This window comes from Corvus moneduloides, chromosome 14 (genome assembly GCF_009650955.1).
Source record: "Corvus moneduloides isolate bCorMon1 chromosome 14, bCorMon1.pri, whole genome shotgun sequence".
Taxonomy (NCBI): domain Eukaryota; kingdom Metazoa; phylum Chordata; class Aves; order Passeriformes; family Corvidae; genus Corvus; species Corvus moneduloides.
The window spans coordinates 20,026,765-20,152,026 of record NC_045489.1 but is presented as its reverse complement, the minus strand read 5'-3'; the positions used below and the strand labels follow the sequence as shown (position 1 = coordinate 20,152,026).

The 125,262-nt window shown below is 58.0% G+C and overlaps 11 protein-coding genes across 20 annotated transcripts; 9 read left to right on the top strand and 2 right to left on the bottom strand.

The window, feature by feature from the left end:
- The first annotated feature begins 8,777 nt into the window (after positions 1–8,777).
- BCORL1 (BCL6 corepressor like 1) lies at positions 8,778–33,711 on the top strand. 3 transcript variants are annotated; one of them, XM_032124112.1, is made up of 14 exons: positions 8,778–8,844; positions 16,166–16,304; positions 18,779–18,869; positions 19,117–21,684; positions 21,979–22,153; positions 22,628–22,708; positions 22,864–23,313; positions 24,800–25,029; positions 25,138–25,344; positions 25,423–25,589; positions 25,722–25,867; positions 26,727–26,804; positions 31,048–31,201; positions 32,262–33,711. In XM_032124112.1, the coding sequence occupies exons 2-14, from the start codon at positions 16,219–16,221 to the stop codon at positions 32,536–32,538; spliced, it is 4,710 nt and encodes a 1,569-aa protein (XP_031980003.1). In that variant the 5' UTR covers positions 8,778–8,844; positions 16,166–16,218; the 3' UTR covers positions 32,539–33,711. The 3 variants fall into 3 exon arrangements, with proteins under 3 accessions (XP_031980003.1, XP_031980002.1, XP_031980004.1); XM_032124111.1 differs by lacking the exon at positions 8,778–8,844 and having other exon boundaries at positions 13,522–16,309; XM_032124113.1 differs by lacking the exon at positions 8,778–8,844 and having other exon boundaries at positions 16,148–16,304.
- Positions 33,712–34,518: 807 nt separating this feature from the next.
- LOC116450960 lies at positions 34,519–36,387 on the bottom strand. Its single transcript, XM_032123986.1, has 2 exons — positions 35,218–36,387; positions 34,519–35,076 (listed from the first exon to the last, which is right to left on the bottom strand). Exons 1-2 carry the CDS (start codon positions 35,665–35,667, stop codon positions 34,555–34,557), a joined length of 972 nt encoding a protein of 323 aa, XP_031979877.1. The 5' UTR covers positions 35,668–36,387; the 3' UTR covers positions 34,519–34,554.
- Positions 36,388–36,548: 161 nt separating this feature from the next.
- AIFM1 (apoptosis inducing factor mitochondria associated 1) lies at positions 36,549–51,258 on the bottom strand. 2 transcript variants are annotated; one of them, XM_032123983.1, is made up of 16 exons: positions 51,155–51,258; positions 49,884–50,026; positions 47,170–47,263; positions 46,014–46,126; positions 45,796–45,926; positions 45,137–45,227; positions 44,341–44,425; positions 43,827–43,903; positions 42,857–42,965; positions 42,105–42,212; positions 41,191–41,279; positions 40,970–41,110; positions 40,297–40,439; positions 38,102–38,226; positions 37,394–37,590; positions 36,549–36,762 (listed from the first exon to the last, which is right to left on the bottom strand). In XM_032123983.1, the coding sequence occupies exons 1-16, from the start codon at positions 51,219–51,221 to the stop codon at positions 36,691–36,693; spliced, it is 1,785 nt and encodes a 594-aa protein (XP_031979874.1). In that variant the 5' UTR covers positions 51,222–51,258; the 3' UTR covers positions 36,549–36,690. The 2 variants fall into 2 exon arrangements, with proteins under 2 accessions (XP_031979874.1, XP_031979876.1); XM_032123985.1 differs by lacking the exon at positions 49,884–50,026 and adding an exon at positions 48,962–49,089.
- Positions 51,259–51,351: 93 nt separating this feature from the next.
- Positions 51,352–55,595, top strand: MARS2 (methionyl-tRNA synthetase 2, mitochondrial). The gene is made up of 3 exons (XM_032123989.1): positions 51,352–51,565; positions 51,702–52,036; positions 54,348–55,595. Exons 1-3 carry the CDS (start codon positions 51,352–51,354, stop codon positions 55,548–55,550), a joined length of 1,752 nt encoding a protein of 583 aa, XP_031979880.1. The 3' UTR covers positions 55,551–55,595.
- Positions 55,596–57,578: 1,983 nt separating this feature from the next.
- RAB33A (RAB33A, member RAS oncogene family) lies at positions 57,579–61,201 on the top strand. Its single transcript, XM_032123991.1, has 2 exons — positions 57,579–58,131; positions 60,700–61,201. Exons 1-2 carry the CDS (start codon positions 57,907–57,909, stop codon positions 61,156–61,158), a joined length of 684 nt encoding a protein of 227 aa, XP_031979882.1. The 5' UTR covers positions 57,579–57,906; the 3' UTR covers positions 61,159–61,201.
- Positions 61,202–61,498: 297 nt separating this feature from the next.
- On the top strand, positions 61,499–63,837 carry RBMX2 (RNA binding motif protein X-linked 2). The gene is made up of 6 exons (XM_032123990.1): positions 61,499–61,595; positions 61,678–61,793; positions 61,874–61,925; positions 61,991–62,120; positions 62,221–62,401; positions 62,952–63,837. Exons 1-6 carry the CDS (start codon positions 61,591–61,593, stop codon positions 63,356–63,358), a joined length of 891 nt encoding a protein of 296 aa, XP_031979881.1. The 5' UTR covers positions 61,499–61,590; the 3' UTR covers positions 63,359–63,837.
- Positions 63,838–64,122: 285 nt separating this feature from the next.
- Positions 64,123–71,531, top strand: SLC25A14 (solute carrier family 25 member 14). Of its 2 annotated transcripts, none has more exons than XM_032124183.1 (9): positions 64,123–64,253; positions 64,344–64,491; positions 65,254–65,348; positions 67,404–67,489; positions 68,335–68,430; positions 68,767–68,891; positions 69,953–70,088; positions 70,439–70,519; positions 71,088–71,531. In XM_032124183.1, exons 1-9 carry the CDS (start codon positions 64,190–64,192, stop codon positions 71,127–71,129), a joined length of 873 nt encoding a protein of 290 aa, XP_031980074.1. In that variant the 5' UTR covers positions 64,123–64,189; the 3' UTR covers positions 71,130–71,531. The 2 variants fall into 2 exon arrangements, with proteins under 2 accessions (XP_031980074.1, XP_031980075.1); XM_032124184.1 differs by having other exon boundaries at positions 64,164–64,253; positions 64,344–64,417.
- A 2,592-nt stretch (positions 71,532–74,123) lies between these two features.
- On the top strand, positions 74,124–75,104 carry GPR119 (G protein-coupled receptor 119). The gene has a single exon (XM_032124379.1). It carries the CDS (start codon positions 74,124–74,126, stop codon positions 75,102–75,104), a length of 981 nt encoding a protein of 326 aa, XP_031980270.1.
- Positions 75,105–77,592: 2,488 nt separating this feature from the next.
- ENOX2 (ecto-NOX disulfide-thiol exchanger 2) lies at positions 77,593–102,655 on the top strand. Of its 5 annotated transcripts, none has more exons than XM_032124359.1 (15): positions 77,593–77,608; positions 85,063–85,196; positions 85,813–85,944; positions 87,969–88,124; positions 88,836–89,042; positions 89,512–89,745; positions 90,561–90,773; positions 92,262–92,368; positions 94,452–94,566; positions 95,574–95,755; positions 96,303–96,410; positions 97,226–97,282; positions 98,251–98,359; positions 98,603–98,688; positions 100,220–102,655. In XM_032124359.1, the coding sequence occupies exons 3-15, from the start codon at positions 85,848–85,850 to the stop codon at positions 100,349–100,351; spliced, it is 1,803 nt and encodes a 600-aa protein (XP_031980250.1). In that variant the 5' UTR covers positions 77,593–77,608; positions 85,063–85,196; positions 85,813–85,847; the 3' UTR covers positions 100,352–102,655. The 5 variants fall into 5 exon arrangements, with proteins under 5 accessions (XP_031980250.1, XP_031980249.1, XP_031980251.1 ...); XM_032124358.1 differs by lacking the exon at positions 77,593–77,608 and adding an exon at positions 77,616–77,633; XM_032124360.1 differs by lacking the exons at positions 77,593–77,608; positions 97,226–97,282 and adding an exon at positions 77,616–77,633.
- Positions 102,656–103,379: 724 nt separating this feature from the next.
- ARHGAP36 (Rho GTPase activating protein 36) lies at positions 103,380–113,871 on the top strand. The gene is made up of 11 exons (XM_032124361.1): positions 103,380–104,148; positions 106,350–106,519; positions 108,149–108,211; positions 109,190–109,446; positions 109,983–110,178; positions 110,716–110,771; positions 110,928–111,078; positions 111,546–111,694; positions 112,036–112,206; positions 112,417–112,514; positions 113,317–113,871. The coding sequence occupies exons 2-11, from the start codon at positions 106,405–106,407 to the stop codon at positions 113,444–113,446; spliced, it is 1,386 nt and encodes a 461-aa protein (XP_031980252.1). The 5' UTR covers positions 103,380–104,148; positions 106,350–106,404; the 3' UTR covers positions 113,447–113,871.
- A 2,443-nt stretch (positions 113,872–116,314) lies between these two features.
- LOC116451188 (regulator of cell cycle RGCC-like) lies at positions 116,315–119,678 on the top strand. Of its 2 annotated transcripts, none has more exons than XM_032124363.1 (5): positions 116,315–116,443; positions 116,939–117,170; positions 117,817–117,897; positions 118,187–118,249; positions 119,142–119,678. In XM_032124363.1, exons 2-5 carry the CDS (start codon positions 117,017–117,019, stop codon positions 119,147–119,149), a joined length of 306 nt encoding a protein of 101 aa, XP_031980254.1. In that variant the 5' UTR covers positions 116,315–116,443; positions 116,939–117,016; the 3' UTR covers positions 119,150–119,678. The 2 variants fall into 2 exon arrangements, with proteins under 2 accessions (XP_031980254.1, XP_031980253.1); XM_032124362.1 differs by having other exon boundaries at positions 116,356–116,443; positions 117,015–117,170.
- Positions 119,679–125,262: the final 5,584 nt, after the last annotated feature.

The window sequence follows — 125,262 nt, the reverse complement described above, 5'->3', positions numbered from 1 at the left end:
GCGGGGGCTGCCGCGGCGCTGGGGCCGTCGGTGCCGTGGCTTTGCCGGGGACCCAGCCCGGGTGTCTCTGGTCCCTGCTGCACCCGGGGCGGGGGGGGTCAGAGAGCGCTGGCTCGTGATGGGGCCACGGTTGTGTTGCTTGGGGAAAAAAAAAAAAAAAAGGAAAGGAAGCGGAGAGCATTTCCGTGCCGTGACGCCGAGAGCCCCTCGCGAGGCCGGTGGCCCCAGCAGAGCCTGCGTCCCTCTGCCATGGGAAACCTTCGCCCCCGGCGATGTCGTGAAGTGCAGGGGGGGTTCGTGTTCGTGTCGTGAAGTGCAGGGGGGGTTCGTGTTTGTTTTAGTAAAAGGTGAAGCGCCCTGAGCAGGGGGAGGCAGCGTCCCCTGCCTGCAGCCGCCCCAGCCCCCGGGGACAGAGGCCAGCAGATCCCTGCGGCACCGCTGTCCCTGTGCCTCTTGCAGGGGCCCTCCCGCGCCTGCCCCGGCCAACGGCTCTGCCTTCCTCCTCCCCAGCCCGGATAGTGTTTGGCTGGACACGATGGGCTGTCCCAGTACCCAGCCCACCTCCTCAGCTCCAGCCTCGGCATGCTCAGGGTACCCGGGCTGGAAAGGGTCAGGGGCAGCCAGGACCAGGCAGGCAGAGCAGAGCTGGTTCGGGCTCAGCAGGACCTGCAGAGCGCTGTCCTGCTGTTTGCCTCTCTGCAAGGAGGGGAAACCCCCCACGTGCCTTCAGTCCCCGAATTTGGCCCACCCCACGGCAAAGATGCTGCTGCCGTGCACGGTGCCGCCTGTGTCCCTGAGGAGGGGAGCACAGCCCCGCGAGGTCTGGCCCTGCCCCAGCCTGAACTGGGACCTCACCAGCTCCGACGGGATGCTCCCCGCAGGGCCGGGAAGATGGTGGCACCAGGGTAGTCCTGAGGTGCGGATCCTGCAGAGCACCGAGGACGGCAGGTGCAACACCAGCTCAGGCCTCGGTGGAGCCAGCGGGTCTGCAGCTGTCACAGGCTGGATCACCTGGAGCAGCGACAGGACCTGCCGAGGTGCAGATTCCTGTATGGATCCCTGCCTCACACAGAGCTGGTGGGTCTGGCAACCGGAGTGTGGGTGATGCTCAGCGTGGGAGGGAACAGCTGTAGCCACACAGCTGGATCTGCCTCATCCTGTGAGGAAAAGCAGCACTGGACTGGACTGGCTTGAACAGTATCCAGAGATGCTTCAAAAATAAACGGGGACAGCATTAGCATGAGCTGCTGGGTTGAGTGGGAGGGACCCTGGTGCGGGGGGACCGCTGGTGCTGACATCCCGGCCCCTCCAGGCTCCCGCTGCAGCACAGGCTCCTCTGGAGCCCCCACATCGAAGCAACGCTTGTCCCTCTGATTTCTCTGCAAAAATGGATTTACTGGGCCCAGGAGTTTGGGGTTTTTCAATTAATAACCCATTTCAGGTCTGCTGCAGGAAAAGGGGATGCCAGGGATGCATCACCCCCACAGGAAGTGGGGAAGAGCCCTTTGCAAGGGGACAGAAACGGGCCGGGGAACCCTGGCACTGCTGCGGGTTGGGGTGGCTCCCTGCGGGGACTTCCCCGGCCTGATCGTCGCTCTCCCCGTGACAGCAGGGCCGGCCGCAGGCTGGCAGACATTGTGCGAGTCGGGGAGAACCTGGACAAAGCCCTGTTGTCGCTGGCCACCGCGTCGGCCACGGGAGCCCCGGGGCCGCGGGGCGAACACGCAGCCCTCCCTCGGCCGCCCCAGCGCCGCGTCCCCCGAGAGCCGCGAGCGGCTGCGGTTGCTCTTACTGGCCTACTTTACGGGCTACGTCAAAGCCGGGCTTACGGAGCCGGGAGCCGCGGCGAGAGCGGCCGAGCTGCTCCCGGTGCCAGCGGGGAGCGGGGACTAATCCCGGCCCGGGGCCGCCCCGCCTGGCTGGCACACGGGCGGTGGGCAGCGGAGCAGGGCCGGCGGCGGTGCCGTGGGGCTGGGGACGAGCACGGCCACCACGAGGTCCCCCGGGGCAGGGACCCACCCGAGAGCGAGGGCCGCTCCAGCGCCGGGGAGCTGCCGGTGCAGCCGGGCTCCTGCACCCGGCGCCCCGGGAGGCCAGCGGGAGCGGGTTGGAGTAAAAGGCAGATTTAAAATCAACAAACAAAAGGCTTTTGGTCCCTGTTTTTGGGGGGGTTGGGGTTTTTTTGTTTCTTTTTTCTTATCTTTTTTTAATGCAGTCTATAAATAACCTGTAAAATATTTCGTCTGGGCTGTTTCTGCAGCTGAAATCTTGTCCCTCCGGCTTCCCAAGCTCAGGATGTGAGTGCGAGCACTGGGGCCATCATGGAGCACCCCTGGATTCCTGGGGTCCTCCTGTACCTTTGCTCATTGGGATCGGGGAATTTCCGTGTCCCTGAGCACCTCCAGCCCCCATGGGCTGGAAACGGTCCTGTCCAGAATGGGCCTGAACTCCACTCTCCTGGGTGGGAGAGGGGCTGAACCCCCCCCGACCGGACAGAGGCGAGAGGCTCAGCCTGACAGTGCGGGACAAACAGGGTAGGGGTGGTAAGTCTGGGGTTGGAACGTCAGGCTCAGAAATGCTCTCCCCAACCTGTCCCGTGCCGGGGACAGGGCTGGTCCCTGCTCTCCGGGTCTCTCAGTCTCCATCGCCCCGCACCAGGGGCGCGCTGACACCCGTCCCTCCCGCCGCGGTACCCGGTGCCCGGCGCATCCCGGCCGCATCCGGGCGCCGCAGCGGTTTCCGTGGAGATGGCATCTCCCAAGCCCGCACCGCCCGAGCCGGGGGTTTCCATGGAGATGCCGTATCCAGCACGGCACAACCTGAGCCGGAGATTCTGCCGAGATGCTGTAGTCGGGACCCTCGCCCCGCAGCGGGGCCATTCCCGGGGACGTGGGTGGCCGGGGCCCGCCGTGGCTCGGGGCTGCCTGTGGTGTCGCCCACCGCTCCTCACACCAGTTCGGTGACAGCGCTGGGACACCGATAGCTGCAGCTCTGAACATCCTGGGGGAGCTATCACCAGTCTTGTCACCCTCCAGAGCGGGAACCCACTCACTCGGGCTGTGTTGTCACATTCAGGGTCTCCAAGAGATGGCGGGTCCCTGCCTGTACCCAGCTGCCTCGAGAGGAAAGGGGGAAATCCCCGTGTCCCCCGATGACTTTGTCCCAGGCGCCACCCTGCAGCTCCCACAGTGACACATCAGGGTGGGATGTCAGTGACACCAGGTGGGGAGCACGCACCGTGCTGCACTCCTGCACCGGGGGGCCAGGGGCCCCAGCCCCGAACCAGCAGCATCCCAGAGCTGGGGGACACCTGATCGGTCCCAGCAGCACCAGCGCGCCAAAAACCTCCCAGGGGAGGACGTGAGGGTCCCCAAAGGGCAGGATTGAGGCCAAGCTGAAGGGTGAGCAGAGGCAGATGTCCTCCTGGCAGGCAGCTGTGTGTATGTGTGCCCTGGCCAGCGTTACAATCGCAGCTTCGTTTGAGCACAGCTACCGCAGAGGTGGCACCTTCCATTCTGCACACAGCAGAGCTCTGGCAAACCCCAAGCTCCCGCTGCAGAGACAGGAGGGAGAAGCACGGGAACACCGCTGGGACACATGCTGGGACACATGCTGGGACACACTCCTGCCCACTCGGTGCCTGTGGGAGATATGGGGCCAGTTCAGCCCCCGTGTCCCTCCTTGCCTCAGCCCCCTCCACGCTCCTGCTCCACCTCTGCTCCCGACTGGACCTTCCTTGGCCACCCATGTCCTGCCCAAGCCAAGGCCATCTGGACCCTCCACGGGGGCTTCTCAGCTGGCAGAGCAGCAGCAGCCGGCAGCCTGGGGGTGATGCCTGAGGCTGGGCATTGCTGGCCATTCCAGCCTCCAGCTCCTGGGGGCCTCAAGCCCCCACACAGCCTGGCCACTGCCAGGACTGCCAGCAGCACTTCCAGCATCCCCAGGCACAGGCTGTCAGATGCAGCACTGCGGTCAGAGTCCAGCTCTTTGTCTGCTATTATAATTAGGAGCCCCCGGTGGCTACCGAGGCCGGACCTGGGGAGCTCAGGGCTGGGGAACTGACACTAAAGGAGCTGGAATCTGGCATGGCAGCCTGGGAGCAGGGGCAGGCCCTGTTCTGCCCACAGCCAGCTACTCTCCGGAGCCTCCTGCTGCATGGAAAAGGGCTGGAGCATAGCCAGCGGTCACCCTTCTCACCCCTGCCAGCCCTGCATGGCTCCTCACCTGCTTTCTGGGGGGCCTCCCCTGGCATCCCAACCTCTGCTCACCCACTGCATCCTCCTCCCCTCCATCACTTTGCCCTTGCCCTCGCCAGCTCCTCCCTTGGCTCCCAGGCACAACATGGTTCCTCCCAGCCTTATCCTGGTGATGCCACATTCCCACCCATCAGTGGTGCCCTCCCAGCCCGGGGCTTCTCCTAGGATGCGGAGGGGGAGGGCAGCAAGAGGCAGTGTGTGCTTGCTGACTCCTGTCTATGCTGCTCACCATGGGCAATACACACTTCTCCAGCCAGCACGGAGGTCTGGAGTGGATAAAGAGGAAGAGGCCAATCCCAAGCTCCCTTGAATGGTCCAAGAGGAAGCCACCCAAAACCTCAATCCATGAAATTCCCTTCCTGAGGCAGGAGCAGCCTTGTTTTGGCCCCAGCAGCTGGGTTCAAAATGTCAGCCTCTGAGCTCACAACGGATCCAGTTTCTCACGCAGGAGGTGGGACTCTGTCCCATGTCCCTCGTGAGCGCCGGATCCCTTGGGGAGCAGGGGGAAGAGGGGCCGCACAGCAGGACAGCAGGCAGCAGCCTGGCCTGTCATGTGCCCAGCAGGACTCGTGGCCTCCCTGGCCCCGAGTGCCAGCAGGGAGGACAAGGCAGCCACTCTGACATTGCCGCCTTCTATCTGCACTGCCAGCCGTGCTGCCAGGGTCTGTCGCTGGAGCGGGGACAGCCCATGGCATGCGGGAGGACAAGGCTGCAGTTAGAGGTGACACCTCTCAGCAGTGCCACTGCACCAGCCAAAACCAGGTGAGCTCTGCCCACCCCAGAGGGAGCAGCCCCGGGGATCCTTCTTCAGAAAAGTCCCAAGAAACCCAGTGAGAAACCTCCAGACCCCGCAGCAATGGACACCCTGCTCCTCCCAGTGGGACACCCGTCCCCTGGCTCCTCAGCCACAGCCCCACCTTCCCAGTGGAAGCGGAGGTGTCCAGGGCAGAAGCAGCCCTGCACATGGAGGTGACACGGAGCACATGAGGCATCACCTCATCCATCCCTCTTCTTCTGGTGCCAGGAACTACAAGCCACCTTTGCTGCCACCAGCTGCCACCACCCTGCCAGAGGAGAAGGCTCTGTGATCCCAGCTTGTCCAGAGCCTGCCAGCCTGGCTGCTTGACCACAGCAGGCCCCAGTGTGATTCCCAGAAGGGCCAGGGTCTCCCCATGGCAGCCTGGCAGGAGCAGAGTGTGCCATGCCCAGCTGGGTGCCTGAGCCAACACGTTCTGGTTTCTGGCTCAGGGAGGGGGTGACGATGTGGATTCTGCCCAAAAAACAGCTGGAAGGGGAGAAATAAATAAAAAAGAGACACAAAATGGAGCAGTAATGACAAAAGCAGCAGCAACAGTACTGCAGGCGAGGTCAGAGCTGAGCGCTCAGGCCCTGGTGGCCCAGGGGACCAGAGCAGGCAGGGGACACACGGGTCAGAGGCTGCCCTGAGCACTCGGAGGGCTCATGGGTGCCCTTGGACCTGCGGAGCTTGGCAGGAGCCCTGCTGCCCGGGAAGGTGGTGTGGAGGAAATGCAGAACTGAGGCTGCCCACAGCTCGGGGGTCCTGGGGACGTGCCCCAGGATGTAGGGGAGGTGAAGGAGCCCCCAGCTCCCCCTGTGGCATAAGGCCCGGCTTGATTCCCTTGAGGAATTACCAATGGGGGCTCCTCGTTGTATTTTTGCTGCAACAGATCATTCCCATTGGCATTTCTTCAAGTTAGTCCATGACTGGTACCTGATCAGCTCCACTCCATGATGGAGAATGCCCCTTATTCCCCAGACTTTCCCACTTCCCTGGAACATGAGAGCCGCAGAATTTTTCACCACCACCTTTTAAAGTTGTTTGGTGCAAATTATCTCATCCTGAAGATTTTAAAGGTTCTAATTAAACGGGGCAGAGCAGTGGTGTGTCGGAGGATGCGATGGTGGGATGCAGAGCTCTCCCAGCCAGCACCATGCAACCCTCAGTGCGATTCCTGCAGGGATGGGGTGAGGCAGCTGCAGGATGAGGCTGTTACTCAAACTGTCTGTTTTTAATTGCACCAGGATGCAAATAAGGCAGGTCTTTATGAACCTGGGGTCATGTGCCTGTCTCAGGCTGTGCCAGCCTGGCTTTCTGACCATCACCCGTCCTGAAATGCCTCTTGGAGCACCTCTTTTGCCCACAGTCTGGCTGGAGGCAACAGTGGGAAAAGGTTCAATATGATGTGGAGAAGTGGAGTAATTCCCCTCTGCAGGAAGAGCTTCCTCCCTCACGGCCTTCCTCCGTGGAGCCCTGGCTCTCTGCCTTCCCACGGTTCTGGCAGCCCCATGTTTCACCCTGCCACCCCTCACGGTGCTGTCTACAATTCCCGAATCTCATGCCCCACAAGCTCAGCACTCTTCTGCCCACAGACCCCTGCCCCAAACCGCTCCCCAAGCCCCCACACCCCCAAAAGGGGGGACAGGCCGTCTCCTGCCCCAGGCTGCTGTGGCCTTTTCTGCAAAAAATAGAGCTCGATCGCTGTGTAAGATGTTTTTTCCTCTCCTTAGGCACTGAAAAGGTTCGGGGCTGAGGCTGCAGAGGACTCTCCCGGCAGGTGACACCAGGGTGTGGCTGCCACCCCAGATGTGCCATCTGGGGGTGGCCACACCCTGGAGCCCGTGCCCACCTCCCGGAGGCCCTGGCCACGGCAAGCCCTGAACTAAGAAGAGACTTTGCCATCCGATGGACCAAACCGGGGGAGGAAACGGGTCCTGCAGGGGTGAGGGCAGCACGGACCCCGCGGAGATCATCAACGGAGCCCACGGGGGTCCGAGCAGCACCCCACGGGCGCGGGACGGTGATACCCGCCAGCCCCCCCGGCGCCCACGCAGGATCGCGGGCCGCGGTCACCACAGCACCGCCCCGTTCCGAGCCCACCCCGCAGCCCTGCGGGGCCCGGCCCCGGGAAGCCCCCGGCCCCTGCCCGCCCCGGGGGCCGCTCCACGCCGGAGCGCGGTGCCAGCGCACGGGGACGGGGGAGACGGTGGCGGCCCCGCGCCCCCCGCCCCGGGACCAGCCCGTCCTGCCCGTCCCCGAGCAGCCCCCGCGCCGCGGGCCGGGGGGGCCGGGTCCCGCCCTCCCCTCCGGGTCGTGCAGGAGCGGGGACCCCCGCGGCCCCCCCCAGCTGCCGGTACGCGGGGGCCGGGCGGAGGGGGGCGGCGGGGCCGGGCGGAGGGGCCGCGGGAGAGGAGCGGGCACGGGGCGGTGCTGCGCGGGGCCCGGCACAGCCCGGGGCGGCGTGGCCGGGCAGGGCCGGGCCGGGCAGCCGGTGCCCGCACGGCGGGGCCGCGCCAGGGCTCTGCGAGGCCGCCGGTCTCCGAGGCCCGTGCGGGTGCCGGGGGCGGCGCGGCCCCGGGCCGGGCGAGGCTGTCAGCGCCGGGGCGGTGCGGGACGGTGCGGAGCGGGCCTGGCCGGGCACCACGGGGGGTGCGGCGGCCTCCGGGCCTGCGGGCCCCGGTGCCGCGGGCGGGGGCCGGTGACAAACTTGCGGCCGCCGCACCGTGCCGTGCCGTGCCGCTCGGTGTCCCGCATGGCGCGGGGGAGGCGCCTCGACCCCCGCCCGGGGCCGCCCCCGCCCCGCAGCGCTGCGCGTCCCGCGGGGCATCGAGCCGGGGGGGTGGGGGGGGGGGCGGGCCCGGGGGGGTCACCCAGCGGCATCGTCGCCGGGATGGGGGCCACACGCCCACCTGGGCTGGGCAGGCGGGTCCGCGTTCTCTCAACCGGCCCGGCCCCGCTGCGCCCGGGGACACCCACCCCCTCCGCGGCCGCGCCCGGCGGTGGGCACCGGGCGGGGGGTACCGGGCGGAGGGCAACGGGGCGGGGGGCAGCGGGGCATCGGGCACCGGGGCTGAGGACTCTAGGGCTGGGGACATCGGGACTGCGGGCACCGGGGCTGCGTGCGCCGCGCTCGCCGTGCGCTGCCCGTCCGGCTCTGCCCGCTGTCGGGCGCCCAGCGCTGCCCGGGCGTGGAGCGAGCGCCCGCCCCCGCTGCCGCCTCCTCCTCCATCCTTCTCCTCCCCCCGGTGCGGAGCGAGCGTCGCTCCCCGGTGCGGGAGCCGGTGCCCCGGCGCGGGGTCGGGCGGGCGTGTGTGTGTGTGCGGGGCGTGTGTGTGTTGGGCTCCCCCCGTGCCGAGCCGCTCCGCTCCGTGCCGTGCCGAACCCCGGGCGCGGCGGCCTCCCGCCCCCCGCCCCTCCCGGGGCCGCGCCGGGCGCGGAGCCCCCTCCCTCCCTCCCCGCGCTCCCTCCCTCGTTCCCTCCCCGCGCCCGCCCGTTCCCTCTCCGGACCGGCCCCCCCGCGCGGGCCGGGGCGCGCGGCACGCCGGGACCCGCAGTCCGCGGGGCGGCTCGGCGGCTCCCGGCCCCGGCGGACGGACTACGGCTCCCGGCAGCCCGCGCGGCCGCGGCTCGCTCTCGCCCTCACACTCCGGCTGCCGCTGCCAGTGTCTCCTCCGCCGCCGCCGCTGCCGCCGAACCGCCGCTCGCAGCGCCCGGGGTCCGACCCGCCGCCTGGGGCAGGGGCCCGCCCCGGCCCGCCGCCCCCCGCCGGCCGCCCGCCTCGGGAAGCAGGTGCGTACCCACCGCCCCGCGCCGCCCCGCGCTGGACCCCGGCCCCCGCTGCCCGGGCACCCCGGGCCCGCGCCGCCCCGCACCCACGGCACACGGGGGCAGGCGGGGGGGAGCGGGTGGCCCGACCCCCCCCTCCCGGCCGTCCGGACGGGATCTCCATGGAAACGGTCCCGGGACACCCCTGGGGGCGGCGGTGGGGCGGCGCGAGGGGGGTGTGCGGGCTGGGGGGGACGGCGACGTCCTGCGGCGGGACAGCGGCGGGGGCGCGGCGGGCACTGACAGCGCCGGGCGGGGAGCAGCGGGCGGCGGCGGCGGCGGCTCCGCTCCCCGCCCCGCGACGGCGCGGCGGTGCCGCTGCCCTGCCCGGCACGGCTGCTCCAGCTCCGGCACCGGCGGCACCTGCCGCTGCCGGGGCGGTGCGGGGGGTCCCGGGGCGGGGCAGGGCGGCGGCGAAGCGCGGCGCTCCCGGGGCGGTGGTGGGACGGTGGCGCCGGGCGCTCGTGGAGTTTGGCGGCGTGGCCCGAGCCCGCCCCGGCCGCCGCCGTGCCCGGGGCCGGTTCGGCTGCGGGCGCTGACCGGCCGGGTGCCGGGCGGTGGCGGAAGAGCCCTCCCCGGGGGCAGCGCGGCCGCCGCCACCTCCATGTCCGGGGCTGCCCCGGTGCGGCAGCGCGGGGGCCCGGCCGCGGCCGCCGGGGCTTGCGGGACGCTCCACCGGGGAGCGGCCCCGGGGGCAACTGTTGAGCCGGGGGCTGCGGGAGCCGGCGCGGGGCAGCACCGCGGGGCCTGGCCCCCGGCAAGGCTGCGGGGTGCGGGGCGAAGCCCCCGGAGCGGCCGCGAGGCCGCCGTGTCCCGGGCAGGGGGGGCTGCCCGCCCCGCGGGGCCCCGGCGGCGGCGCGGGGCCGTGGGCCGTGCCGTGGCCTCGCGGGGCTCGGGAGCGAGACGTGCCGCGCCTCGGGCGGGGGGCTCGCCGGGGAACCCCCGCGGACCCGGCCCCGGGGCGGGCTGCGGCCGGGGCCGGGGCGGTGCCGCTCCGTGCCGACGCCCCCCGGCGCCCGGGGCGGGGCGGCGGGGGCGGCCGGTCCCCCGCCCGTGCTCACGGTGATGGCCGGGCAGCGGCAGGACCGGGTGAGGGAGGCGGCGCTTCCTGCCGCCCTCACCGGAGAGGAAACTAACCCTCCCGCGACAGCGTGTCGGTACCGGGAGGGGTCCTGGCTCCTCGGCGAGCGACATCGGTGCCCTCATCCCAGCCTGGGTGAGGCCGGTTCAGAGCAGCACCGGGAAAAGGTCTACCAGGCTAAAATAGAGACGAAGTGAGTTTCTCCTCTCACAGAGCATCCGCTCTCCGGCATCCTCATCCCCTGGAGTCTGGGGATGAGTGCCAGGGCAGGGCTGGTGCATCCCGTGCCCTTCGCAGCTCCTCTGCGTCTTTTTGGCCCTGTCTGCAGCAGCCTTCCCTTCCCTTTCTTCTCTTCCCTTCCTTCCCTTCCATTTCTGCTGTGCTGTTTCCATTGCCCTGGCCACCCTTTGGGTTTAGGCGGTCCCACTGCCAGCACTGGCTGGAGGCTGCGTGGCACCAGTCGAGGACACCGGCTGCATCGTTGTCACCTGGGTCTGAAAGCGCATTCCAGGTGTCAGAGCCCAGGCTCCTGCGGGGTTTGGCCTTCAGAGCTGCCCTTGGGACCTCTGGGCTCTGGAGCACCAGCCTGGCTTCTTGGCGTGGGAGGCTGCGCTCTGCTTTTGGGGTTTTGGATGATGTGCACCTTGTCAGAGACATTTTTGAATGTTATCATCCCTTAATGGCTCTTTTTCAGTCCTTAAAAATTTGTGGGCTTTGGTGGGGACAGCCTGGTTGTTGCAGACAAGCCAGGGTTTAGTGACACCAGTTGTCCAGCAGCTGGGACCAATTATCACAGCGCTGCCCAGTGTGCAGCAAACTTTTTATTTTTTTCTGAAATAGGGATGGATTTTCTCTTTTTTATTTCCAATTCATCGTGCTGAGGATCTATAATTACGTGTGGTGTTACTGTGTCTTTAAATCAGCTTAAGCAAATGCGTGTAGGCAAAGCCTGGCTCAGCTCCGCAGCGGCCGGGGCGGCTGTGCAGGCAGCGGGGACCAAACCTGGCTCGGGGCCGCCCTCGCCGGGCACCGCTCTGCCCAGACAGCCCCAGAGGTGGCCTGGCCCGTCCTTGCTGGATTTTGTGCCACTCTCATCATTCCTGGTCCATTCTTCTACAGTTTCTGACCTCTGCATGAGTGGTAACATAAGATAGACTGTTCTCTTTTTTCTTCGGTTTTCTTGTTTAAATTTTTCCCTCGTTGCATATCGTGCCCACTGCAAGTCCTGTGATAGGGCCGCCATAGGTTTTTTGATTTAATATCTGATTTCAGTTTTAATTTTTTGCCAGCAGTTTACTCCACAAGGTTTTCCAAAACCATGCTTGGAGCCGAGGTGCTGGGGGCAGGTCTTGGGATTGGTGCTTGCTCCGGCCCTCTGCACCTCCAATGGACACCAGACCATCACATATCGAAACAAATAGAATTCCTTGCCTGCGTTACTAATGGCAACGAAGAATTGCCAAAGTGAACAAACTATGGCAAGGGAAGGAGACCTGCCTGTCACTGCAGACCATTCCCTTCTGGCCCACCTGAGCCCCGGGAAGAGCTGCAGGGCACATCCCCCCTCATTCCGCTGCTCCCGCTCCTGTCAAAATGGCCAGCTGTGCTCTGAGCGCTGAATCCCACTCGAGTTTCCAGCAGCTGACCTCATTTTATATTTTGTAGCCATCCAGGGGATAGAACCCCCTTCCTTCCAGGTTTTGCTGCTCTGGGAATGAATGTTTCAAAGGTGTCTCCCGCGGGTGTGTTTCCAGGGTCAAAGTGCATTGCTCCCGGCCTTCCGCAGTGGCCCCTGGCCGCAGGAGCCACACGGTGCTGTGGGAGGGCAACCATGGCATCCTCCCCATCTCCTGCTGCCAAGGGATGTGGGAGCCTTTCTCCTGTTCCATACCCTGAGGCTGGGAAGTCCTTTTCCTTCTTCTGTGCCGCTGGCCCACTCAATGCAGCATGGATGGAGGCAGCGTTTACTGTGTCTATAAAGGCTCTGGAGCAGCTGAGCTGCACCAAGTGACCTGCACTGGGATCCCTGGAGTCAGCTCATGCCGTCGCTGCCACTCATGCAGGGGGAAAGGCAAAGCTGATGCTCTTCCTGGGTGAACTTGGGCCATCAGCTGAGCTCCTGTTGCCAGCAGTGGCGCACGTGCTGCTGGTTGAGTCTTTGCTCGGTGCTCTCCCAACTGTGTTGGGGATGTTGTGCCTGCCCTGAGCCCAGGCAGAGGGAATCCTTGTGTTGGGGTGTTGAGAAGACTGGCTGCTGGTGTTTCAGTACCTGTCACCCCACACCTGCCTCGGCAGGGTGCAGCAGGACAGTGTCCATCTCTTGGTGTGTGGCTCATGTGCTGGGGCTGGCATGGAGGAGAGGAAGGGTAAGCACCTTGAGATCCAAGTGGTTTTAGTACTTGGAAGTGCGCAGAGCAGGAAAATACATGGAAAGCCTCTTGTGGGGGATCAAGGCAGCATGGTCCTACAGAGGGATGTGTTTGCACCGTGGAGAAGTGATTGGCACAGGCTGTCTGTGGGAGGAGCAGGGAAAAGCCCCCTTCCTGCACTGGTAGGCCTGGCTCTGCTGCAGGTGCTGTAAGGTGGATGCTGTTGGAGGTCACGGCTCTGGTTAATCTGATCAAAGTGAGTTAGACCAGGTGGCAATGTAGTTGTGACATGTGTGAGGGCAAACACCAACAGCACCAAATTCCCCAGTGAGAAGCAAACCCTTGGCTATCCGTGACTGGCAGGTTGGTGCCAGCCCGAGAAGTTGCTTTATGTGTTTGCCAATGCAAGCACTTGAGGAGCTGAGAGTTGTCAGCTCCGGGATCTGATCAGGCCAAGGGATCGCTGTCACTGGGACAGGAGGGTGGCTTGCAGAGGGTGGCTTCAGAATCCACTTTGCAACCCCTTTGGTGCGTTAACGCTGGGGTGGGAAGTCTGAGCGTGAGGGGCAGCGTTGCTGTGGGAAACAATTAGGCAGCCTCATTTCAGGCAACTCAAGCTGGGATCCCCAAGAGCCAGGGAACAGACAGGGTTTAACCAGGTCAGCGTGGAGATGGCATGGGCTTAATTCTTGTCAGCAGTGGGAGCCGGTAGGTGAAGGCTGCAGGAGCCTGTCCTGGAACCCTTGCTCAGCCTGCCCTGAAATGATGGTTGTCTTGGTGCTGTTGGGTTTTCATTGCAAGGAGGACTCGTCTAGAGATAATGGTTAAAAAATGTCCATTCCTGAAGAATTTCATCTCAGGAAACTTGTTTCCATCACTGTACACCAGTATTTCAGTAGAGTAATTTCTTGACTTAATCCAAGGGAGCTTCCATGGGTAGCCAAGTCATCGCTAACCTGAGTAAAAGCACGCTTTCACTGCAAGGAAAACATCTGCTTTGCTTTTCCTGGAGCCTGGAAGAGGCGGGCTTGCAGAGTAGCATCGTTTCCTTTTGCGAAATGATGAGATGTATTGCCTTAATGAACAAAATCCCCTTTTCTTTTAATTCACCATATTAGCTTCATTGCAAACCTCTCCGAGGGCTTGTTGTTGGAGGTGAGCGTGTTCAGCACCTTCCTTGCTCACAGTTCTTAGGGCACGTTTTGTTTCGGGAGGTGAAGGTGCTTTAATACCGTGTGAGCTTCCCCGCACAGAACGCCTCGATGTTCTTGCTTCATTCTAAACTCGTTTTCTTTGGCGTTAATTAGAATTGGCTGAGCACCTATTTAGCTAAATCAAAATAAGACTGTGGTTTCGTATACACTTCCTTTGGCAGACGCTGTGGATTAAGTAGAGCCTGTGCCAGGCTCTGCCCTCTCTCCCTCTTGGTGAAGCTGATCTAGGAGCTGGTATGGGTTAAAACCAGTCCAGCCAGGAAAAAAAAAAAGAAAAAAAAAGTGTTTTAAACAGAGATCAACTCCCTGGTCAAGCTTACTGCGATACTGCAGGGCTTCAGTGACATGACTGAAGGGATGAGGGGAGAGAAGGGCTTCAACAGTTTCTCAACAGCTTCTTCTGCTCGAAGACAGGCATGTGAAGCCATGCCCTAGTTGTGTTCTCCAAGGGTTTCCTACGAGTTTAATTACATCCCTTTAATGTCGCTTCCAGCTGCACCAGTGTAGATGGGAGATCTGCTCGGTTTCCTTGTGCCGACTCGGCTGACAGCGTTCTGACCCAGGGAGGCTGCAGTTGCTCTCCCTGGTTCAGTGTTGCATCCGGAGGCTGCTCATCCCTGCATTTCCCAATAAACTTCCTGGTCTGCCTTTTTAAGGATGCTGTTGCTCCACTGGTTTGTGCTTGAACCCACGTCTGGTGCTTGGCCCCTTCTTTATTCCTTCTCTGAGTTCATATCTGGATTCTTTTTCTTTTCTGTTCTTCGTTCCCTGTGAAATGCCTGTCTTTGGCTTGTGTCCCACCTCGTCTGTAGAGGATAGAGGCCAAGAATCCACGAAACAGTGTTGATCTCTGTCGCTGTGTCCTCCCAGCTCTCTTCTTGTGGCCATCGTTCCAGCTCTTTTGACCAGCTCTTACTCGAGCACTCCAAATGTGCTATTTCTCCCAGCTCCTCGCAGCACCCCGTTATCACTTCTCCCTTGGCAGACCTGTTCTAGGGTCACGCCTGATCTCTGCTTGTCCCCAACTCCACGTTGTGCAGCCACACGCATCCCGTTCCCCCGTTGCACAGAACGTCCCTTTTGATTCCTCCTGGAACATCTGTCCTGCTGCCGTGCTTGGGGGGCAGAACCTTCCTCCTCCCCTTCTTTCAGTTTAGCCTAAGATGGTGAAATCCCCGCAGATTGTTTGTTCCCCTATTTCCTTTATGTTGCATTTCTCTCCAAGCATCGAAAGACTCCTCCCCTTCCTGCTCCAAGCCACCTCGTTCTCTTTGGGTATGACCCTGCTCTCTGCCTCGGCGTCTGCCCGTCTCCCCATCGCTACCGAGGATTTCTCCTGTCTCACAGTGTGTGTTTTTAGCAGGTTTCCCCTCTTCCCCTGACCTCTGATTTCCGTGCAGTGTTTGCTCACTTGTGCCCTCGTACGTGCAGATGGGTCCGTCTCTTTCTCTTTGGCACACCAGCTGCCTTGCCCCCGTTTCTCCCGTGTGCCTGGCCCCTTTTTCCTCTCCCGAGGATCCCCCCCCGGCACGTTCAGGCTGCAGCGAGGACACCCGGCAGCAGCTGCGTTCGGAGGAGCCTCTCAGTCCTGTGCCTTGTCCCTTGAGCTGTTGGCCGGCAGGTCCCTGTGTGGCTCCTTTCCTGGCACAAGCTGCTGCTTGTCCCGTGCAGAGCCGGTGTCGCCAGGAGTTTGTCAGGGAAAAGACAACTGACAGAGATTTGGGATCACGTGCTGCTTCCAGCTAATTCCCACTCCCACCGCTGCACCGAGAGCGTTGCCGTGGCTCTGTGCCTGCTTTACCTCCAGGGTTTAGTATTTCCCTGAACCTCCTTGACAGCATCTCTCTCCCTTTTGCAGTCAGTCCTGCTTGGTTTGGCTGAGTCCACTTGTTAGCACAGGAGATCCTCTCTTCCTCCTCTGCCTTTTCCCTGGAGCAGCAGAGCTTCTCAATGCTCCAACACCCAGTGCTGCACGATTGGCTGCAGCGCTCTCCCCTGAAAGCTCCACCCAGCTGACAGTGCCTCATGGATGCTCCCGAATCTCTGGATTCCCTCATGTTTTCCACCCATAACTCCAAAGAAAACCAGCACCTTCCTCACAGAAGGAGGGGATAAACCCTTGGCAGCACCTCTGGCAAACCCCTGATCCCTCCAGGGGCCCTCAGTTGAGGAGAGACCCTCCTTGTTCGAGGCTTTGCCTCTAGGACCTGCCGTGGGCTGCTTTAGGAGAGTCCTGTGCAGCCTTGAAGTTTCCGTGCTGTAAAAGACCATCACCTTGTACAGCTCTGCTTGTTGTCTTCTGGTGCTGGAGGTTCCTCTGGAGGGAGAAGAAAAGTAGGGGGAATGTTTCAAAGGATGTGTGAGTGTGTGAAGACGCTTGTGTGAAACTCTCAGGGTAGCCAGTGGCTTTTTAATTTTAATAAAACATTGTTTAATGAGAGGATGAGTGGACAGTGGATTCTGTCCAAAGGCACTGCTAATTCCTCCTTTTCCAGACCTGTGGCATCCCTGGACGTTGTTCCCCATCTGCCTGGCAGCAAAGCTGGGGATGAGTTTTCCAGAAGCACGGTTGAATCGATCATCCTGGGGAGAGGTCCCAAGCCTCTGTTTCCCTTTTGCAGGCAGAGTGGCCCCTCGAGCCCCAGCAGGTCCTGGAGGGTGAGGAGCAGCTGTCATGATCTCTACGGCACCTCTGTACAGCGGGGTGCACAACTGGACCAGCACAGAGCGGATTCGCATGTGTGGCCTCAACGAGGAGAGGTGAGGTGCGTGGGCGGCGGGCAGGGGGAAGGAGGGACGAGAAAGCCACTTAGGGATCTGGAGAGGTTGTGGGAAAGGGAGCTAGTGCTGACTCAGCCCCTTTTTACTGGGGTCAAAAATGGCCTGAAGTGCAAATGAGCCACAGGGAGGAGTTGGATGTATTGGATATGTTGGCATTCCGGGAGGGTCCCCACATCCCATGCTCCAGCAAGGAGTGAGCTGGAGGTCTCGCAGAGGATCTGTTGCCCATGTGTGGTTATGTTGCCTCCACGGCTTTGATGGTGATGAGGCCAAGTTGTCTGCATGTGCTGTTGGCTTTACCAGACCTGTGCTCTCAATGGCCAAGAAAGGGAAAGAGTTTGAACTAAAAGCTTTTAGTGACCCAGGAGGGTTTGTGCCAACCAAATGATCAGATGGGAGAGTTGTGAGATGCCACCAAACAGGAGATTAGGGAGGATTAGTGGCTGGGAGGTAGGATCGATCAAGCCAAGCTCTGTGGCTTTGCATCGCCTGTTCATTCCTGTGGCTCAGGGGTCTTATTCTCAGAACTGACTCGTGTGTGGCTTCCTCAAGGCCACCGTGTCTCTTCCATGCATTTGCCAAAGCCAGGGGAGTTTTATGTGCACAGAGGCAGCGTGTGGCTGTCATTGCTGGCCGCGAGTGCCGAGGGTTTTGGCGGACGTCCCCCGAGGCTGGTGCAGCAGCGGTGGGCAGGGACGAGCCCCAGGTCTGGCTCGGGCCGAGCTGATCTGCCGCCCGCAGCACCGCCGGGCGCCCTGTGTCCCGCAGATAAGGGCTGCCATGGCGTTACCCGCCGAGCCTCTCGGCGCTGCTCCGAGCTTACAATAAACGTCAAATTTTGGGATATCTGGGCAGGGCGGGGGGCTGCGTCAGGCGCTCTCGCGCCCACGATCCCCATCTCATTCCTTGGGCCCCGTCTCTGCGGGCGGCATCGCGCACCGCCCCGGGAGGAGCCCCGGGAGGAGCCCCGGGAGGAGCCCCGGCAGGGCCGGGCGGAGACCACGCACTGCCCTCGGGGCTGCTCCGGGGCAGCCGAGGGGAGCTGGGCAGGGGATCCCGCCGGCCCTGCGGGTAGCGGCGGGCAAGCCGCGGGCCGGGAAGCGCCGGGAATCTCCGGGAAGCGCCGGGAATCGCCGGGAATCTCCGGGAAGCGCCGGGAGCGCCGTGCCCGGGCGGGCCCCGCGGGCGGGCGGCTGCGCTCGGGCGCCCCCTCGCGCTCGGCCCCGGCCCCGCTCTGCGCCGGCCCCGGGACCCCGCGACCCCCGCGATCCCCGGGACCCCCGCCCGCTCCGGCCTCTCGGGCCGCTCGCCCCCCGCCGCCGGCTGCGCTGAGACGGCTCGGCCCCGGCCGCCATCCCCGCCCCGCGTCCTGTGACGGGTGGGCCGGGGAGCCCTGAGAACGCGGGAGCCCCTGGAGGGACCGACCGGGCTGTCGCTGACCCGAAGGTCGGTGGGGATGGCACGGAAACAGCGCCAAGCAGAGGCCCGGCACTGGGGTACAGAGCAGCGTCCTGGGGCTAAGGCAGCCCAGAGCGGGGTTCCAGTGACGGGGGAACAGAGCAGTGTCCAGGTGCAGAGGATACGGAGCAGGTTCCTGGCACTGGGGGAACAGAGCAGGGTCCTGCTGCAAGGGGTACAGAGAAGGTTCCTGGCACTGGGGGTATGAAACAGAGTCCCAGGGCTGAGGCAGCCCAGAGTAGGCTGCTGGTGCTAGGGGTATGTAACAGGGCCCCAGCACTGGGAGTACAAAGATGAATAGTGTGCTCACAGCTTGTGTCTGTGACTGCTGTGCAAGCCCAGGGTGTAGGGAGCAAATCCGGCTGAAATGACGTCATCAACAGAATCCAAACTTGATCTGTTTTGTCCTGGCACCAGCAGCTTGTCCCAAGCAAAACACCAGGGAAGTGCTGTCTGGTGAATACCACCAGGGAAGGAGTGTCCTAAGGAGGTCACAGTCCTTGTCCTGAATCCCGGCTTTCCACTGAGAAATCACATTCCAGAGACAAAGGGTCCAGACATGCTGGCCAGCAAGACACGGCACATCGAGATGGCCGTGGACACCCACTGCTCCTGTCCAGGCCTCCTGAGCCCAGAGTGCTTTGGCACCAGAGGGAGATCCCCACTGGCAGCTAGGCTGGGCTGGGGGTCCCAGGGCAGGGAGGAAGCAGGAGGAATGGGAATGAGGAGGTACCTGTGGAAGAAGAGACAAGCAGGATGAGACTCAGGGGAGGATGGAAAGGTGTGGTGGGACAGAATGGGAAACAGAGGGGACAGGAGCAGGTGTGTGGCACCAGGCTGTGATACTGGGGAAGGCTGGGCTGGCCCATGATGAGGGTGGAAGGTGTACAGGAAGGTGTACAGCTGCTCCACTGTCCCACACAGGGATGGGGGGGGGGGGGATGCTGAGAGGGTATTTTGGGGTTTCGTAATACTGTGTCTTCTTCCTCACCTAGGAGAGCCCCAATTTCTGATGAGGAGTCTAAAACAAGCAGCTCCCAGCACTTGGGGTCTCAAGAGTTTTGTGTCAGCAGCAGCCTTTCCGAGGTGGGTTCTTTGCCTGCACAGCTGGGTCCAAGAAGGCCATTCCCTGATGGAATAGGCCAAGCAGGAGCATTTTCCCTAATGGATTCCATGGCTTGTTGAGAGGGATGCAGTGAAGCAAAGCGGTGCTCTCCTTTGGGCAGAGCTGTTTGCTGCTTCTGGCTCTGTGTCCTGGGTGGGCAGATCCTTCCTGCTTCCCTGGGTGCCACCTGCACAGCTCCCAGCAACACCTTCTCCCTTCTTGTTGCAGGTGGAGCTCACAGCAGTCAGCGGTGGTGGCAGCAGTGCCCAGGGGCTGGATGCTGATGGCAAGGTGGAGGAAAAGCTTGGACCCAAACTGGAGGAGCAGCCACCTGATCCCAACCCAAACCTGGAGTGTGTGGGAAAGACTGTGACAGATGACGCCCTGGGCCCTCTGGCAGGTCAGGGGGATGGCAGAGGGCAGGAGCCAGCAACCCCCAGAGCTGTGGAGCAGGAGAGCAGTGGTGCTGACGCTGCCTGGACACCGGCAGATCCTCCCAGCGACAAGCAGGCTGATGCTGCCCCAGCCTGCTCTGTGGCTCCAGAGAGTGAGACTGCTGGGAATGAGAAAGCCCCCCTGAGCACTGCAGCACAAGGGCCAGGCGTGCTCGCAGAAGGGACGTTGTCTGTGGTTGTCTCCAGCTGCAACACCTCTGCCTCCACTCCCGCCACCTTCACATTGAACAGGGTTTGCTTTCCCCCCTCTCAGGCCCCTGCTATGCAAAAGCTGCCCCTGTCCTTCCAGGCTGGGGCTGTGCTGAGCCCGAGCCAGTCACTGGTGTACATCCCCCCGCCCAGCTGCGGGCAGCCGCTCAGCGTGGCCACGCTCCCGGCCACCCTGGGGGTCTCCTCCACACTCACCCTCCCCGTCCTGCCTTCCTACCTGCACGAGCGTTGCCTGCCGGGCATTATTGCTTCCCCAGAGCTGCGTTCCTACCCCTACACCTTCTCCGTCACCAGGCCCTTGGCTTCGGATGCCAAAGTGGTGTCTGTGGAGGTGAATCAGCTCAGCTGCCCCCCACCCTCGGGCGGAAGCAGTGCCCAGGCTGCGGCTGAGAGCACTCCCCTGTCCAGCACCGGCCTGGCCCTGCCCTCCAGCCAGGCTCCGCCGGCAGCATCGGGCGGGAGCGCTGCTCCCTCCTCTGGCACCGCCGTGCAGGCCAGAGCCCCGGCAGCTCCCGAGCCACATGCACCGGGGGCTGCCACTTCCCTGTCTCCTCTGAAGTCCCCTCCCCAGCTGGAGCGTGAGATGGTCTCATCCCCGGAGTGCAGTGAGATGCCTCTTGATCTCTCCTCGAAGTCCAACCGCCAGAAACTGCCTCCGCCCAGCCAGCGCAAGACCCCGCCCATGCCCATCCTCACGCCCGTGCACACCAGTGGCAAAGCGCTGCTCACCACCGTCCTCTCCAAGTCCCAGCGTGCGGCACAGGCCACGGGCAGCAGCGTCACCTCGTGCCTCGGCACCACCCCGCCCTTGGTCATCTTTCCCGAGTTCCTGCGCAACGGTGAGCAGGGCTCCTGGGTGAAGAACACCACGCTCATCAGCACCATTCCCGGCACTTACGTCGGCGTCGCCAACCCGGTGCCAGCCTCGCTGCTGCTCAGCAAGGACGCCGGCGTGAGCCTCAGCAGGGACCCGCGCCACCTGCCCAAGCAGGAGCCCATCTCCATCATCGACCAGGGCGAGCCCCGCAGTGTCGGCATTCCCTGTGGGAAGAAAGCCAACCAGGTCAGCACGGAAGGACAGCAGGATCCTGCCAGGAGACTGCTTCACGGCAGAGTTGCTCCAGGAGCTCCTTTGTGTCAGTCCAAGGACATCGCCACCTGGAATCCCGTCCAGGGAAGTGTGTACCCGCGATGCCCCGTCAATGGAAAACCTTCCAACCCTCAGCTTCTGCCCCTGGGCTGGTCTCCTTATCATCAAACCCCGCTGCTTTCCATCGGCATCTCCACGGCAGGACAGCTGCCCCCGAACCAGAGCAGCCCCTGCAAGCCAGCCGGGGTGGGGGAGCTCCCGGCCTTCCCGAGCGTGCAGCCCGCCGAGCCCAGCGCGGCCGCTCAGAGCCTGCCGGAGGGGCTGCCCCGGCTCCCGCCTCAGGAACAGGATGCTGCGGCCAAGAGCAAGAGCTGCCGGGCCTTGCCCAAGCCCTACGAGGAGCCAGCTAACCCAGCCCCACTGGAGACAGGTCCAGCTCTCCAGACCAGCGCTTTGGATGGGAAGGGGGGGAAAGGGAAGCTGGACAACACTCCGAAGAGTCAGGAGTGCACTCAGCCGGAGGCTGACTCCAGTCAGGTGGGCAATGCACAGACTGAGGCTCCCCAGGGGAGCTGTAGCCTCAAGCAGTCGGATGCAAAACCCAAAAACCAAGTGTTGGCGGCATATTTGTCACATGACCTGCCACCAGCTGGGCAGCAGGGCCTGCGGATGGTGCCAGAGGTGCCCACGGATGGCCAGCGCAAGGAGCCGGGCTGTGAGGGCTCCCAGGAGCCGCCAGCCACGGAGCCCCTCCCGTGTGTGCAGCAGGTGGATCTGTGCAGGGTCAAGAAGGAGCGAGTGGAGTGTGATGTGTCCTTTCCGTCGGTGACCTGCCTGCGGGCCGGAGCGGCTCCTCAGGGCTTCGCTGATGCCAAGCTCAAAGGAACGGGGCAAATCAAGCAGGAGGGTGGCACACGCTGCAAGGGCAAGCGGCAGCATGACGAGGACACCAGGCAGAGCCACAAGAGACTGAAGTGCCAAGGCCAGGACAGTGAGGAGTCCCCAAGCAAGTCGGGAAGCAGGAGCGTGCATGGCCGGAAGGTGTGTGGGATGGGTTGGGACATCTCACGGCAAAGGTGGGGCTGGGGGAGAGGAGAGAGCTCTCATGGGGGGACAGCTGAAGGCACAGGGCCTCCTACCTGTGCTCCTGGGCATTGCCTGGCTATGGGGGAATGTACCTGTGCTGCAGGTTGTCCAGGGAAAAAGTGTATCTGGAGTGTCAAAAAAGCTGGAGGGGCACCAGCATAAGCAGTGGGGATGGAGTTTTGTCCTTTCTGTGCTGCTCCAGCTCAGCCATTGGAAGCTCCAGCTTCAGCCTGTGTCTTTCCTTCACAGTGGCAAAAACACCATGACAATCCACATGAGCTTGGCAAGCAGGAAGGCCGGGAAGGCCGTGGCAGCCTGGGTGCCATCACAGATCACAACAGCCTCAGGGTAAAGCGCAAGCGTAGGAGGCCAGCGAAGACGGAGTGCCCATCTCCGGCTCACCGCGGACACAGCCACGAGGAAGGTACTCTGGGGAATGGCAGTGGGTTCCTGCAGGGTCAGGCTGCCCTAGGGGCCAAACTGCTGCTCCCCTGAAGCCAAATGGCCTCTGGAGCTGGGTTGGGATCCAAACTAGAGCTGCAGCATGATCAGACTCCCAGAATAGAGGAGGTTGGGAGGGATCTTAAAGCTCATCTTGCTCCACCCTGCCGCCATGGGCAGGGGCACCTTCCACTAGACCAGGTTGCTCCTGGTCGAGCCTGGCCTTGGATGTTTCCAGGGATGGTGCATCCCCCACCTCTCTGGAGAACCTGTGCCAGTGTTTTATCACCCTCATTGTCAAAAACTTCTTCCCTATATCCAATCTAAACCAACCTCTGCTTGTTCAAAGCCATCCCCCTTACACCATCGGAGTAGCCCCTGCTATGGTGACACTGCACTGCCCTTCCCACATCACACGTCTGTGGTCTGTTTTCTCAAGGCTTGGTTTTCCCCACAGGTTACTTGGAGAAGAAGCCCAAGAACAACTTCAGGGATTTCATTCCGGTGGTGCTGAGCAGCCGGACGCGCAGTCAGTCGGGTGAGTTGGTGCCCAGGCTCCCAGTGACAGTCCTGCTTGGACTGGGAGCATTCCCTTTTCACCTGGCCTTGTCCCTGCATTTTGTCCTGCTTTGAGGCTTTGTCTTGTGGATCCTCTTGGCTTTTTTGTCAGCTAGAAATCCCACTTTTTTGCAGGAAGCATTGCTGGCTCTTCTGCTGGTGTGACGGGAGAGTGTGATGTGAGTGGTCAGGAGATTTTACCATTGCCGGAGGAGGATCAGGAAGAAGAGGAGGAGGAGGAGGAAGAGGAGGAGGAGGAGGAGACATCCTTGAAACATCGCAAGCTGCGTAAATCCCACAGGACATCCCGCTGCCACAGCCGCAGGGACAGGGACAGGGACAGGTCTGTGTCTGAGAGGAGCAGCTGTCACACGAGGAGGACCCGGGAGCTGCCCTGGAGAGCGGAATCACCCAGGCAGCTGTGGGAGCCCAACGAGGAGGAGGAGGAGGAGGAGGAGGATGGCCACATCAAAAGGAAGAAAAGGAGACGGCAGAAAAGTCGGAAATACCAGACAGGGGAATACCTGACTGAGCGGGAGGAGGAGCAAGTGGGATATCCCCACCGGAGGCGGAAATCCAAAGCAGGTACAACCTGGGAAGGGCGTTCTGGTACTAAACTGGGGACCAGCATGGGAATTTTTTGTTTTGTTACGTGTGGAATTTTGGGGATTTGGTTCTCAGGATTTTTTTTGTAATGATGAAACTCCCTCACTTTTAATGACTTGGTGGCTGCAGCACAGGCTGCTTCAATTGATCAGCTCTTCTTTCAAAAACATTTACAGTACATTCCAGAGCAGTAAACAGCAATTTATGTGGCTAATTAGACACTGATCTTACCCTCGCATTAAGACAGAGGGCGTGGGAAAACGACAGTGGGACGAGGTAGCACAGTGGAATATTTGTGGACAAGCAGGGCCCCTGGGAGCCGTGCTCAGCACTCTGGGCTAACGCAGGGGGACGTGGAGCCATCCCGATCCAACTCGGCTGCTCGTGGCTTTGTCTTGCTGGTGAGGGCCACTTACAGACTTGCACCAGGGAGCACAAGGGTGAGAGAATTAGAAAGGGTGGAGTGATGGGGGAACCTGCTCTGCGGTTTGTAGGTGTGAGGAGGAACACGCTGTGCCCACCTGTGCCCACCTCTGTTCTGCCACTGCTCCTGTGCCTTCCCCTGCCACTGCCACACCCTTTGTGAAACCTAAATCCATGATGAGCACGTCCCTGAGGGCAGCAGTCCCTGCGGTCCCCTCTCCCTGTGCAGGGACAGTCGAGGCCATGGGATCCGTCCGGCAGTGCACAGGGCTCAGTGTGTGTGGCAGTGTGCTGGCACGGGGCTCAGTGTGTGTGGCAGTGTGCTGGCACTTGGCTGTGGCTCATAGCTCTATCCAGGGTCACACAGCTGACTTTGGGGGCAAAGCTGTCATGGGCAGCACTTGTGCCAGCCCTCTGCGTGTTTGGGCTGTGCCCTTGGAGGGCATGAAGTGGACACGGCCCTGTTGCCTTCTGCCACATCGGAGCTCAGACTGGCACTCCTCAAGAGAGGCGGAGGCGCTGCTGAGATGCTGTGGGGAGCAGAGGTGGCTGCTGCCCTCCCAGCAGTCGGTATCTACTCCAGCATGGTGTTACACTATCCTGCGGTGTCTGGGAGCCTCTATCAGACCAGGAACAAAGTTTCAAGTCGGCTTCCTGGTGTCTTGGCAACTCAAGGGCACTCTCAAGATGCCTCCTGTTCAGAACAGGAGCCTGGAAGGAGCTTTGAGTGCAGCAGCATTCGGGAGGGTTTGCCCCTGCCCTGGGGCTGGATTTAGAATCATGGAATCCCAGAAAAGTTTGGGTTGGAAGAGACCTTAAAGCTCATCCAGTTCCACCACCTGCTGTTCCACCGCTATCCCAGGCTGTTCCACGCCCCGTCCAACCTGGCCTTGGACACTTCCAGGGATCCCACGGCAGCCACAGCTTCTCTGATTCCTGTGCAGCTGTCAGAGATGGGCAGTTTGTCTTGCCTGGTGGCAGAGGTCTGGGTGACCTTCGGTGTGGTACCTGAAGAAGCTCCTCATTCACATTTCTCCTTTAGATTGTAGGCACCGGAAGCAGAAGGAGTCTGGGAAGGGCAAAGGCACAGAGCTCCAGCTGAGGAGCAGACTATCCCCATCCCCCCGGAAATCTCAAGGACGCACGGACTTTCGGAATGGCTTCTTCCTGGAGCACTCCGACAGCTCTCCTGTCCAAGAAGAGCTGGAGAAGCCATCAGGAAAACGCAAATGTAAAACCAAACACCTGGCAGGGATCTGTGACGAGGGGAAGGTAAGGCTTGAATGGATGAGGGGAACACATGAGGGGAGAAGAGGGAGAAGGGGACTCCTGTGAGTCGTGGCCACATGTGCCAAGGAGTTGTATTCCTTTCTTTCCCAGGGGAAAGGCTGCTGCAACCAGCCCAAAACGTGCTCTCTGAAGAAGCCCCAGGACTTGTGGACACTTTGTAAGTCCCATCGGGCCAGCCCGGGGAGTTCCCCTGAGTCGCCCCCGGCCCAGAACGTTCCTCCCGGAGCTCGGCGGCTGATTGTGAACAAGAACGCGGGGGAGACGCTCCTGCAGCGAGCAGCTCGCCTGGGCTACAAGGTGAGTCCTGTGTCCTCCTGCGTGTGCCCCTGATGCCCCACCTGGGCTGCTTGTCACAGCCGTGCTCTTGTTGTGCAGGACGTGGTGCTGTACTGCCTGCAGAAGAAGAGCAGTGACGTGAACCACCACGACAACGCGGGGTACACGGCCCTGCATGAGGCCTGCGCGCGCGGCTGGATCGACATCCTGCACATCCTGCTCCAGCACGGCGCCAACGTCAACTGCAGTGCCCAGGACGGCACCAGGTGAGCCAGGGGCAGGGTGGGGCAGGGAGCGGGGTGGCTTCTCCAGGTTGGTCATCACTAAATTGATCTTAACCCAAACCAGAGCATTTCCTTAGCAAACTCCCGGCCCCCCTTCTGCTTCTGCCTTTGCAGGCCTGTCCATGATGCAGTAGCGAATGACAACCTGGAAACCATGTGGCTTCTCCTTTCCTATGGTGCTGATCCCACTCTGGCCACGTATTCTGGGCAGACAGCAGTGAAGTTGGCCACCAGCGATGTGATGAAGCGCTTCCTCTGTGGTAGGTGCCAGGCCTGGGGTCACAGTGCTCCCGTCCTTCCCCTCTGGCAGCATACAGGGCCAAGTCTGGGTGTCAAAGGGCTTGAGCAGAACCAGACTCAATCTTTAGCTCTGTCCTGTCACACAAGCATGTTTTTACCACCCAAACTTTAATTGTAGAATTGTATCTGTTTCCTGTATAAGATACAAGTCACTTTTCAGTTTTCAGCGTGAAAGGAGACGGCTGTGCTGTGGTCATACAACTAAAGACAGTGCTCTGCTTGGAGATGCTGTTCCACAGTCCCTGGTTCTACTGCCTCACCTAAGTGAACAGATTTTTGTTGCCAAATAATGCTGCGAAAAGAGCCCTGCCCAAATGCTGCTGCTGCTGGCAGAAGGGGCCATTTTGGATCCCTGTGGCCGCATTCGGTGCCATTTGTGTACACACAAGATGAGTGTTATGGCTTCTCCACAACAGCAAGGAAGGGACAGCCAGAGGTGGTTCCCAGACAGAGACAAGACAGAAAATCTCCAGTGTTGAAAAAACTCTGTTTGCCTACAGCCTGTGTGAGCTCCTCCAGGCTCAACTACTCACACAGGTTTTGGGGGTGGTGATTTGGAGTTCAGGACTGCTCTAAGAATCTTTCTTTCCAAGCCACTTCACACTGTTGTTTCCCCTAGTCAGCTCCCATTTCCTGGTCGGGGGCCTGGGGTGATGCCCACTCCTGAGTGGGAACACCCTTCCTGCAGCCGTGGTTCAGCTTCTGCTGTAATGCCCAAGTGGGAAAAGCAGCAGGGTGAAGCAGCTCCCCCTGGATCTGTGGGTATGCACACTGGGATGATGCTTTGAGCCGTTAACCCTCTCGATTTCCCCTCTCTAGATTACCTGTCAGACCTGCAGGGCCGCAGTGACGGAGACCCTCGGACAGCCTGGGATTTCTACAGCAGCTCCGTGCTCGGTGAGTGCCGTGCGGGCCGGGTCAGCGGCAGCAGGGCAGGAGGTGGTGCTGTGTAAAACACATCATTCCCTCGGGTTTGGCCACATCCCTCCCCACTCACGCTTTGGTTAGAGACCTTGCCATGCTGATACATGCTGGGAGTTGCTCCTGGAAGGGACTTCTTTGGGAAGCTGAATATGTGCATCCCTTGAAGTGCAGGACTGGGCACCAGGTGCTGCTGGTGACTCCTGAGGGTCTTTGGTTGTCAATCCCGAGCATGTCATTCTTGTAGCAGTTCTTGTTGCTCCCCTGCTAACCAGTCACCAAGGAAGGTAAAGGACATACTCATTCCTCCAAGGTGTACACTCTTGAACTCCCAGGTTCCCAGAGCTGCCCATCCCTCTCCTCTGCTTTGGAGGGGAGATGTTCATCCAGGGGAGGTCCTGTTCTTACACCACCAGGCATTTCCCAGTGAAGGGCTGACTTTTGCCTTTACTGTCACTTCCTCAAAACTGTGGTTACAGTGGAAGAAGTTCTGGATCTGGCATGGGCCTGTGGCACACTGGAGTCCCTCCAGCCTCTTCCAAGTTCAGCGCTCCCGAGCCCTCCGTAAGGACTTGGAGTATTTATGCCGGCAGGCTGAGAGGCTGCTTGTTGGTTGTAGTTGCTCACCTCCATAACTTCTAACATCCTTCTAGAAACAAAAAAGATCTGATACATTGAGGAGGGTGCTCTTGGTAGAGGACTTGTCCTTGGAGGACCCTGATGTCTTTCCATTCCAGAACAGGAGAAATTCTGCACTCCTGAGAGCGCTGTTTGTAGGCTGCTGCACCTCAGCCCTGCCAAGGGAACAGTTCAAACCTCAACCTCCTTCCTCAGAATTTCTCACTCTCAAAGCTGTCACAAGCCTTTACAAAGAAAAATAGCTGTTCTTTGTGGTATTTTTAAAGATACTACCCCTTTTGATTTATCACTGATTCCCACTTGGATTTCTCTGATAAACAAGGAAGGAAGATGGTGTGTGAATTTGTGGGTAGACGAGTTTGGCTCTCTTTGGTCACTGCTGAGTTCCTGGTTGCCCAGAGAGCTTTTTGCTTGAGTTCTGGTATCTCCCTGTGTCCCATTTGTCAGTGTCCCTTCCCTCTGGAAGCTCCTGGCTTGGGATGTAGGCTGCTGTCTTCCCACATTTCAGTCCTCCACCCCTACAGGCAAAACCAAAAGGATTGTTTTTTCAGTAAGCAAACCATCACTGACTCTTAGGTGTTCCTTGGGGGTGGAGGGGGACTGGAATGCCACAGTGATGGCAGTTCACTGCTCAAAGGGCCTTACTTGGAGCCTTGGCTAACACGTGGAAAATCTCCATAGGGATGGCTAAGCATTGCACTTCTTTTCCTGCCCCTGGACCTTAGTTGAGCTTTTCAGAGTATTTCTTCATTTGAGGGTGGTGAAACACCACCACCTCTGTGAAACACATCCAGCCTCTTCCCGTTGAAACACATCTTTCCAGGTGAAACATATCCAGCCTCTTCCCCTTCTACTTCACACTGAGTTCTGGCCACTGGGGATGTGTCTCTGCTGGGTCTCTGTCACTCACATGATACCTTCTGCCAGGTTTTTCTTCTCTCCTGGGCAACCTGAAGCTTTTAACAAGTCAGACAATCCCACACTGATCTTCCTCTACCCTCCCCTGGAAGCATCATTTCATCCTTGCTGTCGTGGAAAGTTCCTTCCAGTGTTGGTTGGGCTGATGTTCACACTTCAGGTGCTTTAACAGAGGTTCTTCCAGACATGGAATGATGATCCCTGGAGAAACGTAAGCTGCACAAAAGGTTCTGGAGCCCTGTGGCTTTGATGTTGCTTGTGGGATATTTCCAGCTGTGGCTGAGGCGGATCCCAAGTTGAAGCTGCTGTCTGAGGGCTGGGCACGCCATCCCTCCTGCTGCCCCATCCACGGAGCATTCCCAGTGCTACCTTTGGGAGGCAGGAGCTAACCCAGCTGAGAAGGGATCCCTTACCCTGCCAGGTCTGTTTCCAGCAGGCACAGGAAGGGACCCTCCTCCCCATCCTCCTGGGATCAGTTTACAGCAGCAGCAGCTGCCGTGCCAGCCCAGTGCCTGCGCTGTGCCGGACACTGCCAGAGCCACAGAAAAAGCAGGATGCCCAAGCCCAGGACATGGGGCTGGTTTCTTTACAGCCTGTTTACTCTGTGTCCTGAAATGTCCCTTTCTGGCTTGGGTACCTCGGCACTCGCCTCGGGTCACCTGGAACAGGTACAGCCCAGGGCAGGAAAGTACCTGGTTCTGCTCTGGAATAACTGAGCTGCTCTCAATCATCACAGGCAGCAAACAACTCTCCTCCTCCGGTGGATCAGTCCTTTGAAATCTCCCTTTCCATCAGCTCCACCAGCTGAAGCACTGTACTTCCCTCAGGATACAGGAGAAATCCCAGGCCCTGCTTGAGCTGTTCCTATTCTTTGAGGCAGGAATGCTGTCCACATTTTCCCTGAGGTCTGCAACTCTCTGGGGGCAGAAGGATAATGAAGGAAGCCAGGGTGTGGGATCTCTGTGGTGTGGAAAAGTCATCAGTGTCCTGCACTTGGTGCTGCTGGAGCTCCATACAAAGTCCCAGTCCGGGGTTTGTCTCCACCTGGGACAGGCATTGTTGTGCCTGATTGTCTCCCTCAGTGGTACAGAATGTTCCTGTCCTTGTCCCAGCCTTTGCACGGGCAGACAGACAGGACTGAGCTTTCAGGACAGACACTGGGCCCTATTTTTGCCACGTTAAATGCATTTAATTATTTTTTTTCTGAGTTGCTCAGGAAATCTGAGGTTTTTCAGTGATGGCATCTGAGCTTTGCCAGCAGCAACAATGGATCAATAACCATGTCACTTATTTTTGTCCTATTCTACAGCAAGTTTTGACAATTACAGCACTCTGTTTCTTAGAGAATTTTTTCCCTTGGCAGCACTAGGAAATAACTATTTTTCCCTGAGACCCTGCCTGCGCCAGTGTCTCCTGTCACCTGCTGTTGTTCCTCTGTTGGAATCCCACTCGTGCTGGGTGAGCAGCTGGGCGTGTGAAGCTTCCTCGTGCAGCACACCCGAAGATTTTCTTTTTTTCAGTCTTTTCTCTCATGTGTGGGGTTGAACTTTTGCATGATTGGTTTATTTGCTCAGGGGCACACTGGGCCTGGCTGCTCTCTGTAGAATCTGAACTCTCTTACCTGGAAGTTTTTGGAATTCTCCTGTATTATCTCAGAGGGATAAAACCACTCTGCAATAATTCACACCTCTTCATAATAAAATCCAGGCAGCAAGCTTCTCTTCAACAGGAGCTGTTCAGATGGGTAAATAGGAAGATTATCTGGTATTAAATGCTTTTGGATCCAGCCTGCTGTTCTCCATCCCCTCTGGACACAGATCCTGCTGGATCTCAGGTGCCTCCTGGAACAGCCAGGCAAATTCTCTAAGTCATAGAATCATGGAATGGTTTGAGTTGGAAGGGACCTTAAAGACCATCTTATTCCACTCTTCTACCATGGCAGGGACACCTTCCACTATCCCAGGTTGCTCCAAGCCCTGTCCAACCTGGCCTTAAATACTTGCAGGGATGGGGCAGCCACAGGGAAGAACTTCTTCCATATATCCAGCTTAAATCTCCCCTCATGCTTGTAGCTTGCTTGGATTAGTCTCTGGTGGCACAGCCTTGCTGTCCTCACTGGGATGGGTGCTGGCTCCCCTGGGTCACCTGCTGGAGGTTCTGAGGGTGGGATCTGGGTGGAGAAGCTCTTGAGGAGCAGAGTGCTTGCTGTGCCTTCCTTGGTAGGGCCTGTGCAGGCAAAGCCTCTCTACATCCACCTCCCACCTCGCTGTTCCAGGCTCTTCCAGGCTGAGGAGGTCTGTGCTGACATGAGAGAGGGCCCAAGGTCATTTTGGAGAGAGTCTGGGGTCTGCCAGTGGGGTGGCTCATGGTGCAGGCTGTGCCCCATCCCAGCTGTGGGACCAGAGCACACCTGAGCTTCCTGCCATGACTCAGAGTGTTCTCCCCACCTCATCTGGTCAGTGAGCAATCCCTCTGTGCAGAGCAGCAGTGCTTGCTCCATGTTCCTCTGGGACGAGGGGCTGGAGGGGAGCAGGAGGGGTGCGGTTCTCACCTGGCTGCAGGAATGTTGTGGGAACGTGCCCGTGGGGTCGTGGCAGTGGCCAGGGAGTGCCAGCACTGGCTGGTGTGTGACTGAGCAGTGCCAAATTCTGTCCTGTTGCAGAGGGCAAGGACACCATCGGCTGCGACCTGCTGCTCAACCCTCCAGGGAGTTCAGACCAGGAGGAAGAGGAGCAAGAAGCAGATAACTTCATGTTTGAGTTCTCAGACAAGCCGCTGCTTCCCAGCTACAACCTCCAAGTGTCGGTCTCCCGGGGGTGAGTACCTTTCCCTGGAGCAGAGCAGGACCACGGGTGGCTGCGGCCCTGGCACGGGTGGCAGCACGTCGGTCGTTCTGGTGGGGTTAAGAGCTGCTCGTGGATCTCAGGTGGTTTTTTTTCATAGAATCATCACAAAATCCCAGAATGGTTTGGGTTGGGAAGGGCCTTACAGCTCATCCAGTTCCACCCCCTGCCATGGGCAGGGACACCTTCCACTGTCCCAGGCTGCTCCAAGCCCCATCCAGCCTGGCCTTGGACACTGCCAGGGATCCAGGGGCAGCCCCAGCTGCTCTGGGCAGCAGAGGGGAAGTTGTGGCTGTGGCACAGGGGAAGGTGGGGAAGCAGCACCTGTCTTGGCACAGCCTGGAGTGTTCTTAGGGAGCAGGAAAGGCTCATCAGGGCTCCCCCCACCCTCCATGGCCAGGCACATTCTGCTGCTCTGCATGTCCCTGTGCTGTGCCTGTCAGGGAGCTCCCCTCTCTCATCCCTGTGATCCTGCTCCTAGCCCCATTTTCCTTCAGCAGCAACTCACACTGATGGCTCTGAGAATTGTTTCCCTTCCACTATGGCTAAATCAGTCCCAGCACTGGAACAACCCTGCACCCCCTGTGACATGGTGGCTGTTGTTGGGGCAGAAGGGTGACTTGGAAGAGGCAGCAACCAAAGTACCGCCCCTCTGTTAGCAAATTTCTGTGCCTGCCAGTGTTTGTCCATGCAGAAGGACACATGCAGCATGCCCTCCAGCAATAAACCACACTAGAAGCTCCATTTCCTGACATGTGGCTTATTTCTGGCAGGGAAGCTGCCAGGACCTTGTTGAAGGCAGGACTTTCACACCACTGTCCCTGCCTAGCTGTGAGTGTTTTAAAAAGCTGTGACCTGCGAGGCTGTGATCAAACCCCAGTCCGTGGGCTCCTGAGGGGAAGCAGCACATGGAGAACAGTGCCAGGGGCAGAGGGGAGGGCCAGCATGCCAGGAGGCGGGAGACAGGGGCGTGGGCACGGTGCCTGCAGCCTCCTCCACCCTATAACCCGCTGTGCTCTTGCCATCCTCGCAGGCCCTGCAACTGGTTCCTGTTCTCTGATGTGCTCAAGCGGCTGAAGCTGTCCTCCCGCATATTCCAGGCCCGCTTCCCGCACTTCGAGGTGGCCACGCTGCCCCGGGCAGAGTTCCAGCGCCAGGTGTCCCTCAGCCAGGTGCTGGCACAGGAGGAGGTGCCGGCAAGCCCTGAGCTGGTGCCGGGCACGGCAGAGACTGTGGAGCTGGTGCACTACGAGCCCGAGCTGCTGCAGCTGCTGGGCTCGGCTGTGGAGTACCAGGCCTGGAGCAGCTGACGGGGACAGGCCACTCCCGGCATCACGAGGCAATAATAAGGACCAAGGGGAAGCAGCTCTCTAAGCGCCAGCAGCAGGGACCCGAGTCTTTGAGCAGCCGCTCCTCCTCTCCTCAGGGTCTCCGCCAGCTGGGGAGGGAGGACCCTCGACTCCAAGGACTTCCCGAGGTCCCTTGGCCACGAGCAGTGGCAGTCTCTGCCGCCGCCTCATCCAGCTCCGGTGGGTGATGGAACCCCGTCCACGGGGCTCAATGGGGCAGCGAGGGGTGGGAGCCGCCGCCCCTTCCCTCCGGACCCTACAGAACTGCGCCTCTCTGTTTGCCCTCCCCCTCCCAATGTCTTCCATAGTATTTATTTAATTAGTATTTAATTTGTAATGTTTTCTTTGTTTTTGCTGAGTCTGTATCACTGTGATGGTGAGCTCCGGGCTATGGGATGAGGCCGTCCCCCGCCCCTCTCCAGCATGCCCCGAGGCCAGCCAGGCCCAGGGGTTCCCGTCCCTCCCTGGCAACAAGCCAGGGGACAGCCCCTTCCCTTGTCTTTGGAGCTGGCTCCTGCTGCCAGCGCTCAGCCCCAGCCGGGAGCCAGCCCCACTGCTCCATCCTCTCCCGGGCTCCTTCCTCCATCTCATTCGTGCTGCTGCTCCCTGTCCCCGGCGGCTGCCGCCCGGGCAGGCGCAGCCCGCGGCCCCCAGCGCGTCCCCCGCTTCGGCAGCTTGTGCCCCGCCCCAGGCTCTGTCCCCACGGCAGAAGCCCCCTCCTCGCCCCGCCGGTGTCCCGGGAGCAGCTCTCTGTGCGGGAGTGGGAGCGGGTGCGGGCGGGCTGCTCCGCCTCGGGGCCGGTACAGTTTTATTGTACAGGTGCTAACAGGACTGAGGTCGGGACAATCGGGGGATTTCTGGCTCTTCCCGCTCCGCAGCGGGAGCCTTGGGTGGGTTTTTCTGTTGGTTCGTTTTTCTTTGTGTTGTGTTTCTCCCCAGCCAGGGCAGGCGTTTCCCCCCTTGGAGCCCCGCTGCCAGCCTTCCCCCGGGGGCCTGGCAGCACCTTCTTTAAGCCGAGGGTTTTTTGCCTTTGGGTGTGTATTCTGGTTGCTCTTTCTGATTTCTGTTTTATTATATGCAGCAACAGGCTGTGGTGTCAAAAACACTGATGTACAGAAAAAACCTGCATCAGGCTCCCTGGCTCCTGCCTTTTTTTCCGTGTCCAGGCACATTTCCGTGCATGTCAGCCTGAGCCTGTGGCTCAGGGAAGGGAGAGGGGAAGCTGTGTGGCCTGTGGAACCTGCAGGGCCCATGTCTCTGCACAGCTGGAAAAACAGGGAGACTCCACTGCTCCTCCCAGCTTCCTGCCTGACCCTGGTGCTGGGAACTCTGCAGCCAGGCCCAGCCATCCCCAAACACAGATGTCGGGGTAGCCCTGTCTGGTCCCAGCACCCCCAGCCCATCCATGGGGCAGCTGGTCCCTGGCTGGCTTTACTCACCCCTGTGGGAGCAGAGGGAGCTCAGGGCAGTGCTGTGGTTTTGTAATTTGTTTCCTTAGAAAGGGCAGCAGGAACGCCCTGATGGCAGGACTAGGAGGAAAACTTTGCCCATGCACCACCAAGAGGAACTCCCCAAAGTGGTACAGGAGCAGCCAAAGCAGGTCTTAAAAAGAGGGGAGAGGGACTCAAGCAGGTGCTCCAACCCCCACACTGGGGAGGTTCCTCTTGAGCCTAAGGAGATGCAGGGAGGAGCAGCCTTAGGGAAAACTCACCGAATTTATGATCTGAAATGGTCACTTGGAGGCAGGGGGGTGGGAGGGAGCTGACGGTTCAGCTGAGGGCTGGCCACCAGCACCAGCCCAGGGATCTGAACGAGAGGAGCTGGAGCACCTGGAGCCTGGGAGAGGCTGAGGGCACAGGCTCGGCTTGGCTGGAGAAGCACAGGGGCTCTCCTGCTCTGCACAGGCCTTACCTGCAGCTGTCTTTCTCCTGAGGGACCAGGCACAGATGGGCACGATTAGAGAAATGAAATATTTTATTAGAACTGACTCATCTCGATGAGCCATGGCCAACAGTAGGGTGGCAGTGCCATCCATCCCCACTTCTCTGGTGTGCCACGCTCAGGACGCTGTGGGCGCTTGGAGCAGTGGCTGTCCCTGGGATCCCACAGGGCGCTGGCAGCGTGAGGCGCAGTCCCGGGCTGTCCAGCTGGGCAGGAGCACCAGGAGGCCCTGCGGAACAGGGAGAGCTGCTGCTGGCGCGCCAGGGCATCAATACCTGTCGAGGGGGCAGACCTGTGGGCTTTGGTCTGTGTCCCCCGGTCAGTGGTTTGAGGAGAAGCTGAATTCTCCTCTTGTGTTGGAGTCTCTGTCTCTTGGTCAGCCATGAGGGGAGCAGCTGAATTTTTCTCCTCTTCTGTCACGGTATCTGTCTGTGTCCCCTGCTCAGCATATTGAGCAGCTGAATCTGCCTCTTGTGCCCAGGTCTCAGTCTGGGTTTCCTGCTCGACACAGTGAGAGGCCTCTCTCTGTGGGCCAGGAGATGGTTTCCTCGTGGAGGCCTGGAAGGAGAGTGGGAGATTTGCAGAGGTCACCCGGCTTCCCCCATCAGCAGCTGCTGGGACAGGGGTGCAGAAGATGCCGGGCCTGCAGTGCTGCGGCACAGGGGAAGCTTTGTCCGGCCATCCGGGCTTGGCCCTCACCAGTTCCAGCCCCACCCGGCTGCTGCAGGCCCAGCAGCTTCTCACGGGCCGGTGCTGGCCACGGGCTGCGACTCTGCTGGCCAGGATGGCCGGCTGCGAGGAGCCACCGGGACGGGCCCTGCGGCCCTGGGAGCCTTGGCCCCGCGGCCCCTCGTCCGCTCTCCCGGTGCCCCTGGAGCTGCGGGGCGATGTCAGCCGGGGCAGGGACTGGGGCAGGGACTGGCCCTGGGTGCTGCAGGGCGCACTCATGCGGGGCATGGACCGGCTCTGGGTGCCCCGAGGCTGCCGCTGCTGCAGCTGTGGGCGGGAGGAGGAAGAGGTGTGGGGGGCAGGCAGCTGCCCGGGCAGGGTGCTGGTGCGCCTGGTGCCATCCTCCCGTTGGCCTCTCCCTCCATCTCTCAGCTGGTGCCTCTCCTCAGGGCTCTGGGGGTTTGGGTTCTGCTCCTCCATGGCTCCTTTTCCACAGGTGTCCTGGGAAGCTGCTGCTTCCTGAGCAAGATGTTCTGCTTGAGTGGGTACCCCAGGGCGGCTCCTTAAATACCCCAGGGGCAGGATGTGGCCCTGCAGTGTCACAATGGCCCCTTGGGGTCATGAGGCCCTGCAGTGTCACAATGGCCCAAGGGCACCATGAAGCCCCACATCACCCATAGCAGTTGTCAGGTTGTGTTGGGTTTGCATGGCCAGGTTTTGGGAGCGAGGGGGCTACAGGGGTGGCCTTTGTGAGAAGTTGCCAGAACCTTTCCCCACCTCCGGCAGAGCCAACACCACCAGCTCCAGGACACACCCACTGCTGGCCAAGGCTGAGCCCAGCAGAGATGGTGGTGACACCTCGGGGATGAAAGATTAAACTGCAGCCCACAGGAAGGACTCAGGCTGGGGAAGTTCATGGAGAAATAGCTCCTGTGGGAGGGACCCCAGGCTGGAGCAGGGGAAGGACTACGACCCCTCTCCTGGAGCAGGGACAGAAACAAGGTAAGATGAACTGACCATGGCCCTCATTCCCTGTCTCCCTGTGACGATGGGAGGGAGGATGGAGAGCCCAGGAAAGAAAGGGGGGGGGGGCAGGGGGGGGAAGTGTTTTTAAGATTTCTACTTCTCATCATCCTGCTCTGATTTTGATTGGTAATTGATTTCCCCAAGTCGAGTCTGTTTCGAAAGGCTGGAGAAGGGGCAGAGAGCCTGCAGGCCTGCTCGCTCCCCAGCGGGAATTCCTGCAAGGAAAGAGGGAGTTCTGCAGGCTCCCCCAAGGCTGACACAAGGGAAAACCAACTCCAGTGGGCAGCACGTTCCCCTCTCCTCACCAGCCAGGCAGCGGTGCAGGAGGGAGCAGGTGACTAGAACAATCTGACTTTATTGGTGCAAACACTGGGCTCGGGTGAGTGGAATATTCCCACGTGCTCCCAGGAAGCTCCGAAGGTGAAGGGGTGCACACAGCCAGCAGCCCACTCGCGCCTGCTGTTCCTGCTGCCAAGCTCAGTCTTCGTGGATGTTGAAGAGCTTTGCTACTTCATTGAGGTCCTCGTGCTCCTCCCCGTCTTTGATGATCTGGAGGAAGGAGAACACATTAAATCCGCACATCCCATAAAGAGCCAGGGCTGCAGGACTGTCACAGCCAATGCCAGGAACTCCTTGGATGCTCTCTGAAGCACCAGACTGAGACAGCCACAACACGACAGCACTTTCTACACCCAAATTCACATGGGAGTCTTAAATGTACCATCACCTGCCTACAGGAACAGCAGGAAAACCAACCTCCCGTCCCTGTGGGATTTGTTTCTGGGTTTCCCTTTACAGCCAGGGAGAGCAAGTGTTTTAAAAAGTGATTCAGCTCTGCAAAGGTGAGCCTGGCACTAACTTGGAGCCAGGATACCTGGCTTGAACCTGCAACTTTTAGACAAGATGAAGAGACCACGGATTTAGGGTAAGGGCTGCTAAGGGAGGGAGGGAGGGAAGGATGGGAGGGAGGAAAGGAGGAAGGCAGGAAGACAGGCAGGGAAGGCGGAAAGGAAGGCAGGAAGGAAGGCCATACCAAAAAGCACAGGGACAGCTCCCCTAATTCACACAAGCAGTGCTCCCATTGGACATCTGCCTTTATTTATCGTCACTTTGAATTGGCAGATTGATTTTTCCACAAGAAAAGTCCCGCTCTAGCAAACCCCCCTCGCCCTGCACTGACCTTCCGAGCAATGGGCATCCTGTTGAAGATGTTCCACAATACGATTCCCACCACGACTTTATCCCTGAGGTAGAAAATGACACCTTTGCCGTAATCTTCTCCTTGCTGTGGGACTTGAGGCGTTGGTGAAGAGCTTTGAGAGATCTGAACTTCTGAGGCTTCTGCTTCCGTTTCGCTCTCAGATCGAATTCCAGTCCCTAAGGCAAAGACAGGAGGAGTCACACACCCAGTGCAGGACGTGATGATGGGAGCAGACTCAAGAGCAGGAGCCTGAGATGTTTCCCTTTGAGTTGTGTTCCCCAAAAGCTAAGTTTCATTAACAAAAGGATGAAACAATCCCAACATGGAGCACAACACTGACAGTTCCCAACTTCCACCCTCAAATGCAAAGGACAGCAGTGTCTGCTTCCTGCAGGCAGCGGATACAAAATAAACATGCTTGGATCCCTGTCTCTGTTATCCCAAACTGACCATTTTATTGCCACAGAGGAGTTCAAACTTCCCTGGGAAAGTTTACATGTCAGTAGAGGCGTTCCCTGACATGTTCTTGGAGGAATGTTGTGTTTTAATCACATTTTAATATCAAAGCCAGCCTTTAAAGCTTGGTCTAGAAACGAGACAGCAGATTGCTGTGTCCTCATGCTTTCAGAGGTCAGGGTGACTCTGTGGTCCCCACACCAGCACGTGCAGGAGCTCCCCAGTCCATACCTGACTGTTCTGTTGCACTTTTTGGGGTGTCCTTGGCCGTCGCCTTGGCGAACACTCCCACTGTGGGCAGACTGCTGTCCACAAGGCCAATGGCTTCGTACCCCACGTTGGGGCCCAGATCACTCCTAGGAATGAAGTGGGAATAAAATAAATTGGTAGCATTATTGAGACAAATCCAAGGCAATTCCATCCATCCATCCATCCATCCATCCATCCATCCATCCATCCATCCTCCACTCCTTACTCCAGCGTGGCATGGGCGATGCTGGACACAGGCTGACCCACACACTGACTGATACATGGAGTGTCCTTGGTGCACACAGGTGCAACAAGGAGTCAAGACATGACAAACCCATGGCCCTGAGCTTCAGAAAAACCAGCTCACTGACCAAAACTCTGAAATCCTTCAGGACCACTCCCTGGGAGGCAGCTGGAGGCTTCCCAGCTTCTGGCAGTGCTGTTATCCACACCAGGCTTGGCAGCATGGACAATCACTCAGTGAGTATTTCAGAGAGCATTTAAAAAAGACTAAAGAGAAGAACACCTTGCCCTAACACCTCCTTGAACTGGGCACCTGGATCTGAACTGGGGTGCTGATAGGAGACAAAGCAGCTGTGGTTTGGCACCAATAAGTACCAGGTGTCTGAAGTGTTTCCCAGGATGCTGAGGAAACAGATGCATCACAAACCACTTTGGATCTATGTACAACACGACCTTCCCTGCCAGAATCCTCCAGCACAGACTGGGGTCACTGCAAGGAACACCAGTAACATGCCAGCTGTGATCAGGAGGGATCATGGAATAATTTGGGCTGGAAGGGACCTCAAAACCTATCTCATTCCACTCTTCTACCATGGGCAGGGACACCTTCCACTATCCCAGATTGCTCCAAGCCCCAATGTCCAGCCTGGCCTTGGACACTTCCAGGGATCCAGGGGCAGCCCCAGCTGCTCTGGGCACCCTGTGCCAGGGCCTGCCCACCCTCCCAGGGAAGGATTTCTTCCATATATTGAACCTAAATGTCCCCTCTGTCAGTTTGGAGCCACTCCCCCTTGTCCTGTCACTCCAGTCCCTCTCTCCTTGCAGCCCCTTCAGACACTGGAAGATGCTGCGAGGTCTCCACACAACCTTCTCTCCAAGAGGATCGGGATCCTGAGCATGCTGACAAAATGTATGAGGAATTCTTGTCATTTCCCAGCTTTTCAGCACGGGGGAAGGAAGTGTCACTCTGTGAGGGCTGGCACAGTGTGACACCTGCCAACAAACACGGGGCTGCAACTCACAGCCCTCCTTCACCTGCATCTGGTCATGGCTGAGAGCATCCCGAGGGAAAGCACCCCTGGGAAATGGCTGTCTCTGTGTCCTTAGCTGCACCTGATGACCTCTGAAGTTTTTCCCAACCTCAAGGATTCTGTGGCTCGGTTTCTTGTTTAAAAGTGAAGTGAGAAATGCTCTGGGCCCCAAGTCCAGGCAGAACAGACCAAGAGCTCAGGTAAATGACAGCAGGTCATAAATAACTATTTCTGAGGAGATTTCCCTGAGAAAACTGGAACTCTTTTACCCATATTTGAAATCCTGTTAACAAACAGGATTTGGGATTTTTAACTGGGCTGAGCTAACAGCCTTTTGGATTTTTTGTGGGGCTTTTTTTTGTTGTTGTTGTTTTGTTGTTCTGTTTTCATTCATTTTGTTTTAAAAAGAACTTCAGGAAAATATAGCAAAATTGCCCATTTTCCTGATACCTCTCTCTGGAAAACAACTTCTCAGGTACACCTGGATGCAGCAATGCTTTGCTACTAAAGCATCAGCTCAGCAAAGTGCAACACTCAGACCCACACACTGGGCTGGGGAACTTCAGATAACCCTAACAGAAAATCTGCTGCTAGATTCAACCTGTAAATCAGTCTGCTCTGAGGAAAGGGCTGTTCTGTATTGCTCCTTGCTCTGCGGAATGGGACTCGTTCAGGGAGAAACTGGGATCTGCAGGAAGGAAAAACACTTGAGGGAGGTGAGGGCAGAGCAGCAAACGCTCAAACACCTCCCCCGCCCTGAGCTTTAGGAACATGAAGCTGTACAAGGTGTTTGCTGAGGTGGTTTCACTCCTCTTGGGAAACAGACACTTCCCGAGGTGTATCTTGTCCAAGCTCCTGCAACGTGGCCACGCGAGGAACCCCCAAAGAGGAAAGGACCGTTACCAGAACATGGACTGGTGCCAGTAGGGCTTTGCAGCTCCTGTCATGTTTTCTCCAGCCAGTCTCCCGCTCACCACGGCGTGGTCGTGGTGCTCCACGCGCCTCCGGCCCAGTTTGATGTCATAAAAGCAGGCAGCATCCCCTGCCTTGGAGAGAACCATCCCGTGAGCCCCGAGACAGGGACAGCTTCCATTAGTGCCCAAACAAAAAAAAAAACATCGGGAAGAGACCAAGTGGAACAAGGAACTGAGTTTTTCTGGCAAACCCCCGAACACCACCACTACCTCATCCCACTCCCTGGACTACACAACTCCCAGTTTCTCAGCATTTTGCACCGATCCTTGGAAAAATAAGCCAGCATGAGCTACGTTTTCCAGAGGAATCAAAGTCTCAACGCCCACCAAGGGACTCTTATGCAAGCGAGTGATCCAGGCTATCTTTAGGTTACCCCAACTCCTCTTACACAGCATAAATATTCCAAACTCGCCGTGGTTACCACGGCAACAAGGCGGCTGCAGTGCCTGACCAGGCTCTGGGCCTGCGCTACACCGCTCTCCTTACTCTCCTCACTCGCTCCTGCTCACGCTGGTCACCTCCTCCGTGCCACTCGAGTGTCCCGCTGCAGCAGCAGCAGCAGCAGCAGCAGCAGCAGCAGCAGAGCTGTGCCCACACTCACCACCCAGATGTTGGAGCGCGCCTGCAGCTCCGCGTTCACCCGGAACCCCCCGAAGTTGGAGTCCACCTCCAGCCCCGCTGACTTGGCCAGTTCCACATTAGGCTCCAGCCCCACCGCAGCCACAATGTGATCTGTCTCCACCTGTTTGGGGATGCAGAATTAGGATGTTAATTCCCTGCATGCCCCTGCAAATGTTGCCCTCTCCCTGCTTTTCCATTTACCTTCCGGCCGTCCTTCAGTTTAATCAGCAGCCGGTTGCCGGACACAGAGACGGATTTGACCACAGCATTGGGCAGGACATTGACCCCCTCTGGAAAGGAGCACAGGACACCTCACTGCCTCACTGCCTGCCCAGGGCTGGGCAGATCCCACCTGCAGCAGGTGGCTGGTGCAGACAGATCCAGGTGAGGAACCAAGACAGAGCCCACCCGAGCTTTGCTGCATGTGCTAGTGCAGCTCTGGGGGAAGCACGAGGAGAAACCCAGATACAAAGTCTGAAAGCTGCTTAAATGACAATCCAAAGTACATCTCATGTGATGACAAGGCCACATCCGAAAGAATTCCCTAAAACAGGTGTTCAGGAGCTAAGGACGCTCAATTACCTATTGCTGTGCCACAGCCAGACTCAGAGGTCCAACAAAGCAGCTTCCAAAAAAAGAAATTAACTCAGACCTGTGGGTATCAGGTGCTGCAATCCACACCCAATGACATTCCTCCTCCCTCTCCCCCCTCCACTTCCCAATGCACAGGATTATTTTGCACTTAATGCAGCAGATGGAAAAAGGTGTCTTAGACCTTACTGACATTATCAGCCAAACACTGCAGCACCTGGCCTGACACACCTGGTGTGTGCACGGGCACAGAGATCTTTCCAGGGAAACAGCCACAGGGAAGGAAAGCCTCACTGCCATCAGCAAGCCTGCTTGCTCAGCCTTCCCAGAGGAACTGCCAAGAAGCCAGGGGTTCATGGCAGCCCTGTGCTGCCCAAGCTGCCTGAACTACAACTTCCCCTGTGCTGCACCTGGGCCACTTTGCAGGGCCCAGCCTTCCCAAGGCTGCAGAGACAGAAGGGAACTGGATGTCCCCAGGAGCAGCTGCCCAGCAGCAGCAGCCCAAACCCACTCGGCAGCTTCACCTCTTCGGACTTTCTCTGTGGTCCAGTTGCTCAGGTATTCGGGCAGGACTTTGCCCATGTTGCCGTTCTCTGGAAACAGCTGGATCACCTCCAGGCCTCGGGTTCGTGCTGGAAGGGAAGCACAGAGCAGCAGGATAAAGAGCAGCAGCAGATGTCAGGACACACAGGCTTTACTTTACACAAGGAGCTTGACAGAAGTTTCCAAATCTGGGAGTTCTGACTCCCAAGGGGTCACAAAGTGACTGACCACTGCTTCTCATACACCTGCAAACTCTAGGTAACAGACTTTTAGGGTAAATGCTTGGTATTTTGGCAAAAAACTTTTTAAAATTACCATAAAGGCACTACTCACACACTGACAGTCAGAATCCAGCTGCTCACCACCTTTTTGAAATCACAGGATTAAGGAATGCTTTTGGTTGGAAGGGACCTTAACGATCATCCAGTTCCAACCTCAAAATCATAGTTTGAGGGTGGCTTTGAGCACAGAGAACAAATGTGACTTTTCAGAGGGTGGAATGACTTTGCAGCTCACACTGGCCTGCAGAGCTCCCACCTCTGTGGTCAGGGGCTGCTGGGCAGCTAATGAGGGAGAAACTGGGAGAGCCTCAGCCAACAAAACACCCGTGTGTTGTTTCCTTCAGGCAAAGACAGAGGCTGTGCAAAAACTGAGCAGCTGGGGAGTGAAAAGAAGTTTCTGATGTGAGGCTGCTGCCACTCAGTGCCTGTCACAGCTGGGGACACACACTCACCTCTCCTTCCCAGAGCACAGGCCAGCTCGCTGCCGAGGAATCCACCACCAATAATTGTGATGGACTTGACTTCCCTGGAAATCTTCTCCAGCCTTCGGAAGTCCTCGATCTGAAAGAACATTTACCCCCATTTCCAATCCTCTCTAAACAGGAATGGCAGCAGAAAGCATTTGTCTCCAGTCTGTCCCTTTGAAATAAGAGTGACTCTCCCCAGCCTGGAAAAGGACATGTGTTGCTCCTTCCTCCTGTTTGCCTGTTGCATAGAAAAACCCCCCTGGATTCCTTAAGTCTGTGCAAGCTCTTCCCTGTCCAGGAAATCTCAAATGCCTGCATTTCCCCCTACATTTCAAGGGCAGCTACAATAAAACTTCTAAACTCAAATGTCCCACAGCACACCCAGTACAAGGATGCCACAGCTCACAGCATCCATCCCTCCCTTCCCCACTGAGCAGACCACAGCTCAGGGCAAGTCCAGCACAGAACACAAGACTCCCATATGCCTTCTTATTCCCAATCCATTCCCTGAACATGACTAAAGGGAAGGCTGCATGCTTCTTCTTCCAAATCCCACATCTTCAAGAAAAGTAGAGTTTGCCAAAAAAAAAAAAAACCAAACAACTCTGCAGCAAATTCCAGAAGATTTTGGCCACATTCAATGGCTTTTATTCACTTTGGAAGGTGCAGCAAAGTCACACAGGAGGGAAACTTTAAAAAATACCTAAACCCCATAATCCACACACTATTACAGCTCTCGGGCCGAGGCAAGCAGGTGAGTGGTTGAGTAGACTCTACCCTGGTTTCCTGCCTGGGAGAAGGAATAAGCAGCCAATGGATTCCTGGGCACCGTCTGAGGGGGGCACTGCCAAGGCAGGACTGTCCCGACCCAAAGCAGAGGAGTTTAAAAACGGAAAGCAGTGGCAAGTGGCTCTGACTCACTGAGCCTCAGCCGGCTGGCAGCACCTGAGGTTACCTTTCGGAACAGGGTCAGCCTTTTCTGCACGTCCTTTCCTGCTCGTTCAATGGCAGGCAGGTTTCTTGGGGATCCCCCTGGACACAGGGAGGAGAGAAGAGAGACCAATGACACCACGGCCATGGCACTGGATATCCAGACAGTGCAAAGCTGTCTCGGATCTCAACCGTGCTTCCCAAACTGCTCCGGTATGGGAATATCCCAGTATCCCTGCTGCTGTCTGAATGTCCCAGAAAAGCTGATGATGCAAGGCAGGTGAGAAACCCAGCGTGGCTGGCTGCACAACTGTCCTTCACAGGACTGCTCCCCAGCATGTTTGACACTGCAGAAACTTCTTCTCAAACAGAACCAAAGAATCACAGAATGGTTTGGGACCTTAAAGCTGGACCCCCCCCAGCTCTCCCAGCTTGGCTCCAGAGGGGAGGTGCTCCAGAGAATTTATCTCTAGCTAAATGTCACTGAAATAAAAAGCCTGGCACAAGACCAGGAACAAGAGACAAAACCCAACACTTACCAGTGGCAATGAGACATTTGTCGTAGGATATCTGGGTGCCATCACTGAGCTTCACCGTGTTCCCTCTGACATCCATGTGCACAACCTGCAAGATGAACCCAGCTGAGCTCGAGCTCTTCACTTCATGGACTGCTGATCAGAGATGCAATCTTGGAATTAACATTCTCCCACCTTTAGGTTTAGGGTGGGGGCAGGAGTGGGGAAGTGAGAGGACTGGAAGTGGGAATTGAGGCAACTTCTTTGGGAGTCACCATAGCTCAGGCTGATCTTCCCATGGTCTGAGTGTGAAATGGGCTCAGACAGAGCACAGCTCAGCAGGAAGAGGAATCACTGACATTTATCATAGCAACATACAAAAAACTGAGGATATAAATATGTTAGAAGGTTCACCATAAATTTCTCCACCTTCCTGCTGCTTTGGCACAGTGCTCCTGCTCACCTCATCACCCACTACCTCGATCTCTGTGCTCTCCTCACCTCACCCTCCAGCCCACACAGCCCAGTTCCCACTTGTCACACCCCATCTCTAAGGTCTACATATTTTTGTCCCATGCCCAGACTCCAAACTTATCCACCTCTCTTCCTTATCATCTTCCCTCAGCTCACTTCTATTCCTCTTGCCTTCTCCCAACTTCACTTCAGAGTAGCATAGTCTCTGCTCCATCACACTTTTCCCAAACTTATACAAATTCCCTTCCCAGCCAACTCCCCCTCCAACTCCAGTGGTTCAGTACCACCTTGGAATGCAGGCTCTGCTTAGAAGAGCTGTAGGAACAAGAGCCAGTGCTGTACCCACCTTCTTGCCAGGCAGAACTGCCACCCCACCATTTTCCACAGAAGGCAGGTCCTCGACAGGCACATAGAAAGACGGCGGCTGGAAATAGATACTGAGAGAAGCTCCATTACCAAACAGGTTCCACTAGCTCTGGGGCACCAGAAATCCAGCTGTTCAGCAGCTCCAATGAGACAAAGACAACTCTGTGCATCCATAACAAGCTCCACAATTATTTATCTATTTTTAAGAATTAGGGTCTTCACACTGTTGAAGTTCGAGGGTTTGGATCACAGAATCACAGAATTGGTCAGGTTGGAAAAGATCATCAAATCCAACCACCAAGAAAGGCTTAATCACAGAAGTCAAAAAAATCAAGTGTGATCCCATGTCCCTGGACCTCTGCTCTAACCTGTGGAGCTTCACCTTTATTAACTTATTTCAGAGGACTCCTGCCCATAGAGGGATGTGTCTAAGGGGAATCACAGCAAAGTTCAAGAGGTATCGAGTCCTGAGCGAACCCCGGTGGGAAGCAGAATTCTTCAACCCCTGCCAGCACCGACACAGCCTTCCCTGCTCCTCAGTGCTCCACTGGCTGGTGGTTCTCTCCCAAGAACAGTTTGGTCATTGTCACCTCGTCACTAAACACTCTCCTGCGCCCTGTCACCTGCAGTGCCACGTACCTCCTCTCCTTGCCATTCCACTGCTTGAACCGCAACGTTTCTGTCACGTTGGGATCATCGGAAAACCACAGTTCTTTGGAAAGAGGTGGACGCATGTAGGGCAGGTTAGGGTCTTCAGACACAATCAGCACCTTTAATTGGCCAGGAAACACATCAGCTGGAGCGACAGCAGGCAAATGGGAGCACACACAGGGGCTCTGGAGCAGGACAGCTCTTACCCGGGCTCCGGGGTCGCGGGCCCGGATGGATCTGGCAGCAGCGAAAGCAGCGGTTCCTCCACCAATGAGCAGGAAAGGGACGTGGGACGGGACCTTGGGATGAGTGCTCGGAGCTGCAGGTGACAGATGGGACAGCTTACTGCAAATACAGGCAAATGGCCCAGCCCCAGGGCACAGAGTGTGTCACCAGGGGCCTTCCACATCCAGACTTCCTTTGGAAATTGTCCTCCTTCTGCCCCAGCATCCTTCCCAAGAACCCCGCTGCTGCTTCTCCCAAAGCTGCTCCCTGCAGGAATCAGTCAGATTTCAGCAAACTGGTTTTTCTCAGCAAGCCCAAAACTCTGCACTGGCCAACCAGTGTACACTTTGTAAGAAAGGGAAGTTCCCCAAAAGGCCAAGGCACGTTTTTCTGTAATTTTGTTCAAGGAGACAACTTTTGAGTTCCTGCAGAAGGCACCTCCTCCCACAAGCAGGTCCTGTTGCTGAGCAACATGCGGTTAATCCGTAGGCAGGGACTAACCAGGCAGTTCAGTATTAGCACCAGAACTCACCTGCTGCGCCCCCAGGAGCAGCACCTGCACCTGAAATCCGCTTAATTCAGCGAAGTACAGGCTGCAGTTTGGGAGCTGCAGTTCAGGGCTGACTCCAGGATGAACAGGCTCTCCAGCAGCCAGGGAAAGAGGCCCTCAGGAATCAGTGTACTTGCTAGACTGTGCAAAGGCAAAAGCCAGAAGCAGGGCTCACTCCTTTCTCTTTTTATCACAGAAGGAGTAAATGACAGAAATCAGCCCCGGGAGACATCCTACTTCATCCTCTGTAAAACAGCCTGTTCTGGGTCATGGAGCCAGCGCTGTCTTCTGTGCTGGGAAGTCACAGAATAACAGAATCCCAGAACGGGCTGGGCTGGAAGAGACCTTAAAGCTTATCCAGTTCCACCGCCCTACCATGGGCAGGGACACTTTCCACTAGGCCAGGCTGCTCCAAGTCCTGTCCAACCTGGCCTTGAATGGGAATTCTGAAACAACGGCACACACTGAGAGGTACAATCCTCTGCAGGCACGTCTGTGATTCCAGAGAGCCTCTGTTCCCTTTGTTTTGGAGGCCTCAAGCTCACAAAGAACAGAGCCAACCCCAGAACTGGTGGGCTGGTACCCACCGGAGGCAGAGGGCTCATCGTCTTGGGACCGCGTGGTTACCGTCGAGACCCGCCTGGTGAATCGCTCTTTGTTATCCTTCAGTATTTTGTACACCTGCAGACAGACAGCAGACATTTACCTTGTCCACCTTACAGCACCAAGGCACCACCCTGCTGCTGGCCCTGGCAGGCTTTTGTCCACCCCACGTGCTGGAAAAGCCAGTGACAACATGTGGGGCAAAATACACCTCCCTGGACAAGGCTCCCATCAGGAATGGGCTCAGAAAATGACCTGCTCCACCTGGTGTGATGAGCCTTGGATGTCTGGCTGCTTCCCAGAAGCAATGAACCTTCCTGCAGGTGTCTGGCTGCACACCCCTTCCAAGGAGAACCAGCTCCAATGAAGGAAATGCAGCCAAACTAGCCCCAAGACCACATGCAAGCTGGGCCATGACACAACACAAGGCTGCAGAAATGGAGACAAATCCAAAGAAAAAGCATCTCCCAGCTTCCAAAGCCCAGAGCAGCTGGGCAGAGCCAACAACCTGACTGGCTTGCTCTAGGCCAGGTGGTACAGGCACGGTGGTGGCAGTGGGGACACCCTGACATTAGCAGGGCCTTGAGCCACGGGAGCGGGGCTGCTCCAGGTACTGGCCCTTGGACATGGAATCTCTTCCAGCTGAATGCTGATCTGCTCATCTGACTGTGAAACTCGGGATACAGCATAAGCAGAGCCTGCATGTACAATTTACTGGGACAGACATCTCTTATGTCACTTTAGCTTCCAAGAAAAGCTGGCAATGGACAGGAGCTGAAGACACTGGGAGTGCTGGGAGCAGGTCAGTGTCCCGTATTTTTCCCCAAGGGTAAAAAATTAGAGGGAAGCAAACCTTTCTTTAAGGCAATACCCAGCCTTGCTAATAGTCTCTGTCATGTGCATGACATCAAATTTCATTTGCCAATCCTCACAAGTTGGTGTTTTATAGCAAATAGGCTCAAACGAGAATGGAGGAATTTAATGCCAGGCACAAAAAAGAGCACAGGACAAAAGCCTGTCCAGGGAACTGGAGAAATGTCAGAAATATTAGAAACCAGGAACTTGTCAGTGTAGAGAAGAATTAAGATAAAAGTATTTTTAAAGCCTTTTGCTTCGAGACAGAAAAGCCAAGGTTAACAAACCACCTCTGCCTTTACAGGCAGAACCAGGAAGGTTTTAAGCGAGTCCAAAGGGCAGCATACAGCAAATTAAATCTGATCCTTCAGGAAAAAACACTATTATGCACAGGCAAAACATGAGATCAGGCCTTGAGGATAAATATTTCCAATGGGACAATGTCAAGTTATTTCTAGTCAGAAACAGAACTATACTTTGCCAGGACATGGGGTGATGTTTCAGTGCTCTTCCCTGAGGAAATCACCAAGTTGAACAAGTTTTCTTCCCTTCCCTTTAGCACACTTATATTCAGGTATTATTTCCTTTTCTGCATGCCAACATTACTGATATTGGGAGAGGTGCATTAATTAATAATTTGTGCCCTTACACAGACAGAAGCCAAAGATGGCCAGTTTGGGTTCAGATTTACTTAATGTGGAAAGGTTAATTCTAAGGCAGGTTTCCCCACTAAGAACTGCACCACTTGAGAGTATCCAATTTGTAACCTTAAATTATTTGGCAATGTCCCTTGAAAATGAAATACCTGAGGCCAGGGAGCACGAAGAGGGCTGGAAGTGAAGGGTAACAGGGTGGGAGGTACAGACAGGTGCCCCCCCTCCACCCTCCCACCCCACAAACACCTTTAGGGAAGCGTCTTACATAAGCTCCTGTCCCAGTGACTGTTCCTCCCACTATTAAGTATAACAAGAGGTTGCTGCCAGCTTTGCCAGGAACACCTGAAGACGTCAGGGATCTAGAAGGGCATCTTAGCTGATGGCATTGCAAAACTGCAGGGGAAGACAGGCAATGGAAGAGAAGAGGGAAAGAGCTGAATATTAGGAAGGATTCTTGATTAAACAGGTCTTGGGAAAAGCAGAGTGTGCTTTGTAATTTCAGCTACCTTGTCTGCCAGAGAAAAGGACAGCAGGGCACAGGAAATAATTATATTTAAAGGTAATGGGAAAATATTTTTCTTCCATGCACTGTTTTGAATTTTTTTTCCCCTTCCCCAGGAGCTTCCTTAGGAGAAAATTGGGATTTTGAACTTTTAATGAACATGATCCTCCAAGAGAAAGAGCTTGGAAACAAAGATTTGTGTGATTTAAGCCTGGGGTCTATCCACTCCCAGGCAATGCTGATACTCTTCAGCTCTCTGGGAATGTCATTTACTCTTTAAGTCAGGCTGAAAATCTTTATCCTTTTCGAGTAGGACATAAATGCTCCCCAGCTGGGGGTTGATTTGGTATACTTACACCAGTTAAACAAATGTTCTGAACTGAGATTTGGCAAGGAATTGTTTGTCCCATACAAGGCAACAGACAGAGCTGTGGTTGGTCATAACAAAAAAACCCAAGAGTGCCTTTAAGGTAAAAAAACTTAAAAGGTAACTGAAATTACAGTTAAAACCCAAGTAATCATAAGAAGTTAATTTCCATTTAGCTCCCCTTGAAGTTTTCTGAAGGAGGAAACAAGAGATAAAGCTACAGAGATCAAAAGCTGAGTAAAGAGAGCTGGAATACAGCAAATGCTCGACAGGAGAGATGGATTGCGGCTTCTTCCCAGGAACCACCTTTCTACTTACATAGGCACCTGCTCCTAAGGTGGACAAGCCCACAATAAGGACAAAAACCGAATTACTGCCCTTTTGCCCAGGCATGCCTGTGCTAGCCACTTGTCTGCTCAGCTGCAGGTCTGGGGGCACATTCCAGCGCTGCAACAACGTGCCTAAGGAACACAATTTGTTGGAGAAAACAACACAAAAACACTGTCAATACAAAGGTAAGTCTGGAAATTTAGAGACTAAGTCAGTTCTGAACCCAAACAAATTCCTTGTTTGGAAAACCCAGCACCACATCTGAGCGACTTATCCTGAGCCACAACAATGTGCTCCGGGCAGCTGTGGATACCAAAATACCTGTGAGATCAAGGGGTAACTGAACTGATGGAGAGCAGGAGCATCTCTAGGCAGCTGGAAAGGCTGCCTGCAGCTGCCGCATCCAGCCACGCCGGGCTGGCCGAGCACGGAGAGGTGAATTGGTGGTTCCTACACCCTCTCCAGGCCTCTCCTGTCCGAGGATGCACCTGGCTCCAGCACAAGCAAGCAGAGGCTGAGCTAACCCGGCCAGGGCCGGCAGCAGGGATGCTTACACCGGAACCAAACTCGCTCTGCTCACACAGCTCATTCCACCGGGATAAACCACCACAGGAACGGGCTTCTGCTGCCAAAAAGGGCATCGCCGGTGGAAATGAGCAGATCCAGGTGCAGGCAGCTCCCGCTGCGCAAGCGGGACAAGGGGCACCCCTGGCTGAGCCGCTGCACAGCGTTTCATTTCTCCATCACCAAATCACAGCCACGGCCGCCCCAACTCATCCCTAAACGGAGCGAGCGATGGCGGGGACGGCTCCGAGCGCTGCTCCCAGCACGGCCGATGCTCCCGGGAGAGGTTTGGGCTCTCTCCACCCCCACCTCCACCTGCTCCCACCCGGCGAGTGCAGAACCCGCCTCACCCCAGCCTGAAGGCACTTATTTGTGACAAAAACCGCACCAAAGCCACCAGCACCCGAAAGGCGACCAAGGTCTCAAGCAGCTCCGGGTAATTCACGGTTCCCAAACGCGTTCCCGAAGCATCCGCACCTCCCCGCGCCCCCTCCCGCAGCGCCCCGGGCCCCGCACCGATCCCGCGGGGTGACCGCCCGGCCCGGTGCCCTCCGCAAACGGCGCTCCCGGCTGGGATCCGGCCCCGGGCCTGAGCCAGCCCCGGGCCGCGGGACGGAGCGGCGGGAATGGCGCCCGGTGCCCCCCGGCCCCGGCCCCGGCCCCGGCCCCGGCCCCGGCCCCGGCCCCGCACTGACCCGCGTGGGCGCGTCCCCGCGGCGGGGGGCGCAGGGCGCGCGCCAGGGCCGCGCGGCAGCGGATCATGTCGCCGGTCGCTCGCCGGTCGCTCGGTCGCGGCCCCGCCGGCCCGGCCCGGCCCCGCCGCGCACGCGCCTCCCGCCGCTTCCGGGCGGCCGCTCCGCGCCGCCGCATCGATGGTGCCGCCGCCGCCGCCATGTGGCGGCCGCCCCGCCGCCTCCTGCGCCCGCTCCGCCGCGCCGCCGCCACCGCCACCGCCACCGGGCCCGGCCGCCGCCTGCTGCTCTCCACCCCCATCTTCTACGCGAACGGGCCGCCGCACATCGGGCACCTGTACTCGGCGCTGCTGGCCGACGCGCTGCTCCGCCACCGCCGCCTGCGCGCCGCCGGCCCGGCCCGGCTCTGCACGGGTCAGCGAAGCCCCCGCTCCGAGCCCCCTCCCCGGGGCTGACCCCTTCTGCCGGGGCTGACTCCCCTCCCCGTGTCCCCGGGCCCCTGTGTCCCCCCGGCCTCTCCCCACAGCCCCGCGGGCTCTCTCCGTTTCAGGGACCGACGAGCACGGGCTGAAGATCCAGCAGGCCGCGGCCGCGGCGGGGACGTCGCCCGCGGAGCTCTGCGAGCGGGTCTCGGGGCTCTTCCGCCAGGCCCTGACCCAGGCCGGCGTCGCTTACACCGACTTCACCCGCACCAGCGAGCCCCGGCACCAGCGAGCCGTGCAGCACTTCTGGGGGGCCCTCCGCGATGGCGGGGTGCTCTACAAGGGCTCCTACGAGGGCTGGTACTGCACGCCCGAGGAGAGCTTCCTGCCCGAGAGCCAGCTGGCCGAGCGCACGGACGCCCAGGGCCGCCCCTGCAAGGTGTCCGTGGAGACCGGCCACGAGGTAAGGGCGCTGCAGGAGCGCTGCCCCCTCACCTGCCACTCTGCTCTGGCCAAATTTGGGGTGTTTAATGCTTCCCGTAGCCTTTTGCTAATTTTTGTTGGCTGAGGCTCACCTGTATTTCAATAGAGTGTCACCTGTCAGTCCAGAAACCCCCTGGGTGCTGGGCTGATTCCCCAGCGAGGGCAGCAGGAATGGGGGGGTTCAGCTCCTCTGCCGCACTCAGGTGAGACCCCACCTGCAGAGCTGCCTCCAGCCCTGGGGTCCCGGCACAGGAAGGACCTGGAGCTGTTGGAGCGAGTCTGGAGAAGGCTGCCAAGACGATCAGAGGAATGGAGCAGCTCTGCCCTGAGGAAAGGCTAAAAGAATTGGGATTGTTCAGCCTGGAGAAGAGAAGCTTTGGGATGACCTAATTACCCTCCCTTACCTAAAGGAAGCCAATGAGGAAGATGAAGAGATGCTATTTACAAGGGCCTAGAGTGACAGAACAAGGGGGAATGGATTCAGAGTGACAGGATTATGTAGGATATTGGGCAGAAATTCTTCCCTGTGCAGGTGGAGAGGCCCTGGCACAGGGTGCCCGGAGAAGCTGTGGCTGTCCCATCCCTGGAAGCGTCCAAGGCCAGGTTGGACGGGGCTTGGAGCACCCTGGGGTAGTGGAAGGTGTTTCTGCCCGTGGCAGCGGGGTACAAGTGGAACAAGATGGGCTTTGAGGTCCCTCCCAACCCAAACCATTCTGGGATTCTGTGATTCTCTGTGTTACAGTGGTGAATGGGGATCCCAGGGAGAGCTGCCAGACCCCACCTGGCAGGGGCACATTGTAGCTATGTGCCATAGGAAGGATTCAGCCCCTGCTGCTCCACAGGCTGCTGGCCTGGGAATGGTATTCTGCAGGGGTGATGAGAGAAGTTAGCTGGACAGGAGGATATGGGTATATAGTAGCTGAGGCGTTCCTTGGGGGTTCAGAGTTTCAAACCTGTTTTGTGAGACAGTTCAGTTTGGGCTCTGGACACTTACCCATCTCTTAAATGGGTTTTGGTCCTGCCTAAAGCACTGTAACATCACCTGCCTGGGGTCAGCCTAAATGGGTGCGCCCAGGAGTGTGGTACCTGCCCAAGAGTCTCTCTACCACTGCTTTCTACAAAGTGTGGAGTTACATGATTTAATCCAGCAGCTACAGATAATCCTGCTCAGAGCTCAGCACAGGTCATGCTCCTGTGGTGTTTGTATGAGGCTGGGATGTGGGAGTGTTGGTCCACACAGAAAGGGCTTTATTGGCAAATAGTAACTCTTGAGAAAGCACCTAAGATAATTGGGGAAAATATAAGTTTCCAAGCGAAGTAATCGTTCTTCAGACCTAAAACAATCAGCAGACTTCAAAGTCAAGCTACCATGAGAACAGTTCCTGGCCTTGCCTGTTGAACAGTCCAAGGAAACAGGAGTGTGCATGGAGCAGAGAAGCTCTTGCAGTGTGGTGGGAAGGGATGGGAAGGTTCATCTCCAGCCTGAAAGAGGCGGTTGGGCAGTTCCTTCCTTGGGAGTTTTGTGAAGGAAAAGGGGGAGTTTGCACATGCCAGACTTCTGGTGAGTGAGTGGGTTCTGGCATCTGGTGGAGCCTGGAGGTGAAGATGTCTTTGAATGATGTTCTTCAGGTCTTCCTTGTACACCGCAAGATTGCTGACCCAGCCACGGATCCCTGAGTGCCTTACACAGCTCACTCGTACCACATCCACCCACCAAGTTTTCACTGGTTTAGCTAAATGTGTCATTTAATGGATTTAACTGTGGGGGAGAAGTGCTGTCGGTGCTGTAAGCAAACAAAGTTAGTGACAGAGGCATTAAAGCATAAACTGAGGAAAAAGAGGAGTACAGCCCCAGGAAAACAAAGGCAGGCACCAGGAGTGGCAGTAGGGCAGGATTTACAATGTCATTTTGTCTTTTTGTGATGTTCCACTATTATTGCAGAACTATGTTGTTAAGAAGGTGTATTCTCATCTCCCTAACTCCTTTCTGATGTCACATCAACCTGGCAGGTGTAAGGGTGTTCCTTCCCAGGGTTACAAGTGTTTTTAGAAGCAGGATGCTGAACCATCCCAGGTGCCTGAGGCCTCAGGTGTGTTCCTGGGGATCTCAAGGAGGCAGTGTCTTGGGTAAGAAGGTTCCTACTAGTCCTGGAAAGATGCTGAGAGCTTCCCATGGCATGGGAGGACACCCAGACATGGGCAGTGTGCGACAAACTCCGTGCTGAGAACGGTGTGTGCAAATTGTCAGCCTGTTCTTGGGGCCATAATCCTTTCCTCCCCTGCTGTCCCAGGTGCACTGGACCAAGGAAGAGAATTACATGTTCAGGCTCTCAGCATTCCGGGATCCCTTGCAGAACTGGCTCCGGGACAACCCACGTGCCATTTTTCCTGACCCTTTCTACCAGTGCGTGCTCCGCTGGCTGGACGAGGACTTGCCAGACTTGTCGGTGTCCCGCGAGCGAAGCCGGCTGCAGTGGGGCATCCCCGTCCCCAGTGACCCCACACAGACCATCTACGTCTGGGTGGATGCCCTGGTGAACTACCTGAGCGTGGTGGGGTACCCCGAGAGCCACGGCGCGTGGTGGCCGGCCGTGCACCACGTCGTGGGCAAGGACATCCTCAAGTTCCACGCGCTGTACTGGCCGGCGCTGCTGCTGGCGGCAGGGCTGGAGCCCCCCGAGCGCATCCTGGTGCACTCCCACTGGACTGTGCGGGGCCAGAAGATGTCCAAGAGCCTGGGCAACGTGGTGGACCCCACTGTGTGCGTGGGGCAGTACGGCGTGGACGGGTTCCGGTACTTCCTGTTGCGGCAGGGCGTCCCAGAGCGGGATTGTGACTATTACGAGGAGAAGGTGGTGAAGTTGGTGAATTCGGAGCTGGCAGATGCACTCGGAGGGCTGCTGAATCGCTCCACAGCCCCCAGCATTAACCCCAGCAACACCTACCCGCGCTTCTCAGAGCCCTGTTTCCCAAAGGTCCCGAATTCCAGGGAGGCAAAACGCACAGGCAGGGCATCTGCTGAGGACTACGAGCTCGTGGCAGCAGTGGCCTCGCTGCCTGCGCAGGTGGATAGTTATTTCGAAGGCTTCCAGATCTACAAGGCTTTGGAATGCATTGCCCAGTGTGTGAGGCAGACCAACGGCTTCTTCCAGAGACACAGGCCTTGGAAACTTGACCGAAGGGATGGTGCGGAGCAGCTCTGGCTGGACACCATCCTCCACGTGACGCTGGAGTGCCTGCGCGTGTACGGGACGCTCCTGCAGCCCGTGGTCCCACACGTGGCAGACAAGCTGCTGTCCCGGCTGGCTGTTGGGCCAGCAGAGAGGGGTCTCTCCGGGCTGACGTTCCTGGCACGCTATGATGGAAAGCCGTGTCCCTTTGAGGGGAGGCAGCTTGGACCTGACACCGGCATCTTGTTCCACAGGCTGGGCAAGCTGGAAACTATGAAGAAGAGAAAGCAAGAAGCTCGAGTCCCTGACAAACAGCTTCTGTGAATAAAAACCTCCAGGAATTCCTGGAAAACATTGTCTCTGTTAAAAGCACTTTCCTCCCATTCGTGGTGGTGGTGTGGAGGGGTGGGAGGCCGGTCTGGGCAGGGCTGCACTGTCAGGATCACACGTGCCTGGGCAGGTGGGGGTGTGAGTGGGGCTGAGGGCTTGGGAAGCTCAGGTAGCACCCTCAGAACATCTGAGTAGCCGAGTCAGTGACTGAACTGAAGGGCACAGCCTCGGGTTTGAACACTGCTGCTCTTATGCCCTGATGTATTTTATGGGATGTAAAAAGCAACTGAGGCAAATATTTATCACCTTAAAACAGGAAATTTCCTGCACAGTCCTGGGGCTCCACTACAATCCCCTTGCCTGTGTCTCTCACTGAACCATAGAATGAATTCCTGTCTGGTTTGGATTGAAAGGAATGTAAAGCCCATCTTGTTCCGCCCCCTGCCATAGGCAGGGACACCTTCCACTAGACCAGCTTGCTCCAAGCCTCATCCAACCTGGCTTGGAACACTTCCTTCCTTGGCCTTGTCTGGTGTGAGGAGCTGTCAGGTGCTCTGCTGAGGCCATTGTAACCATGGGTGTGGCAGACTGACTGCTCAGCCATCCTTTCCGGAGAGACAGCAGCTCCCACCTTGCTCACACCAGGAACCCTTTCTTGGGTGGACATTGAGGCTGACATCCAGGAGGAGCAAGCAAGCCTTGAGCACAGGGTTGGTCCTGGGCCTCCTTGGTGTTGTCTCCTTGCACAGGGAGACGGATGAGCAGTTGCTCTGCAGTCAATGTCCTCATCTCACTTCTGATCCACAGGTTTTTGGCCAGGTCAGAAGTAGCTGGGGATGGTCAGAAATGGTTCTGTGGGGCCGTGATGCCCATGGATCTATTGGGTCTCTCATCTGAGCTCCCTTTGTGGGCCAAAACAAGTCTGAGTGAGCCTCAATGGGGACAATGCTGTGTGGCTGCTCTTTATTCTGGGGGCAGGACGATGCCATGGTTAGACAGTGGGTCTCATTCAGCGCTGCAGACCTGCAGACGTGACCAGAATGGGAATGGGGGGATGTGTTTCATCAGACTCGGCTTCCTGAGGCTTTTTCATCTGCTGCAAGGCTTAGTGCACCCTGTTTCATGTCCATGCTGCTGGAAGAAGCTGAGCACTGACCCTCTGAGGTGGTGGTGGCCACTGGGGGTCTCTGATAAATCCTTCCCAGCCTCCAGCTCCTCCAGGTCCTATCAGCGCTGGCACTGCAGGAGTCATCTTTCAGAGGCCCATTTTGGGGGGCTATGAGTTCTTCTGGGATTGCCTGGGCTGTGTGAGCAGGAGCAATGCAGCCGCTGGGGCTCTGCCCCATGTTCCCATCGGTCCCCATGGCACCGTTGCTGTGCCACAGCCTGATGCTGTCCCAGGCCAGGCCAGTCCCCTCATCCCCTCCTGCCATGGCTCTCCTCTCCTCCTGCAGATTGCCACCTGCTCCCCCCCCTCCTGCAATCCTTGTGTGCGTCCTTCCTGCTGCAGCTCCCGTGCCCTCGTGCCGTGGGTGCTGGCTCCCCACTGCCCTGTTCCTTGGGGACAGGACGGACACAGCCCCTTCCCGGTCTCTCATGCTGGCACACGGGGGCTGTGGCTGCCCAGCTGGACATGGAGAGGGTCATTCTGGCACCGCTGGTTGTGATTCCGCTGGTTTTGATCCCGCTGACACCTCTTGGCACTGGGAACGTGCGGATGTTGGTGTCCCCCGGTGTCCGGTCCCGCCTCGCTGTGCGCTCTGTCTCTTGCTCCCTCCCGGGAGGGGCCAGGCCCGCTGCCCGCAGCCCTGCCGGTCGCCGCCGCTCCGCTGGGGATGCCCGCGCCGGCCCGGGCTGAAGGCACTCGGTGCCCGGTCTGCGGCTTGGCTCAGGGCTGGCCCGGGGCCGGAGCTCTGAGCCGGGTCGGGGTCGGTGCCGCTGCCAGAGCGGGGAGCGCAGGGCGGAGCCGCGCGGTGCCGGTGCCGCTACGCGGGGCGGGGCGGGGCCGGGCCGGGCCGTAGCCGGTGCGTGGGGCGGAACCGTGTCGTGCCGGTCCCGGTGCGCGGGGCTGTGCCGGTGCCGGTCCGCGGGGAGGGACCGTACGGTGCCGTAGCCGGTGTGTGGGGCGGGGCTGTGCCGGTGCCGCTGCGCGGGGCTGTGCCGGTGCCAGTGCGTGGGGTGGAGCCGTGTTGTGCCGGTGCCGGTACGCGGGGCGGGGACGAGCTGTGCCGTAGCTGGGGCGTGGGGCGGAGACAAGCGGTGCCGGTGCCGCTATCCGGGGCTGTGCCGGTGCCGGTCCGCGAGGCGACGCTCCCCTATGAGCCCGTGAGGCGGCAGCGGTGCGGGAGGGATGGCGGCGGGCGGCGGCGGGGGGCGACCGCCGGGCCCCGACCCCGCGCTGGAGCCCTACGTGCAGACCCGCATCTTCAAAATCATCGTGATCGGAGACTCCAACGTGGGCAAGACGTGCCTGACCTTCCGCTTCTGCGGAGGCACCTTCCCCGGCAAGACCGAGGCCACCATCGGCGTGGACTTCCGCGAGAAGACGGTGGAGATCGAGGGGGAGCGCATCAAGGTGGGCCCCGCACCGGCTCCGGGCTGGGTGACACCGGCCCCAGAGGGCCCTGCTCAGCCCCCGGTGGGTCCCACACCGGCCCTGGTGGGCCTCGCTCCGCCCTCTGTGGGTTCCACACCGGGCCCCGCTCCATCCTCGGTGAGCCCTGCTCTGTCCCCTCTGGGCCCCGCACCGGCCCCGAGCTGGCCGGCAGCAGCCCCAGCAGCGATGGCAGCCGCTCCTCATCCCTGCCCTGCTCCAGGGCTGCCTCTTGCCAAAGCCCTCCTGGGGGCTTTTCCTTTCATCCCAGTTGGAGGGAGGGAGCAGGGCCAGGGAAGAATTCTCGTCCCTGTGTTGCGGAGATGCCCCTGGACCAGTCCCTGCTGCCTTGTCACTATTTCTGGGGTTGGCTTGAGGCTGCAGCGACCAGAAGCGATGGCTCCGGGTGAGTCACCGCCACCCTTCTGATGGGCACAGCTGGATCCTCGAAGCATTGGGGTGGCTCCAGCTCCAGACACTGGACCAGTGGAGGGGTAGAGCTGCGGAGGGATGGGGGACAGAACTCTGTGCCACAGCCAGGGGGTCTGGGGGGGCAGAGGGCGGTGGGCTGGCAGCAGCCACGCTGGAAGGCCGAGAGCTCACACAGGCCAGCGGCAGCAGGCTCGGCTGCTGTGACAGCGCTGCTGGAACCTGCTCCCAGCTGCACCGGGAGCTGCGGTTGCAGCAGGACTGGGGCAGGATGAATTTGCTTATGAAGGCTGGTGTGACACCTGTAAAGAATGATCAGCTCAGACCTGGAGAGCTCTGGCTGGTGTGTCAGAGCAAATCTGCCACTGGTAGGAAACCAGCCGGGAGCAGAGTTTTGGTGGAGCTTGGCCTGCCCGGCTGTGGGGGATCAGCACCCGCAGCCTCCGAGGCTGGTGCTGGAAGAACAAACATGGCCACTGTACTGACAGATGGCTGATCCAAAGTTGAACTCTCAATGAAACCGGAGCTTGTGTCGGTGGGTGAGAGCTTTAGTTGTGCTTCTAGGCTGTCCATGAATGTTTTTCCCTCTCTTCTTTAGAGGTGCTCATTCTCCCTGCCCTCCCCAGCTCTGTCCAGCCCCACGGAGCCGTGCCGGTGTAAGCTGTGGTGCAGGCTGGCATGGAGCCTGTTTGCTGCCACTATCTGGAAAATGTTGCCAGGTTTTCTACCTTTGGATATTATTTGAGCTCCAGTGGGCAGGAGTGGGAGGCAGTGCAGCAAACCGGCCTTTTCCTGGGATATGTATCCAAGAGAGGAGGTGAGAGGTGGGAGAGGGACCCTCCCTCTCTTGCTCTGCCTGGGAGAGACTGGCTCTGAAAGGACTGAGCAGCAGCTCTGCTTTGCCAGCGTTTTTCAATTGGAAAGCCTCCGAGGCATGTGCTGTCTCCATGGGTACAGGGCAATATGGATTAATTTGGAAATTGCCACTTCCAGGCTGCAAAACATTACCAGGAGAACCCACACTGACCCCGGGGGTACCCTGCTGGTTACCAGTGTTCAGCCAGACCTGGTGTCACTGACCAGCACCGTCTAGGCCCAGACATTCAGCCAGTTCCCAATCCACCTCCCTGTCTGCTTATCCAGCCCAGAGGCCTCTTGGCATCTCTGTCACTTGGGTCAGTTGTCATCGATGGTGCCCTGGAATGTTCTGGATTGCCTGTGCCCTGCTGTGCTGTCCTTCCAGGAGGTGTTGGAGTGGCTGAAGTTCTCTGTGAGAACCAGGGGCTGCAAACACAAGGCTGCTGCTCACTGTCCACGGAGCACCTCATCTGCTTGCTCTTCCTGGCCAGGTGGTCTATAGCAGAGACCCCCTGCAATGTCACCTGTGATGTTCTGTTCTTTAATCCTCTCCCACGAGCTCTGTTGGCTTCTCACCCATCCTCACAGAGCTCCTGGCCCTCCCTCGGTGCTCCTACACAAAGGGTAGCTCCCCCTCCTCATTTTCTCTTTTCCTCTGTGAAATTGTCAGGGTTCTTGTTCATGGCGTAGGATTTTGTGCACAAATAGACATGGATTTGTTGGAATGAGTCCAGAGGAGGCTGCAAAGATGCTCTGAGGGCTGGAGCCCCTCTGCTCTGAAGACAGGCTGGGAAAGCAGGGGTTGTTCACCTGGAGAAGAGAAGGCTTGGGGGAGACCTTAGAGCCCCTTCCAGGGCCTAAAAGGACTCCAAGAGAGCCAGAGAGGGACTTGGGACAAGGGCCTGGAGGGACAGGACAATGGCCTTAAACTGAAGGAGGGCAGGTTTAGATTGGATATTAGGAAGAAATTCTTCCCTGTGAGGGTGGGGAGGCCCTGGCACAGGTTGCCCAGAGCAGCTGTGGCTGCCCCGTCCCCGGCAGTGTCCAAGGCCAGGCTGGATGGGGCTTGGAGCAGCCTGGGATAGTGGAAGGTGTCCCTGCCCATGGCAGGGGGTTGGACTGAATGTCCTTCCAGTCCAAATCATGCTGGGACTCTCTAAAAGCCGAACAGCTGGAAGCCCTCCTGTAGCCCCCTCCCATGGCCCTTCCAGGGCCATGCTCCGCACTCCTGTAGCCTCTTTCCTTGTCTGCTTCACTTCCCAGGTGCAAGTGTGGGACACGGCAGGCCAGGAGAGGTTTCGGAAGAGCATGGTGGAGCACTACTACCGCAACGTGCACGCCGTGGTCTTCGTGTACGACGTGACCAAGATGAGCTCCTTCACCAACCTCAAGACGTGGATCGAGGAGTGCAACGGGCACGCGGTGCCCCCGCTCGTCCCCAGGGTGCTCGTGGGGAACAAGTGTGACTTGAAAGACCTGATCCAGGTGCCATCCAGCCTGGCCCTCAAGTTCGCCGACGCTCACAACATGCTTTTGTTTGAGACCTCGGCCAAGGACCCACAGGAGAGCCAGAACGTGGACGCCATTTTCATGTGCCTGGTGTGCCGGCTGAAGGCGCAGCGCTCGCTGCCCTGCCGGGACACGGAGGGCTGGCCGGCGCAGCCCCAGCCGCATTCCCGGCGGCTGGACGAGGCCAGCGGGAAAGGCTCCTGCCCCTGCTGAGCGGGACCCGCCCGGACCCCAATAAAGGCTCTGAGCCCCCTGCGCTCCGACTCTTGCTTTGCGCCTCAGCCCGGTCGGCCGTAATCGGCCGTAATCGACTCGGCTCGGCTCGGCCACAATCGGTCCGGTTCGGCCCGCAGAGCTCGCTTACAATCGCCCAGTTCGGCTGTAATCGGCCCGGCTCGGCCACGCTCGGTCCGGTTCGGTGTGTAGCGCTCGGCTACAGTCGGTTCGATTCGGATACAATCGGTCCTGTCCGGCCGTGCTTGGGCACTCTCGGTGACTATTGACCTGACTCGGTTACAATCGGCCCGGCTCGGCCACGCTCGGCCCAACTCGGCTATAATCGGTCGACTCGGCTGCTCTCGGCTACGTCCGTCTCGGCTCGGGGCGGGGCGGTGCCGCGCAGGCGCAGTGCGCCTCGCCGCCGCCATGAAGTAGGTGTGAGGGCTGTGTGGGGGGAAGGCCGGGCTCAGGTCTGTCCCGCCGGTCCCGATGCTGACGGTGCCTCGCCCGCAGCCCCCTGACCAAAGTGAAGCTGATCAATGAGCTGAACGCGCGGGAAGCGGAGCTAGGCGTGCAGGAGGCGGTGTCGTGGCACGCGGAGTACAAGGACAGTGCTTGGATCTTTGTGGGTACGGAGTGGGCTGGGGGCGCGGCGGGGCCGGTGCTGTTGACCCTTTCCCTCGCTCCCTCCCTTCCCCTCTCCCCGCAGGCGGGCTGCACTACGAGCTGACGGAGGGCGATGTCATCTGCGTGTTCTCTCAGTAAGTGCCGTAGCCCCGGCCCCGCCGCCGCGGGCGCTGCCGCGGGTGCTCACAGTGTGTCACAGGTACGGCGAGGTCGTCAACATCAACCTCGTGCGGGACAAGAAAACCGGAAAGTCCAAGGGCTTCTGCTTCCTGTGCTATGAGGACCAGAGAAGCACCATCCTGGCTGTGGACAACTTCAATGGGATCAAGGTGAGTGGAGCTCGGGTGCTGTCGTGGCTCCCTGAGTGCTGCCTCACATGGGCAGCAGCCCCAGGAGCCGGGAGCTGCCCGTGACAGCCCGGCCCTGCAGATCAAGGGACGGACCATCCGCGTGGACCATGTGGCCAACTACCGGCCCCCCAAGGAGTCCGAGGACTGGGATGATGTGACCAGAGCCCTCCATGCCAAGGGCTGCGGGGTCAAAACGCCACCTCACAGCTCGTCTGACTCCCTGTCAGAGGATGAGGATGTGCCCGTGAAAAAGCAGAAAGGTGAGGAGTGTTCTTGGCAGGCTGGATCCCACGTGGGGAGTGCCCATGGTAGGGTCTGGAGACTTGAATCTGAGTGGAGAGAAGGCTGGAGGAAGGAAAATGGGCACAAAGCGAGGGTGGGAACAAGGTGTTGCTCCAGAGTGCTGAGGAGATGCTAAAAAATGAGAGAGGAGAAGGAGAGCAAAGAGGGAAAAGAGTCCTTGGGTCTGGAGAGGTAATTTCCACAGAGTGGGTCACACTACTTCTGAGGAAGGGCAATGAAAGGGAGGTTCTTGGCATTCCAAATGGTGTGGAAATGCCCCGCCTTGCTGGAAAGAACATGATGTAAGTGTTAAAGAGGGAAGTGGGATGGCTGCAACTGGAGGAGAAAAAGCCATGGTTGGAAGTGGACAGGGATCTCCCTGAAGGGGAAGCAGGCTGGGAAAGGGGTGGAGAGGGAGAATCCGTAGTGGAAGAGGAGTTGGGATGGTGCCATGGTGGCAGGCAGAGCCCAGGGGAGCGAGTTGCTCCTGGAATTTGGTCCATCCCAAAGTGTGACCCCTCATTCCAGAGAAGCAGCGGAGCAGAGCAGAACGGTCGAAGTCGAGCCCGCAAGCTGGGAAGCGGGCGAGCGCGGAGGAGCCGCATCCCAGGATCAAGATCAAGAAGGAGAAGGAGGACCCTGGGTACGAGCGCTGTGCTGGCGGCAGTGCTGACAGGAGCGCCGGGAGCAGGACGCAGCGGGACGAGGAGCAGCGGCGGCGCCAGCGGCACTCGGACAGGAGGGAGGACAAGAACTGCCACGAGCAGAGGGGCCAGAGCGGCTCCTGGGAAGAGCGGGAGAAGAGGGAACAGGCTGGCAGGCGGGGGGACGGGCACAGCAGTCGGCAAGACGCGTCCCCCAGGGGAGGCAGATCCCGGGAGCCCCATTCCAGGCACAGGGAGCGGGGCTCTGGCAGAGATTCCAGCCGCTGCTGAGCTCTGGGTGAGCGTTTGGGGCGAGGGAGGCCCTGAGCCTGCCCAAACCTGCTCCAAGCTCCCAGGATAACACGGCTGGACCCTTCCCCTGGGAGCTTCCCTTTGCCTCTCATCCTGCCTGGGCCAGGGCTCTCCACGCTGCCTGTGCTGCCGGCTGGGACAGGGGTTTGTCCTGCGACTGGGGAGGGTGTCAAGAGGCGGAGGCTGGGAGCAGCAGGATGCTCCCCTTCCCTAAATCCCTGGGACAATGTCCCCCTCTTGCACTGGGGGGAGAGGCTTCTGGGTGTCTTGTCTGGCCTCGTGGGCTGGGTTTGGGCCCTGTGCCCACCTGGCATCTCCTGGATTCCACGATGGAGCCGCAGGGCTGCACCGGTGTGTCGGGGTGATTTACCGTGGATTTGTTTAAAGTTTTCTTAATAAAAATTCTTGTTAGGGAGGAGCTGGTCCCGGGAGCAGCATTCCTGTCCCTGGGCCAGGGAGGAGGTGGCATCTGTTTTTCTTACACTGCTTTTGGGCTTATTTGGCTGGAAAACCGGGAACGCTGGAGTGGGGGAGTCACAGGGCGGAGAAGGGAGGGGCTTTACCTGGCTCCGGTTCCTACAACGAGAACGCCCTGCGGGCCGGCTCCGTGCCCGTTCCAGGCGCAAGGGGGGAGTCCTTCCCCGGGGACGCCCGGTGTGGGCTGGGGGGGCAGCTCCGGGGCTCCCCCGTCCCGGGGCCGGCAGGGGGCGCGCGCGGCGCGGCGGGGCCGAGCCCTGTTCCGGTCGCGGTTCCGGTTCCGGTCCCGGCCCGGTGGCGGCGGCGCGCGCGGCGGTGTCCGCCCGCCATGCCATGTCCGCGCTCAACTGGAAACCCTTCGTGTATGGCGGGCTCGCCTCCATCGTGGCCGAGTTCGGTGAGGCGCAGGGGCCGGGCGGGCGGGGCCGGGCGGGAGCCGTGCGCGTACCGGCGGGCGCTGACGCCGCTGCCGCCGCTGTCCCCGCAGGCACGTTCCCCGTGGACCTCACCAAGACGCGGCTGCAGGTGCAGGGGCAGAGCACCGACGCGCGGTTCCGCGAGGTGCGGTACCGGGGCATGTTCCACGCGCTGTTCCGCATCTGCCGCGAGGAGGGCGGCCGGGCCCTGTACTCGGGGTGAGCACCGGGCCGGGCCCGTCGGGGCCGGGGCCCATCGGCAGCGGCTCCCACGTTCCCCCGGGACCCCCATCCATCCGTGCCGGGACACCCACCCATCCGCCACGGCTCCTCCCCGCGGCCCGGCACCTCCTTCCACCCACCCGGGCCGCCCCGCTGCCGGCCCCGTGTCCTTCCCCTCTGGCTCAGGGTCTCCCACCGCCCGTCCTGGGCTCCCGCCTGTCCCGTTCGTCCCCATCAGCCCGTCCCGGGTTCCCCGTCCATCCCGGCATCCCCCTCCGCCCACCCCAGGTCCTCCTTCTGCCCACGCCGGGACCTCCCCCACACCCCGGCATCTTCCCCTGCCTTCCCCGGGTCTCCCCCACCCATCCCGAGTTCTCCTCCGCCCACCCCGGCCCTGCTTCTGTCGGCACCCGCTCCCCAGCCCGGGTCCCCTTTTCCACCTTCTGTCACGGCATCCCCGCGCTCCCTGCCCATCCCGGCCCCCCCATTTCCCGCACGCTGCTGCGCTCCCCTGGGATCCCTCTCGGCCTTGAACCCCTGAGCGGAGATTCCCGGTTTTCCCGAGGCGGGGAGCAAGGCCGGGGATGCGTGGGTGCCATCCCCTGGCACTGTGGCTGCGTGGGGCAGTCCCGGGTTATTCCGGGCACGGCTGCGTTTCTCGGAGCCGCCGCAGGGCCGTGCCCGGCCCCGGCAGTTTGCGGGCGGTGGGGAGTGGCCCGTGCTGGCCCGCAGGGATGCTCAGGGTCCGTTCCCCCTCAGGATCGCCCCGGCACTGCTGAGACAGGCGTCCTATGGCACCATCAAGATCGGGATCTACCAGAGCCTGAAGCGGCTCTTTGTGGATCGCATGGAAGGTCGGTGCTGGGGAGCAGCTGCACAGGCACCTCCCAGCTCCCCACACTCTGGGCTGTTTGTTTTGCTCGTTCCTTGCTCTGTCCTTCCCACCCCAAGATTCCCACAGGAATGGAGCTCCATTACTGGGCGCCGTGGTTTTGTTTGCCAGTGAGAGCAAGGATTGGTTTCAATCCCGATGGGAACCTCACTGTGCTCTGCACTGCCTGTGGTCCCTGCCCAAATACCTCCCTCCAGCCAGGTTCCTTCCTTTCATGGAATCATAGGAGAATCACAGAATCATTGAGGTTGGAAAAGACCTCCAAGATCACCAAGTCCAGGCTGTGCCCGATGCCCACCTTGTCCCCAGCCCAGAGCTCTGAGTGCCACCTCCAGTCCTTCCTTGGACACCTCCAGGGATGGGCACTCCAAACCTCCCTGGGCAGCCCCTTCCACCCTTTCCATGAAGAAATTCCTCCTGGTGTCCAACCTGAACCTCCCCTGGCACGGCTTGGGGCTTTGTCCTCTTGTGCTGTTGAGACTTTGCACCTCAGAACCAAAAATCCAAGGTGTCGTTCCTCAGGCTCATCTCTTTTTGATTCGTCTCAGGGAGACATCCCCTTCCAGCTGTACAGCAGATGTGTAACAGGGATTGGAAGCTTCAGGAGTGAGTGCTGTCTTCTCTCTGGAGCCTTTGAGTCCTTGTGCTGGGATGCAGCACTTAGAACAACTCCCAGAATGGTTTGGGTTGGAAGGGACCTTAAAGCCCACCCAGTGCCACCACCTTCCACTATCCCAGGTTGCTCCAAGCCCCATCCAGCCTGGCCTGGAACACTTCCAGGGATCCAAGGGCAGCTACAGCTTCTCTGGACAACCTCTGGATGGGAATTGTGCAGTTCAGATCTGTAGCTTTGGGCCTGACTGTAAAGGTGAGGTTCCACCAGTGCCCTTGACCTGTGCCCTCTGCAGCTCCTGCCTGGGGAGTGGAGCAGCACGAGTCTGGTGGGTGCACCCTGAGGGAGCACCGAGATCTGCAGGTGAGATTTTCATCCCTGGTGTGATAGGAGGGAATGTTGTAACACCATTCCAGCCTGGGAAAGCAGGATGGGCAGGCGAAATGCAGCACACTGATGGTATGGAGCTGTGTCAGGGGAGGTGTAGGTTCAGTATCAGGAAAAGATTATTTTCCCCAGAGGGTGCTGTGGCACTGCCCAGGCTCCCCAGGGAATGGTTGTGGCCCTAAGGCTGCCAGAGCTCCAGGAGCGTTTGGACAGTGCTCTGAGGCACAGAGTGGGTTGTTGGGGTGCATGTGCAGGGACAGGAGTTGAACTGGATGATCCTTGTGGAACCCTTCCTTCTCAGTAGATTCTGTGATTCTGTGACTCCAGAGGTCCTTTCAGGGCTGCTGTCCTGCTCCAATAACGCCTGTCCCTGCCTCGTTCTGTCTGTGTACAGGCCCCACATCCCCCTCGCTGTTCAGCCTTTTCTGCTGTGAGCTCCATGCCTGAATGTTTGTCTCCCTACAGGCCTGGGGCAGCCTGGTGTCCTCTGGGAAGTGTCGTGGTCAGTACCAGCACAGGCCTGTGCCTTTTCCCAATGTAACCATCATCCTAATACTGGGCCTCGAATCTCGGGCTATTCCCTGGCACTAATCACATCTAACTCCCTGCCTGGTCTTGATCCTCAGCTGGCTCCAGGTGGCTGTGTGTAGGCAAATCCAGTTGGTATCAGGGGAAACGCTGGGTTGTCCCTCTCTGCCTCTGTCCTGGCTTGTCCCTGCTGTGAGAAATGTGTCACTGGACACTGAAATCTCAGATAATTGTTTACAATTTTCACATGTCCCAGTGTTCTCATCAGTCAGACCCTCTGAGAGTGCATTGCTGAGTGTTTCAGCTGCCACCTTCTGTCCCTGGCAGGTGTGGGGACAGACCTGTCACGGGCTGTGGCACCTGCCCAGGCCCTGCTCCCTCAGCTTCACCGTGTGATTTAAGAACTGAGCTGCTCTGCTCTTCCCAGCCCTTGTTCCCTCCTACTGTGCCCCTTCCCATTAGGGTCTGACCTTCTTTCCTTGGTTGCAGATGAAACGTTGCTCATCAATGTGATCTGTGGGGTGGTCTCGGGGGTCATCTCCTCTGCACTGGCCAATCCCACAGATGTGCTGAAGGTAAGGGCTGCTCCTGGCTGGCTGTGGGACCTGTGGGAGGAGCAGCTCAGTGCTCCCTGAGCCACCAGTCCTGCTCATTTGGGGTTGTTTAATGAATGGGGACCAAAGCCCAGAGTAATTAACAGATGTTTAAAAACAGCTCTTAAAGGTCACAGAATCCTGGAACGGTTTGGGTTGGAAGGGACATGAAAAACCATCTCCTTCCACCTTCTACCATGGGCAAGGGCACCTCCCACTAGACCAGGTTGCTCCAAACCCTGTCCAACTTGGCCTGGAACACTTTCAGGGATGGGGCAGCCACAGCTTCTCTGGGCAACAAAGATCATGACATTTGTCCTGGTGAGGGGTGGAGGCTGTGTTGTCTGACCTGGGCCAGGTGGGCGGGTGGCAGCCAGCTGCTCCTGTCCCCTTGGTCACTGTGCTGGCACTGCCCCAGGGGCCTGCCTGTTATGTGGAGTGAGCAGAGCCCAGTGGGGACTGCCTGGGGCCCTGGGCTCAGGGTAGCCCTGCTTGGGGCAGAGAGAGCCTGGAGAACTTCCCCACTCTTCTCCCTGTGTAGATCCTCCTTCAGGGACTGCTTTCAGGGTGGGAAGGCCTTGTCCTCATGTCCCTGTGCTCCCACCCTGCTGCTGTCCCTGCCCCATGCCTGCTGCCAGCGTTGTGTTGTCCATGTGGTTTGCAGGGGGAGGGATGTGGAGAGCAGCGTGTGTTCTGAGCTGCTCTGTTCTCCCAGGAGTTCCATGGAGCTGCTGTCCCTGCTGTCCCTGCCATCCCTGCCCTCTGGGCAGTTGCTGCTGTCAGGACAGGTGTTGATGTCCTCCTGCTGACTCTCCCCTTCCTTTCAGATCCGAATGCAGGCTCAGGGCAGCTTGTTCCAGGGCGGGATGATTGGCAGCTTCATCGACATCTACCAGCAGGAAGGTACCCGAGGCCTCTGGAGGGTGAGCACCAACTCCCAGAATCCCCCACCAGCGTCAGAACTAACAGAAATCTCAAGGAAGCAGGTGCTCTCCTGCTGTTCTGTAGCAGGGAGCACCTGGAGCCCCTCCTGGCTCCTTAAACTGCTGCTTTGGTGGGGCAGAGTCTCTCCCAGTGTTGAAATTGGTGCAGAAGGTGAGGGGGTGACAGCCTGGCTCCCGTGTGCTGCGAGGAGGGAAGCAGTGTGGAGTTAATGCAGTTGGTGTGCCTGCAGGGAGGGTACAGGGAGGATTGTCAGGAGAAGGCCCCAGGAGCTGGGGGGTGTGGCTGCAGTTGGTGACAGTGTCCGTTCTCCACAGGGTGTTGTCCCCACGGCCCAGCGAGCTGCAATCGTGGTGGGGGTGGAGCTGCCAGTCTACGACATCACCAAGAAGCATCTGATCCTGTCAGGCCTCATGGGGGACACCATCTTTGCCCACTTCGTGTGAGTCCCTGCTGCAGGCTTGGGGGGGTGTGAAGCGGAGGAGCCTGGTGGGATTGGGAGAGGCCATGGAGCGAGTGCTCTGGAGCTGCAGGGAGCAGGGTTGGTGCTTCCAAAGGACCTGCCCAGTCAACTGGAGCAGGTCAGAGTCAGCAGCAGGTGTGGGATCATTAAGGCTGGGTAAGACCTCAAAGACCATCGAGTCCAGCCAATCCCCCAGCACTGCCAAGGCCACCACTAATCCATCCCCACATCCCAGAGAGACCTCCTCGGGGAAGGACCTGGCAGAAATCCTTTGGTGACATGAAATGCCAGCTTGGTTTCAGCTGGCTGATGACAGAAATGCTGTTGCCCTGGTATGAACCAGGCAGGAGATCCCTGTGTGTGGCTACCTGTAACAGTCCCTCAAAAGCTGCTCCAGTCCCTAGTCCTCACCTGGCCAGACCCTGTCACCTTGCAGCCCCTGCTGTAAGAGCCTTGAGAGAGGAACAGACACGAAGCTGACAGGACCCAGAGCAGGTGTTGCAGTCAGCCTGCTCTGGGCAGGGCTGGCAGAGAACACCAAAGTCCTTTTCCACCTCATGTTCCCGTTCCTCAGCTGCAGATGCTGCAGTGCTTCCATTGGCTTTGGGGTGAGGGTGGGGAGCACTGGACCCTCCGTGGAGGGGGAGACTGGCAGCTCTGTGATCCCTTCTGGGCCTTTGTTCTTCCTCCCTCCTTCCCAAAGAAGTGTTTGCTCTGGTGGGAAGGCTGTGCGCTCCCAGGGGATGCCTTCAGGTCTGTGTCACCTGGGCAGCACCTGGGACCCTTGCAGGGCTGCCAGTGCCCTGAGGAACCACTGTGGGCTCAGATGAGGGTCTGGATTAGCAGAGCTGAGCATTTCCCTCCCCGGAGCTCTGCAGGCTCCAGGTCTGCCGCTGCCCCTTTCCCAGATAGGAGCAGGTAGTGCAGCTCACATTCACTGCCAAATGCCTTTGATAAAATCCGGGGGAAGGTATTTAGTGCCTGTCTGAGCAGGAGTGGCCGTGTCCAGGGCTGTCCCCGCCCTGATTTGGTGTGTGCAGTTCCAGCTTCACGTGCGGGCTGGCGGGGGCCATCGCCTCCAACCCCGTGGACGTGGTGCGGACGCGGATGATGAACCAGCGGGCGATCGTGGGCAGCTCGGAGCTCTACAAGGGCACTCTGGATGGCCTCGTCAAGGTGAGGGGAGAGGTGGGCACACCCCTGTCCTGGGAGGCTGGCCAGGCACCAGCAGCATGCTGATGGGAGCAGCGAGATCCTACAGTGACACAGCCTGTCGTCAGTGAGACAGGAGAGGGCCCAGAGTCACTTCCCTGAGGCCATTGTCAGCCTGAGCATTCTCCCAGCCTCCTGGGACAGAATTCAGGCCGTGATGCAGTTAGCTGGGTTCAGAGGCTGTAAGTGGTGCTTCACACACTCGCACGGGCCTGTCTGCTCCCTGCAGCAGCTGGAGTGTCACGCGTGGCACTGGGGGGGTGGGCAGGGCATGGGCCTGATGTGTCTCCTCATCCACTTGTCTCTCCTCCCAGACGTGGAAGAGCGAGGGCTTCTTTGCACTCTACAAAGGCTTCTGGCCCAACTGGCTTCGTCTGGGTCCCTGGAACATCATCGTATCCTTCCCTGGGACACGGGGAGAACCCAGCTGGGAAGGGCAGGGCAGGGCTGACACCCCGATGGGCTGCACTGGGGACCCTACTGGGCACCTCTGATGGTTCCTGTAGAGCCTCTGGGGGCTTGGCTGAGACCTTCCCTGGCCTGGGCTGCAGGAGGCTCCTGGGTCGGCTCCTGTTTGGGAGGGAATCGTGGGGAACGTTCCGCTGCTGAGGCAGGTGCTGACCCTGTGCACGGCCAGTGCTGCTGTGTGCTGACCCCGACCATGCTGCCTGCTGAAACTGGTGGGGAATTGACTGTGAAGAGCTCCCAGTCTGGGCTTGGAGCCACCTCCCTCTCCCAGTGGTCTGGGCAGGGCTGGGTTTGCTCTGGGTCCGTGTCCCTGCTGCTGGCAGCACCTGTGCCCAGCTCTGTCCTGCCTGGGCAGGTCGGGTTGTGCTGCCTGGGCACGGAGCTCCGTGGGTGGGTTTAAGGAGCTCCCTGGGATGTCCAGCCCAGCTGCATGCTCTGCCCACCCTGCCAGGCAGCTGCCTCACATCTGTCCCAATTCCTTGACGTTCCCTTCAGTTTTTTATCACATACGAGCAGTTGAAGCGCCTCCCCTTCTGAGAGCTGCCTTCATCTCACCAGAGTCATCCTCGGGACTGGCAGCTGAGCTGTGCTGCCGCCTCCCTCTTCATCCCACCATCCCCATGTCGTGGTGTTTGGTACCTGTGGGCTGGGCTCTCCCCCAATGCATGGTCCCTGCAGCACGAGCTGCTGGGGGCAGCCCGGAGCCGTGCTCCCCACCCGAAGGTGTCCGCGTGCCTGGGCCTGCAGGAATATCTTCTGTGAAGATCTGTGCGTTCCAGTGGCCCTTGGGGCATTCCAGTGGCCCTTGGGGCGCTGTGGCTCATGGTTGGCAGGTGTGGGTGTCCTCCCGTGCCCGCGGGGTGAGGCTGGGGCCCGGGAAGGTGCCATTGTCATGTTTCTTGCAGAACTGTAACTTCATTAAATTATTTATTGACCGGATGGCTTGGGTTTGGGTCTGTGCTCCCTCACTGCAGGGGTGTCTGCCCAGCACAGAAGCTGGTTTTCACCACACTACAGATACCTTCATTCTCCATATATTTATATAAAAGCAATCTGTAGGATTCACTGCAGTAGTGATGTTTCTAAACCCAAGTTTGTTAGTGTCAAAAAATGACCCTGTTGCCCTCTCAGCTCAGTTTTGCCAAACCTCAGTCCCTTAAATCCCTGCTTACATTATTATTACTTACACTATTTTTGCTTAGATCATTTGCAAAGCCAGGTACTGTGCTTTAAAGGTCAGCTCAGCACTTGAAAATGGTGGTTCTGGTGCTGAGCAGGATATTTTGGTCACCCTCTTCTGTTTTTGGTTATTTTTTAACGTTCATGGCTATGGAAGCAAATAGTTCTTACGTTCCTGCTCCTTTTCCTCTTTGTGGGGTGGCTTTGGTTTGGATGAAGGTCCCTTTGTGACACAGCAGCGTGTCCAGGCTGAGCCTGCTGTGAGCTGAGATTCTGTGCAAGCCACACAAGGAATGTTCAGCCAAATCCCGCTGGGAAAAGTGGGAAGAAATTGATGTTACAAAGTCAGAGCTGCCTGGGGAAGCTGCAGGTGTAGGGAGGGCGACTCTACTGAGCTCTTGGACTGAAATCCTGCATTGAGCAGGGCTCTCTGCAGCGTCCAGCTCGGCAGGCTGTGCCAGGCAGTGTGCAGGAACACACCTGAGCAGTCTGTACCTGTTCCCCTGCACCCACAGGAAGGTCCAGGGTGTGGAACTCTGACATAGGAGGCTCCATGGAAACCAGTCAGCCCTCCCCAGGTGTTTAAGGCAGAAATACGTGTGGTCCTGATCCATGAAAGCCAGAAATGGCAGTAAAGCAGGACGGGGAGGCACTGGCTCCAGCCTGTACTTGCCGTACTGCCACTTCTCCCTTGTCCTTGATCTCGTTCCGGGGGTTTGGACCCTCTCCAACATCAGGGAAAAGGCTCCCCAAATGTCTCCCTGGGCAAACAGAAATGGTGGGTGTGTAAGGTCACCAGAACCCTTCCTGTGGCCACTTGCATTGCAGAGCCCGGGTGTTCCCGAGGGGCCTCCTGGCTCCAGAGCTGCAGCCAGTGCCCACCATTCCCGAGCCTGCTGCTCCTTCCCTCCCCGGGTGGCCCCTCCCGGCCTCTCCCCAGGTTACTGTTTGACAGAGAAGGCTCAGTCCTGCCCGTTTCCTGGCAGCTGGGATTTTTCCAGCTCACGAGGCAGAAGAGGCTTGTGACACTGTGTAGGGGCTGGAGCTGTCACTGTCAGACCCTGCGGAGGTCAACCTCCCCGGGAGGTGTGAGGGATGTTGTGGGATTCTGTAGCACAAGGATGCAGAGGCTTTAGTGAATTTCTTTGTTAGAGTTACTTCCTAGTCAGGTAAATACACTCATGATTAGCAGAGTGAGCGAGCGTGTATAGAACCATTACCTTTTACTGTTAGTGGCACTTACATAGATTTCATCGGAAGTATCACGGCAAAGATCATTAAACTCTCCCAGGAGTGAGGTCAGTCAATGGACAAAGTCTCTCTGTGGATATGACCTGGGTCATGGAGCCTGGAGTCAGCCTGGTGCTCCGGGGGGTCTGAGGGCTGTGCAGGGGGAGCTCTGGGACACAGAGAGGCTCTTTTGGGCAGTAGCCAGTTACTTCTGCGTGGATCCATGAGTGGGCAGAGGACACCAGCTGTTGGAGGGCCGTGGCTGCCTTCTGCCTGGATCCGAGGCCCCTCTGCAGGTTGTGGGGGTTTTTTGCCCTGCAGGTTCCAGCAATTCCTTGGTTTCCACCTCCCCAAGGATGCCCTGGGCTCCCTGTTGTGCTTGCCCAGGGCACTGCAGGTTCCCAGCTGTCAGTGCTGGTTTCTCAGGCTGGCAGATGTTTCTCCATCTGTATTTAAGCACACATCCCTTGTCAGTGCTTTTCACCACTGTAACCAGGTCGCCTTCAGAGCTGCTGCTCCAGCAAGGTGTCAGTGCTGTTCCCTTCGTCCCAGCAGGAAGAAACTGTCCCGGGTCTGGCAGTGAGCCCCAGGAGCCCCACGAGCTGTGCTGGACACTGGGAACTCTCTGTGCTTGTCCCCATTCCCAGCCCTGGTGTCTGAGCAGGCACTGCTCTGCTCCAGCCCCTGCTGCCTGGGGGGGACGGCCACCGCCCCATGTGCCACCGTGGCAGCTTCCTGCCCAGGTGCTCCCTGCTCACCCCCTGCTCCAGGGTTGTCTGGAAACGTGGCTGGAGGGGAGGGACCTCCGTGGGCACAGCGGCTGCTGCGAGTCCCACAGTCCCTTCTGCGGGCGGCTGCTGGCAGAGCTCTGCTTCCCTGAGAGACACCCCTGCTCCCCAGGCTCCTGCAGCTCCCTGGGCTCCCACTGCTCCCCTGGCTCCTGCAGCTCCCCAGGCTCCTGCAGCTACCCAAGCTCCCACTGCTCCCCAGGCTCCTGCTGATCCCCGGGCTCCTGCTGCTCTGGCTGCCAAGCTGCACCTGCTGAGAGGCCCCAGGTGAGCAATGCCTGAGAATCACGTTGGGGATGCACCATCCCTGTGCTGTGTCCCACAGGAGACAGCCATGGCCAGCCAGGCCCTGGGAGCCATCCTCGCCGGGCTGGCCTCGCTCATCATCGCTGCCAACGTGCTGGTGGCCATCATCCTGCTCTGCCACATCCAGAAGAGTGGCTCCAAGGGGCTCTGTTTTGTCCTCAATCTTGCCTTGGCAGATGCCATGGTTGGCTTCACAGTCATGGGCGTGGCCATGGATGAGCTTTCCCAGCCCTTTTATCCTTCCCAGAACTTTTGCGTTCTGAGAATGGCTTTCGTGACTTCCTCCTCTGCTGCCTCCATCCTGTCCCTGATCCTGGTTGCGTGTGACAGGCACCTGGCCATCCGGAAGCCTTTCCACTATTTCCAGCTGGTGACAGGCCTGCGGGTTGGGGTGTGCTTGGTGGGGCTCTGGCTGGTTGCTGCCGTCGTCGGCTTCCTCCCAGTCCTCATCCCGCGCTTCCAGAAGGTCTCCAACCATTGCAAGTGTTCCTTCTTCAACGTTTTCCAGCCTTCCTACCTGCTCACCATGTTCTGCCTCGGCTTCTTCCCCGCGCTCTTCCTCTTCCTCTACCTCTACTGTGACATGCTGAAAATCGCCTCGGTGCACGTGCAGCACATCCAGGAGGTGGAGCAGGCGGGGCTGAAGGGGGGCTGTCCCCCGCCCCGTGCCATCAGTGACATGAAGGCCATGCGCACGGTGGCCATGCTCATCGGGTGCTTCACGCTCTCCTGGCTGCCCTTCTTCATCGCCAGCATCGTGCAGATGGTCTGCCCCGAGTGCTTCCCCTACAAAGTCATCGAGAGCTTCCTCTGGCTGCTGGGGCTGGGCAACTCCCTCCTGAACCCACTGCTCTATTCCTACTGGCAGAAGGACGTGCAGCTCCAGCTCTCCCAGCTGGCTGCAGGTGTGAAGAGGAGGGTCCTGCTCCACCTGGGCAACGGCCGCTGTTTCCCTGGCAGAGACACCAAGGCTGTTCCCGCTGTGTCCTGCCTGGAGCTCCAGGACTGACTCGGTAAGGAGCAGCTGTCTTCGGCTTTCCAGCTCCCCTCCTGCATTGTGACCACGAGCTCAGGGCCTGCCAGCTGTGAAGGAGATCACAGATGGGTGGGACCAATCTGGATGTTAATTCCCAGACACCACCACGGCCGGATTCCAGCCTGCCCACTGCCCCACAACCCCCAGCACAGCTGGCTTGGCCGCAGCCCCGGGCACCCCAGGTTGCAGGTTGTCCCTGGAGAGCCTCCTCTGAAGCAGCCTCGTGTCTCCTGGACCAAGCTCTCCCACTCACTCCACAGGCAAAGCCCCTTCGCCCATCCCTGCCCAGCTTCCCCTGCCAGGTGTGCACCCCCTGCCCTCCCCTCTGTCCGCAGCACTGGCTCCATGGGCAGCAAACCCCCCGTGCCTGGGGCCGGTGTGGGCACAGGGAGGGCTCCAACCCCTCAGCCCCAGCAGCAGAGGCTGGGAGGGTGTGAACATCCCCAAGCTCTCCTGGACCACAGGCGTTCCTACTCCCTTCCCAAACCCACCTCTCAGTCCTACACAGGACTTTGTGTTTGTTTTGGGCTTTCGTGCCCACATGAAGCACAGGTGAGGGGTTTGGGCATGGGGAACACAGAGGGCTCAGCAGTGGCCCTGCCTGTGTGGGGGCTGGTGTGACCCAGGGCAGGGGGGGCAGCCCCAGGGCAGGGGGCAGCCTGGGCACTGCCATCACTGTTTACCCAGGCTGTAAAGGGAGTCAATGAGTAACTGGCTGAACAGGGAGAGGGAGGATCGGCTGCCTCAGAGGTCCCCACGAAGGAGAGCTGCTGTGTCGCACTCAGGATTTGGGACTGGAAGGGTCCCTGCACACCCACTCACCCCATGGGACCCCCCCTTCTGCCCCAGTGGCCAGATGGCTGCCCCTGCCAGAGGCTATGCTGGTATTTAATTGCTTCTCATAAAATCATTTCGTTTCATCTGCACGGCAAGAAAACTTCCCTTAGAAGAGGTTCATTTACTAAAAATGTACCCTCCCCTGAAAATGAGGGTGCTCTGCATGAAACAGCAGCTGTTCCCACCTCTGTTCTTGCCCCACTAGCAGACATGAAGGCTCAGGGCTGTATCCACTCGCATCCAGAACTCGCCATGGAGCTGAGGCCTTCCTGATCCTACAGAAAGAGACAAAAATGAAAGTGTCTTTAGAAGACCCCAAAACAAGAGCCCCTCTGTGGCATCCCCCTCGGCCTGGGAAAGGCCTGGGACCACGTACCACACGGCAGACACTCTTCCTGGCCGTGCCAGACGGACTCAGCCCGGGGGAAGGCTGCCCAGAGCAGTCTGGCTCCGTGGGCCGCTGTGTGTGGATCCAGCCCGGCTCAGCTCTGGGCTCAGTCCGTCACCTCCCCGCACCGGCGATTTGCTGCCTGTTCTTGGTGAGCTCTGCCGGCCGTGGCTTCGATCATCCTGCCCCACAGGGAGACACAGAGGGCGCTTGCTCAATAAACGCCTTTGTGCTGGGCTGGTCTCTGCTCCGGTACCGGGGGCTCGGGGCGGCACCGGGGGCATCCGGGCTGCAGCAGGAGGGCGAGCACAGAACCGGGGCGGGGAAAAGGAGGGCGACAGCAGCAGACCCGCGGCTGCGGGGCCGGCCCTGTCCCAGTGAGGTGTTGCCGGTGGGATGTTCCTTCTGGGATGCTCCCGGTCCCGGTGGGATGGTCCCGGTCCCGGTGGAGTGTGGCCGGTCCCGGTGGAGTGTGGCCGGTCCCGGTAGGATGGTCCTGGTCCCGGTGGAATGACCCCTTGTCCCGGTGGGATGATCCCTGTCCCGGTGGGATGATCCCGGTCCCGGTGGGGTGTGGCCGGTCCCGGTGGGATGGTCCCGGTCCCGGTGGGATGGCCCCTTGTTACGGTGGGATGGTCCCGGTCCCGGTGGGGTGTGGCCGGTCCCGGTAGGATGGTCCCGGTCCCGGTCCTGGTCCTGGTCCCGGTCCCGGTGGGGTGTGGCCTGTCCCGGTGGGGTGGTCCCGGTCCCGGTCCCGGTCCCGGTCCCGGTCCCGGTGGGGTGTGGACGGTCCCGGTGGGATGGTCCCGGTCCTGGTCCCGGTGGGGTGTGGCCTGTCCCGGTGGGATGGTCCCGGTCCCGGTGGGGTGTGGACGGTCCCGGTGGGATGGTCCCGGTCCTGGTCCCGGTGGGGTGTGGCCTGTCCCGGTGGGATGGTCCCGGTCCCGGTGGGGTGTGGACGGTCCCGGTGGGATGGTCCCGGTCCCGGTGGGATGGCCCCTTGTTACGGTAGGATGGTCCCAGTCCTGGTCCCGGTGGGGTGTGGCCTGTCCCGGTGGGATGGTCCCGGTGGGGTGTGGCCGGTCCCGCCCCGCCGGACGCCTCACGGCCCCGTCCCGGTGCGCGCGCAGCGCCCGTCCCGCCCCTTGCCCCGGGTCAGCCAATGGGCGCGCTCGGCGGGGGCGCGCGGGGCGGGGCGGCAGCGGCGGCAGCGGCGGCGCGTGCGGGAGCGGCCGGGCCGGGCCGGGCCGAGCCGAGCCGAGCCGAGCCGAGCCGAGCCGAGCCGAGCCGGGCGGTGAGTGCGGGAATCGGGGGGAGCGGGGCCGGCCCGGCCTCGCCCTGTCCCGGAGCCCCGGCGGGAGAGGCGGAGCGGGCGGCGGGGAGCGGGCGGCGGGGAGCGGGCGGCGGCCGCGGCTGGGCCCGGAGCGCTCCCCTGCCGGGGCCCGGGCGTGCGGAGCGGCCGCCCCGCTCTCCATCGCCCTCCGGGCCGCTGCCCGGCCGTCAGCGGGGCTCGCCGGGCAGGACCGGCCTCCTCCGCGGCTCCGGCCGGGCCGAAGCAACCGGGGAGTTTTGTGGAGGGTCTGAACAACCTCGTGGGAGCCGTCGGGACTTCGGAAGACTGGCGGGGACACCCGCGGGGCTCCGGTCCGTCCGGGTGGTGGGCAGGCTGTGTGGGAAAGTTTATTCCATGCGGGAAGCGTCTGGGCCACTGTTTGGGTTCAGTGGTAGTTAAAATCACTTCAAAAAGAACACGAAAATCGCGTCAGAAAGGATGGAGAGTGTCCAGCGAAAGGTCTGGAGCCGCAGGAGCAGCTGAGGGAGCTGGAAAGGGGCTCAGGTTGGAGCAAAGGAGGCTCAGGGGGGACCTTGTGGCTCTGCACAAGTCCCTGACAGGAGGGGGCAGCCGGGGGGCCGGGATCTTGTGCCGTGTCGTGTTTCCCCAAGGTGCGAGGGGTTCGGGTTGGGCATTAGTAGCAATGGTTTCTCTACCAGAGCGGTCAGGCCTTGGAATAAATTGCTCAGGGGGTGGTGGATGCACCACCTCTGGAAGTGTTCAGGAGGCACTTGGGGCTGTGTTTTAGGGGTTATTGTGGTGGTGCTGGTGGGGTGGATGGTCTTGAAGGTCTCTTTCACCCCCGATGATCCTGTGAAAGTGGCACAAGGAGAAATTGGTTGCATATAAAGAAATTATTCTGATGCTCCAAGAGCGAGTGGTTTGCAAAACGGATGGGGGGTGAAGGTGGCAGCAGCTTCCCCCCGGGGAGGGATGCACCTGGCTGTGCTCTCCCTTCTCCCGGGGCTCACACGTGTATCTGGGCTGTGCTGGATCCGTGGTGCCACAGCAGATGGTCCGTGGGCAGCACAGGGAGCTTTGGGGACGCTCGTGCCGGTGCCCACAGCTGCCGTGGGCTGCAGCTCTCCCACAGCCCTGGACTGTAACTCATATATGCACATGCACTCGTTTGTTTGGTTCCTTGAGCGTTTATATCGAGCTTCTTTAGTTTATGTGCTTCTTACTCTTATTTTCCTCCTGTTTTGGTGCTGTGTGCTGTTACCAGTAACGTCCATCCAGGTCACTCTGCGTGGAGATGTTTTTGTTCTTTAGTGGCATGTGTTTGTTACACAAACATTAATCCTTGGGTAAGCTCCTCATTAGTCTGCACCATTCCTACCTCCCCTGTAGCTACATTTATTAGCCATTGTATTTTTTTGTATTTCCCGCAGAAAGTTGCAGCAGAGCTGTGAGGTGGTGGGAAAGCATGGAGGTGACCTGGGGTAGGAGTTTGTCCCTCCAACTTGTGTTCCTTCTTACTCCAGCCATCCTCTTCCCTGTGCTGGAAGCCAAGTGGTTGGGTTCTCTGTTTCTTCAAGGCTTATTTGAGGAATTTTGAGGATCTAGTTAAAAAGCGCCTTGAGCAGAGTTGTTGAAAGCTGTGTGGGAGCTGTGGTAAGGTCAGGTTTCCGTGTTGAAGGTCATGTGTTTGGAGCTCGTATCAGGGATGAGGTTCAATCACCGACTCATTTCAAAGATCAGGTGTTGCTACTGAGGAATTCTGTATACCTTCCAAAGATGGTGTGAGATTTCTCCCTTAATCCCCAACTTTTCTGCTGACATTATTCCAGTTCCAGCAGGTCCATCCCGTCCAGCTGCTCCACTCTCAGCCAGCAGTTCCTCATGCTGGTGCTGGCTTTCCACAAGGCTCTCTTGCCCATCAGTCCAGGATTTTGCGCTGGGGTTTTCTGATGATCCTGATTGCTGGCTCTCCTGGAGTTTTATTTGTGTATTCCCCTTTTTCCCCCCCTCTTTTTCTTCTTCTTCCCCCTTTTTTTCTTCCTCAGTAGCTCTGCGTAGTTAGTCCTGCATCCCTTTGCCCATCAGTTTTCTTCTCCAAGCTTTTCAAAAAGATATTTCTGAAAACAGGAGCTGTTGAGCATTGTTCTGAGGTGGCACGTGCTGGGTGTTGTTCTCCAGGAGCGCTGAGGGGGTCTGGAAGGACAGAAAGGGATGGGGCTGATGAGCTGCCTGCTCTGCACCCCATGGAGCACGAGCAGCTCCCCCCTGGACATCCCAGCGTTAGAGTTCCTAGATGTGTGTGCAGAGGGAGGGTGGTTTGGCAGAGCCTTGTGAGCACCCTGAACACGTCCTGTGGAATATTTAATAATTTGGTGTGGTGAGCAGGGCAGGCTCCTCTGTTGGGAAGCACCGGGGGCTGTGTTGGGTCGCTGCTGGTGACATGCATGCATGTACACACATGCTGGTAAGGAATTTTTTCCTTTGTTTTGGGTTACAACAGTGAGTGAAGAGCACAGCTCACACAGGCCTTGGTTAGACCCCTATTTTTGCTGCTGTGGCTGTATTTTTGTGAAAACTCTGCAGGCTGGTGTCCCTGACTGGGGTTGCTGACTGCTGTGTTCTCGGCGCAAAGGAGAAAGGGGCTCTTCGTGCCTCTTGGTTTTACAGTGCCCTGCTAGAATAATTAGCTGCCTGAAATTAATATATTTCTTTCAAGTACAAGTTTCCAGAATCAAGGAAAGCGAGCAGTGTGCCTCTTACCATCAGGGATTACCAGGAATTAATCTTTCAGTGCAAAGGCCACTAATCTCGGGCATGCAAACAGGGTTTATTGAGCTGCGTGCCAGTGCTTAGAGCAGTGATGTATGAAATCCCTGGCAAATTCAGATGCTCTGGTTGTTAATTGCCTCCCCACCTGCTCATCCGCCTCCGTCCCCTGCATCCTGGAATCTGCCTATGGGTGTCAGTCACAGGAGACGGATGGTGACACATGGAGCTGCTGGGTGCCAGCCCCAGGCTGGCTTGGGCTCTCACGCCTGGGCTGTCCTGCCTGCCCCCGGGCAGTTCTGCTGTCACTAGGTCCCAGCTTTCCTCTTGTGCTGGGAGCAGAGCGAGGGGGCTCAGCCTGGCACTTGGATTTTCAGACCAAAAGCCAAGCTGGGAGCAGTGGGAGAACTGGCTGCACTCCTGCCTTATGACGAGCATCTTGCCATGTTCCTCGTGCAGTTCGCAGGTAATGCGGGGGGGTTCTGGGATTCCCTGCACGGATCCTGCTGCCCTGTAGGATTATCTGGAGCTGACAGAAGTCACTGTCAGAATTGTGCTGCTCTCATCAGCATGCCTGGCCAGCTCCCAGCTCAGGCTGATGATTGTGAAGCCCTACCAGTGATAATTAAGCCAGGAGTGCGGTAGAGGAACATGCGCGAGCCCAGCAATAGTTTTTGAATCTGGGAATTAGTTTTCAAAAGGAAATGATTGGTATCAAAATGTAACTTCAGAGCTTCGGTGTCCCTCTCCCTTCCCTGCTGGTCTCTTTTCTCCTGTGCTCTAATTGATTGCTGCAGATGTACTTTGGTGTCTTCTAAAGTGCATTTCTTGAGGGCTTAAAACCAGCACTGTGTAATCAATGGCACAGTGTATCCTGGAATCCAGTTTATTCCCACAAACACAGGCACCCTGCTCAGACTGAGCACTGCTTATTTCCTGTATTTACCAATGTTGGCAAAAGGTAAATCCATATTTATAGTAAAGCCTGTGTCAGCCCATTTCTGGAGTTTCCCCAATGCTGGGAAAGAGAAGTCTCATATGTGTTCAGAGGAGCCCAGGGGACCCCAAAATACCACCTGAGGGGCTCAGAGGGACCTGGGGCACCCCAAAGTGTGACCCAGAGTAGTTGAGGGGGTTCCAGGACACCCCAAAATACAACCATACAAGCACCAGCCTGCACAGCCTTTTTGAGTGTATCATTGAAAGGCTTTTAGGTGTGTGACAGTGTCAGAGTACCTGTTCATAGTTGTAATTTGAGTTTTGGGGCAGAGGTTTATGTTCCTGCTGTTTATTAACTGGTTGGATGGCAGGAAAACTGTTCCAGTGCCTGGGCAGGATGAGGCTGCAGTCGGAGTGTGTGGCTCCAGAGCAGTGCCAGGCTTGTGGCAGAGCTCGTGCCACCCTTCACTGAGTGTTCCTGAACCCAGCAGGGAACATTTCGCCCACATCCCAAGGTGGCAGCCCTGTAGGTGCTGTGTTGTTTCTAGGTGGTTCCAGGAGTGTTGCACAGGAGCTGCACAATCCCGTGTTTTGGTTGTGATTTCCAGTGTTTCCAGCTCTTGGTAATGGGAATGATTTTAGAACAGGCTTTTCAGTTCACCTCAGGGACTGTTTGGGGTTTATTTTCCTCCTGGTCATTAAGGTGAATGGCCAAGCTCAGTTAGCAGGGTTGGAAAACCAAGTCCTGTCCTGGGTCTGGCATGGGACCCAGTGAGGATGGATACTTGCCTTGATTTACGCCTGGAACATTGAGATCTTTGCTCTCTCTCCAGCCCCTTTCTGAAGCTGTGCTGTGAAAGCTGCAGCCATATTTAGCCCCTGGATTGATCCCACCCCAGTGGAATGGGGGGACTTTGCACTGTCAGTGCTCTTAGGCCAGTGGGAAGTGTGGACTCTTCCCATTAGGCACAGCTCAGCACCTATTTCCAGAGGGATAAACCGCCCACAGGGACCCGCTGTGCTGAGGGAGAGGCCTTGCTCAGAGTCGCCTTCTGCTCATCTTTCAGCATCCCCCCTTCTTTCCCTGATCCGTTTTTCTACTGAGGAATCTTCTAGCCCAAGTTTTTATTTTTAAATGTTTAGTCACTGCATTATGGCAGTGCCTCGTGTCTCACTCTCAAAAATTGACTCTTCTGAAAGTCCCTGGAGATAGGGATGAGGAGATGAAGGGCACACTGACACCTGTGCCACATATGGCTCTGGAAGTGCTGACACCGGTTCTGACACTTGCTGGAAACCCAAATTTTCTTCTCCCCCCCTTACTTTCTGTGTAGCATTTCCCAGCAAATGCAGAAATCTGATTTTGGCCTTTGCAGGCTGGCTCACTGCAGGAATACTGAGCAAACCCCCGTGGTTTGCTCCTGTGCTGGTCCCTTCCCTCCTGAGCAGAGCAGCTTGGAATGGCCAAGGACACTTCATTGTGGTTGGCACAAAGGACAGAGAGATGCTCCTGTTTGTGCCTCCTGGCTGTACTGGCTGAGCCTGTCAGCTTTCATCCTGCTCTGTGCCCAGGAGGGAGGATTTTTTGCAGCCTCAGCTTTCTTCTGAGCCCGTTCTCTGTATCCAGTGGGGTGTGGCTGGAGCTCCGGCTGTTCGCTGAGATGACAGGAGAGAGGCAGGCAGGTCTGAAAGTTGGCTGCTGTCCACGGCATTTATCTTGTGTAGGGTGGCAAATCTGACATAATGAGGGTGTTTGGAATCTTATCTCTGGCTTGTTTTAATTTTTGGAGCAAACTCGCTGCTGCAAGAGCAGCAAGCAGGGTCCCTTTTACTGCTTCCATCGCCCACTTTCCATACTGCCCTTAGCTTTCCTGGGGCATTTGCTCTTTCTCCATCCTGGTGAAGTGAGAGCAAAGCTTTCCCAAGGAGTTTTGCTCCCCCATGTTTGTTGTTAGGTTCTGGTGGATGGTAGCTGGTCCTGTTTTGGGGAGCCCTGAGTACAAGGCTCGTGCTCCAGGTCACACGGGTGCCTCCACCCAGAGCCTTCCAGGTGATTTGTTTCTGGCTGTCAGCTGGCCCTGGGGACATTTGAGCATCCCAGCTCAACCTGGGGCTGGAAGTGCCTGGAGTGAGTGGCTGCCTGTGTTCCCCAGTGGGCTGGAAAGCAGTGGCTGGAGCAGTGTCCACTGGCATTCAGGTGCTGGTCAGTGCCAGGTGTCTCCACAGCGTTGTCTTCAGCCAGAGCAGGGTGTCTGTCCATCCTGGTGACACCAGTGTCCGGCTGTACTGCTGCTTCTCTCCATCCTTCCCTGTTCCCAAGGATGGGAAAACGTTTGTTTGAGTTCAATTTTGCCTTTTCTGTCACACGGGTAATATCAATGTAAGCTTAGAACTGCTCCTTTTCCTTTCTCCTGCTGTCTTCCCCGTGTACAACCTCTCTATTTTTAACCTACTGCATTCAGATTTGTTTTCCTGAGCCCTCATGACCTCCATGATATTTTGACTTTGGAATATTTAAGACACAGCATTGTAGGCATCCTGCATAGCCGGGCGTGACTATTGTTGTTGCCAGCTGAATAGTCCTTGTTTTTTTGGCTGCTTCTTGCATTCTCACCTTTCAGTGGCTCAGAGAGGAGCCCTCCAGGCTCCCTGTATCCCCTTGGCTATTTACAGCCAGACCCAGCAGCCGCGTTTGTTAAGTTCTTGGAAGTGGAATCCTCTGGAACAGAAACCACAATGCTGCAGAGAGTCTGGGGGAAGGTTTGGTACAAATGCCTCGGCCCATCAGTGCCTTGGGATGGGATAATTATCATTGTTGCTGCTCTGGGAGTTCTGCTGATTCCCCTGGGAACACAGAGTATCTTAGAAATGTGGTTATCTGTATCACTTTATATGGGTCCACAAAAAAGATTTGTTTGGTTTTTTTCTTTTTTTTTTTTTTTCTGTATTGGCTGTTCAGAGTGAATTTGCTGAGACAGAGGTAAATCAAACTCGATATTTTAATGCTCCTTTGGACTTGCATCCCTGCAAGTGCTGATTGTGGCAAGGTGGAGTGAGGAACTCGATGGTCAGTCAGTTCAGGGCGCTGGACCCATCTCTTCAGCCTGGAGAAAAGGAGGCTCATGGGGGACCTTCTTACTCTCCACAGCTCCCTGACAGGAGGGTGCAGCCAGTGGGGGTCTGGAGCTCCCCTTTTTTGGGATGTGCATCCCAGAGCCCCTTCCACAGCCATGACCAGAAGCAGCTGTCTGGCAGGCTCTTGGAACAAAAATTCCAGCAGCATCTTCTCGTTTTGAAGATGATCTCAGTTGTGCCTTGTTTTTTGGTAGTAAATGACTCCAGGTAAATTCTCCACTGGTGAAACATAAGTAATTATTAACAGTGTATTCCTGGACTGAAGAAACAGGGAAAAATCCCGTCCTTTGAGTTTCCAGGCTTGAAATGCTGCTCAACCCGGGGAAGATGCACCCCTGGCTTACACTGTCAGGCAGTTTGATTTGTGTGGGTGGTGGAATTGATGCTGGTGAGTAATATTTTATTGTGTAACATTCAGATCAGGTGGAGCTGGGGCCTGTAAGCAGCAGTCAGGATTCCTTCAGGGCCTGGAGTGCTGCTTGTGCCCACAATTGGGCATTTCTCTCACTGCTGTGATCCAGAAGCATCACAAACCAGTTTAAGTAAAGCCTCTAAGTGTGCTCTTCTCCTTTAGGTTTAAACCACCTGCCCTTTGATCGTGCCAGCACCGAGTCCCTGGGGCTGGGCAGCGCTGCTGGCCCGCGGGGGTCGGACAGCCCGGCTGAGGATGGAAGTGACCCGAGGAAGAGGAGCAGCGTTCCCCCAGGTGAGCCGAGTGCCAGCTCCATTGCTGGTAGTAGACAGGGAATCCCTGAATCCAGCCTGAGTGCAGCTGCTGTGCTGGGGTGTGGCTGTGCAGGCTGGGCAGGGCAGCTGGGCTCTGGTGCTGCTGCAGCCCCACTGCTGTGCCTGGAGCCAGGCTCCGATTGTGGGATCTCCCCAAGGAGTACATAGTGATAGAACAGGGGGAAATGGCTTCCCAGTGCCAGAGGGCAGGGTTAGATGGGATATTGGGAAGGAATTGTTCCCTGTGAGGGCGGGGAGGCCCTGGCACAGGGTGCCCAGAGAAGCTGTGACTGCTCCATCCCTGGCAATGTCCAAGGCCAGGTTGGACGGGGCTTGGAGCAGCCTGGGATAGTGGAAGGTGTCCCTGCCCATGGCAGAGGGTGGGATGGGATGGTTTTTCATGTGCCTTCGAACCCAAACCCTTCTGTGATTCTCTGTACCTGTCCCAATAGATTTATTTTCATAGCTGGACAGAATCTGGCTCTTCCCTGAGAGTGGGTTGAGCTCTGGTTTTGGGTGCTGACACTGCAGAGCCTCACTGGGCAGAGCTGAGATCTGCTCTAAGCCCTTAATCACTTTTATGTTTCTCTCAACAGATGGTGGCAGAAATCTGAGCCTGGACTCCATTCCGATGGGATTGCCAATGTCCGACCCGACCGCCTGGGCCACCGCCATGAACAACCTGGGCATGGCTCCCATGGGCATGACAGGACAGCCCCTCCTGCCTGGTGAGCTGAGCCTGCCACAGCTCTTTGGGAATAGCCTGTTTCGGTGCTCTTGGGCAAACACCCCCACGTACAAACTGAGCTATGTTTGAAATGCATTCATTCTGCACGTGATTTATTTAGAGACCTGAATTGAGAGGAAGCGAGGATACATGTGTTTTAATGCAAATAATAGTCATTGTGGGGTACCTCTAGATACCCTGCAGAGGAGCAGGAGGAGGAGGGTGCCACACAGGACAGGAAGCCAATGATATCCAGGAACGAGTTACTCTGAGCTAAACTGGAATGGCTTATAAGGAAGGATGGGAGGAAGGTGAAGAGGAAAGCAACAGGGCAGCAAAATGGATATAGCAGAAATTAATGGAAGATTCTGCTCCAGAAATGACCGCCTTATAGTCTGAAATACATGTGCATGGGTGAGTCACCTTGTACTGGGTGAAAGAGCTCCTGCAGGAACAGAGCTGAGCTGTGCCTGATTGCCCAGCAGTGCAGGATGCTGGACATCAAAGTCCTGAGTGGAACTGACTGTTCCAGTGCTTTGCTGCACTTAGAAGGATGCTCTCCCCTGCCTCAAGACCAGCCTGCTCACCTGGGGAGGGAAGTCTGTGCTGGCAGCACTCTGCCATCCCCTTTCTGCTCTTGTGGCACACAGCAGGTGGGTTGCTGTGCAGCCAATCCTGTATTTAACACAACCACTTAACTTGCCCTAAGTTTTGCCTCCAGTCTGTGCTCTTGGAATCATGGAATGGTTTGGGTTAGGAGGGACCTTAAAGCTCATCTTATTCACCCCCTGCCACGGGCAGGGACACCTTCCATGAGCCCAGGGTGCTCCCAGCCCTGTCCAGCCTGGCCTTGGACACTGCCAGAGATCCAGGGGCAGCCACAGCTTCTCTGGGCACCCTGTGCCAGGGCCTGCCCACCCTCCCAGGGAACAATTCCTTCCATATATCCCACTTAAATTTCCCTTCTGGCAGTGGGAAGCCATTCCCCCTTGTCCTGTCACTCCAGTTCCTGATGCAGAGTCCTTCTCCGGTTTCCCTGTAGTGCCTTCAGATACTGGGAGGTGTGGTGAGGTCTCCACACAACCTTCTCTTCTCCAGTTTGAACAGCCCCAACTCTCTCAGTAGTAATAGAGAAAGTTCTCTCCTGTCCCCAAGGCCTTGGTTCACATGTGGCTTTGCTGTGGAGATGGTGTTTCCATGTCCTTCTCATGCTCACATTCTTCTGTGAAGTAAAAATCAAATCTCTCCCATGGATAAGGATACAATTCCCATGTGCTCCTACGTCCATGTTTCACAGTTGAAACAGGAAGGTTTCGTGTCCATTCCTCCAAAAGCGCCGGTTGATGGCAGAGGGTTGGCCTCAGATCCGTGTTTTTGCTATGACTGTATTTCAAAATACTGAGGAGATGGCAGGTTCTCTGCTGCTGGAGTTGCTGCACTTGCCTGGTTGGTGAGATGATGCCCTAAATCCCAGAAACATTTAGGCTGGAAAAGACCTCCAGGATCATCAAGTCCAACCTGTGACTGTTCCCCACCTTGTCAACAGCCCAGAGCACTGAGTGCCACATCCAGTCATTCCTTGGACTCCACTGCTTCCAGTGCCTGACAACCTTTTCCATGTACAAATTCTTCCTGATGCCCTTAAGCCTGTGTCACAGCTGTCTGTGCTGCTGAACTACTTAATACAACCAAACTGGGTCAGGTTTTCCACTGTTTCCTTATGTCACAGGTGTCTTTTTGTGGACAAACCTCTCTGGGAAGGGTTTGACACTGGATGGGAGCTGGTTTCTACAGAGGAGAGAAGGAAGTAGTTTATTTTAACAGAGAAAAGTTACTTGGCTGTGGCAATGAGCAATGAAATAGTTTTAAAACATTATTTTAAGGGCGCAGATGTAAAGTTTGATGTTGTCACGTTCCCGATTTTCACCGGCAGGCGTGGGAGCGTTCCCCGTTTGCTGTCAGGGCTCACAGTTGCTGTGTGACTCTAGCCCCCCACTTGACTCCCTTGTTCTCTCCCCCACTTAGATTTTGATCCTGCTCTTGGGATGATGACTGGAATCCCTCCGATCAACCCCATGATGCCAGGCCTGGGGATCGTCCCACCTCCCATCCCTCCGGACATGCCGGCCGTGAAGGAGATCATCCACTGCAAGAGCTGCACTCTCTTCCCACCTAACCCACGTAAGTGTCTGCTTGTGCTGTGTCTCTGTAGGAGTATCCCCATGCTCGTGTTTCTATAAACCCCAGGTGTGTGTGAGAAAAGGGCCATTCCCGTGACTCACTGCTGGCAGGAAGGTGACAGAGCAACAGGAAAAGCCTGTTCTTGTCACTGAGTGTTTGCCATCTCCAGAAATAGCCTTTGCAGTTGCTAGATTGGTAAGGACTGGGGAAAAAGCCATTCCAGTTGCTGGGTATTTGAGGTGTTCATGGTTTGATTCTCGTGTGTAGTGTGAGGTGTAGCTCAAGCACACAAGTCTGGAGCGCATGCAGTTGCAGCACAGAGGATCCCCTGAGCAAGTTTTGTATGTGTTATTTACATTAGGGCACTCTTTTAAGCTGTGATTTTATAGCACCTCCCATGCTAAAGCTGGGAGCTCCTGGTGCTGCTTGTGTTCTTTGACAGCAGCTCAGTGAACCTCCTGCACTTGGGAGAGTGTTCGGAGGGCTCCAGGCTCCCAAGGTCTTTCGGAAACACGCTGGTGAATGTGCTTATTTTTTTATCCAGCACCTCAGCAGTGCTGTGGATCCACTCCATAAATCTGTGTGTGGCATAGCCAGGTGTGTGTTTGGAGGAAGCCAGGAAGGTGTGGTCATCCCTCAGGAGAGAGGAGCAGGTGGAAGGAATGTGTGCTGGCAACCCAAAACCTGACCTGCTCTGCTTTCTCCCTTCAGATCTTCCCCCTCCGGCCACGAGAGAGAGGCCCCCAGGGTGCAAGACAGTGTTTGTTGGAGGCCTGCCAGAAAATGGGACAGAGCAGATCATCATGGAGGTGTTTGAGCAGTGTGGGGAGGTCATAGCTATCCGCAAGAGCAAGAAGAACTTCTGCCACATCCGCTTTGCTGAGGAGTTCATGGTGGACAAGGCACTTTACCTGTCTGGTGGGTGTGTTTGGCTCAGAGGGAAGCTTAAAATTCTGGGACAGAACTGTGATGGTGCCTTTATAGACAGAACAGTAGGAACTGGGGCAGATTTCTCTGATGCTGTGTCGGTTTGCCTTCTGCTGCTGTTGAATTTCTGCTTAAATACAAGAAAGCAGCTCCTGAGAGGAAAGGCAGCGATGCTTTGTCACCTGAAAACGTATACAAAACATTGGGCTGAGGTACAGAGTCTATCCCCATCTTACATGGATAAGTGCCCAGCTAATTCTATAGATAGTGCCTACAAAAATGGACAGTTTCTCCTAATTTGCTGGCTGGGCTTGACTTCGTGGGGTTTTATTTGGCTGATGGGCTTGGCTTGGTAGGATTTTCTTCCCTGTCAGCCATCGGGGCTGAACCCCGTGGCCTCCTTTTGCCACGGGAGCCCCAGGTAAGCCCCGTCCTACCTGAGCACCCTCATTCCCGCCAGGCTACCGCATCCGGCTGGGCTCCAGCACGGACAAGAAGGACATGGGGCGGCTGCACGTGGACTTTGCGCAGGCGCGGGATGACCTGTACGAGTGGGAGTGCAAGCAGCGCATGCTGGCGCGCGAGGAGCGGCACCGGCGCCGCCTGGCCGAGGAGCGCTTCCGCCCGCCCTCCCCGCCCCCCGTCGTCCACTACTCCGACCACGAGTGCAGCGTGGTGGCCGAGAAGCTCAAAGGTGAGAGGGGCTGGGCAGGCACAGCTCTGTGTTCGCCGGGGGTGCAGCAGCTCTCCGCCAGATTCCTTCTTTTTGTCAGAAAAACCCCCTGCGCTTGAATCGTATTTGTAGAAGCTCAGGATGGAGAGGACCTGAAGGCTCACCTGGCCCAACCTTTCTTGGCAGAGGCACGGTCTAGACCAGATGGCCCAACACTCTGCCCAGCCCAGTCTTGAAAGCCTCTGGTCTTGGGGAACCCAGCGCTTCCACAGTGCTGCCATTGTGAAAAGTTGTCCCCAGGAGTACCCATTCCCCCTCATCCTTTCCATCTTCATAGCCCTCCCCAGGATTTAGTGATGAGGTCTCCCCATAATCTTATTTTCCCAAGGCTGAACAAACCTGTTGAGTGCAGCAAACTTGTTCAAATCAAAACTGTTCAGTACAAGTTTCTTCCAGATAATTTTGGTTAAGGTTGAAAGGACTAGTGTAAGACCTTCTTGGAAGCCTGAGATTCATGTGTGACCTGATGATTTTGGAGCTGGAGGACATTTCCTTTCAGGGCCCATCTGAGTAGACATGAAATTTTCCAGTAAGTTTCTAGTGCTCGTTCCTCCTCTTGCTGCACCTCAGCAGGTGATTTGCTCCATCAGCTTGGTGCTAGTCTTGCCTTCCTTTGTACAGCCACGTGTTCAGATCCTTCCCTGCTTCCAGGAGTCATGATCAGTCACCTGAAGGATGCTGACCTTTGAAGGAGCAGTTCAGCTCCAGGAAAAGGACCTGAAAGCTGCCCAGGCCACCCCAGAGCTGTGGTGTAAAGCTGTCCTTTCTTGCTGCAGATGACACCAAGTTCTCGGAAGCCATCCAGACCTTGCTGACCTGGATAGAACGTGGGGAAGTGAACAGGAGAACTGCCAACAACTTCTACTCCATGATCCAGTCGGCCAACAGCCACATCCGCAGGCTCGTCAACGAGAAGGCGGCTCACGAGAAGGAGATGGAAGAAGCTAAAGAGAAGTTCAAACTGGCTCTCTCAGGGATCCTGGTGCAGTGTGAGTGGTGTCTCCATGCTGGATGTTGGTTGTCTGCTGTAGGGAAGACTCTTTAATTTCCAGAGTCTGGAGAGGCCCCGCTAAAAGGGCTCTGGGAAAAGAAGTGGCAATCGCTTCTGTGCAGCTATGGCTGATTTGGAATCATATGGCACCAACCTGGCAAAAATTCCTTGTGGGACTTTTTACTGGAGTAAGAGTCCACATCTGGGGGGAGGAGAGAATGAATTCTGAATTTGTTTCCTCTTAATTATCGTCTGTTATTAGTTCTGTCATCTTTTCAACCCCTCCTGTGCACAGACAAGGTAAGTTCCTGGGAATCTGGTGCCTCAGCCAAGTGTGCAGGATTTGTTCGCCAAAGGTAGGATGCAGCAGAGTGCTTCTGACACCCTGCTGCAGAACCTGGGTCTTTCAAATCCCAGTACTTTAAAAACCAGGAAATCAAGGAAGAGGCATGGACTGTATTAATTCCAGGATGTGATTTGTAACAATTCCTCAGACCATTCCTTGCCTCTTACACATCCTTGCTTTAATAAATCTGAGTATTTTTACTTCTTTCCGAGTACCTTCTCCACAGTTGTACTAATTCTCCTTGAGCCCCTTGCCTAGCTTGTGAACATTCCTAACTTTTGGTTTTGTATCTAATGATTTTAGCTGTTAGTTGATTTTTTTAATTTTTTTTTTTCTTTAAATTCTGTTAATGGTAAAAACTACGGGCACACGGTCCAGAGGGACATACAGTGAGCACTGCAGAGTAAGTAGTAATAGAGACTAGTGTGTAACTCCACTCTCTGAAACCAAGATGGATATCTCAGCCACTCTTAGGTTACTCTAAGGAGCAGGGAGATGTGTTTGTTTTGTGAGAATTATGGGTGCTGCATCACAAGCATAGAAAAAAGTCAAGTGGATGTGCTTTGTGCTGTGGGTGAGCTCTCAGCCAAGGAGAAGCACTTTGTGTATTCCAAATCCTGTGAATTTTCTAGACAAGCAGAAGGCACAAATCCCAGGACCAAGAAAAGGTGATGGCTGGTGCCTTTGCTTTGATCCTGGTGCTTTTCCTGTAGCTCACACAGGCTGTGGCACTGTCCAAGGGCCAGAACTCGTGGTTGTAGCTCATCACCCCCTTTCAGAGGTGAGTCCTGCCCCTCTGAACTTACACTCCCAGCCAGCCTCACACAGCATATTTGGCTATTTTTCAGCACCTGTGCTGCCTTTTTCTCCACGTGTCCTGCCTTTTTCCCAGCTGAGAGCAGAGCCCATTCCCCAGTTGGTCGTTGCTCCGTGAGCGTTTGGCACTGGCCTGGTGAAGCCCACAGGGCTCTTTCCAGACACTGAGCCCCTTCCCTGAGCGTAGCGTCAGCGCAGGGCAGTGTTATGAGAAAAGGGGAGCCAAACCACCTGCCTGATTCCACTTTTTTACTCCTTTACTCCTCTTGTTCGCCCTCTCTGGATGCTATTCGGGCCCGATTTGCTGCTGATTTGCTACTCCAGTCGAGCAGATAGTGGCCGTGTACCATTCTGCCTCCAAACAAAAGGCTTGGGACCATTTCACGAAAGCTCAGCGTAAGAACATCAGCGTGTGGTGCAAACAAGCAGAGGTTGGTAATCTTTTCTTGTGTTAGATCCTCCAGCACGGTCTCTTGCTTGTCAGGATGTTGATGTTCAGTTTGCACGATGCTCGCGTGGATAACAACACCTTCCTTCACAGTGTGAGGTGGGGATCACTCAGGAGGCTCTTGTGGTACAGGTAATAAATTTTCTCTTGGTATTTGTGTCACCAGTAGCAATACATCGAGACCCGTCTGCTGATTGAAGTTGTGCACAGTAACAGTCATAATAATGATAATAAACATGGATTTTTCTGCTGGTTTTAATACTAAAGCAAGAAGGATTTCTAGAGAGATGTTTAAAAAAGCAACAACAAACCCTAAGTGTCATCAGAATCTGTTTGATCACGTTTTTATGTGATATTTCCACCTTGAGAGGTGGAAATGATTGCAGATGAACAGCCTGGAAAGCTTGAGGGCGGATGTTCTCATGTTTGTGTATTTATCCCATGAAGTGACATGATGAAATGTGTGGTTTAAAGATGGTGATCAGGAAGGAGCTGATGGAAGAAGGCTTGTCACTCCCACTGCTCTTCCTGCAGGAGGAAGAATAGTTCTTAGTCCAATAAGATTTGATCAAATCAGATAAAGGAGTCAGGCACAATGTCAGAAATAAGGAAGCTGAGGTAAAGAAAGGGTGTCCACTGGGAAGTGATGGGTGGGGAGATGTTTGTCCTGGGGGCTGTGGTGAAATCCGTGCTGCCAGCTGTCACCTTGGGCCTGCAGGACCTTGCACTTGGCCTTGTTGAGTCTCATGAGGTTTAATCCCACTCCTCCACCCTGTCCTGGTCCCTTTGGCTGTCATTCCTTACCTCTGGTGCAAATCTTCCTGTGGTTCTGGGTTTGTCTGGGATATTGAGTTCCTTACAACAAACTTGGAAAGGAAGTCTATCCCAGCAAAGCCAGGAGCTGCCTTTCACCTTTAAGATTATTTAACAACCAGAGTGAATTTGGGCAAAGCTGAGAGGCTGGTGATCCATGGTCACTGCAGGCCAGGGATGTGCAGGCTTGGGATCCCTGTGGGCTGGAGGTGTCCAGGCCTGTGATCCCCATGGACTGGGGTGTCCAGGCCACTTTGCTGTACAGCTGCAGCCTGAGAAGGCTCTGGATCATGCCCAGCCAGGGCCCTGCTGGTACCAAGCAGGTGGTTGATCCTGCACCATGCTGGAACACTCTAAATGTCCGTGCTGTCCTGGGAAGTTCCCAGCTGTGATCCCCCCATGAGACTGCACTTGTGAGACTTGTCAGAGCCCACTGAGTCAAACCTTGGTAGCAGCTAAAAGAGGAGCCAAGGTTCCTTTTGCACCTGTGCAATCTGATTTGCACAAGTGCAATCTGATTCAGATTCACTCTGAGCTCAGTGCTCCTGTCCTTCCCTGCCTTCTGATTGCTGGCTGTGGCTGGGGTGGGAGCTCTCTCTCCAGCTGGAGCTGTCTTTTGTTCCAAGGTAAGTTCTCCCAGTGGGAGGAGGCTGTGAGACCACTGGTGAGGCCTCTTTCAGGAGCCCTTCAGCTGCCAGGGCTCAGTCTGCTGCTCTCCCCCAGCTTAGGGACTGCTCTTAAGGGAAGGTGGAAGCCACAAGATGCAGCTTCTTGGTACAGATGTTGGCAGATATATTTATAAAAACGTTGTGAGTAGATGATGCATTTTCAGGTGTAATTTAAAATGTCTCTCAGCTCATTGTAGATATCAGATGCTGGCTAAAGGGTCTCTCAGCCTTTTGGGGTCACCTTGAGGAGGTCCCTGTACACGCAGGGGTGAAGCTGTAGCTTGCTTTGCTCTGTCCCACCTCAGGTTGGGACTTTTGGCTCCAGAGAATTAGGGCTGACTCCAGTTCCTCACACAGCAAGGCTGACCTGCCTCATCACAAGAGCAGAAGGGAGATGGAAGAGTCAGTAATCCCAGTAGCACTGGCAGAGTGTGCCGGATATTGCCCTTGATCTAATAATCTGTGCCAGTTTTTGAATCTTATCCTGGAGTTGTGTTTTGCAGACCTAGATTTCAGCAACTTTTCATCCAGCCAACCTGTTCCTCGAAACGTGTATTGAAACCCCCTCTGCTTTCTGAACCCCAGGAAATCCGTAACATCCACAATGATGAGCTGATGGGCATTCGGAGGGAGGAGGAGATGGAGATGTCTGACGAAGAAATAGAAGATCCATCAGAGATGAAAGAAACAGAAGAGTCAGGTAAAATCCCTTTTTGCAGCTCATAACATGCTTCTCTTCAGTGGTTTCTTTCAGGAGTCCCATTCTCAGTGTTTTGTGCCCCAAAGTGGCCACGGGCAGAGCAGAACCAGTGCAGTTCTGGAGCTGTTTCCTCTCGGTGCCTGGGTCTGCAGCCAGGGTCTGTCACTGTTCCCTGCCACACTCAGGGGAACCGAAAGCAGTGTCTGAGCTGCTGTTCCTGGGAGAGGGTTGGGATTCCTGGAGCTGGATGTGGAGGAGCTGGAAGCTCCCTGCCCTGTGCAGGTGGTGTCCAGGGGCAGAGGTTCACCCTGGAGCTGTCCCGTTCCAGTGCACTCCTGAGTCTGCCTCGGGATGCTCTTCCCCTCCTTTTTTTTACCTCTTCCATCCTAAACATTGCATTGACACTGAGAGGGCCTCTTTGTCCAGAGGAGCTTGTTTACTAAAGAGATGCTGGAATCATGGGATGGGCTGGAAGGGACCTTAAAGCTGATTCAGTGCCACCCCTGCCATGGGCAGGGACACCTTCCACTGTCCCAGGCTGCTCCCAGCCCCAATGTCCAGCCTGGCCTTGGGCACTGCCAGGGATCCAGGGGCAGCCCCAGCTGCTCTGGGCACCCTGTGCCAGGGCCTGCCCACCCTCCCAGGCAACAATTCCTTCTCAATATCCCATCCATCCCTGCCCCTCTGGCAGTGGGAAGCCATTCCCCTTGTCCTGTCACTCCATCCTTTGTCCAAAGTCCCTCTCCAGCTGTCTTGAGCCATTTTAGGCCCTGGAAGGAGCTTTGAGGTCTCCCCCAGAGCCTTCTCTTCTCCAGGTGAGCACCCCCAGCTCTCCCAGCCTGGCTGCAGAGCAGAGGGGCTCCAGCCCTGTGATATCCCAAACAGCAGAAGCCATTCCTTTGGGTGCTCAGGATTTGTAACTGGGAGCTGCTGAGCCCCTGTGCAGGGTGGGGAGAGCTCCCAGGGGGTTCTTGCTCCCAGCTGTTTGACCCTGGTGCTGTCCCCAGCGCTGGTGTCGCAGGTGGAGGCGCTGAAGGAGGAGAACGACAGCCTGCGCTGGCAGCTGGACGCCTACCGCAACGAGGTGGAGCTGCTCAAGCAGGAGCAGGGCAAGGCCACCAGGGACGAGGACACCACCAAGGAGCAGCAGATGAAGCTCCTCCAGCAGGCTCTGCAGGGCATGCAGAAGGTGGGCCTGGAATTTTCCATAGCTGGGGCCACGCTGCAGGGGAAGGGGCTGGGATGGGCGGCAGAAACCTGTGGAAAAACACTCTGGATTTAAGCAGGATCCAAACTGCCAAGGGGGAGCAACTCTGTCGTTTCCAGTGTTGCTGAAAAAAACCCCAAAGCAAATATTGAAACCAGGGATTGTGTGTGAGCTGATAAGTCCCGTGGAAGCAATCCATAGTTAATGGATTCCTCGTGTGCTCTTCACCGTGACTTCCAAAGTGCCCAGTCTGTCCATAACCAGCTGAGTAAGGAAGTGGGAAATCCGTCCATTGGGGATGGAATTACTGCCCCATGTTTACACAACCGTGCTTTTTTGTATGCTGGTAGGCAAAGGCATGTCTGAGGTAGATCCTTCTTGTTTTATGCTTCGTCTTGTAATGATGGACATGACCGGTCTGGTCTTCATGGAAAAGCCCTTCTAAATTGTATAGTCTTTGAACAATAGTTGGTGGAAGGCAGGTTAAGAAGGTGGCAGGCAGATTAAGAGTTTATCTTGTCTCTTCTAGCATCTTTTGAAAGTCCAAGAGGAGTACAAAAAGAGAGAAGCTGAGTTGGAAAAAGTGAAAGAAGACAAACTGAAAATAGAAACATTACTAGAAAACCTGAAGGAGCAGGTATGTGCCATCCAGGTCTTCCTTGTGCAGTGCTTGGGTTTTCTGGTCGCTCAGGAGCGCGGTGAAGGACTTCTGTCCTGCTGCACTCTTGGTGAGAATGCCCAGCCCTGGTTTGGAGCAGTTGTCCTTGGAAAGTGAGGAGAAATTACCTGTCAAATTGCAGGATGTCTGTCAGTAGTGGACCTGCTGATGCTTCATGTACCTGTGAGACAATCTCAGCAACTGTATAAATAAAATATAACTGTCACTGAACAGTGTACAGTGGCATCACAGCTGGAATGGGGTTTTCTGCAACCTGAGCCTTTAAAAGATAAGAAAAAGGTGTCAATTATCAGACTCTGGTATTTACAGTTGTGGTTTAGGAGCATGTTTTGATATGCCCTCCTTTGGAACGGGAAGTTTTTCTGGGTGTTCTAACACTTCTGTGCTCGCTGGGTTTATTCCAAGTAGAAATCCACACAGAATTCCAAGCAGAAATCCATAGTGCTGCTTCTCAGGTGTGATCCACTCTGATTTGATTGTGGATCAGGGCATGAATCTACACTTGCCTGGTCCTTTCCTCTATAGCACAGACACAATTACACAAGAAGCATGAGGCAGCACTCTCCCCCGTGGCCCACACAGCCTGATACTGGGTTTATCTCATTTTCCATCTTTAGTCCCACTTTTTTGTGCCAGGAGCTAAGGAAGATAATAAATGCTATTCTACTAACTAAAAATGGTTTTGTGTATTCCCATAATCATCAGAGCAGGAGCTTCAAAACAAAAATGACAGATTATCATCAGTAATCTTGCCTTTCCTTGCCCATATATAGCAGAGCATGGCAGATGAAGAGGACAAGGAGGGAGATGCAGCTGACTGCCAAGGGAATGTAAGTCCAAGAGCTGCTTCTCTGGGACGGTGGAAGGTGTCCCTGCCCGTGGCAGGGGCTGGAACGAGGTGGGCTGTAAGGCCCCTTCCAACCCAACCCATTCCATGATTCTGTGATCTCCAGGAGAAGGCAGCCTGTGGGTTTGCAGTGCTGATCCAGTCCCTGGATCAGCTTCCACAGGGCAGAGCTCCTCTTTCTCCCCTGGAAGCAAATGTGGGGGCTCAGGCCATTCAGGTGCAGCCTCAGCCCTGTGCAGCTGAGAACTGCACTGGTATAAGAATTTGAGCAGACCCAGGGGACCGCTCAAGTCTATCTTCGTCCCTGGCCTCCCTCCAGCCCATCTCACTGGTCACTGGAGCTGTTCCCGGTTATAGCTGTCCACAGCTCTCAGGCCACTGGAATTCCGCATAAAATTAGGGGATAAAAGCGAGTCCTGCTTTTAGTGCAGCCACCGTCTTTGCATTGTTGTGTTTGTGTCAGGGATAATAAATGGTGCCAAATTCTGTTTTAATTCAGTACCACAAGTTCAAGTCAGGAACAGTCTGATCCTAAGCCCTGTGCAGCCCCATTGCACTTGATTAATCACATTTGTCTCAGTTTGGGCATGTGTAAAACAAACCTCTGCAGCTGAATTAGTCATGGCAAGGCCACAGTTTGGTTTGTATTTTGCTGTTTAAATCAAGGCCCTTCTGGAGCAGACGTCATGTCAGAGAGCAGGGCTGGTACAGGGTGCATGGTGACATCTGGTGAACTTCGTGGCCTTTTCATCTCACTTGGTGGCTCAGGCCCAGCAGCACGGACACAGCTGTGCTTTGTTGGGAGCATTTTGGAAAATAGAGAATACAGCAGTGATGGCTGCAGTGACTCAGAAACCAGGAAAACACCCCTGCATGGCCTGTTGAGCCTGCCCAAGGCAGTGCCTGGTGTGCCAGGTTGTCTGGAACGTGCCTTGGGGGTTTGTTTTGCAGGAGGGTAGCACGTCCAGAGTTTGTGCCTGCAGCCAAGAGAAGGAATGTCCAGTGGAGAAGACATTGAGCAACAGCCCTGTGAAATCTGAGCGAGAAGTTCTCTTGGTTGGTGAGTCCTGCTGGGCTTGGTGGTGATGCTGGGGGAACCTGCTTCAAGGTGACCTTGCACACCTCCTGCCCACCTCTGGCTCCTTTGGTTATCCCAGGGGAGGTGGCAGGCCTGGAACTGAGGAAAACCTTGAGCTTTGCTGGGGTCAGGGTGTGACCTTGTGCTGCCTGCAGTGGCGCAGGGCCGGTGTTCCCAGCTGGCTTTTGTCTCATGACAATGACCTCTGTGGTGTTCCTTTCCCAGGGATAATTTCAACATTTCTCCACGTGCACCCCTTTGGAGCCAGCATTGAGTACATCTGCTCCTACCTGCAGCGCCTGGACAGCAAGGTGGGTGTGGGGACAGCAAGGTGGGTGTGGGGACAGTGAGGTGGGTGTGGGGACAGGGGGTGTGGGGACAGCGAGGTGGGTGTGGGGACAGTGAGGTGGATGTGGGGACAGGGGGTGTAAGGACAGCGAGGTGGGTGTGGAGACAGTGAGGTGGGTGTGGGGACAGCAAGGTGGGTGTGGGGACAGGGGGTGTGGGGACAGCGAGGTGGGTGTGGGGACAGGGGGTGTGGGGACAGCGAGGTGGGTGTGGGGACAGTGAGGTGGGTGTGGGGACAGGGGGGGTGTGGGACAGGTGGCTTTTGTGCTCCTTGAGTAAATGGGAGCTGCTGTGCAAAGGCTCCTGTCTGTGCAAAGGAATTACAGCTCATTCTCCTCTATCCTGTTCTCCAACTGTCTTCCTTAAAGAGTCCCAGGGACAGGAGGCCCCACAGGCACGGGAATCCTGTCTTGGGATTGGAACTTTTCCAGCTGCTTGTGTTTGTGATTTGCTGAGTGTTTAATTTACCCTTTCCTAAGAAAACACAACTCCCTGGGCTGGCTCACTTCAGCCTTATAAAGACAGAGTTAATAATTCATCTCCTCATTCTAGCTTGGAATTTGTCTGTGGGGCCAACAGCCGCCTTTATTTTGGTTTGGAGCTCCTATAAAACTGCCATCACTGCATTCAGCTGCCTTCTGGAACTTCCTCTCTGGTCTCCACAGTGCAGAGAAGGGCTCCTGGAAGCTTCTGCCTGGGAGAGCCCCTGTGCAGAGCCCACCCTTTAACCTGTGCTATGGCATCAGTCTCCTCGTGTTCACTCACGCTCAGGGCTATTCCCATTGTCCTTTGTGTTCCTTCTGAGCTCTTCTGTCTCCTCCTTGACTCTTGCAGGAGCTCACATTAGTTTGGGATGTTGTTTTTAACCCTGAGCAGATCTTTGGGCCTGAGGTGAGGCGGGAGGAGGGCGAGTACTTGGAAGTACAACCTGGTTTCTTGAAGCTGCCAACAGGAAAGGAAGGGGATACCTTTCCCCTGTTCCCTGTCTATCATTCTCGCCAAGAGGGTCAGCAGAGAGCACAAAAATCACGATCCAAGGTGGATTGGAGCCCTTCAGAAGTTGTCTGTAGCCCTGAGTGTGGCTTGGCAGGACCTTGGGGCTGACAAACCCACCTCACCTCAGGTTCCTTCTCCTCAGTGGTGCAACCCCAGTTTTAGCTCTTGGCTCTGTTGGAGCAGCTCCTGCCCCATCAGGGATGTGAGAATTAAACTAAAATAAAGATAAAAGTGCTCCCTGTTCAGTGACTTCAATACCTGGGAGGTTTAAATCCATTCTCTTGCATTCCACAGGGGAGAAGTTCAGCCTGCCCCTTTGCCCCGACTCCAGTGTTGGTCCTGCAGCCATCTCACCCCCCATTGTGACCCAGCATTATCCCCACGAGTTCAGGGAAAACCTGGGTGAACCTCAGCAATGTAACTCCTTGAGTTTGAATGATCCCCAGCCAGCAGGGCTTCCATCTTCGCTTTCAGTGACGCTTTCCTTGTGTTCCCCAGATCTGCACGGCGGAGGTGGAAGTTCTCATGACACGACTGCAGAACACATTCCGGCAGGAGCTGAGCGGGGTTGGGGCCAGCCTGGAGAAGAGGTGGAAGTTTTGTGGCTTTGATGGGTTGAAAATGACTTGAACTTTGACTTAACACTGGAAACAGTGGGATGGGGATGCCGAGAAAACCCGGGGTGCTCCTCCCTCTGTTCCTGATGATTCCCTCCCACCACGGCCTCGGGGTACAAGGTGTAAAAGTGAAACCAAGTCCACAGCAGCACTGGAAGGAACATTCTGCAACTCCTTTGGTCAGTTATTTGTTAATGGGCAAGTGCTGTTCAATATATTTGGGGAAAAAGCTCCTGCCTGACCCTTTGAAGCACAGCGTGTCGACTCCGTGTTCTGCCAATGTTGTATGTGCTTGTGTGCCCAAATTCCCCCTCCTCAGCCTTCCTTCTGCTGGGAACAGCCATAGACTGTCCTGAAGCAACAACCAAGGGGCATCTTCTGGTTTCTAGATCACCAAAAGGGACAAAAAAAGGCATTTTTTAGATATTTCTATGAGTAAAAACCAAGGTATGTTTAAACAGAAGATTTAGATGGCTCAGGAGCCTCTGAGCCAAGGCATTGGTTCTTTCTGTGCTGTTTTCTCTGGTAGCAGTTAAGCTGAGGTGGGGCAGAGGGGGATTCTGGCAGTGCCACTCGTGCTCTGGGTCAGTCTGTACAAAACCTTTCACGTGGGAAGGGTGTTTAATTTCCTGGGGCTGTGGATGGAGCAGAGCTACATCAGCCTGGCTTTTGGTGATTTTTACCACCCACTTCCTCCACCTATGTTGCTTTGGAGACCAAGCTCAAGCAGCACAGACTCTCTGCTCCTGAACCTTCCCAGCACTGTTCCTCGTGTTCCCAGTGCACACCAGGCTCTCCCCAGCTGTGCAGAGGTGCAGGGTAGCACAGCTCAGCCCATCGCTCCAGCCTGCCCTGGGCCCTGCAGGGATCCCCTGCTCCAGCAGCCCCACATCCCTGCCCTGCCCACTGTCACCTGCAGTGTTCCTGTTCTCACATCCTGACTGTTCCCAGCCCAGCAGCTCTCACTCTTTTTTCTCTCTTGGTTTTCCAGCTGCACTCTTCCAGCCCCTCCTGTTCGTTCCCCACGCCCCAGGTGTTGGTGTGCTTCACTTGGGCTGTCGATCCCGCCTCATTTTTGGGGGAGAAGCCCCAGTTCCTACGTTCCTGTTCTCAGGCACTTCCTGAATTTGTGACACATCCCCAGCCCTGGTGTCATTGTGCCAGGTGTTTCGCCACCCTGTGCCATGGCTGAGGTGGTGCCCAGGTGAGCACAGGGACATTTCTGGAGTGTTCCGTGTAGCTGACACAGACACCTGGTGTTGTGTGAGCCAATTCCTCATCCAAAACCCCAAAATTCCCCTGGTGACACCAGGCCTGGAGCCAGGCATTGACCTGCTGGCTCTGTTTCTCCTCTCACCATTCCCTGCAGGTGGAAGGATAGAGGAGAGCCCTCCCTGTGCTTCTGCTCCCTCATCCATTCGTCCCAAGGCCCTGAGGTCTCTCCAGATTCCCTGGATTTCTTCCTGCACCTTCATCCTCCAGCCCAGATGAACCATCCTCTCCCTGTTGCTCCCACTGGCAGGGCCTGGCACCAGTTCTCCCCAGGCACTGGGGGAGCTGGGATGGTCACAGAGGGGACGCCCCTGCTGTGCCAAGTGGGAATGTGGCACCTGTGCCACCTGTCCCTTGGGGTCAGCCCGGTGGAGAGAGGGCAGTGAGGTGAGACCTCTCCTTGGGAAAATCAGGGAAGAAACTTCAGGAATCAGGACGGTTCCAGAGCCCTGAGAGCAGCCGTGGCTGGAGCACACCTGGAGTCAGGGGAGACGTGGGATGAGCGGGGCCGGGGCTGGGCTCCCCAGCGCGGCAGCTCCCGCGGCACAAGGGCTGCGGGGTGGGAGCTGGGATGGGGCCGGGGCACCGTGGGCAGCCAGAGCCCCCTCCCGGGGGGCTGAGGGGGCTGGGGCTGTTGGAGAGACCGGGCAGGTTGTTCCATGGGGCAGCAGGAGGGAGAGGAGCCGGGGCCTGTGGAGCAATGGCTGGTGCTGTGAAAGTGAGTCAGGGCTGGAGCACCCCAGGGTCCTGCTGCTTCCCCTCTCCCAGCTTTCCCTACCAGGGCCTTTCCAGAGGGGCTGAGGTTTCTCCCAGGAGAAATCTGTCCTGCAGATGGGCTGCCGAGGTGACACCCAGGGGTGGGTGACAGAGCCCTTCCCTCGGGACGAGCTGTTCCCGTGGGCTGTTGCTCTCCCTGCTCCCAACACTGAGCACTTGCCACACTTGGAGCAGATAAAAAACTGTTAAAAAATGTTCTGAATAGTTGTGTCCCTGCAGATGAATGCTGTATTTTTAAGGAATAAACATTTTTTATGGGCAAATCTTGGCCCTGCTGCTTTCTTTGTGTTTGTTGCCTGCCCGGGGGAAGGAGAGGCTCCATCCCATCTCCTCGGCTGTGCTCCTTCCCAGCTCCTCTTCCATGCTCCATCCCAGGTCCTCCAGCTTCCTTGTGAATCTCAAGAGCACTCACAAACACCAGGCCCCAGCTGCTCCCTGCTCCCTCTGCAGCCTCTCCGGTGACCCCAGCCCAGGCAGCGAATTCCTGGTCCATGAGCACCTTCCCCCCGCAGAGCAGCTGGAGTTTGCAGGTTGTGGCAGTGGTGGGGTGGACGTGGCCCAGCAGCACCAGTTTGTACTGGTGACCAGCACGGTCAGGGAGGTGGTGCAGAGCAAACAGAACTGAGCAGCCCCCGGGGGTCTGTGCTGGGCTGGGAGGGAGCTGCGAGCGGGGCTGTGGCCCTGGAACGGAGCTGCTGTGGGGAAGGAGGCTGGGGGTGACTGGTGGCTGCTGGACTGGGACAGGCAGAGATCCCCAAACAAGCAGGAGCTGCTGAGGTTAAAGGGGAGCCTGGGGATAGCCCAGGCCCTCCTGAAGGAAAGATGCTCTGGAGATACCGAGCTGGCACAGGGTGCCCAGAGCAGCTGGGGCTGCCCCTGGATCGCTGGCAGTGTCCAAGGCCAGGCTGGACATTGGGGCTTGGAGCACCCTGGGATAGTGGAAGGTGTCCCTTCCTATGGCAGGGGTGGAATGAGATGAACTTAAAGGTCATTCCAACCCAAACCATTCCATGATCATGGGCCAGGAGCCTGGCTGTGGCCCCCGAGGGCTCGTGGATGTGTTAATGGGCAAGGGAGTGCCAATTTTGGGTGTTGGTGGAGGTTTGGAAGGCTCTCCAAGGTCTGTAACCTTCCAGGAACAACCTGAGCTGTAGATCCACCTGATCAGGGCTGTGAGCTCCTCAACACCAGAGCTCTACAGGGAACCTGGATGTGGAGAGCACCCGTGTGCCCAGGCTGTGCCAGCCCCCGCCAGACCCTCAGTCACCGGGAAGATGCCATGAGGGAGCACCAGGAGGGTCTGCACAGAGAGCTGAGGTGGAAACCACCCACTGGCCCTCATCAGCCAGCCCAGGCAGCACGTTCCCAGCACATTCCCAGTGCAGGGTTCACCTGCCAGCACAGCCGATGCTTCGGGGGTGTCCTGGTCACCCTCGGGTGGGAGCGGGGAAGCCGAGGATGGAGGGGATTGAGCAATGGCCGATCCCTGCCAAGGCTCAGTGTCCAGCGTGGGAAGCGCGGCTCCTTCCATCCAACCCTGCCCTCTCTCCACACGCTGTTTCTGGCTCTCATTTCTTTGGCAGAAAATTCACATTCTCATCCCCTCTCTCCTCCCCTCAGCTCTGGCAGCTCCTTTCCATCACTTCCCCACTTCTCCTCCCGCCTGTGGGCTGGGAAGGGCCCCTGGAGCCATTGAGGAGACGCTGCTGTGAAAACCTTCATCCCAAAGGAAGAGCCAGGAGCTGCTGGTCCTGCTGCGAGGTAAATGTGGGCCCTTTGTTCCAGCGGGGAAGAGAGAAACTCTGCTGCTGAGACTGGGGGAGCAGCCACTGCTCCTTGGGAATGGAGGGGGCTGGACTGAGTTTTCCCCATGAGATTTCCTGAAAAAGCACTGGTCCTGTTTTGAGTGAGTGAGATTCCTGCTCTTGCATCCCCTCCAAAGGAGGATTTCTGTGGGGCTCTGGCTTTGCCCCCACTGTGGGCTGGCATTTCCTTCCCTGTGGGGAGCCCCGGGGCCTGTCCAGGCTGGTGAGTTCTCCTGTCCCATGGGATCTGCAGGGATCACTGATCCCTGTCCCCTGCAGGGACACCCACGTTGCTCTTATGCCTCTGGGTTGGAGGTGCTGGTCCCCATCTCAGCTGTTCCCAGGGATGTAAATCCACACCCGGGGTGAGAAGCAGGGGCAGGTGTTTGGGGTTAACTCCTGGAGGATGAGCTTTGGGAGTGCCAGTGCTGGTGGCACGTCACAGCGCTCTTCGAGTGGTGCCTGTGGTCGGGCAGATAAACAGCAGCTTGTCCAGGCTTCTCCTTCCTGCCTTTCCTTCCTGCCTTCCCTCTGCTGCTCCCTCTCCTAACTGGGATTCCTCCTCCTCCTCCTCACCCCATGGCAGCTGCGACCCCCAGGGCTCTGCTCAGGCAGGGGCTGTGGCCGTGGGCTCCGCCAGAGAGTGGAGCTTCACCTGCACAAAGGTAATTCCCTGCAGTGTCTGGGGGTTTGTCCGTCCATCCATCCATCCATCCATCCATCCATCCACGGCAGAGCTGCTCCCGCCCTGCTGGGAGCTCCCGGTGCAGCAGAGGCACAGGAGCTGTCTCTGGCATGTGGAGATGCTCTCACCGGGGACAGCCAAGGAGTCACGGGCTCCGGGCTGTCCCGAGGGAGCAGGATGGAAGTTGTAAAATTCCCTGCATTGCGTCTCTTGAAGTTGACAGAGGGCAGGGTTGGATGGGATATTGGGAAGGAATTGTTCCCTGGGAGGGTGTGAGGCCCTGGCACAGGGTGCCCAGAGCAGCTGGGGCTGCCCCTGGATCCCTGGCAGTGCCCAAGGCCAGGCTGGATGGGGCTTGGAGCTCCCCAGGACGGTGGAAGGTGTCCCTGCCCGGGGCAGGGGTGGCACTGGATGGGCTTTGAGGTCTCTTCCAACCCAAACCAGTGTGGGATTCTGTGATGTAGCTGAATTCCCTCTTCGGTGTGTCCTTACGGGGAGCTCTGAACAGCTCTTTTATATTTGTTTTCTTCTTTAGTTTATGTAATTTCTAAAGACCTTTAGAAACTGGAATTTCAAACCTGGCCAGAAGGAACCAGTCTCAGGAGCTGGAGGGGGTGGCAGCCCTGGCTGAGGCTGACAAAGGAGCCCTGTCCCGTTCCTGGGGGTCTCACCCTCATCCCTTGACACTTCCAGGCATTTATTTTTCATTCTTGCCTTAAGCCTCTTCGGGGAGGCTCCTTTCAGAGCCCGTACTCTGACCTCCGTCCTGTCTTCCCTCTGGGCTGCTGCTGCTCTTTGGACCGTGCCGGGCGGTGCCGGTGCTGGGGCGGTGGCACAGGTGGCAGCAGGAGGAGGTGGCACCGGCTGGAGGCAGCCAGGTCAGTGTGGGGTGAGGAACCAGCTCCCTGTGCGGGCTCTCCCAGAGCCTGCACACAACAGGGAGGGCTCCCCAAAGCTCTGGGACAGGGGATGGGGTGTCCAGGCTGTGTCCATGGGCTGTGGTCCAGCCCGTGCTGGGGGTAAAGGGCTTTGGCACCTCTGGTCATGTGATTTAAAAGAGATCAATCAGAACTGTGGAACTGCTTGGGTTGGGAGGGACCTTAAAGCTCATCTCGTTCCATGCAGGGACACCTTCCACTATCCCAGGATGCTCCAAGCCCCGTCCAGCCTGGCCTTGGACACGTCCAGGGACAGAGCAAACACAGCTGCTCTGGGCACCCTGGGCCGGGGCCTCCCCACCCTCACAGGGAGGAATTCCTTCCCAATATCAAGTCTAAGTCTCTTCTCCTGATGCCTCCAAGGGTTTTGCTCGGAAGGCTGAAGTGAGATGATGTGGTTGGGGCATCTGCAGCCCCACTGGCTCCTTGGAGAGGTGACAGAGGGACAAGTGTCTCCTGCAAAGACCCCCAGGGGTGTTCCCGGCGCCTTCTCTCCTAAAGCCGGTGTCGCTGCCGTGTGTTCCTTTCACACAGGTCTGTTTTCCAGAGGATCTTTGGCTCGGCCCCTGTGCCAGGCCCCGGCCCTGGGATGCAGCCCGTGGCCCTGCAGAGCCTGTCCGAGCTGGAGAGGGCCAGTCTGCAGGAGCTGGCGCTGTTCTGGCTGCAGGAGAGGCTGCTCGTGGGGCACCTCAGTCTGGACAGAGGTACAGGAGGGACAGGATGGGACAGGATGGGACAGGATGGGACAGGAGGGAGGGGAGGGAGGGGATGGGAGGGGGGCTGAGGCTGAGCCATTCATGCTGCTCACCCCCGCACCACAGCCCGGGGCGATGGTTATGGAAAGACATTTGTGACACTTTTTGGTCCATTTTATTTCTCATTCCTGCTTTGTTCTGAGCCCCGAGGGCCTGATCAGCCTGTGGAGGGGTTTGCATGTCCACAGCAGTGTGAGAACATGACCCTCCAAACCCAAACCAGATGTGACAACTCAGCGAGGGCTCCACTGGGATTGTCTGAGTGCCCTTGGGATGGGATTTGCTGCTCGGATCCGCGTCCAGCACTAAGTCCCAGTGCTGGAAAGGGGCATGTGAGACAGTGGGTAATGCACTGGGACATTGAGGGTGGATCAGTTTAGGAGCTGAGTACAGAGGCCCTGTCAGGGTTGCCAGGGCTGCCTGTATCCCCCATCAGCAAGCCCAGAGAGCTGCGGTTCCTCAGACTCCTTCCCAAATTCACTTCTTACCCCCTTGATGTGCCTCCTCTGCCCTGGGCCATGTCCCAGCAGGGCAGGGGATGCTACCAGCTCACCAGATCTGGGGCTGGGGGGTGCAGAGGGAGCTTGGGGGTCTCCAGCCCCCCTTCCCCTCACAGCAGCCCCAAGGATGGAGGCCCCAGGTCTCTGGAACCTCTCCCAGGGACGGAGCATCTCCCAAAGCCCAGCCTCACACCGAGCACCAAGCGCCTGAGGGGACACCCGAGTTTGGTTTCCCCTTAATATTCCGAAGATTTCATGCCATGAAATGGCTTCATGAAGAGTCCAGCACAGCTCCCCTCTCCCTCCCAGAACTCCCAGTTGCTCCAGGGCTGCAGCCCCAGTCCCTGGAGGACTCTGACCACAAACATCCTGATTCCTTTTCTGTTTTATTTCGGGCTGCTGTGATCCCCCTTGCAGTGACACCCTCCAGCAGCAGCTTCTCTAGGGACCAGTGCAGTGCCAAAAACAACCCCAGACCCCAATATTTCCTTCCTGGTTGGTCAGCGTGCTGCTGGATAATTTATGTTGGCTTCCACACTCACGTTCCTCATTCCAGCTGTCAGAGCTTTCCTCTAAGGCTTACAAAATAACCCAAACAAGTAGATATAAGCTGTTCCTAGGAAGAGAATTCCTCAGGAATGAGGAGTATGAGCCAGAATAGGGGGATGTGTCCTGGAAGGATTTAGGGTGGGCAGTGACCGAATTCTCTGTTCACTGCTGCTGGATGTGTGAGGTGGGAGTGCTCCAGAGCAGGATGGGAGTTGTGATGGTGTTTTGTACAACTTTGTGCCCCATAAAACATTCCCCAAAGCCTTTCTGGGCCACACTGCTCGTGTGGTGCCGCGGGGTCCCTCCATCCCTTCACCGGGGGAGGACGGTGCCCATCTCTAGGAATGTCCATCTCCAGGGCTGTTCCCTGGCCAGCTGCTGCCCACCACGTGTCCCGGGGGACTCCTGGACCCCCTCGGGGCTGTGGCTGTCACTGCAGTGTCCCCAGGCTGGAGGCTGCAGAGGGACAGGGAGCCTGTGCTGAACCAGCCCCAAAATGCTGGTGCTGAACCTGCCCTTCTCCTCGCAGATGGCTCCAAAGGCATTAAATCCATCCGGCAGAAGCTGGAGAGCTTCTCAAAGGAGAGGAAAGGTGAGCAGCCTCCCTGTTACCCTGCTTTGGTCCCTGCTCTCAGGGGAACTGGTGATTTTTGGTGAGGTGGGAGGTGCCCGAATCCAGCAGGATGCTTCATCCCAGGTTGTTCTGCTGTTCCTGGGGTGGCACGAGCTCCATCAAGCCTGGAAGGCACAGACAGGTGTGTGGAATATGAACCTGCATTTCCAAGCTGTACACCTGGAAATGTGTCTCTCTGCCCATTTTGCCCCAATCTTGCTGCTTCCAGTCCTATTTTATCGTCCCTTGAAGGACCTCGGTGACAATCCCAGGGCACACAGAGCCCTAGAGCAGAGCCAGGTGGGAATGAGCTTCCCCACACCAGCACGAAGCCCACTCAAGGGAACGACTGACCTTGATGCCTCCTATTTTACCAAATGGATTCGTGGCTCTGCTCCGGGTGTGAAACCCCAGGGCAGTGCAGAGGCTGGGGGTGAGGAGAGCCCTCCTTGCTAGGGGGGTGGACAGGGACAGTTATTTGGGAAAAATGCCACGAATACCTAGACTTTTCTTGAGCAGACGTAGCCGAGGCAAACCCTGTAGAGAATTGGAGGTTAGAATTTGGGAAGGTGATTCATGAAGCTGTTGCTTCATAGACCCCATGGCATCTTCATGGAGCTGTACCCAGTTAAAGAAAGGAGAAACTCCAGGAGAAACTGGGAAAGGCTCCAGCAAGCTCACTGCCGAGAGCAGCTGTCCTTGGTGTCTCCTTCCTCTTCCTCCAGCACCCCATTTCCCACACCGTGCCCTCCCCGCTCGGCTCTTTGGCCCCCGGGGTCCCAGCACACCTTTCCTGCTCTCCAGGAGGAGCAGCTCCCTTCGGGCTTGCCTGGCTCCTTGGGAATGCACCACCGGCTCCAGGTGCTCCCAGGGGCAGGAACGCTGGGCTGCACAGAGCAGCTCCCTCAGCGGCGATGCCTTTCCCTCCCTCCCTCCCTCCCTCCCGTGTTTCCCCAGACTGCTCTCCCCACACCTTCGGGGTCCCACTCCCCCAGGTCATCGCCAACGACCGCGCCTGCCGGCAGCTGCAGGAGGCCGTGGGGAAGAGCCGCCGGCTCTGCCTGGAGGTGGAGGCCACAGTGACGAGATTCCGGGCTCAGAGGCAGCGGAGATTGGGAATGGGCACCAGCTGCATCCGGGCACCCGACGGGGGCTTCCCAGAGGAGCCGCTGTCCCCAGCGCTGCTGGACAAGAGCTCCTGGAGCCAGCGGAGGGTATGGTCCCCAAAATGGGCCGGGATGGTGCTCTGGGATGGGGAGTCTGAATTCAGCGATAAATGGGAATTTCCGGGATCTTTTCTTACTGACTGAGTCGGTTGTGTCCCAGGCTGGGCCGATCCCAGTCTGTCCTCAGGGAAAGGGTGATGCCCCCAGTCCCCTCAGAGATGGACTCTGAGGAGTGGGAGGCCTTCACTAGCGCAGCTCTTATGGAGCTGAGGTTACCAGGGGACATTTAAGGGTCCAGAGGGCAGGGAGAGATGAGACATGGGGAAGGAATTGTTCCCTGGGAGGGTGGGGAGGCCCTGGCACAGGGTGCCCAGAGCAGCTGGGGCTGCCCCTGGATCCCTGGCGGTGTCCAAGGCCAGGCTGGACATTGGGGCTTGGAGCTCCCCAGGATGGTGGAAGGTGTCCCTGCCCATGGCAGGGGTGGCACTGGGTGCTGTCCTTTCCCAGAAGCCCCCAAGGTCGCGGCAGTGATGGTTCTGTGGGGTCATTCCTGCCACCTGCAAACCCCCTCTGCCCCATCGCAGGGGGCCATGTCCGTGGATTCCATCACGGACCTGAGTGACGACACGTCCGAGCTGCTGGAGGCACTGCAGCTCTCACACCCGCACGAGCTGGACCCTCGCAGGAGCCGGGGCAAGAAGAAGGCGCTGAGCCTGAACCCCATCAGCTGGCAGGTGCCACGGATCGTGGACAGGTGCTGCACTCACCTTGAGACGCATGGTAAGGGCTGGAAAAGCTCCCGGTGTGGTCACTGGGACATCCTGGCCTGGGCACCCCCAGGGTGGGAGGAGGCACCTGGTTTAGTGGGCATCGTGGGAGTCACCCGAAGGTTGGACTCGATGGTCTTGGAGGTTTTCCAGCCTTAATGATTCTGTGAGTCCTGGGTAGGGCATCTCCCAAAAAGCCTCCTGTGGGGAGTGCTCTGGGCTGGATGCAGCGCCAGAGGGGAATGTCACTGAGAGGAGAATGTCACTGAGAGGGGAATGTCACTGTGTGTGCCAGTGACCGTCTCCTGGGGCCTTAACTCCTGCTGCACATCCAGCCCTCACTCACAGTGACTGGAGGGATGAGATCTCCTCCCTTCCCTCAGACAACCCAAGGAAATCTCACGGCTCCACAGCCTTTCCTTTTCCTCACTGCCTGGAGAAGGGAGAGCCATGCAGGAGGAGCCCTGCCACAGTGCTGAGGTGCTCCCAGGAGCAGTCGGGCTGGCAGGGAGCCGTGGGAAGGCACAGCACTAACCTGTCTGTCCCCCAGGGCTCCAAACAGTCGGCATCTTCCGTGTCGGGAGCTCCAAGAAAAGAGTCCAGCAGGTAAAGGGGACACTCGCTGCATCCTCTGGCTGTGCCTTGTCAGGGACAGAGGTTTGCATGGATGGGGATGGATAGAGCTGACACTGGTGTGGAGAGGTCTAAAACAGACCAGAACCAACTGTGATTTTCCTCCTCCTCATTTCTTCCGTCTCCAAGCTGAGGGAAGAGTTTGACCGAGGGCTGGATGTTTTCTTGGATGAGCATCAAAGTGTTCATGATGTGGCTGCCCTGCTCAAAGAGTTTCTGCGGGATATGCCAGATCCCCTGATCCCCAGGGAGCTCTACGGCGCCTTCCTCAGCACAGCCAGTGAGTACCTGTGGGGCAGAGCCTGCACAGTCGCAGGAGGATTTGTGCTGGGGGCACCTTAAATCTTGTGGGCACCTCTCACTAGGTCAGGTTGCTCCCAGTCCTGTCCAACCTGACTTTGGACACTGCCAGGAACGGATCCTTCCTCACCACCCTTCTTTTCCAAAGCCTCTGGACAGCGATGGGGTGGGTGTTGTGTTGTCTGGCACTGGCATCTGCAGTTACTGTCACCTGTGGGTTCGGTGGGGGCTTGGTTTGGTTTCTTAAAAACTGAATTATAAAAATCCCTCTGGTCCAGGACAATCTGACTGGGGCTGTGCAATATCCAATATCCTCAGCCCTTGCTGGGTTCCCCATCCCGTGGGATGAAGGGTGGGACAACATCCTGGCTCATTCCCACACACGTGGAGGAGGGCTGGAGGTGCCTGCTGGGCTGGGATCCCCACTGACCACTGCCCTCTGCCCAGCCATGGAGGGGCCGGCGCAGCTGGACACGCTGCAGCTGCTGCTGTTCCTGCTGCCCCCGTGCCACAGTGACACCCTGCTCCGGCTCCTGCGCTTCCTGGGTGAGGTGGCCCGGCATGCTGAGAGCTCCTGGGACCCCGAGGGCCGCGAGGTAAGGCTGATCCAGGGCGAGCTGCACGGGGAAGGGGCGCTCGGGCTGCTGCAGCTGGAACCGAGCAGCTGCAAGCCTGGGTGAAGCCTTTGGGAAAAAACAAATCTTTCAGGGAATCCCGGGATCCCTGAGGTTGGAAAAGGTGGGAGGGTGAGGCAGGTGGGAATGGGACCCTTTGTGCTGGCCCTGCCACCAGCTCAGAGAGGACCTAACTGGACCCAGACCAACATCTCGCCCTCAGCTTGCCCTTGTGTTCCTGCCCTGGGGTGCGTGAGGGTATCCTGGGACATCCCATGCCAGTACATCCACAGTCCACAGGTTCCTGTTGTGCTTCCCTGTAGATCCCTGGGAATAAAATGACAGCTTCCAACCTGGCTACAGTCTTCGGTCCCAACATCCTGCAGAAGGAGAAGCCTGGAGAGAAAGATGCCGGTGCCCTGAACTTTGAGGACAGTGCTGCCATAATCCTGGTGCTCCAGAGGCTCATCGAGCACCACCACTCCCTGTTCATGGTACGTGGGGCTCCTCAGGGCGGCTCCTCTGGGCCCTCCTTCCCTCTGAACTCTTCCAAGAGTAGCAGGGGAGAGGTGTGTGGGGTGTGACACCAACACGCTGGGCCTGTGACCACATCTCATCCTGGAGCCCCTCCAGTGCCCTCGGCTGTCTCTGCTCAGCCTCCTGCCAAGAGGAGCTCCTCGAGTGACGTGGCTGCGTCTCCCCAGGTCTCTCCAGAAATGCAGTGTGACGTCCTGAGGAGGCTGTTCCAGACAGACCCTGATGTCATCGAGTACTTGCTGCGCAGGAAGTTCCCCGACGTGCCGTAAGTGCCGCAGGGGCTCCTCGGGGCACCGGGACAAGGACAGCGCACCCTGCTCATCGTCCTGCAGATTTCTCCTTCCTACACTGCTTCTGGCCAGGAGCTCCCCAGCAAAAGCCCTTCCCACCCCAGCATGCCCATTCCTCCGAGCTCCCAGTTCTCGCTGTTTCCTCCCCGGCCTGTGCCAGCTCTCTCCAGAGCTCTCGGTATCCACACGGCTCCTGTCCAACCCCTCCCCTGCTGCTGCCTCTTGCTGTCACACACTGATGCCTGCTCCATCACCCGCCTTCTCCTCCATCCTCCATGTCCACATTCCCACGCAGTTTTTGCCTGCCCCGTGTGTCTATGGGTGGCTGCCAGCTCTGTCCATATGTCCACATTCCAGGTGCAAGGTGGGACAGTCCCATCGGGGCTCAGAACTGGAGCTTGTGCCCTTCCCTGTGGTTGGGTGGCTAAAAGGACCTCGTGTCCCATGAGCTGGGTCCACCACGGCACCTTCAGCAAGCACGAATTGTCCCGTGGGAAGGGTTTTCCTGGACCACAGGCCACTTCCATACCAGTTTGGATGGGGCTTGGAGTAACCTGGTCTAGTGGAAGGTGTCCCTGCCCATGGACTAGATGGTCTTCAAAGTCCCTTCCAACCCATCTGTGCCACAGCTTCTTGTCTGCCTTCACCTTCCTTTCGGGGCTGTCTGGAGATGGCAGCCTTTGGGACCTTTGGGATCACTGCTGGAGCCCGTTTGGGAGTGCAGCAGGCAATAGAAGCATTTGCAGACAGCATCTCTGCCTCTTTTTGCTTCCTTAGGAGCCCAGAGCGTGAGGATCCCGGGGAGGACCCTGCTCCGTCCGGCTGGACGCGCAGCGTGGAGCGAGGCTCGGTCTCCTCGGAGCTGTACAGCAACGTCTCCTTCTTAAACCTGGATGTTGGCATCTAGCGAGCCCTGGCCAGCCCCTCTGGACAAAACCAGGCAGCTTTTCCCAGCAAAACCCAGTCCCTGCCTTGCTTTGGGGGCAGCCCCTGCGCCTGTGCCGTGGGGGCAGAGCTGTGCTCGGGGCTCTCCTGCCAGGCCGTCACCTCCTCCCTGCAGGCCCAAAGGCCACCGTCCCCTCAGCACAGCCCTCCCTGCCCCCTCCTTCCTCACAGGACCTTGGGGACTGGGTTTCCATCCCTAGAGCTGGGGACATTGGAGCATCCCTCTTGGGAGGAAAGGCTGAGGGAGCTGGGACTGTTCAGCCTGGAGAAGGCTGAGAGGGACCTTATCAATGTACCCACATGCTTTTGTAAGGGCCTGGAGGGACAGGACACAGGGAGCGGCTGCCCACTGCCAGAGGGCAGGGCTAGATGGGATACTGGGAGAAATTCTTCCCCGTGAGGGCGGAGAGGCCCTGGCACAGGCAGGGACACCTTCCACTGGACCAGGCTGCTCCGAGCCCCATCCAGCCCGGCCCTCTGGCCTTGGACATTTCCAGGGATGAGGCAGCCACAGCAGGGCACTTTTGAGGGTAAAACAGCACTTCTGCAAACACACCCAGGCTGGAATGATTGGCAGAACCACAGCACAGGGAGGGAGGGGGATGTTTAAAGGGCTGAAGCTCCATCACTTGTTCACTCCATGCAGGTTTTCCTACATTCACATCCAGAGCTCGTGCATGGATCATATCCCATGGTTGTAGGTGATCTTTAAGGTCCCTTCCAACCCAAATCCTTCTGTGAGGGGCAGAACAGGGAATTGCAGCTGGAGCCAGCGCCCCAGGAAGCTTTGGGCTGCTGGAATGGTCCCATCACAGAGCCATGGCTTTGGGCACATCTGGTAGCTCTGAGGGGATCATGAAGGACTGGATGAGCCTTTCCATGTTGCTGGCCTGAGAGGGAGGAGAGATTCCATGTTCCACATTCCACCACAGCCTGCACCCAGCCCTGGTCTGAAGGCACCCAGACCTTCTCAGGCGCCCTGCTCAGGGCTGGGCTCTTTTTCTGCAAAGGTCCCTTCCCTGCGCATGGGTACAGTTGGGATGGGTGGGGAAGCATTTCCCGGAGGAGCTTGTGCTGTGAGATAGCTGGTGAGACCCCCTGGGAGCTGATAAGCTCCAGAGAGCAGCAGAGCTGTTGAGTCTGGAGGAACAGATAAATTTGGGACACCATGAGGCCACAGAAGGTTCCAGAGGCCACCGGCACAGTCGAGTGTCATCTGTGAAACCAACACTGTGTCCAGCCACTGCTCAGGGTGGGACTGTGCCTGCTGCCAGAGCAGCCCCCAGCCTTTCAAATTCCTTCCTAGGGTGGGCAGGCCCTGGCACAGGGTGCCCAGAGCAGCTGGGGCTGCCCCTGGATCCCTGGCAGTGCCCAAGGCCAGGCTGGACATTGGGGCTGGGAGCAGCCTGGGACAGTGGGAGGTGTCCCTGCCCGGGGCAGGGGGTGGAACTGGATGGGCTTTAAGGTCCCTTCCCACTCAAGCTGTTCTGTGATTCCATGACTCTAGGACGGGGCAGGGGCGCTGACACAGGAGGCAGCTCTTTGCAGGAAAAGTCCTGTTGAATTTCACGTTCCCAGCACCGGCGCGGGGGCACGGGGAGCTCGCTGGGAAGCGCCAGCTTCCTCTGTTCACTGCCGACCCACAAACGTGTCCGCAGGGTGTTTATCCCCGGCAGTGCGTGTGGGACATTGCTGGAAACTCCGCTTGAGGGCAGCCCGGCACCGGCCTGGCCGCGGCCTCCTCCCGCCGCCTCAGAGCCTCCGCCTGCCCCGGAGCGGCCCCGGCGCTGCTGGACACGCAGGGCTGGCTCGGAGCTGTTCTGTTCCAGCCTCACGAAATAAACCCCCTCCCCAGTCGGTGGCAAAGCTCATTCATGGAGCCCTGGCTCCGCTCCCGTTGGCTTTTGTCACGCTCCGGGTTCTGTTCTCCGGGGCTCTTTGCGGGCTTTGGGGTTCACCTCAGAAACAATCGGGGAGTTTCTGTCTTGATCTTTCCTGATCCCCAGTGTGGGTACAGGAGGGGCTGCTGCTGTTGGGGGTGGTGAATGCTGGGGGTGTCTGCTGTTGTTTGGGCTGGTGGCTCTCGGGAACTGGTCCCCGTTTGGGGGTGGTTAGTATTTGGGGGGTCACTGCTGTTCGGGGAGTGGTTTTTAGCATCAGCCCCACCTTGAGCGCCTCAGCACCGGTGGGGATTCACAGGCAGAGCCAGGCCTAGGGCTTGTGCGAGGGGTACAGCAGGGGATCTGCAGGAGTGGGATCGGCTGCTCCGATTCCTGAGTGAGTTTAGAGCCAACAGCAAAGAAAGCAGAGCTCCTGCTCATCTTTTTATAAACCCCTGTGTCTCCCTCACGCTGCTGACCAGGATCCAGGGCAGTGCCCAGACACAGCTCTGGGCTTGACAGCTCTCTGGGAAACCGGTGGGAGAGAATCGTGGAATCGCTGAGGTTGGAAAAGCCCCCCAAGACCACCAAGTCCAACCCCAGCACCTACAGTCCACCACAGTCCACCCTAACCCCTGTCCCCAGGTGCCATAGCCACGCAGCTTTTAAATCCCTCCAGGGTTGGTGACTCCACCCCTGCCCTGGGCAGCTGTGCCAGGGCTGGACACCCCTTTCCAAGAAGGGATTTTTCCCAATACCCAACCCGACCCTCGCCTGGCACAACTTGAGCCCGTTCGTCGCTTGTTCCCCGGGAGCCGAGCCCGGGCCGCGTGTCCCAGCTCCTGTGCGGGGTTTGCGGGGAGCGGGCAGGGTCCCGCTGGGCCGGAGGGGAGGTTTGGGGTCAGGGGGGTGACCCCGGGACTCCCCGGGACCCCCCGGGACCCCCGGACCGCGCGGCCGCTGGCGGGCGGAGCCTCCTGAGCCCCGCCCCCGGTGCGGGGCCAAAACCCCCGGCACCGGCACCGGCACCGGGAGCTGCTGCTGCCGCCGGGACCGGAGCGCAGGGAGCCGAGCAGCCGGTGAGTACCGAACCGAACCGAACCAGGGCCGCCGCCTCCTCGGAACCCCCCGCCCGCAGGGGCTCCGCTCCTGTGTCCCCCCGCAACCTCCGGGAGCGGGATGGAGCCCGCGGCTCCCGCACTGTCCCGGCCGGGGGTTGTGCCCTCCTTCGCTCCCTCCGTGTGCCGCCAGGCTGTGGCTGTGGCTGCCCCTGGATCCCTGGGAATGTTCCAGACGAGGTTGGACAGGGGCTGGGGCAGCCTGGGACAGTGGAAGGTGTCCCTGCCTGTGGCAGGGGTGGGATGGGATGAACTTTAAGATCCCTTCCCACCCAAACCATTCTGGGATTCTATCAAGCCTGTGTAGGACCAGCTCTTACTGGGTCGGGCCCCAGGCTCAGCTGTGGGGTGAGGTGGACGAAAGGCTGAGCTGTCCGAGGAGCTGGATGTGCTCGGACCAGAGCTGGCCACTGCCTGCAGAGACGGGACCTGGAGCCTGGCTCTGTCCCATCCCAGCCTGGGCTGCTCCCAGGAGGCTCTTGCTGGCCCTGCCTGCCCGGTGGGCACCACAACATCCCTGTGTTGCCCCCAGCGATGGCTGAGGAGCTCAGTGAGCTGCTGAGGGAGTTTGACGAGGTCATGGAAGACTTTGACCGGGGCCCTGCAAGTCAGTACCAGCAGCACCTGGAGGAGCTGAAGAGGAAAGTGGGACAGAGCGTGTATGACAGCGGCATCGATGAGCTGGAGAGTGAGTCCAGGGCTGGGGGATGGCATTGGTGAGCTGGAGAGTGAGTCCAGGGCTGGGGGATGGCATTGGTGAGCTGGAGAGGGAGTCCAGGGCTGGGGGATGGCATTGGTGAGCTGGAGAGGGAGTCTGGGGCTGGGGGATGGCATCCATGAGCTGGAGAGGGACTCCAGGAGTAGGGGATGAGGAGCCCTGGGGGAGGATGGTGTCTGTCAGGGTGGGAGCTCTGTGGTTTCTCCATGAAAAAATCTTCCTGCTGATGCTGCCTGACTCATCCGTGGTGGGCTGGATGAGCAATCCGGGGGGATGACCGCTGGATACTTGCCCAGGACCTGCCAATATCTGCCAGGGCTCCTTATGCCAGGCTGGCTGCTGCATGAGAAGCTTGGGATAACCAGGAGCTTGGAGGGACCCAGTTCCCTGTAACAACCCTGTCCTCGTAACTGTGCCCAGACAACCTCTGGTGCTCTTTGACCTGACAAAGAAACTCAGTTCCATTTTTCCAAGCATTCCCAGAAGCAGGGGAGGAACAGATGGGGTCTCCAAGAGTGTGCCACCCTGTGCCATGGGCATGATTGGGCCCTGTTCCTGCAAAGTGTTCATCAGGTGCCTGTGCCCAGGGCCAGGGACTGATGCTCTGTGTCTGCAGGTGCCAGCACGTCCCCAGGAAGCAGCCTCAACTCCAGTGAGGAGCACCTCAACACCCCAGCTGACACCTATCCCACCAAAGGTGAGCCTGGCCCCATCCAGAAGGGTTTGCAGGGCTTCCTTCTCCGTGCTCAGCTTGCCTTGGCAGTGACAGGCAGCCCTGGATAGGGAGGTGCCAGTGGGGCCCTACAGGCTGGGAATGAGCCCGGCTGTCCTGGGGGGAACCTGGAAGAGGCAGAAGTTGGATTGGGATTTTCCCAGTTGAGGCTGCACTGGCTGGGACAGAAACAGCTGGAGCAGCTGTGTCAGGTTGGGGTCTTTCCTCAGGGAGAGGGGCAATGGGAAGAGCTGACTGTGTTTTTCCCCACTAGCAAAGCTTGGAGACACGCAGGAGCTGGAGGAGTTCATTGCAGACCTGGATAAAGCCTTGGAGGGTACGTGCCCAGCCTTGACCCCTGCACATCCCACGGGTGGGACACCTGGGCTGGCACAGCCTGGCCAGCACCTCCTCTGCCTGGGGGTCCCTGCAGGGGGCTTGGGACTTGATTTTGGCTGCAAAACCCTTCCATCTTTTCTTCTGGGGAGGGGCTCGTGGATGTCACCCTTCCCCCTCTGCTGCCTCAGTTTCCCCAGATGAGGTGGAGTGCTGGTGCCTGGGAGAGGGGACTGGGGACATGGAGGCCAGGTTGGTCCTGGCAGTGAAGCCCAACAGCACAACCTGCAGAGCTGCTGATGTTTTTGGGAAGATGCACGGGGACCTGTGGCCCTCTGCCCGCAGCCTCCCTCCAGCTGCTGCTCAGAGGATGCTCTTTACTTGGGGGGTATATCCTAACCCTATGGGAACACCCCATGAGGAGGGAGGAGAGTGGGTCTGTGTGGTGGCAGAGAGGGCAGTCCCAGCCTGTGGGTCGTGCTCGCCTCCTCCAGTTGTTTCCCTCCTGGTAAGAGCCTGGGGGTGTCCCTGGGAGAGGGGGTGAAGCTGTGCTCGGTGTCTCTGGCAGCAGCTCTGGAGAGTTTGGCTGCTTTGCTGGGGAAACCAAGGCAGAAGCCACTTCCTCTCACAGGGGCCCTGCGTGACAGGCTGGAGGCAGAGAGAACCCGATTAAAAAGTACTTCCCCCCCACGCAGACTGTGAAGGCACAGTTCTGGTATCTGTTCCCATCCCTGGTGCCCGAAATGAGGTGGCTGGTGGGAGGTGTTCCTCTGCAGGCTCCAGCCATGCTGGGAGGGAGGGAGGGAGGCAGGCAGGGCACCAGAGCTGACCCCCTGCCCAAAATTCCTGCTGCAACCCTGCAGAGTGTCACCATCTTCTGTACTGTCCTGCAGAGATGTGAGCCGTGCCTTGGAGTCTGGCGAGGAGCAGCCCCAGCCCTGAGTCTCCCTGATGCTGCCTCTGCTTCTGCACCCCTGGCTGGGGTGGGGATGGCTCCTGGGCCGCACCGGGGACAGGGACGGGCACTGGGGATGGATCTGGCCGTGGGACGATGGTGGCCAAGCCCTGCCAGCGCCAAGAGAGCACAGCCCTGGGCGGGCAGCGGGCCCTGCCCTGCGCGGGGTCTGGCGGCTCCTGGGACCGAGGGGTTTGGGGGGAGTCTGGGCCACTGTTGAAGCCCCTGGAGTGATTTTGGGGAAGATCAGCTTGCAGGACATCAGCGTGACCTCGGTGTCCCCCCAGGCCGGGAAGCCCTGTTCCTTGGTGGCATCTGCCACTGCTGACCCTTTGCTTTGCATGGGGGGCCTCAAATCGGGCCCCTCCCTGTCCCCCCCATGCCTCTGCCCCACTGCTGCTGTAAATACTGTAAAAAAGATGTTCTGTGTTGTACAGAGGGGACGTGTTTCTGTGAACAGGATTTTAAACCTCTGCTTGTCTGTGTCCGTCTTTCTCCCTTGGGCAGGGGTGGGAGCAGGGATGCCCGGGGCTGCCAGCTGGTGGGGCTGGCGCTGGAGAAGGGGGAGACCTCAGGGAAGCAAGCTCAGCAGCACATGCCTGGCTGAGGAGGAATATCAGGAATCCCTCATCCTCCCTTCCCCCTGGCGCTGGGACAGTGTGGGGTGGGAGAGGTGCAGAGTCCGTCCCTTTCTCCACGTGCTCAGGGAGATGGGCCATCCTGCTGGGGTGGATGACACTGCTCCGGGGGTCCTGCTCCCACAGGGAGCTGCCCTGGCACCCCTTCCTCTGGATACTGCCCCTGGCAGCGGCCCCAGGAACCAGGCCCCCGGGATGTGGGTTTGCAGCCCTCTGCCATCCGGGCTCGGAGTGAGCTTTGGCTGTTGAGTGGTTTGATGGGTCCCGCCGGGATTCCCCTCCTGTCTTTCCCCCGGGGGTTTCCCAGCCCCGGGAGGTGCCACCATGAGCACCGGGATAACAGAAGAGGAACCTGTGGCTCTGCTCGTCGCCCCTCTCCCTGTGCTCTCCTCGTGGAGCAGGATCACGTGCGGCTCTGTTGCAACTTGTCCGAGCAGGAAATGGGCAGTTCCAGGCTCTTCCCTCGGCCCTGGGGGTGCTGACAGGAGGATGTTGGGCACCCCGCTGCCAGCCCCAGGGCTCGGTGCTGCCGCAGCAGGCTCTGGGCACACGCGGATCCCAGACCCAGAAGGAGGGTGGCAGCCCCAGAACGCTGGGCAGGGCAGGCGAGGGGACGCTTTGGGCTGTTGCTGTCCCCTTGCCGTGTGATGTGACCACTGATGCCCGTCCCTAGCGGACCCCGAGGGGCAGCCCGGAGATGGAGGTGAGTGTGTGCCGAGGTGGTGACGCTCAGGGATGTCTGTGGCACTCAGAGATGTTTGTGACACTCAGGGATCTGCCCGTTACGCTCTGTGGGACACACAGCCCCCATCCCTGGGGCCAGGGTGGTGCGGGGACTGTCCCCGCTGTGCTGATGGCAGCAACCCCCCTGTCACCCAGGGCGTTTTTCCCCTCTGAGTCACCGCACTCAGCGTTTTGCCCTCCCTGTCTTGCTCTGACTCTGCTGTTTGTTCCACCCACGGTCCCGTTCTGCCCCTGTGGGAAGGGGCTTTAAACCCACCACACGCAGCACAGTCCCGACGGGTCACAGCGATGCTCGGGCTGTCACTGTCCCCAGGCCACCTTCACCCCCTTCCACCCCCACAGCAATGGCAAATGTTGCCAAGCTACAGAAAGAAATATTTTCCAGCCCCAAATCTGCAGAGGCCGATAACCCCCGCAGCCACAGCACAGCTCTGGTGACGCTGCGGGGCTTTGTTTGTTGTGGGGGTTGCCAGGAGCAGGTTGGGGTGTCATCCCGGGCTCCTCGGGATCGGGCTGGCTGCGTGGGAGCTGCCCATGTCCCATGGCTGAGCTGTCCCCTCAGCGCAGGAGCCTCTCCCGCCCCAGTGACAACAGATCTCAGCATCTGCTTGGGTCGGGGCTGGGCAGTTCAGGGGGTGTCACTGGGCACTCCACAGTGCCAGTTCAGTGTGTGGGGTGACAGAGGACCTAGTGCCAGCCCTGTCCTGCCCAGCCTGTGCTGACAGCAGATCATCCCAAACCTCCATGCCGGGCTTCCCAGGGCAGTGGTGGAATCCCCACCCCCGGAAATGTTCAAAAACCATGTGGATGTGGCATTTGGGGACATGGATTAGTGGTGGCTTTGGCAGTGCTGGGGGGACAGTTGGACTTGATGGTCTTGGAGGGCTTTTCCCACCTAAATGATCCCACGGTTCTGTGGCTTCTGCACATTGCTGAAGCAGCTCCCTGGGGGCACAGGGGCTCTTCTGCAGGGACAGGGGATGGATTTTTTTTCCCTGGGAACCCCAGGAAGAGCTTGGGGACACACCAGGGTGGCACTGAGATGGAGGTTGTGACATCCACTGGCCCATGCAGGGACAGTTGTCCAAGGGCTGTTGTGCAGCCTGGGAGGACCCCTGACCTCCCTCCACACTCAGGGGAGTATGAGGCTGAGGGGAGTGGGGGGCTGAGGAGTCTGTGGGTCGCAGGATCCGTGGGTTGCAGGCTCTGTGGGTCAGAGGCTCTGTGGGTTGCAGGCTCTGTGGGTCAGAGGCTCTGTGGGTTGCAGGCTCCATGGGTTGCAGGGTCTGTGGCCCTGCACGTGCCGTGGAGCTGCTGCAAAATCCATCAGCGTGAACATGCACGTCCTGCAGCACAGGCAGTTCCTCCCCAAGGCCCTGCTCCCCACAGCAGGAAAAGCATCCCAGCCCAGCCCTGGCCAGGCTGGAGTGGGGCTGTGGTGCTGCACGGGGCCACAAGCGAGGCTGTCACTGCTCCCTGCTGCGGTCCCCAGCGGCCCCGAGTGTTTTCTGGGAAGCGCCGGCAGCGGGAAGTGGGTAACCCGAGCGGGGCGGCTGCACGAGCCTGCCACAAACCCGGCTCTTTTGGGGCCCACGTGGGCGCTGGGTCCCACACACTTTCTCCCACGGTCTCCAGTGAGCCCCTCTCCCTGGCTGGAGGATGCAGCTCCGGCTTGGGGCAGATCTCCTGGGGACCCAGAGGGACGTGCTGGGACAGGGAGGTGACAGCTTTAGTGGAGGTGGCCCTGGCTGGCAGCCAGTCACCTCCTTCCCATACTGCATGGTGGGCACCACTGTAGGGACCACCTCTGGGCAGGGTTGCCCGTATCTCCCTGCCTTTCCCTCTCTCATATCCCCAGGAAAGAGGGACGGAGGAGGGTCCCTCAAGGCAGGACCTCCGTGCAATGCCAGGGCCTCTGCCTGTGCCTGGGGCTGATGGAGCTGGAGGAGCTCCTCACCCTGCCCAGGTGTGATGTTCCTCAGTGAAGCTGCTCCCCCCTGGAAGGATCTCCCCAGCCACTGAGGGGGAAGGAAGAGTCACCAGAGCTCCCCTAGAAGAAGCTGTTGCCACTCTGATTTGGAGAGGAACCTCAGCTCTCTGGGGAAGTCCCCGGCTGCCCAGACAGTCTGGTTGTGATGGTGGAAGAGGCTGTAACTATTTTGGGAGACAGCCTAACCCCAGGGATGTCACAGGCTTTCTGTGCTGTAAAGCCCCCTCACATGTTTTTGTGGGATTGTAGAATAGTTTAGGTTAAAAGGGACATTAAAGCCCATCCCATCTCACCCCTGCCAGGGGCAGGGACACCTCCCACTGTCCCAGGCTGCTCCAAGCCCCATCCAACCTGGCCTGGGACATTCCCAGGGATCCAGGGGCAGCCCCAGCTGCTCTGGGAATTCCATCCCAGCTGCTCCCCACCTTCCCAGGGAACAATTCCTTCCCAATCTCCCATCCATCCCTGCCCTCTGGCACTGGGAAGCCATTCCCTGTGTCCTGTCCCTCCAGCCCTTGTCCCCAGTCCCTCTCCAGCTCTCCTGGAGCCCCTTTAGGCCCTGCAAGGGGCTCTGAGCTCTCCCTGGAACTTCCTTTTCTCCAGGTGAACACCTCCAGCTCTCCCAGCCTGGCTCCAGCCCTGGGAGCGTGGAGGGATCCTTCCACGTTTACAGGAAATGGAGAATTTGGGCCCTTTTGGGTTTGCCAGGGGCTGCTGCTGCACCCCGGGGCTGGCAGGATCCTCAGCAGTGCTGGGACTTCACCGAGTCCTGATGTCCCTGGGGAGTGTCCGTGTGCCCTCCAGCTGCCCAGGGGACAGGAGAGTTCCCCCTCCCAGGGATACCAGCCCCCATGGATGGGACACAGCCTCCCCCAGCCCTCGGTGAGGCTCAGAGCGTGGCAGGCACCTGTGATCAGGGGTTTGGTGTTTTCCTCTGGCCGCTGCTCCCTGCTCAGCCTCTGACTTCATCCTGCAGGTATCCAAAGAGACAATGCCGGTGGCGGTGGCCAGCACAGCATCCTGTCCCCTCGTGTCCCCCCCCCGCCCGGTCACTTCCCGGGATTGTTCTGCTCCCCTGGCCGTGTCCCTCGGGAGCAGGCAGGGATGAGCCGCACGTGCCGCCGGGCCGAAGGAGCTTGGCTCAGCGCTGGGGCACGGGATGGAGCAAGGAGAAGTCATCCTGCCCCTGAGCTTTCTCCTGCACCTTCTGCCCCATCAGGAGCTGTCCTAACAGCTCGAGCCCCATTCCCATCCCAGACAAAACCCTTGGACTGATGTTCCCGAGCCTGGGCCAGATCGGGGCGAGCTCAGGAGCAGCGGCTGAAGCGGGCCAGGCTCCCTGCTGGCTTAGGCAGCATTAACCTCAGAACTGAACTAATTAATCCAATACCAGGAGAATCCAGCCCTGTGTCACCATTCCCTGGCTCCAGCCTCCATTCAGGCAGGGGCTAAGCCTGCAAATACCCTCCTTGCCATAATCCCCTGATTTCTGTGCCCAGAGGTCAGCAGCTTGCTCCGGCAGCGATCTTTGGACCTGGAATATCGGTTTTCCCGTGTAATTCTTTGTGTTTGGGAGCACGATGCCCAGCCCCAGGCTCCTTCCTCGCTGTGTCCCACAGGTCTCCGTGTCCTGCCTGTCCAACTGCTGTGGGGAATGTTTCCAATTGTGAAGCTCAGCTCTTTTCCCATTTGGCTGTGATATTTGCGTTTTTTGGGATGTGTTCATGGAATCCAAAACTAGTTTGGGTTGGGAGGGACCTTAAAGATCCAATCCCACCCCCTGCCACGGGCAGGGACACCTCCCACTGTCCCAGGCTACTCCCAGCCCCAATGTCCAGCCTGGCCTTGGGCACTGCCAGGGTTCCAGGGGCAGCCCCAGCTGCTCTGGGCACCCTGTGCCAGGGCCTGCCCACCCTCCCAGGGAACAATTCCCTCCCAATATCCCATCCAGCCCTGCCCTCTGTCTGTCTGAACCCATTATTCCTGGCTCTCTGCCAGCTCCAGCAGCATTCCAGCTGTCAGCCCCTGGATGACCGACGCTGGGTGTGTGTTGCTGTGCAGAGCCCAGGGGGATGAAGCATCCTCCTGCTCATCCCTGCAGCCTTGCACGGTCCAGAGCATCCCTCCCTCCCTCCTTCCTGCCTGCCCTCGCTGTGGTCAGCTCAGGCCCAGTTCTGGGTCCCCCTGACCCCTTCTGGGACAGCAGCTCTGGCCTGGCACAGTTGCAGTAGGGGTTGGGCCAGGAGCTGGTTGTTTCCTTCCTGAGGATTGCCCTGGTTTATCCCAGCCTGGGAAGAGGGGGAGCAGGGAGATCAGCACCTCTCCTCTGGGTGCCCTCTCCAAATGGGGTGCTGAATCCAGGGTGGCCCAGAGCTTCCAGGGATGGGTTCTGCTGGGATGAGGTGGGTGGGAGACGAGGATGTGCCATAGCAGTAGAGGCAGGGAGCAGTGGGTTCATCCTGGAATGATGCCAAGGGCCTGTGCAGGAGAGCTGCGGGGACACTGGATGCTCCCAGCTCTCCCCGGCCACGTGTTTCCAGCTTCTGCTATTTCAGGGCTTCCTGTTTCCCTGAACAAAGCGGCTTCCCGGCAGGCTGGGACCAGCCTGGGGCTGGCCGTGCCTTGCTGGGATGGGGCTGGGCTCCCCATCCAGCCAGCGGGGTTTGCTCTTCCTTCTGGTGGTGCTC

Coding starts and splice junctions, on each gene's coding strand:
- LOC116450960 (XM_032123986.1), bottom strand. CDS start 35,667: ATGGAGGAGCAGAACCCAAACCCCCAGAGCCCTGAGGAGAGGCACCAG. Junction 35,077..35,217: donor GCCGGGTGGGGCTGGAACTG/GTGAGGGCCAAG, acceptor CTCTCCTTCCAG/GCCTCCACGAGGAAACCATC.
- MARS2 (XM_032123989.1), top strand. CDS start 51,352: ATGTGGCGGCCGCCCCGCCGCCTCCTGCGCCCGCTCCGCCGCGCCGCC. Junction 51,566..51,701: donor CCCGGCCCGGCTCTGCACGG/GTCAGCGAAGCC, acceptor TCTCCGTTTCAG/GGACCGACGAGCACGGGCTG. Junction 52,037..54,347: donor CCGTGGAGACCGGCCACGAG/GTAAGGGCGCTG, acceptor CTGCTGTCCCAG/GTGCACTGGACCAAGGAAGA.
- ENOX2 (XM_032124356.1), top strand. CDS start 85,797: ATGTTTCTCTCAACAGATGGTGGCAGAAATCTGAGCCTGGACTCCATT. Junction 97,283..98,250: donor CAGCTGACTGCCAAGGGAAT/GTAAGTCCAAGA, acceptor TTTGTTTTGCAG/GAGGGTAGCACGTCCAGAGT. Junction 98,689..100,219: donor TGCAGCGCCTGGACAGCAAG/GTGGGTGTGGGG, acceptor TGTGTTCCCCAG/ATCTGCACGGCGGAGGTGGA.
- LOC116451188 (XM_032124363.1), top strand. CDS start 117,017: ATGGCTGAGGAGCTCAGTGAGCTGCTGAGGGAGTTTGACGAGGTCATG. Junction 117,171..117,816: donor CGGCATCGATGAGCTGGAGA/GTGAGTCCAGGG, acceptor CTGTGTCTGCAG/GTGCCAGCACGTCCCCAGGA. Junction 117,898..118,186: donor TGACACCTATCCCACCAAAG/GTGAGCCTGGCC, acceptor TTTCCCCACTAG/CAAAGCTTGGAGACACGCAG.
- AIFM1 (XM_032123983.1), bottom strand. CDS start 51,221: ATGATCCGCTGCCGCGCGGCCCTGGCGCGCGCCCTGCGCCCCCCGCCG. Junction 42,213..42,856: donor CTGTGCTCTGGGAAGGAGAG/GTGAGTGTGTGT, acceptor CTTCCCTTCCAG/CACGAACCCGAGGCCTGGAG. Junction 41,111..41,190: donor AACTGAAGGACGGCCGGAAG/GTAAATGGAAAA, acceptor ATCCCCAAACAG/GTGGAGACAGATCACATTGT.
- RAB33A (XM_032123991.1), top strand. CDS start 57,907: ATGGCGGCGGGCGGCGGCGGGGGGCGACCGCCGGGCCCCGACCCCGCG. Junction 58,132..60,699: donor TCGAGGGGGAGCGCATCAAG/GTGGGCCCCGCA, acceptor TTCACTTCCCAG/GTGCAAGTGTGGGACACGGC.
- GPR119 (XM_032124379.1), top strand. CDS start 74,124: ATGGCCAGCCAGGCCCTGGGAGCCATCCTCGCCGGGCTGGCCTCGCTC.
- BCORL1 (XM_032124111.1), top strand. CDS start 15,987: ATGAGTGGACAGTGGATTCTGTCCAAAGGCACTGCTAATTCCTCCTTT. Junction 23,314..24,799: donor GAGGCGGAAATCCAAAGCAG/GTACAACCTGGG, acceptor TTTCTCCTTTAG/ATTGTAGGCACCGGAAGCAG. Junction 31,202..32,261: donor CAAGTGTCGGTCTCCCGGGG/GTGAGTACCTTT, acceptor CCATCCTCGCAG/GCCCTGCAACTGGTTCCTGT.
- RBMX2 (XM_032123990.1), top strand. Junction 61,794..61,873: donor CAGTGCTTGGATCTTTGTGG/GTACGGAGTGGG, acceptor CTCTCCCCGCAG/GCGGGCTGCACTACGAGCTG. Junction 62,402..62,951: donor GCCCGTGAAAAAGCAGAAAG/GTGAGGAGTGTT, acceptor CCCTCATTCCAG/AGAAGCAGCGGAGCAGAGCA.
- SLC25A14 (XM_032124183.1), top strand. CDS start 64,190: ATGTCCGCGCTCAACTGGAAACCCTTCGTGTATGGCGGGCTCGCCTCC. Junction 64,254..64,343: donor CTCCATCGTGGCCGAGTTCG/GTGAGGCGCAGG, acceptor CTGTCCCCGCAG/GCACGTTCCCCGTGGACCTC. Junction 65,349..67,403: donor CTTTGTGGATCGCATGGAAG/GTCGGTGCTGGG, acceptor CCTTGGTTGCAG/ATGAAACGTTGCTCATCAAT.
- ARHGAP36 (XM_032124361.1), top strand. CDS start 106,405: ATGCAGCCCGTGGCCCTGCAGAGCCTGTCCGAGCTGGAGAGGGCCAGT. Junction 108,212..109,189: donor CTTCTCAAAGGAGAGGAAAG/GTGAGCAGCCTC, acceptor GTGTTTCCCCAG/ACTGCTCTCCCCACACCTTC. Junction 112,207..112,416: donor ACCACCACTCCCTGTTCATG/GTACGTGGGGCT, acceptor GCGTCTCCCCAG/GTCTCTCCAGAAATGCAGTG.